Here is a 134,949-nt window from a genome sequence, read left to right on the forward strand (position 1 = left end):
CCAAAGTTTAAATAAATCTTTGCAAGAACATAGATGGATTATCTACATGCACATGTCCAAGATTTTTAAAATTTCAGTCCGCATGAAAAATAGAGTAGTGCACATTTGCCAAATGAAAACAAACATGCATGATACACCAGTTCCCCACAAGAGCAAACATCCATCCAGAGGAGATGAAAAATATTACAAATTTAGAAAGCGTGTCTGACGATTTGCTCAGCTAAAGTGGATCCTTACCGGTGTTTCATGCACAGTTACTCAAGTGCTTCCCTGCAGTTAAAAAAAAACCTTGAGATGTGCCACTTGTTTCTTTACAGCCCTCTCCCCTTCTTGACTAGCTTGGATACAAGTGTGTCCCTGTTCTGGGCTGATTACAATTTCATGCATTCCTAATTTTTGGGCCATGTGACATCTCCTCTGATGTATTATGAAACAGCATAGTGGCTTCTTTTAAAGTTGAAGGGAAAGTCACTTTTATAAATTGAACTTAAATTGTTGTAGAAGTGTTTGTGAAGCTAAATGGTGGGCACATGTTCATGCATTCTGCATTTCTTTATCTCATCTTGCCATTTTACATCAGTTAATCTGGGAATGAAAGTCTATTGTCCACTTTAAAAGATACTCAATTTATTTTTTGTATAGTTCAATAACTCAATAGTATTTGCTATGATCAAAAAGGATTGTCTTGTTACTTTATTCATATGACAAATGCAGTTTATGACTTAATACAGGATATTGTACGATTTATTATACTCAAACCTCTAGTGTAAAATAACATATTATATTCCGTTTTTTTTATCAAAAGAAAGACAAAACAATTAAATAATTAAGATTAAATATTCAATTAATCTCATTGCTAGATTTTTCACAACATTTACATCAAGAAAAATAATATATAATTGTCTTACTGTGATTTGTTTAAAGAACCATACAAACACTAAATTAAACAATTAAAACCATTTTTTTAGCATATTTATGGATAGTAATTTAGGATGGATTTGGTTTAAAAAAAAAAAAACATACAGTTAAAATAATACACCCAGGTTATTATGATTTATTGGCTCGGAATCTTTTGGAATATATTATAATATTTGTTTTATGTATCTTTTTCTGCACATGGACAGAGTGCAAGCTCGCGCAACACTTATCTGTTGAGCACACACTTTGAACCGCATACATTTTACATTGTAACAACTGGAGTTGAAGGGAAACATGAGTATGAGTATAAGATAAGAGGATGAGGTACAGACTGTTAAACATTGGTCTGCAAGATAATGAGCTTCAGATGAACAGCTTCTACTTCACACGATGTGAAATAGTGACAAAAGCCAACTTGGACTTGAGCCTTATGAGAGCAGTCAATAAATCTTTGATTTTATCAGTCTTTTCCCTTAGGCGCTGATTTCCCCCAGATGTGCACTTGCACGCAAATAAGCAGCGTGGAATCACAACATGGCCTGCGAACACACTATCAGAGCTGCGAACACACTATCAGAGCTAACCGCTTAAAAAGAGTGAATGCAAATGAAAAATACATGGCATTGCTTCATATTTGCATAAATTACCGCTCACTCCAAAGGTTGCTGAGTGTTGCGTGCTGTTCTACATGCAACATGCAGCAGCACAACCTAGTCAGTCAAGGAGCAAGATGAAATCTCACAAGACGCATTTAGCAGAAACATCCCAGTCGAGCTGTTAGATATGCTCAGGCTGTTGATTCAAATAAATTCATTTTGATGTTCATTTTCAGGAGCGAACATGACAAGGATCTAGCCAGCTAGCACTTGATGAATTCCTGAAGAAAAGCTTCCCCAATCCAACACAATTGTTTCCCCCGTAATGATATCAAACTCTCCGGGGACTGAATTGGAGGGAGACGATCCTCTGCCCTTTAGTCCCATCGAATTATGAACCATCAGCGAAACCATCCCATTGTGACAGATACAAATGATGTTGCAGAATATCTGGTGAGAAAACAAAAACTGTTATAGAGAAAGATGTCTGTTGGATCCCAACTGTGGGGGTCGCTGCTCAGTGTGCTACAATGACCACAGGCACAGCCGCCTCACCTTCCAGGGTTTCTCTAGCTCTTCTTTGAGCCCTGGAATTTTTTATAGTTTCTCTCACTTTTTCTTGGTGTTGCTATCGATTGGGATGGCTACATCTATCACAACAAGTTTCTAGAACAGGGGTCGGTAACCTTCGACACTTCATACATATTGAGTTGGTTTACCCAATGACTTAGTTGTCATAAAAAATAATATTATAAGACCATTGTGTGCAGAGAAACCTTGTTTACAAGTCTCATTGTCTACTGCTCGCCAAGTGTTGTTCGTTTCTAAAATTTAATTTAGCAACATTCCCTGTGAGGTGCCTTCCCTTACAACAACACTCTCAGTAAAGGTGACCCAACATCAACCCAAACAGCTACCATGATGCTTTTCTGCCAAATAATCACAACTGTGGATTACGACATTATAAAGGCTACGTTTCCTCGCTATGTTGTGGTTAGTATAGTGCAGCTTCACCGCTGATTTTTTTGGGAAATATGTTTTTAAAATATAAAAAGAAATGTTATTGTCATCAGGTCCTGCATCAGAGCGACATCCATGAGAAGTTTCAGTCTGGCTTCCGTAAACATCACTCTACGGAGACAGCTTTATTGAAAGTGTCCAGTGACATCATGATGTCGGCTGACTCTGGTAAATTCACTGTTCTGGTTCTCTTGGATCTGTCCTCAGCCTTTGACACAGTTGATCACCAGATCCTGCTGAGAAGACTGAGGGATGAAGTGGGACTGTCTGGGTCTGTGTTAGAATGGTTCTCATCTTACCTTTCTGGGCGCAGTTTTAGTGTATCTGCCAATCAAATGAGGTCTGAATCGTCAGATCTGTTGTGTGGAGTCCCTCAAGGTTCGGTTCTGGGTCCTTTATTGTTTTTGCTGTACTTGATTCCCCTCGGTAAAATCATTCAGAGATTTCCAGATGTTTCTTATCACATTTTTGCTGATGACATCCAGCTCTACTGCTCTTTTGATCCAACTGAGCCCCAGAGGCTGAACAGCTTAGTCAATTGTTTGCTAGAAATCAAACAATGGCTGAGTGAAAACACTCTACAGCTAAATGTGGACAAAACTGAAACACTGGTGATTGCTCCTGATGATAAGATTCCAGGGTTGAGTCAGTACTTGGGTGACTTAGGTCAGTCTGTCAATCTGAGCCTGAGAAACCTGGGTGTTGTATTTGATAAAGACATGTCTCTTGTTCGACATTGCAGAAAACTGACCAGAAACTGTTTCCTTCAACTGAGAAAAATCTCTAAACTTAGGAAAATGTTGTCGGAACATGATCTGGAGCTTTTACTTACTATTGTAACAGTTTGTTTTCATGTCTTAACAAGAAGGAGCTGTCTCGCCTGCAGTTGATTCAGAACTCTGCAGCGAGAATTCTGACCCGCTCAAGTAGAAGAACTCACATCTCTCCGGTCCTTAAAACTCTTCACTGGCTTCCAGTTTCTTTCAGGATCAACTTTAAAATTCTGGTTCTTACTTTCAGAGCTATTCATGGTCAGGCTCCTCCTTACATCACTAATCTGATCCAGCCTTACACCCCAGCTCGGGCTCTGAGGTCTGTGGATCAAAATCTACTTATGGTTCCACGCACACGGCTCAGGACCAGAGGAGAGAAATCTTTTCAGGCTGTTGCTCCTAAGCTTTGGAACGATCTTCCTCTCTCTTTGCGCTTGATGGAGTCTACTGACTCCTTTAAGAAACATCTTAAGACGTTTCTATTTGTTCAGGCTTTTCCTTGAATTTCTCGAACTCCTGTGTTGTTCTCAGTATTATCTTGATCTTTAAAGTATGTACTTTTTTTGAGTATTGTTTTGATTGTTTAAGCGCTTTGTTACTCTGGTCTCGAAAAGCGCTATATAAATAAATATTACTTACTTACTTACTTACATGTAAATTACCGAAATGCCTCTGACTTCAAGGTCAATCAAGGAAAGGACTATTACAATGGCAGAAAACATCAGTAGTAAACAAATTCATAACATTAATTCAGCTCAGGCATTTTCAAATGCTTGTGATGATTTGAGTGACATCAATGATGTTTAGAACAGAAAGATACGCTCTCTCACTTCCCCTTCCTTAGAGAATTCAAAGAAGCAAACAATCTCATACATTGTGATTATTTCCACCGTGCGATTATTGTAATCCAAGCTGTATTTGGAGAAAGATTCAGTGAGTTCCGAAAGGACAAACCTACTCTCCCTTTCCCTGTCAAGCTGCTGGACATCAACCCATCCCCTCTGAACACATTTGCCTTCACAGGAGTAAATAAGCTGGATCTAGAAATAGAACTGGCCGACATAGTGGATAAAGGACATCGAGGGTCAGACACACTCTCTAACGGATTATTTAGATTTCTGCTTAGACGTTGTCGCCCCTGCTAAGTCTGTCTGCTTTTACCCTAATAATTAACCATGGTTAACAATGGAGTTCAAGGATGTCCTTTACAAGAAGAAGGTGGATTTGAGGAGCAGGGACAGAGACACCATGAGGTCAGCACAAAAGGAAGTGAAGTAATGCTTGAGGGAGGCGCAGGACACCTACAGGAGGAGGTTGGAGGAGAAGCTGAACGGGGAACAAATAAGAGGTGTGTTAATACCATCACTGGACACAAGACCAAGTCCTCTCTGACTGCTGTGGACACGATGGAGGAGGAAAACAGTCTCAACAACTTTTTCAACAGGTTTGAGCAGGTCACCTCACCCTCACTGCAGCCCGCTTAAGAACCTGCCCCACCTTCCTCTTCCCCACTCAGCTACACACAACCTCTTCCTAGCATCACCTCACTCCAGGTCCACGATGTACTTCGGAGGGTTCTTCTAGTGAGCTGACCAATATAGACCGGTGGCACTGACTTCACAGCTGATGAAGACACTGGAACGGATGGTCCTCAAATGTCTCAGGCCACAAGTTCAGCCTTGCACAAGACCCCCTGCAGTTTGCCTTCCGGCCCGCGGTTGGTAAAGAAGATGCCATCCTTCACCTCCTGCATCGGACCTACTCCAACCTGGATAAAGGAAGCGGCTCTGTGAGGATCCTGTTCCTGGATTTCTCAAATTCCTTCAACACCATCCAACACTCTGCTGCAGGACAGACTGTCACAGATGCATGTTGACCCTGGCCTGGTCTCCTCCATCTCGGAATATGTCACTGATCGACGATAGTACGTCAGGCTGAAAGACATCACATCTGATTCTGTGGTCTGCAGTACAGGAGCACCTCAGGGGACAGTACTGGCCCCTCTCCTCTTCACCATCTACTCCTCAGACTTCTGCTACAACTCCAACTTCCATTGTTGGATGCATCACAGACAGTGAGGACGAGTACAGAAGTCTGATACATGAATTTGTGGACTGGAGTGAGCGGAACCACTTGCAGCTGAACACCTCAAAGACCAAGGAGCTGGTATTGGACTTTGGGAGGTCCAGGACAAAGCCAGGTCCAGTGTCCATCAGAGGTGGAGATAGTTCACAAGTACCTCAGTGTATGGCTGGACAGTAAACTCAGCTGGTCCTGCAACACAGACCACGTGTATAAGAAAGTTCAGAGGAGACTGTACTTTCTGAGGAGCCTCCGATCATTTAACATCTGCAGGAAACTCCTCTGCATGTTCTACCAGTCTGTGGTGGCCAGTGTCCTGTTTTATGCTGTGGTGTGTTGGGGTGGGAATGTGTCCAAGAGGAGACTCAACAGGTTGGACAGGTTGATCAATCAATCAATCAATCAATCAATCAATCAATCAATCAATCAATCAATCAATCAATCAATCAATCAATCAATCAACTTTATATATAAAGCACTTTAAAAACAACAACAGTTGATACAAAGTGCTCTACAATGACATGAAAGTGCTAAGAAAGCACAGTTAAAACAAACAAAAATAGAACAATATCAAATAAAACAAGTAAAAAGCACTAATTAGAGCTCCGAGTCTCATGCTGCGTTAAAAGCCAGAGAATAAAAGTATATTTTAGGATTAGATTTAAACATGGACAGTGAGGAGGCTTCCCTGAGTTTCCTCTTGGACCTCGGCACTGCAAGGAGCAGTTGATCAGCCGACCTGAGGCAGCGTGCAGGAGCATGGTGGAAGAGCAGCTCGGAGAGGTAAGACGGGGCCAGGCCGTTTAAAGATTTTAAAACAAATAAAAGGATCTTAAAATGAAATCTAAAGTGCACAGGCAGCCATTTGGAGGATCAAGAGTGGTTGGCATGAAGCTGGACTTTCTGGTGACAGTTGCTGAGAGGAGATCTATGGACAAATTACTGTCCATCATGGATGATGACAGTCATCCTCTGAACACTGAACATCAGTGAGCAGAGAAGCAGATGGAGCACAAATGCTCCTCCCCAGATGCAACATTAATAGACTCAGGGACTCATTTATTCCTAGTGCTATTAGGCTGTTTAATTCTGAGTTTGGGGCCAGGAGCGGAGTGAAATGATGATGTATTCCATTTAATCTGTCTATACTTTTCTTTGTGTTATTTTTCTTTATCTACATGCACATGTCCAAATTTGCTTTGGACCAAATATTCTGATGTGAATATTTAGCAAAATTGTTTGATACCTCAGCAAAATTGTGAAGGGATACTGATATAAAACCATCTTCATGCTCCTGTCTTTCACTGGTCTGTGACTTTTGAAAATACCATTTTATAAATGACATTATGTTTCTGTTATTATTATTTCTGATACCCCTGACAGTCAGGCAGCAGTGTGTGTGCGGTGATATATGCGTGTGTCTCTGGGGTTGTCATTGTGTTAGGTTGGTGTGCATGGTGGTCAAAGCCTTTCACTAGCGTGGGAGCAGCTATGGCATGGAATCCCAGCCTGGGGATTCTTCTCCTGGTGTGGCACACAAACACAAATACAAACCAACACAACACATGAGCTCCACTGACAAGTTCAGGACCAGAAGTTTTCCCAACAGCCTCACAAACAGTCAACATTTCAATAATTTTAACGATTAACAATGATTTTCTATAAGCCTTGAAACGGTTTTATTTTATTTCCAAAATCAATCCTTTTAAGGTAAGGTAAGGTAAGGTAAAACTTTATTGTTTTTTACCAATAGCCAGCAATTTTTCATAAACAATAAAAAATAATATATAAAAAATAAAATAAGAAGAAGAACATAAAGAGGAAGAACAAGATGACACAATCTAAGTCTAAAGACAAAGAACATAGGTCAAGGAAAGAAAAACAACAAAGACAAAGGATACAAAGACTAACATGGAACAGAACATCCAGATACTCTCACTGCACTCCTGCCCCTGAACTCAGAATTGTACAATTTAATAGCCCGAGGGATGAATGAGTCCCTGAGTCTATTTGTTTTGCACCTGGGTAGGAGCATTCGTGCACTCATTCTGCTTCTCTGCTCACTGATGACAGTGTTCAGAGGATGACTGTCATCATCCATGATGGACAGTAGTTTGTTCAATGATCTCCTCTCAGCAACTGTCACCATTGAGTCCAGCTTCATTCCAACCACAGAGCCAGCCCTCCTGATCAACCTGTCCAACCTGTTGACACTCCTCTTGGACACATTTCCACCCCAACACACCACAGCATAGAACATGACACTGGCCACCACAGACTGGTAGAACATGCAGAGGAGCTTCTTGCAGATGTTAAATGATCGAAGCCTCCTCAGAAAGTACAGTCTACTCTGAACCTTCTTATATACATGGTCTGTGTTGCAGGACCAGTCCAGTTTACTGTCCATCCACACACCGAGGAACCTATAGTTGTCCACTATCTCCACCTCGTCGCCTCTGATGGACACTGGATGTGGCTTTGTCCTGGACCTCCCGAAGTCCAAGACCAGCTCCTTGGTCTTTGAGGTGTTCAGCTGCAAGTGGTTCCTCTCACTCCAGTCCACAAAGTCACGTATCAGACTCCTGTACTCGTCTTCGCTGTTGTCCCTGATGCATCCAACAATGGCAGTGTCGTCAGCATACTTCTGGACGAGACTCAGCTCTGAGTTGTAGCAGAAGTCCGAAGTGTAGATGGTGAAGAGGAGAGGGGCCAGTACTGTCCCCTGAGGTGCTCCTGTACTGCACACCACAGTGTCAGACTTGATGTCCTTCAGCCTGACATACTGTGGTCGATCAGTAAGATAGTCCGTAATCCAGGAGACCAGACCAGGGTCCACATGCATCTTAGTCAGTTTGTCCTGCAGCAGAGTGGGTTGGATAGTGTTGAAGGCACTAGAAAAGTCCAGGAACAGGATTCTCACTGAACCGCTTCCTTTATCCAAGTGGGAGTAGGTCCGATGCAGGAGGTGAAGGATGGCATCTTCCATACCAACTGCTGGCTGGTAGGCAAACTGCAGGGGTCTTGCGCATGCTGGACTTGTGGCCTGAGATGTTTGAGGACCAGCCGCTCCAGTGTCTTCATCAGCTGCGAAGTCAGTGCCACCGGTCTGTAATCGTTCAGCACACTCGGTCGGGTCTTTTTAGGGACTGGAACGATACAGGAAGTCTTCCACAGAGTTGGTACTTTCCCCAGCCGTAGACTGAGGTTGAAGACATGCTGGAGTGGCTCAGCTAGTTCAGCAGCGCAGGTCTTTAGCAGTCGAGCAGACACCTTATCAGGACCAGCAGCCTTCCCTGGACAAATCCTCCGAAGTACATCCTGTACCTGGAGTGAGGTGAAGCTGGGAAGTGGTTGTGTGGAGCTGAGGGGGGCACAAGAAGGTGGGGCAGGTCCTGAGGCGGGCAGCAGTGAGGGTGAGGTGACCTGCTCAGACCTGTTGAAAAAGTTGTTCAGACCATTTGCCTCCTCCACCGTGTCCACTGCAGTCAGAGAGGCCATCATCCCAGACCTCTCTTATTTCTTCTCGGCTCAGCTTCTCCTCCAACCTCCTCCTGTAGGTGTCCTTTGCCTCCTTTAAGCATCGCTTCACCTCCTGCTGAGCTGACCTCATGGCGTCCCTGTCCCTGCTCCTGAATGCCACTTTCTTCCTGTTAAGGACATCCTTGACCTCCTTTGTTACCCACGGTTTATTATTAGGGTAACAGCGGACAGTCTTAGTAGGGGCGACAACGTCCAAGCAGAAATTTAAATAATCTGTTAGACAGTGTGTCTGACCCTCGATGTCCTCACCATGAGACCTCAGCAGCACATCCCAGTCTGTTGTTTCAAAGCAGTCTCTGATGGCATCCTCCACAGCTGGTGTCCACTTTCTGATTGTCTTAGTGGTCACAGTCTGTCTCTGCGCCAGAGGAATGTACTGTGACTGAAGGTGGACCAGGTTGTGATCGGACCTTCCAAGTGGAGGAAGAGGTTTGGCTCTGTAGGCATCCTTCAAGTTGGAATAAAGAAGGTCAATTGTCCTGTTATTCCTGGTGGGACAATCCACAGCCTGATAGAAAGTAGGCAGAGTAGAGTCCAGGTTGGCATGATTAAAGTCTCTAGAGATGATGATAAACGCGTCAGGATGTTGATTCTGAAGTCGAGCTGTCATTGTGTGGATCTTCTCACAGGCAGATGCAGCCGCAGCGCTCGGAGGAATGTAGACACACAGCGCGATCACGTGACTGAACTCACGCGGTAGATAATATGGACGCATGCTGACAGCCAACAGTTCTAAATCTTGACAACAAGAGACTTTCTTTACAGTAACGTGTCCCGGACTACACCAGCATTTATTCACGTACATGATCAGACCTCCTCCTCTGCGCTTCCCACACGCGCGCGCGTCTCTGTCCGCTCTGATGGTGCTGAAACCAGGCAGCTCCACGTGTGAGTCCGGAGTCAGCTGAGTGAGCCACGTCTCCGTGAAGATCAACAAGCTGCTCTCTCTGTAGATCCGCTGGTTGTTGAGGGCAGACAGCTCGTCGATCTTATTCGTCAGTGAATTGACGTTCCCCATCGTGATCGTTGGGATCGTTGGTCTGTGACGTCTCTGATTGTCCGTTAGCTTAGCCTTTAGTCTCTTCCCTGCCCGACAGCCTCTGTAACGGCGCTGAAGTTCGATCGTGATCTCGTGGCGATCTCCAGCCCGTGCCATTGACTTCAGCGACAGTAGATCCTCTCTTGAGTAAACAAGACGATTCTCCCCATGTTCAAAAGTATCCATTTAAAAAATTATAGTAAAAAAATTAATAAAAAACAGAAAATTATAGAAATTGCTGCGGAGCTACTGGAAGACGCAGCCGTCCTCATCGGCGCCTTTAATCCTATTTTGTTTTCTGATCTGCAATTAACTGCATATAGACACAGCAAATGGTTTAGTCCAATTATTTTTCATCAAGTGACTGAAATCTGCTAAGATCTGCTGAGAAGTAACATTTTATAAATATTTTTTTTTTATGCCACAGTGGTTGGCATAGCCAGATTATTTTTAATTGACTCAATAATCTATAGAATCCCATAAAATGTAGAGGAAAATATGAAGTAAGACGTCTGCTTTAAGTGCTGTATTGCAGCAATAGTCAATGTTCATGAAGAGGATATGAGGCTCAAATTCCTCACGATTAGGTTGCTGATCAATCAATACTTAATCTGCTGAAGACGACGTTCCTTGGCTTGAAGTGTACACAATAGTCATTAGTGAAGTTATTTTTCCGGTAGCCCTAAATAATGTATAAAAAAGGATGTTGATAAGTGAGTGAAATATCAGATTTGTGACTAACAGATTATTTAATATACCATACCTTTAAACTCACTGAGTCAGTGCTATCTCCATCATCATCATCATCATCATCAACTGTCACGACTCCTCCCAACCTGGGATGCCAGTCCACCCAATCAACCCCATCTGCAAGGGCTCCACAGAGGAGTACAAACGCAGCTGAGCATAGCATGGACTAGATTTGTTTTTTGGAGCTCCACAGAACAAATATATAAAAGTAATTTTTCAGCGCACTTTTGGAAAATCTTTGAATTTTACCTTTGCTAAGCCATAAACCTGAAAATCGAAACTGCGAAATGGCTGGTAAATCAAGCAAAGGTAGGCAAACAACGACTCAAGCCACGAGGCCTTCGACGCCGACTTTAGCCTAGAGCGCGATTGAAGTTGCCTTCCTGAAAGGGAGTGTCTCGACACCTCGGTCACCGAATCGCTAAAGATGGAACTACTATCTTCGGAGCGCAAGGAATTAGCTGAAATTCTTCAAACAGAAGTTTGCGCAATGTTGGAAAGTGAGATGGCGGTGATTCGAGCAGATATTGTTGCAGCTAGAGCGGAGCTCAAAGAATACAGGTTGACGATCGCCTCTGGACTCTCCGCCATGTAAGCTACGGTGAAGGATGTGGAAGAAAGTTTGTCAACGTGCACGGATGATGTTGTTACACTCAAGAAGAAGTTGAAGCGGCTCACCGGGGTCATGGACCAAACTCAGAATAAATGCGAGGACTTGGAGGCAAGGTCGTTGAGAAACAACATAAGGATTGTTGGAATACCGGAGACCCGTGAATGCAACACCGAGTCTGTGTCCGCGCTTCTGTAGCGAGCCTTTGATCTGAAAGATGCGCTGCTCCTGGACAGAGCTCACCGTCTCTCCCCGTCTGGATCTACAGAGGGACGCCGGTCAAACACGATCATAGCCCGCGTTCACTACTTCCAAGACTGTGCAAACATTCTGAGACTCGCTCGGACTAGACAACATCAGTGTGGACGGAGTCAGCGTCTCAGTGTTTCCTGACTACCCGACGTCAATGACGTCAAGAGTCGGCTTTGTGGAGTGGACGGGGTCCAGTTCGGATTTGCTTATCCTGCCCGCTTCAGAATCACGTACAAGAATGTGGAGAAATCCTTGTACTCCGCTGCAGAGGCGCGCGAGTATGTCAACAAAAACATCAGTGGAGACAAGTGACGCGTGTGACGTGTGAAGACATTCCGGTGAGACAGTGATTTAACAACATTATAACTGATTCAAACTTTTGCTATACAATTTATACAAGTTAATGTTATTTTGATTTTGATTAGTTTATCCTTGTTGTTGCTGGTTATTCAAATACCAATCGTGTGAGTCGTTCTTATTGTCATTAGACGTTTATGATAAATAATACTTTAATTGAAGTGTGGCTTAATTGTATTAAGTTAAGTTCTGTTGGGGCCAACTTTAGCTTTCCTGAGCATGTTAGTGCAGATACCTTTTACGGTAGGTTGTGCAATCTCTCATTTTTTTTGGAGAATATTGACACGTGTGTGTGGGGGGTTGTTCTCTGTTGTTCTCAAGGGCATTATTTGTTGTTGTTGTTTGTTTTGTTTATGTTTACTCCATACAGTTACAAGTGTATTTACACCCATGTTAAAATATGAGTAGTCACAATCCATTGTCTTTAGGTTCAACACGTTTTATAAGATGGAACGTTAAAGGAGTTAACCATCCTATTAAGCGTAACAAGGTTCTTACACACCTGAAATCATTAGGTAGAGAGATAATGTTTTTACAAGAGACCCACTTACGTCCAGAAGAACACTCAAAGTTAAAGAGGGGATGGATAGAAAATATTTAACACTCTTATTATGGCGATAGGTCAAGAGGAGCATACTTTAGAAAAGGAGTATGTTTTCAACTCACCAGTGTCATATCTGATAACAAGGGAAGATATATCATAGTAGTGTGTAGATTGTCTGGAACTGAGGTGGCATTAGTTAATGTTTATGTCCCTAACTGGGACGATCCTCAGTTCTTCTCTAGACTAATGGCAACAATTCCAGATCCTAACAAATACAACATCATTTTAGGAGGTGACTTTAATCTCGTGCCTGAGCCAACGTTAGATTGATCCTCAACTAAACTTCAAAATAATTTATCAAAATCGGCAAACACAGTAAATCTCATTAAACAATCTTATGCACTTACTGACCCCTGAAGGAAATTAAACCCTACTACCAAACAATATTATTTTTTTTCACCCGTCCATGTGTAACATCATTGGAGACTGAGGACTTTTTAGAAAAAATGCAAATTCCCCAAATTAATAAACAAGAACAATCTGTAATAGACTCCAGAATAACAACAGAGGAAATAACTCTAGCTATAAACTCAATGCAAAGCGTAAAAGCACCTGATCCAGATGGATTCCCCACATAATTATATAAAAATATTTCAAATAAACTTTCACCTATTTTAAGTAAATTATTTGAAGAAACACTTTAAAACTACCACCAACAATGAATCAGGCAACTATTACAGTTATACCTGAAAAAGGAAAAGACCCGCAAGAATGTGGCTCGTACCGGCCCATAAGCCTTCTCTGCTCATTATAAAATTCTCACTAAAGTTCTGTCTCGTCGTCTGGAAACAGTGATGACCAAAATAATACACCCTGAGCAGACTGGTTTTGTGCCAGGTAGGCAATCTTTCTTTAACATGCGACGTTTACTTAATATTTTATATAATTCCCATTCCACTGAAATTCCAGAAGTCTTTATCTCACTTGACACTGAAAAAGCATTTGATCAGATGGGAATACTTATTTACAGTGTTAGGAAAAATGTTTGGTTCAAACTTTATATCTTGGATCAAAATAATATACTTCACACCAGTGGCCGCAGTACACACTAACTCAATAACGTCAACATATTTTAAACTTTACAGAGGAACAAGACAGGGTTGTTGTCTCTCACCTTTTCTCTTTGATTTGGCTATTGAGCCACTGGCTCTGGCCCTAAGGAAACAGGAGGAAATCTTTGGAGTGACGAGGAACAACGAAATTCATAAATGTTCACTATATGCTGATGACCTTTTGCTGTATGTGTCTAATCCAGTAGTTTCAATTCCTGGAGTTATTGAAATATTGAAAATATTTGGTCACATTTCAGGTTACAAATTCGATTTTTCAAAAAGTGCTGTATTTACAATCAATGATCTGGCGAAATCAATCGACTAAAATGTCTTCCCCTTTCACTTAAGAAACAAATTTACCTACTTGGGTTTAAAGATTACACATGTATACCAAGATTTTTTCCACAATCACATCAAAACTCTGTTTGAACAGACCAAAAACGACCTTTTAAGGTGGAGTCACTTATCAATCTCATTAGCAGGAAGGGTGAACACTATAAAGATGGCAGTTCTTCCCCGTTTCCTAACATTTGAGTATCTACAACAGAAACACAATCTTCATATAAGTAATTTCTTCAGATATCTCCAAGTCAGGAGTTTTGCCAATAAATATCTTAAATTTCCACTTGTGCAATCCAAAAACACATGTAATGAGATTCTTTCCTTAAATCCATACATAAAAGGTAATATTTCCAAAATATATAGGATAATGCAAAATGTCAAACCTTTGTCATGGGATAAAACTAAGCTAGATTTAGCTGGGAACAAGATTTTAACATTAAATTATCTGCAAGTTTCTGGCAGCGTAGTTTAGAGTGTATCCATTCGTCATCTTACTGCATAAAGCAACGTCTCATACAATTTAAAGTGTTACACCGTTTGCATTATTCAAATGAGAGACTTGCTAAAATCTACCTGGAAGTCAGTCCACATTGTTTAAGATGTTCTCACAGCCCTGCTACTTAGGGTCATATGTTCTGGCATTGTCCATCACTTGGAAGTTTCTGGCGTAGAATATTTGAATGTATTTCTTACATGTGTAAAAAAGTAATAACGCCTTCTCCACACATCTGTATATTTGGAGTACCTCCACCTGACCTCTCTGTATCAACGGCACATGCAAACGCAATTGCATTTTCCTCACTGATGGCAGCAGACTTGTTCTTCTGCAGTGGAAGTCAGACAAGCCACCATCATTTAAGAGTTGGGTTCAAGGACTTCTCTCTATGTTGCAGTTAGAGAAATTAAAATACAGTCGGTCTAATTGTTTGGAGAAGTTTCATGAAACCTGGTCCCCTTTCATGCAGCATGTTAAAGAACTGAACCTTACATAAGACATTAACAGTTTGGGTTCTATTTTTGTTTTTACCGTCGTACTGCATCATTGTACGTTTATAGTTGATTCGTTTTATGTGTATGTATATATATATATACTGTATATGTATAAGAATCTTTTACCATTGTTATATTTTATTTATCTGTCTTTTTCAAGCCCTGATTGTGAAGAGGGTGGGGGGTCTGGATTTCTGAGACCACAGGGAGGTTTTCTACAGGGGTGGAGGGTGGGATCTTTCTTTGTTTTTGTATTCTACCTTTTATTTTAGTTTTTTTTGTGTGTCAAAATGTCTTAATATCTGAAAATCCCTTAATCTCTTTAACCTCATCCGTCAGACGATTCCACTGATCCCCTAAGATGGAAACTGCCTTCAAAAAACTCAAGGAGAGGTTCACCTCAGCACCCATTCTCGTGCAACCTGACCCTGCAGCCCAGTTCGTAGTGGAGGTGGATGCTTCTGACATTGGAGTCGGCGCAGTGCTTTTGCAAAGATCAGCCGAGGATAGTAAGCTGCATCCTCGCGCCTTTCTTTCTCACCATAGGAAATTGGAAACCGGGAGCTGCTGGTAGTCAAACTGGCCCTCGAAGAGTGGAGAAATTGGTTGGAGGGAGACAAATCACCACATTCTTAGTTTGGACCGACCATAAGAACCTGTCTTACATCCAAACTGCTAAGAGGCTAAACTCGCGCCAAGCCAGGTGGGCCTTTTTTTTTGGAAAGTTTAATTTTGTTCTCACTTATAGACCAGGCACTAAAAACCTCAATGCCCTCTCCTGCATACAGGAAAAGTAAGACGAAGGGGAGGAAAGACCAGAGACTATCCTTCCTTCCAACTGTGTGATCTCAACCGCCGTAGTAGGATGGAGCCCGACCCTGGGAATGGACCGCAGGGCAAATTGTTTGTGCTTGAAGCAATAAGGTCGAAGGTGCCGCAGTGGGCTCACGACTCAAGGCTGACTTGTCACCCCCACAACACTCTGCCTTCGTCAGCCCTGAGTTTGTTCCCTTTTGAATGTCTTTACAGTTATCAACCACCATTGTTCCCCTGTCAAGAGGGGGAGATTGCGGTTCCGTCAGTCGAGGGTAACACCAGTCGCTGTCGGAGGACCTGGAATCTAGCTCGACTTGACCTGTTAAGGGCCACAGAACGCTACAAACGTCTTGCCAACCTCCGACGCAGACCGGCACCTGAATACACTCTGGGGGATAAGGTCTGGCTCTCCACAAAGGACCTACCATTAAAAACTGATCTCCCAGATTCATCGGCCCTTTGAGGTATCTAGAATCATCAACCGTGGGGTGGTACATCTCAAATGTGTCCATGTGTCCTGCCTCAAACTGCCACTTGCCCACAGCACATGTTAAGCAGATAAATTAATGCTATGTTGTCCTCACTGCAGTGTAGCAACTGCAGCTATACAACTAGCTAAACTCTTCCGTGCAAATGATGAGTGAGTCGTAGTTAGCTTTTCTGGCTGTTTACTGTGGCTCTTGCACATCAGTCACATAAACGGATTGAACACTGCAAATTAACAAAATATGAAAAATCAATAAATTAACACTCGAACATATGTAAATAAAACTTTTTTGTTACAGTATTGTTAGATTTAAATTGTTATACGTATACACCATACTTAAACTAATGCTAAAAGATAATCAAATATAAAGTAAGCGAATAATACAATATATTCGGCTTGATCCAAGAGCGGGACACCATTTGTCACAGTTTGAAAAGTCTTGAGACCCAGGTGCGGAAGTAAAACAAAGTTTCAAGTAGGTAATCCAACAGGGTTTAATAAAACAATTGGAAATCCAAAACGTAGCCCAGAACGGGTGTCAATAAACAAAAGTGGATCCACAAAAAGGGGGATCAGGATCACAGGACGCAGGCAGGGGCGCAGCTGGCCGATAACTAAAACAGCAGGAACAAAAAGACTCACGTTAGGACGGAGAAGTACGGGCAACGTCGGAAACAGGAACAGGTCAAAAACTGCGGAATAATTGTCCAGAGACATACGGGGAAGCCAAACCTCGATCAGGAGACGCAAAACTCTGGCGGATTCTTCTGGGACGAGCTGCTCCTTAAGACCGGGAAGAAACCGCCCACCAATCAGCCGCAGATCATGCGCACCTGCCTGCGCCTGTCACAGAACAAAATCAAAACAAAGGCATCACGTGGTCAAAACATGACAGTACCCCCCCCTCTACATAGCGCCACATGGCGCTCTACCTGGTCTTTCTGGGTGTTCTCGATAGAAGTCCTTCAGTAGAGAAGGGTCAAGGATTAGGGACCGGGAGATCCAAGAGCGCTCCTCCGGACCGTAACCCTCCCAGTCCACCAGGTATTGGTACCCCCAACCTCTGCGTCGAATGTCCAGGATCTTATTGACCCTATAAGATGGGTGGTCGTCAATAACGAGCGGCGGTGGTGGAGGCTCGGTTGGAGGACACAGTGGACTGGAGGCGACCGGTTTCAGAAGGGAGACGTGGAAGGTAGGATGGACCTTGAGCGACGGGGGAAGCTTGAGGCGCATGGCAGTGGGACTGATGATCCTCTCAATTACAAACGGCCCTACGAACCTGGGGGCCAGCTTTCGTGACTCAACTGGAATGGGGAGGTCCCGAGTGGAAAGCCAGACCCTCTGGCCAGGTGAATAATCCGGAGCGGGTACACGGTGCTTGTCCGCGAGACGTCGATTACGGGCGGCGGTGCGGGACAAGGCAGCCCTGGTGTGGTACCAGACTGACCGACAACGTCGTATGTGGGCACGGACGGAGGGAACCGCTGCTTCACTCTCCTGAGAGGGGAAGAGAGGTGGTTGAAAACCATAGGCGGCCATGAAGGGTGACATCCCCATGGCTGATGATGTCAGAGAATTGTGAGCATACTATATATAGTTGCAGGAGACCAGAAGGAGGGCGTCGAGAAGACTTTCCTCGAGCGCAGACGGGACAAGCAGCTACAAACTCCCTGACATCCTGGGCCATGTCCGGCCACCAGAATCTCTGTTTGAGAAAAAATAAGGTTCTGGTTACTCCTGGGTTGCAAGTTACCTTGTGGTTGTGTCCCCATTGTAGGACTTGAGACCGGACCGCCTTGGGAACGAACAGTCGGTCAGGTGGAGCAGAGCTTGGTCCAGGATCTCTTTCCAATGCCTCCTGGACAAGTCTTTCGACGTTCCAGCGAGCGGCCCTTAGAAAACACTTCTCTGGCAGGATGGTGTCACCCTTGCCGTCGGCCTGGGGAGGTTCAAACTGACGCGACAGTGCATCAGGCTTTATGTTCTTGCTGCCGGGGCGATAGGTCAGGGTAAAATCAAAACGTCCAAGAAAAAGTGCCCACCGGGCCTGACGAGAGTTCAAACGTTTTGCATCACGCAAATAAGTCAGGTTCTTGTGGTCCATAAGGACTAGAAAAGGTACCTCAGAGCCCTCCAACCAGTGCCTCCACTCCTGAAGAGCTGCCACCACCGCCAGGAGTTCCCTGATCCCGATGTCGTAGTTGCCCTCCGCCGTTGACAACTTCCGTGAGAAGAAGGCACAATGGTGCACCTTGTCTTTAGGGCAACGCTGGGAGAGCACTGCGCCGATGCCGGTGTCAGAGGCGTCAGCCTCGACGATGAACTGTCGTGTAGGATCCGGATGGCGCAGGATGGGTGCAGAGGAGAACAAGGAGCACAGCCTGTGAAAAGCCCCCTCGGCCTCAACCGACCAGAGGAAGGGAGTCTTAGTGGACGTTAGCCTCGTGAGAGGAGCAGCAACCTGGCTATAGCCCCTGATGAACCTTCTATAAAAATTTGCAAAACCCAGGAACTGTTGGAGCCGTTTACGGGAACCCGGTACTGGCCACTGAGTTACTGCCTCAATCTTCTTAGTGTCAGGCCTTAATTTGCCCTGCTCTAAAATAAAGCCCAGAAAACATACCGATGATACCCCAAAGTCACACTTCTCCGCCTTAACGAACAACTTGTTTTCTAATAGGCGTTGCAAGACGCGACGAACATGACAGAGGTGTTCCTCAGGGGTTCTGGAAAAAACAAGTATATCGTCAAGATACACGTATACAAAGTCATTTAGGAAATCTCTGAGTACATCATTAATCAGTCCTTGGAATACTGCGGGGCCGTTAGTTAGACCGAACGGCATCACCAAATATTCAAAATGGCCGAGAGGAGTCTTGAATGCGGTCTTCCACTCATCTCCCTCTCTAATGCGGACTAAATGATAAGCGTTACGTAAATCAAGTTTAGTAAAGATCCTTGCCTTATTCAAGGGATCAAATGAGGGGTCAATTAGAGGAAGAGGGTACCTATTCTTGATTGTAATGTTATTTAGTCCCCGGTAGTCGATACAAGGTCTGAGAGTCTTGTCCTTCTTGGCAACAAAGAAAAAACCTGCACCTAGGGGAGATGAGGAAGGTCGGATCAACCCAGCTGCCAGTGACTCCCCTATGTACGTCTCCAGAGCCTGTCTCTCCGGGCGAGATACATTGAAGAGCCTACTGGAGGGTAGAGGAGATGCAGGGAGTAAGTCTATTGCGCAGTCGTAGGGGCGGTGCGGTGGCAGGGATAGAGCCCTTTCCTTACTAAAAACCTCACCCAAAACGTGATACTCTGGGGGAACACAGGAGAGGTCAGGAGGGGAAGACACATGAAGCTGAGGAACTGAGGTTACAGGAGCATAACGAAGACATTGTGAATGACAGAAAGAACTCCAACCCAAGACAGAAGAATTCACCCAGTCAAAGTGAGGGTTGTGAAGACGGAGCCAAGGCAGACCAAGAACCAACGGAGAGGAGGGAGAGGAAATCACAAGGAAACGAATAGCTTCAGAGTGGTTACCCGAAATAGTGAGGGACAGGGACCTAGTCTCGTGAGTCACGTCGGTAAGGGGTCTGCCGTCAATGGCACAGATCGGTCGGGGAACGTCGAGTTGAACCAAGGGGATGTTAAGGGAAAAAGCGAAGTCCTTGTCAATGAAATTGTCGTCGGCGCCAGAATCTATTAGAACAACCGCATCAGTGGAAGTCATGTCAAAAGTCAAAAGTGCAGGTAGAGTGATCCGGTGAGAAGGATCAGGAGACGAGAGGGTGTGTCCCACGTGAGTACTGACCTTCGGACGGCTAGGACAGAAATGTAGTCTGTGACCAGGCTCACCACAGTAGAGACACAATCCCCTCGTTAGTCGGTGTGAGCGCTGTTCAGGAGTCAACCGCGTTCGACCGAGTTGCATAGGCTCGTCAGGTGGCGGCGTAGGAGTCGTAGGAGTCATCTGAGGAGCTGGTCGGTTAAAGGAGGCAGGAAGAGGGGAGAAAACATTCTTGCCAAGTTCCCTGCATCGTTCCCTCAGCCTATTATCGATCTTGATAGATAAGCTTATAAGGGCCTCTAAACCCTCAGGTTCATCACGAGTGGCGAGCTGGTCCTTGACAGAGTTACTTAGCCCCTGGGTAAAAGCAGTTATTAGCGCGGGCTCATTCCATCTACTCTCGGCGGCTAATATTCGAAAACTGATAGAATATTGCCCCACCGATTCATCACCCTGTCTTAAACAAAGTAATTTGCGAGCAGACACAGCAGGAGAGCGATGCGGCAGGTCGAAAACACGGCGCATCTCGTCAGTGAAACAATCATAATTTGATAAAGCTGGAGAGTAAGACTCCCATAGAGAAGTTGCCCAATCAGCTGCTCTACCCCGGAGGAGATTTATCAAGTAAGCGATCTGGGCACGACCAGTGGAAAATGAAGATGGCTGCTGGCTAAACACTAGTTGGACTTGGAGCAAGAAACGTGCACAATCACCCACTTCTCCATTATAATGTTCCGGAGTAGGTATAACAGGTTCCCGTAGAGCCGGCAGTCTTTCAGGGTGAGCAGGAGCGGAGGCAGTCGGTGCGCGCACAGAGGCTGCGGCGGCTGCAGCAGGTGCGGGAGGGGCCAAACGAAGAGTGAGAGTTTCCACAGCAGCTGACAGCTTGACGAGCGCTGAGTGACTGTCCTGTGTCACTTCTTCCAGAGTACAGAGTCTGGTTCCTTGAGAACCGAGAGCTCCGCGGAGCTCCTTTATTTCCGCTGGGTCCATTACTGGCCAGGGTTTTCTGTCACAGTTCGAAAAGTCTTGAGACCCAGGTGCGGAAGTAAAACAAAGTTTCAAGTAGGTAATCCAACAGGGTTTAATAAAACAATTGGAAATCCAAAACGTAGCCCAGAACGGGTGTCAATAAACAAAAGTGGATCCACAAAAAGGGGGATCAGGATCACAGGCAAAATCCAGGACGCAGGCAGGGGCGCAGCTGGCCGATAACTAAAACAGAAGGAACAAAAAGACTCACGTTAGGACGGAGAGGTACGGGCAACGTCGGAAACAGGTCAAAAACTGCGGAATAATTGTCCAGAGACATACGGGGAAGCCAAACCTCGATCAGGAGACGCAAAACTCTGGCGGATTCTTCTGGGATGAGCTGCTCCTTAAGACCGGGAAGAAACCGCCCACCAATCAGCCGCAGATCATGCGCACCTGCCTGCGCCTGTCACAAAACAAAATCAAAACAAAGGCATCACGTGGTCAAAAAATGACACCATTGTCCACACACACATACAATCAACATTTTTGTCGAGGACAGACGAAGCCGGCGACAATCCAGGGGGGGAAACAGACAACATGAAACAACGCCCACAACATGTGACCTCCACCCGAGAACATTTGAATAGTTAGATTAACAGGAGACAGAAGGCGAACTCTCTCAGCAGGGCACGTGACCCAGGAAACTTTGAAAGAACAATTTGGCCGGAAGATCCGACCTCCTGGGCGGGGAATTTGACTTAAATAGAGAAAGCTTTCTACAGCTAGGGGACATTCTGTCCTGGACTGTAAATGTGTTAAGTCGCAGGAAGAAGGGAGCCTGGTCGATCGTAAGGGAAGCTTGTATTCTTTTGCTTGGAAGTGGTAAATAAATCTCTGAATTGTTCATCTTTCTCCACAAATCGAAGGACAAGACCCCGGCGGAAGTGAATGGTGTCCGTGCGCAGACGTTGTGTTTGACTCTTTTAGTATCAAATTAATTTTCATAAAATAATTATTTTAAACATTAACTTATTCATCAAACAAAAAAATAATGCACTCACGTCTTTGCCTCTGTGGTGTTCACACGTTTAGCAAAAAAAAATAAAGACGGTACACCTGCATGCAGACCCTGCTAGCTCAAAACATTAAAACCAGAATTAAAGCTAAGCGTCACAAAACAAGATTGTCCGTTTCAAAATAAAAAAGTAACGAAAACGTATGTCAGGAAGACAACACACTGGCCTCTGTGAGGTCATTAAACAGCAACCCCAAGAACTAACTATGCCTCCGAAATTCAGTCTTTAGCAAGAAGTAAGATGATTTTGGTCTCTTATTTAGGGTACGTTGGTGTGATGCAAAACGTTTGACTGCTTGATCTCGGTTGTTATGCAAGCGTTGCCTAGGTTGTCTGAATGGGAGTGGGGAAACCAAACTGTAACTGTCATTTCTGTAGATGTCTTTGTCCAACAGGTACAAAAAGTGTTTATCCTCAATAGGAGATACCATTTGGTTGTCTCGATCAGTGTGGCTGAAAACAATTCTTCTGCATATTTACTGATCTCCGAGATATCAGGCATTTCCCCCTAGCCATGGTTGATACTTTCTTTGATATGCAAGGAGCTTATGCATTGTTTGAGGAGTGAGGGCCGGCCATTTTTTAAACAATATTTGTTTTAAATATGTCTATGTTGGCTTGTGTGCGCTTCCCAAGCAGACTTCTCCAACTACAACCCATCCTAGATTCAAGCGTTGTGCAAATGTGGCATTGTGAGGCCTGTTCAGTTGCCCTCTAGCTTTGTGCACACATATTATATCTCTGCCAAGCAACAGAAGATCTGAGCTGTGGGGTAAACTTCTGAGACTTACCTTGAGATAACTCTTGATAATGCAATCTTGATAATGCACTCACGACTTTGCCTCTGTGGTGTTCACACGTTGAGCAAGAAAATGAAGACGGTACACCTGCGTCAGACTCGGCTAGCTCAAAACAATAAAACCGGAATTAAAGCTTGTCTGTTTCAAAATAAAAGAATAACGAAAACGTCAGGAAGACAACGCAACTGCTATGACGAATTGTACCGAGTCCTTAATCAAAAAACTTTGAACATTGTCTTTTACTTCCTGGTTGAGTCGGCTGCTTAAATGCTCTTTCTTACTGTAACATGAATTTACGGTGAGTCATATTTCAAAGATTGGAATAATTTTCAAAAGGTGCTGATTGTTCAATGAGCATTGTGCAACTACTTTTGTGGTATTTATAGCACAGAGACTGGCTTCTGGCCACATTATTTCACATACAATGGATAAGTGCATGTCTTTTTTCTTTTCCAGCAAATATCTGTAAATGCAAAGCCATTATTAATCCAACACCACACCAACTGGGGTATACACACACTTACACCTGATATACACAATTCCTTTACTCTTGTTATGTATTGTTCTGTAGTCTTTAGAAGCAGTGGATGTGCAAATATTAAGGAGCATTGCATTAGCCAGATTTTATATTAGAGAATCAGTTGTATGATGCATCTAAAAATCTAGCAATGAGATGAATTGAATACATAATATCCACAGTTATGATGGTAGGTATTACAGAATTTATGGATTTTTACAGATTGGTCGACAATAAAACATCAAATGTAGGGCAATGAGTTATAAGCAAGGGGGTTTGGCTACAGGGAGCTTCAGTACGTCGCGTTTTGGCCAGAGGAAAGGATGAGGTGAGGAATATTTCATTAAAGCACAATTAAAAATTAATTCAGACATATTGTTTTTCTGATAACATTCATCCTTGATCTTTAAAGTATGTACTTTTTTGAGTATTGTTTTGATTGTTTAAGCGCTTTGTGACCCTGGTCTCGAAAAGCGCTATATAAATAAATGTTACTTACTTACTTACTTACTTTCTGTATGCTGAGTGAGAATTCCATTTCCTCTAACAAGAGCTCCCTGGTTAAATGCTTCCGGCTAGAAATAAATTATGATTTTTGAGCAGGTCAAGAGTGTGGGCCATACAATAAAAGATGGAATCGAGGAAACCTGATATTTAGACAGAAAGCCTACTCAGTAGTAATACTGAATTGGTTATATTATAAATAGATAAAGCTTTGATTCTGGTTTAAATGGTAACGAGCTTATAAAGCAGACGGCATATAAGCTTGTCTTTGTTCATCACAATCATTCTATGAAAACAAACTACTAAGGAACTATCTAACATACTGAAAACTATTAGAATCTGCTCTGCCTGAGTCTATGATCATTTTTCAGTCAAATGAGAGAAAACAGTTATCATTAGAGTGGTTAGATGGTTCTATTACATACATGTTCCGCCCTCTAACGGGCTTTGCTGTTGGTTTATCCTTTGAGGCTTCCGCCTCCGCACCTTAATAAATTGAATCTACTCTCCGACCAAGGGGTGGAGCTATCTGCCATAGCAGTAGCTGCTACCACGGCAAAACCTCCCCACAGCAGGGGCTCTTCCCGAGGAAGAGTGACGCAAACAGTGCAGGTGTCGGCTTCAAGCAGGTGCTCCTGACCCAGGCAGAAGAAGCAGGAGCCATGGAGGTCAAATTCTGCCAGGATTGCAGTGCAGGAGATGCAGGTCCTTTATTCACCGGATGGTGAAAAATATCGCTAAAGTAGAGAATGCAGATTTGAGGTGACTGAGTGAAAAAGGGAGACAAATGACGGGAGCATAGGGACTATATAGAGGGGTGGGCCCTTCTCCCCAGTTGGGCGGAGAGTAGATTCAATTTATTCAGGTGCGGAGGTGGAGCTTCAAGGCATAAACCAATAGCGAAGCCCGTTAGAGGGATTTGCATGTACTGATAGAACTCGAGTTACATCCAGGTAACTAATATTTTTACATTGCGAAGCATGTAGCCGATGTTTGTTGCTTATGACAGCACATTACATAAGATAATGTGTCCAAGTACGTCAACTTTAACTGGAGACAGAGTAGAAAGAGAGGGTGGATTAAAGGAATTAGCCAACAAATGGTTGTTGGTATAAAGACCTGTCGAGGACAACTTCCTTGTTTTCTACCCACTGGCCCACTGGTCAATCCAAATGGGATCATAAGAAGGTTAAACCTACCCGTCAACCTTCATTTATGCCTAACAGAGTAGGTGTTGGACTAACAGTACAGATGCTACATGGATGGAGATCAATCTGAAATAAAATCCTGGGTCTTGGTTCTTAAACACTTTCTGTACAGTACATTTTTACCAGTGACGTGCGGTGAGGTTCATGGTTGGTGAGGCACTGACTCCTTTAGTGTCAGTTTTACTGTGTATAAACCCAAAAGGGTAACTTATTCAATTGGGTACTGGTTATTTCATATCTCAACAGAATTCTTCACACACACACATGCTCACACACACACATACCCACCTACACACACACACAAAATTTCTATATTCAAAATCTTTAACCTTCGATATTTAATAATCTGAGACCTGATTATGGAAATGTATGCGAATCAAGATTGTGATGAACATTATAATTTAAAGCACAAGCAATCTTTTATTCTACATCTATAATGTATTGGAATTATATTCTTGTTCTTAAGAGTGAAATGTGCACAAGTGTATTGCACGAAAGCAGCAATAATTGTGTGTATTTATAGAGAAAATAGTCTCCTGTGGTGTAGGATGATTAAATGCAGGGTCTGATACTTTCATGTATTTGCATATAAATAAAAATAAGATCACTGCTATCCTGTCTCGCGGAGGTCTGTGGCTGCAGGTATTAAAATGATCTAAACCCAAACTTAGATAACCTAAATGGTTTTTTTCCGCACACTTAGCATATCCAGTAGATGGTATCGACTTGGAATTTTAAGAGGGTGCAGTTTTTTTTGTTAACCCAGCCACTGGCGGAAAGTGCTTTAGCAAAGCTTCTTTAATCACTGGCTAATTTCTTAAGTCCTATGATGTGCTATTACACAACATGGTAAAACACAAGGTGCACACTTGGGATTTTAAATCTCTTTGAAGGGCATTTTTCTGCTTGCATGTAATGAACAGTTATAAGAAGTTAAGCCACACTTCCTGCATCACAACTGTCCTTGAAATATCCCTTCTCTTTTTTCGAATGCAGGAGCTGTGCAGCAACCACCCTCTAACACACTTTCCTGGCTCAGATGTTTCATGGCCTAAAGGGTCCAATTCCTCTTTATATCTCTTATCTCACTCAGGGAGAACATGAGAGATGATTCCAGGGCTGGAAACCACATGGTACTTGATCAAAAGAATCACTGCTCACAGGGTCTAATTGGGACTGCTGCCAGACTGGAATGTGAAACTAGTGCAGCTACCTGTGCTGTAAAGAAAATATATAAGTGAAGCATATTTATTGGGCAAATGACAGAAAAAATCATTCATCCTCTGGACAAAGAACATTATCATGGACCTGATGAGCCACCAAATGACATTGCACTGTTGACAGTGTTTTTAAAATAATCAATTTTCTTCCTTCACTAATCCAGAAAACAATTAAATCATTTTATGTTGGTGTTCACCTAAAATAAAGGTAGAATCAACTAGGCTTGCAGTCTGATGGTCATCATGTTTTAATCATTCAATTAGGATCATCCATATTTAAGTGTGAACTGTCAATGGTCTTTATAAATGCTACACAGGAGTCAGTTTACTGCACATTATAGTAATGTAAAGAATAAAAGATCCATGTTATGTAAACCACCCACAATATTAATTGAACTGTTGAATGAATATTGTGGATGACATTAATTATAATGTTTTAAATAAATGAACCCTTTCAAATTGACAACCAACTGAATTTTTCTCCAAATGTTAATTTAAATTAATCCATCTGCACTTTGTTGTCACTTTACAAATGCAGTACTTAATTACAAAAGTTCTAAACATAATTAAAAAAAAAGAGCACATTGTACCTTAGGACAGAATTGAAGTATTAATAATTTTAGTTTGGAGGAAATATGTCAAAGGTCTTTCGATCGGGTAAGGACATACAGAGATAGCCGAGAAATCAACAAAAAACATCTTGAAAATTGTTGCAAGTTTCTTTAATTTTATTCTTAGACACAGCTAAGTACAGAACCATAGCACAAGATGAGTTGAAGATTTGATGAATGAAAAACCTCCCAAATAGAGACAAAGTCTTAATTCAACAGTAGAGCCCCCAGGTCCTTAGACTCCTCTTCAACTCCACTAAAGTATCTCAAACATACATTTATTGATTTGATCTCTTACAAAAGGACATTTAGAGAAGTTGTTGGTGTGAATGGCAGTAGCCTGCAGCTATGACATCAACCAACGATCTGACCACTCAGGATCAAAAGATTTCAGCATTTATTTTCATCATCAGCTACATTTCTGCAGTTGACAACACGATGGATAAAGAAAGCATGTATTCGTTTAACATGAAATTGCAAATGCTACATAAGCTTTGAGATAAATATATACATAGACCGCTGATCAAAATATTAATCGTGAGGTGGTGAAAAAAATCCAGAGCAGTTAGAAGAGCTTGAAAGTGCAAAAGGAAGAAACAGAAGCAAGATGCAATAATGCACAAACTCTGCATTTTAACTACAATAGGCTGATATGCTCCATAGTACACAAAATAAACAAATCTAAGAGTAGCAAAGTTTCCAAACTTATTTTACTTATTCATAGTTATGACCTAAGAACCTTGCCACATTCAAAACCAGAAAGATCATTTCCCTTTGCTATCAAATTGTAATTAACCTAAGTTATTGTCAAACTTTGTTCTTTGTGTTTTTTCTGACTCTTACTTCTTTGTCTTCTTTTTGTAATTGAAAGCTCTTTTGGAACTCTGGGTATGATCAGCCTGGAAAAATTCCATTATTTCAAGATTTTGATCAGCAGCATATTTATGCATAAAGCTGATTCACTCCTTTGAAACACTTAACAATATTAATATTTGACACAAAACTGTTGCCATTTGTTGACTACAGTTCCAAGGATGTCACTTTCGGTGTGAAAATGCAGAAACCACAAACACCTCCCTGAGATGAAGACCACACAGATGGCAGAGCTGCATTTTTCACTTCGAGAGGACTCAACATGTGGAATTCTTAACAAAGAGTCCTAGATTCATTCAAGTTAACTGTTGCCTTAATGACAGAGGTAAAGTCCACTGAATCCCGTTATTGTCATCAACTTTGTGTGCAACTGGAGGGTGTAAAATGACATCATACTTTGCAGTTATATGACATGGCTGAACTTTTTATTTAAGTAAACATCATCCATAAAGAGACTGAAGTTGAAAGTACCACCTTTTCTTCAGTTTTGACCTGCATTGTGTAGTTATTTTTATCGAGTCCATGCATTTTTGGAAGGGCTTTCGTTGTCCACTTGGAAACTGGTGCCGAGCTGCAGTGAGAATGTTGTATTTGACTCTCTTGCTGGTGAGGGACTCGATGCTACTTAGTGATTTAATATCGTTGCATCCCTCCATTTCAGCGTTGGAGATTGACAGTGAAAGACGAGAGAGTGACGAATGGCAGGAGGACATTGGGAAGTGGGCACAGGGCAGAGGCAGAAAAAGCGGGGCAAGCTGAATGCAGCTTGTCTGACATCAATCCAAAAGTTGTAAATTTCCCTTTTTCCAGGATCACTGGACACAAATTTGATTCTTCAGACTTTTTAAAAAACATATGGAGAGAAACAGAGAGAAAGAGAGAAAATCATTAGTAAGAGTGACAATGTAACATCAAAAACATTAGGCATAAAAACACTTTAACAGTCATTACCAGCACACACTGATTCGATTACCACCCATCATTCACATCTTCTGCAGTTGGTTGATTTTAATTTCTTTCAGGCCTTATAGGAAGGCATGGAAACCTTGGAAACCAAGGAGATAAATGAGCATTCCTAAGCAGTTTTTTTTTTTTTTGACGAAGAAATTGGATACGGTTTACAACCGTGCTTTGCCTTTTATCACTGGTTGCTGGTACTGAATGCATCATTGTTACCTTTATGCTTTTGCTCTTTGCACATCCTTCTTTGACTGCTCGTATGCTCGTTCAATGGTTGACAATTGTGTTACCAGCTAACAGGTAACAAAATAACGTGTCTACAGAGCAAACCACTTTTGAAAACTGACTTGAGGGAAAGCTGTTCCTCAGTCTGGTGGTCCTTGATGCACTGCAGCCTCTTTCCGCAAGGAAAAGGGGGTAAAATGTATGTTCCTCAATGTATTTCAAAACATTTTAATAAAGATAAGAAATGTAACCTCTCACCTTGTGCTATCTCTGGGTCAAGGTGACCCGAAGGCCTGAAAACAAATGTGTTTGTGGTATCCCTTGTGTTGCCTGTTGCCTTGTGTTCAGTTGAGGCTGTACATTTTGACCCAGAGACAACACAAGGGTGCTACAAACAGATTTGTTTTTGGGCCTTCGGGTCACCTTGACCCAGAGATAACACCAGGATTAAGTGACTTTGTACACTACGCGATATCTAGTCCAAATCTTTCATAACCAACAGTAAAATGTTTAAATTTCTGTAAATGTTTAATTTTAAGTCATTAAAATAGTCCCCTTTCGAATCCTAAATGTCTTCCTATATTAATGAACCATGAACAGTTGTCTGCCGTCATGTTCATGTGTTGAACTTGAAACCTGTGATATACTATGAGTAAAGAGGAAGGTTGCGCTTACTCCTAATTGATTTATTACTTCATCACATAATAAAACTAATTTTTAAAAAAACATGCAACATACAAAGGTAAGAGAGGTATTGTGAGTGTAAAAGGTTGTTACTCTATGTGCTTCGTGTTAAGGGTGTCCCCTGGGATCAAGTGTTAGAGAATTAAATGAACCAATTGTTTTTATATGAATGTTTCTCTTCTGCCAAACTCCTTCTTAACAGAAATTTAACAGAAATAAAACATTCAAATAACAGGAAAAATAATATTACTTCAATTGAGGCATCAGAATCTAGCGTTAACATCTGATAGTCATCCAAGGAACTCTTCAAAGCCACCATATATATATTATCCATTACTGCTTTACTCTTGAGGCAGAGAAGAGCTACATAAGTAATTCACATTACGAACAGTATAGGTTACACAGCAGCACGGCATCCGACAGCCTGGAAAATCTACACCACCTGACAGCGTGGATGTGTCTTCTTGCCTATTTCTGTAGTATATGACATATTGTGTCAGCGTATTACTTTGCCTGACCATTTTTCATCTATAATTAATCCCAGAGCCTACATTCCACAGTTATATTTTCCAAGCTCTTTGGAGTTAATTTCCTGTTCCAGTCCAGAGGATGTCACCTGTCCTGGCTGATTTTAAGGGTTTTAAGTATTTCTGCATAGTGTTAATTAATGTTTGAGGGATGCCAAGCAGTTTAGATAAATCCCTCAAAAGTGCCATTCTAAAAAGACAAATTACCAGATTTGGAATTCAATCACAGAGCCAACCAGATTTCTTCAACCCAAATAACAATACTAATAATAAATAGTTTCCCTGACCTGGTTTATACGTTAAAATGGTATGAACTTGGAATGGTTTGTTGTCTTAGTTTAAATGCAGCTGAAATTAAAACGGGCCATAATGATGTGTTAGTTAGATTTAATTAAATAAACTGAACAGAAGCACTACTTTTTTGACAAGTAAAAATAAAGCCACAGTCTTTTGGAGCAGGTAGATAAACAGACCACAAAATATTTTGTTTGGGGGCTAAAACTCCACACTCTAGTTGGATCAGGGCTTTTGTTGAACTCCCCGGGACAGCAGTAGGAGTGGGAGGCAGTACCAGGGACATATGCAGGCTACTAAAGACTAGGAGTAGCACACCACAGGTTTCCTCTATGTACTCTGGGGGTTAATTTGGAGCTCTGTAATGAGCTATCATACATTTTTGAAGTAAACAATCTTTTTATCTAGTTGTTATGTCTTTATTTTTGTTTAACAGCACTCTGTTATTACAGCAGCCAGATATTTTTATGTGTAAAAATGGACCCTCTTACAGAAGCTTTATTGTATTTTGCCCAAATAAGTATTTATCTTATTTAACCTACATCTTCTCTGTTCTGTTTTTGATTCCTAGTTTCTGTTTTATTTCCTGAGTTCTGTCTGAGACTCTCGGTCATACTTCGGTTCTTTTTGAATAAGATTGTGACAATGTGATCAGAAAACAAACAAACAAACACACACAAAAAGAAAATAACAACAACATCAAAAACAACTGTTATGCTGTCTATGGTTTTAATCAAGGAAAAATGGAACTAATCATCTGACACATTTTGACAGCAACGATTCTGTATTATAGAACGATTCTGTATTATACAAATCCTGTATGACCCAAAATGTTTACTGAACTCAGACAAAACGGAGGTTTTAGTAATTGGTTCATAACATTTTGGACAATCCTTAACTTCACTTTCGCTTCTGGCGGCGCCTGTGATTGGCAGCACCTGAAGTCGGCTCCTGCTATTGAGTGTTAAAAAAGTTGTTTTCAAATCTATTGATGCTAATATTATGCTCATATGTCAAAGGATGTGTCTCAAGCCTTATGGATTTATGATCGTGACTCTCTGTTTAGCATCAGAAAGTTGCTTGAGGACGTTTACAAACAGGACAGTTATCTGTCGTTTCCTCCTCCGTTTGTCATCGACACTGACTCTCCAGAATGTTGGCTGCTCTGTTGAATACCAGGTAGTTCCGCAAAAAATCGAGAAGAGGTTCCTGTTCTTGTGTACAAGTCAAGAGAAGACACAAGCTCGCCTGGACTCTGACGTCAGCAGACATGCTCAATGTCTGTGCTATATTCCTCCCTGTGATCTGTGGACCTCAACAGAGATCCTAGAGCCTACAAAGCACAGGAGTGGTGGTTAGATATTTTCATTTCCTCTTTTTACTTCTGTGTTTGCTCTGGAGCTGCCCTCAAGGTCCAGCTGTAACCCACTGGAGTAGCCTTCGAAAGGTCCCGCTATGCTCTACTGTCACTGCTTTAGTGACATCATCAGCGCTGCATATCGGCCTGTTGAATGCTCGCTCCATTGCAAATAAATTATTTTCTCTGAATGATCTCTTCACAAGAGAATAGGATTTATTTTTTTTTTATTTCAGAGACATGGCACAGAGAGGAAGAGTTTATCCATCTTAATGAACTTGAAGGGAAGCTTCGCCCCTGTCGTCTTGGGGGTTGTTTGGCTGTTTTGTATAGAGATAGTTGTTAATGCAATGTGATTCAGACACAGGAATTCACTTCTTTTGAGTCCCAGATGATCTTGGTTAGTTCTACAAGAACTTTGTATTGTGTTTCAGTCTACTGTCCGCCTGGTCCTGTGGCAGTGTTCTTGAACAACTTTAGTGACTTTTTATCTTCCATTATTCAATTGGAATCTGTTCTTATTCTTGGAGACTTCAATCTTCACGTTGATGACATCATATCTCGCTCTGCTAAATAACCTATAACTTTAACTTGAATTTGTTTAACCTGGACTTCATCCCTGAGTCTAAGCGCTTTAAAGTTAGGTGTCAGAGGCGTGTAATATCAGCCGATACTGCAGACAGTTTTTCTGCTGTTTGACTCTCTTTTCTTCAATGATTGCCTTAACCTGGACAATTTGATTCACTGTTTCACTAATGATTGTGTTGAAATACTGGATCAAGTGGCACCTGTTAAATCGAACAATGACAATTCAGAAAAAACGGTGCCCTTGGACAAATAAAGATCTCCTGAGTCTGAAGAGACTTTCTGAAGTCCACTAAACTTGAGGTGCACAGACTTTACCTCAGTGATCTGATGTCCTCATTCAATGAGATGATGGAAACTGCCAGATCTGATTACATTCGTAAACATATGTTTAAACATAAGAAAAAACCCAAAGTGTTGTTTGACATGATCAATTCTCTCGTGTCCACTGCTCCTCCAATCACCCCTGACTTCTGTGAAGCTGACAGCAATGCTTTGTTAAGATTTTTCAGTGACAAAATTAAATTGATCAAAGAAAAAATCGCTCCCCTTCTGTGTGGAACCCTTGCTGTCAGTGGGCCTTTCTCCAAGTTGTGGTCCTCCTTGAACGTTGTAACGCTGGCTGATATTTAGACACTGGTGAGCAAGATGAAACCCTCCTCTTGCTGTCAGATGTCCTTCCCTGTAGGTTCTTTATTAGGATGTTTGATAATTGGCCCCTTGGTTACCGAAAATGGTAAACCTCTCCCTTTCCACAGGAGTTTTTCCAAATGCATTTAAACATGCCATTGTGGAGCCTTTACTCAAAAAGCCAGGCTTAGACCCGACTGACCTCAGTAATTTCAGGCCTCTTCTAAGCTCCCATTCTTGTCCAAGATCCTGGAGAAGGTGGTGTCTGAGCAGCTGTCATTGTTCCTGGATCAGCGACATCCATGAGAAGTTTCAGTCTGGCTTCCGCAAACATCACTCAGAGACAGCCTTACCGAAAGTGTCCAGTGACATCATGATGTCAGCTGACTCGAGAAAGTACACTGTTCTGGTTCTCTTGGATCTGTCCTCAGCCTTTGACACAGTTGATCACCAGATCCTGCTGAGAAGACTGAGGGATGAAGTGGGACTGTCTGGCTCTGTATTACAATGGTTCTTGTCATACCTTTCTGGGCGCAGTTTCAGAAAGTCTGCCGATCAGATAAGGTCTGAATGTGAAAGGTCTGAATCAGCGGATCTGTTGTGTGGAGTTCCTCAAGTTTGTGTTTTGGGTCCTATTATTTTTGCTTTCCTTGATTTCCCTGGGTAAAATCATTCAGAGATTTCTTGATGTTTTTGCTGATGGCATTCCAGCTCTACTGCTCATTTGTTCCAACTGAGCCCCAGAGGCTGAACAGCTTGATCAATTGTTTGCTAGAAATCAAACAATGGCTGTGTGAAAACACTTTGCAGCTAAATGTAGACAAAACTGAAACTCTGGTTATTGTGCCTGATGATAAAGCTCCAGGGTTAAGTCGGTACTTGGGTGACTTAGGCCAGTCTGTCAAACTGAGCCTGAGAAACCTGGGTGTTGTATTTGATAAAGACATGTCTCTTGTGCAACACTGTAGAAAACTGACCAGAAACTGTTTTCGTCAACTAAGACAAATCTCTCAACTTAGGAAAATGATGTCACAACACAATCTGGAGCTTGTAAGCCATACAATTGTGTCATCTTGTTTAGACTATTTTAACAGTTTATTTTCGTGTCTCAACAAGAAGGATCTTGATCTTTTAAGTAAATATTTTACCTGTGTATTGTTTGTGATTGTTAAAGCGCTTTGGGACCCTAGTCAAGAAAGGCACTCTAGAAACAACCATTACTTACTTACTTACATAAAACAAATCTCATGGACTTTACATTTCAAGCATCTCAAAAATCTGGCATTTCCTTCCTTTGGACGCTGCTTTTTTTGGTTAAAGGAAGTTCTTTTATAGATGCTCTCCAGGAATAACCATCCTGATGACCCATTTGAAGCACATCTAAAGCAGGAGACATGCAACAGAGCAGCAATACAAACGCTGTCAGGAGCATCCAAAAACCTATTAAAAGGAATATGTTTTCTGAATCACAATAAGGAAAAGTGTCAGGGCACATAAGCATGAGTCTTTTCACGGTTTGTGATTGCGCTTGTTTGTATGTGCAAAGCTTTGCTTGTTCAACAAAGGTTGTGTGAAAGGCATGAGCGATGACGGTGGTGGTTTGTGACAAGCCAAAGGAAGTCTCCAGGGGTCCCTCAGTCCCCAGGCTAGCCCTCTTGCAATGACTTGCGTGCCTCAGTGAACACTAAGGGAACAGTGGATGGACCTGTCAATGACTCCCAGAGGGATACAGCTGTCGAGGAAATGCACTGCTGCTTCCTGTTACTCTCAGCGACACAGACGTTGTATCTGCTGTTATTGTAAGGTCAGTGGTGTGTATAATATTTTCTTATATGAATAATATGAACCACAGGACACCCACAGAAACAAAATAGTAAATTATCATCATTAAATAACACCTGCACTCACCAGGATTCTTATTTATTTTATAATTGTGAAATGATCAGAAGACAATGACCCTCTGACAGGACACCAACTGATCTGCTTTTTAAAAGCCAAGTTACATTTTTCAACTCTTCTTCACTTTTTCTTTGTCACTTACATTCCACAGGAACATTGAGATATATTTGGTAATCTTTTAAGGGGACAACCCACGTGTTTCCAAAAAGAGACCTGCTGAGCATACAGAAATTGCTTATCCTTAAAGTGCTGGATTTATTTTTGAAACTAGGAGGAGTATCCAAGCTCCCTTAACATTTATTCAATTAACATGTCTCCATGCTGACAAACGCCTATAATTGAACAATCACAGCAGAGTGGGTTTGGTTATGGTTTAAGATTTAGTCTCCAGAAAAACGAAGCGTTTTTTAGTGGGATTGGGCGCAATTTCGAATGTAAACATTTAAATGAAAAGAGAGTTTTGTACAAAAGACACATACCGATGAGTACAGTCGAAGTCAATGATCAAGACACTAAAATTTTAAAAGATAGATTTAGCTTCAAGGTATGAAATTATTGGAGAAGGATCCGGTAGATATGAATAGAGGGTAATAAGGAAGGATTAACTATAACTTAAATGGCATTTTATATTTGATGAATATGCTATTGAAATGAGTGGCCTTCATTTTCTTGGAAAGAATTAAAATGAAATATATTCTCATTTCAGAAGAAGGAGGAAATTGGGTGACTGTGCTGGTGTCTATTGCTCTGTTAAAGCCCACTGCGCTATTCAAACAGACTCACAAAAATATGTCTTTTTTAATTGCATGAAAAAAAAAGTATTAGTGGAAAGAGATTTTACTTCAATGAAGGAAAACAGTATTTTATCAGAACTATGTACTTTCGTTGTAGAAGGCACACAGTGTTTAATAATATTTTATCTAAATGGACATAAACATGCACCTTATCCGCTTGACACTGCGCTCATGCACTAGGACAGTGGTTTCAGATAGTGGTCGGTGATGGATGAACATCCAGGGACCAGGTGATTGGACAATGATTACACTGATGCCCTCAGATGACCTATCGAGCTACTTTGGAAAAAAATCATCATTCTTACAATCCGCGTTTTTTGGTGGTTGAGTTCTTTCAAGATTATATATTGTTTCCTAAAAAAATGTTTTTGTTATTTTTTTCTTTGATAGTTAAAATCCAGGACTCTTTAAACATGATTTAGAGTAAATATGAGTTGATGAACCTTATAAAGCAGTGTCCACTCTTTCAGACCTAACTAATTCTTAGTTTCTGCTCTATAATCTACTGCTTTGAACAGCTATTCTAATGAAGATTTAGAAAAAGAGTCAGTTATAAGTCACTGCTTCATGAACGAATACAAGCTCCTCCAGAGAGGTATTCTGCATTTTTAACAGTGAACATGGCCAGCAGTACCAAGCTTTAACAACACACTGCATTGGCAATTCTCCATCAATCAGTCCCATAAGCACTTTACTATAAACTAATTATATAGGGAACCACTAGTCTGAGGAGATCAGGTCAGGGAATGGATCTTGGGGCAGATGGAGGAGGAGAATGATTACAATTTATGTTTTTCATTTGTTGAAATTACTTTTTTAATAATTTAAGGACTTCACTCTAGAATTGATTTAGCTTTTAAGTTGACAATGGACTGTATTAGTCCCTGTCTCCTCGCTCCTCTTCAGAAATACTGTATCCTCCATATAAATAAGGTGAGCTGAGCTATTTTTACTGTTCACATTTCTCAGTCTGGAGAGTGATGGGGCTGTACATGTACGCAAAAGCTTCTTTTGTAGGTCCAGCTGAGGCGACCATACTGCTACTATAAGTAAAGAGGTTACTTTCTTTGTTGTTAGGTCCCTCTGTCAGAGTTCTAAAAGATCACAATTAAAACATATTTTGGTGTTTAAAAAACTGCTGACATTAAAGAATTGGGATGGGTGAGACACTCATTAACAGTCTGGTTTAGTTGTCCGACAAAATTGGATAGTCTGGATGTAAAGAAGATGGACCTACACATCCATAGTATAAAGCAACTACTGAATAGGGATTCTAATAAGGGATAGTTATCAAGTAATGTTTAAATTTCACAATATTTTAGTTTGTGATTCAGTGTCAGTTTCGGCCTGAACCAGCCCTTTTAGTTCAGATGCTATAGGCTTAGATTCTTAAATATATGTCACTATCTGTATCCTTCTTTCCTGCATTATATTCATCACCTCTGCAGGTTAAACGCACACTTTTATTGTCCATCCCTCCCGGAGACCAAGGACTCCATCTCCACCTCCGGAGATGCTGCTGGTGCTGTTCATACATATGTTTGTGTATATTTGTATTCAAACATAACGTTTAATCATTTAACTTTTTCCATGTTCATTTAAAGGTTACTTCTCAATATCCCTAGTTGGTAACATTATACAAATAAAGCAAAGCTCTGACCAATCATAACAAAGCAGGCGGGATCAGGATAAAACTTAACTAAACCCACTTAGGACTGAAACGCTTAAAATAGGAGACCATGAAGGCTATTTTCTACTTATAAGAGAGCTACAAGGGAGTCCAATATAATTTTAAAAGAACCAGAACAGGATAGAACCCCTTTGAATTTAAATATTTATCAAGGTGAATGACTTCTTTGCCTTCCAGAAATACATATCCACTGAGGGAGGGATAAAAACACCTTCCATTTTCTACAGAATCCATTTGATTTCTAAGTTTGCAGTTAGTCGGTCAAAGCAAATGAACATTGCTTGAAGCCATTTGTTCTAGTCCAGGTCCTAATTGAATTTCCTCCATTATTTCCTTCACTCTCAGTGAAAACCAATGAGTAAGGTCGGTAAGATCCCTTTCCTGTTTTGTGACATTTCAATTAGGAACCCATTCTTTTTCTGATTAGAACTTTTTCTGACCTGAATCGGGTCAATACAATGGACGCCAATAGTGAAATTCAAATACGGACTCAAAATTAAGATCATTTGTAATTGAATTGCTGGGATCTATTTTTCCTTAATCAACTATAGTCTTACTTCAACTGTATAGTGTCTTGAGATAACTTTGTTATGATAAGACACTTTAAATAAAATTGAATTGAATTGAATTGAATTGAATTAATTACGAGGTTTTCATAGTAACTGCCTTGTGCAAGAAGGGATTCTGAGGTTGGGTTTAAATCAACACTTAATGGTGACATTTCTCTTTTTTAAAAGGGCAATTTAAGCTTCTTTTTTTTTTTTTAATTCTTCTGTGTAATACAATACTATACCCTGAAGGTGATGGCTGTTGTAGTGGAGAAGTTAATACTGAAGATTTAGCGCTGAAAATCTATTGGCTCTGAAAACGTCCATGGTAGGTCACTGTGAAGCTATAGTCTCTATAGACAGGCAGCTGTTCCATCCTGGCATATACCGTACACAACATTTACCACATCATCTGCTCACACTCCTCTACCAACGTCACTCATTATGACGGTGATTTTATTACTTGTATCAAGTTAATGACGTAATAATGGTCAATTATGACGTAATAATGGTCTTCACTCCTCCTCCAGGCAGCTTTAGTCACGCCTAGCTTTGTTTATACATTAAGTCCCTTGGAGGGAGATTGATGATGCTGCCTGACGAACCTCGATGTTTAACCAATCACAGGAGAGAGGGTGTGATTATCGTAAACAAGATTTCATCTCTAGAAAAATAAAAGTGTTTTCAGTGGGTTTTTTCTAATGTTAAAATGTGTAATGAGTTTACACCCTGCTATACATACAGGTCTAGTGTTGGTGTATTTTGCAGTAATTTCATCGGACAAATGACACGTTATACTTTGAATTTCTGATGTTTTGTGACATGACTGCAGCCAGTGCGTGTAAACGACATTAAGCGAATGACAAAAACAGACCGGAGGCACCGTTGCAGGCAGCAACCCCGGATGGCTGGCTCTGGTGGCGGAGATGTGGTGGTTGCATGTTGTCTGTAGACCCCGAGAGACATATGCTCAGTGGTGTGTGTGCAAGAGTGTGTGTCGCGTGATTTGCACGAAGGAGAACAGTGCAGACATCCATGACTAAAGCATTGGGGCTGTTAAACGGTATGCGTCTCATGATGGCAGCATCTTCTCTGGACATGTGTGGGCTGGAATTGCTGAGCAGCAGATTAATTCTTGGAATTGAATTGTGTAAGACTATTAATTCACACCTACTGCCAAAAACCCTGCACACTTTTCTAAAAAGTAAGTAAGTAAGTCATATTTGTGCTTTTAGTGGAGTGATAGGTTCTAGAAAGAAAAATCTGCATTGAAAAGAAAAGCTTTTTTTGCTTCCTTGTTTGCTGAACATGTGATGTAAGTATGCAAAACTGTTAAATCAGGTGTTTAGAAGTAATTTCCTTTTTTTGTAGCTGTGAGAACTAAATACTTATTTAGAAAATTCTTCAACAAACACTGATCTGCTGTTGTGTTCGATGTGCAGCAATGGGTACTCACAGAAGAAACAGATAGAGGCTCATGTGAAGTTTTAGCATTGCAGCTCCCTACAATGTGCTCATCACTTATGCATGCACTGTGAAACACAGGAATGTAAAAGTCAAATACCTGTTAAAGAAAAGTATTAGAGCGGTGGGATACATGAGAGCAGGATTTTGGTCTGCACAAATGAGAGCATTGAAAACTGAGAAAGTTTTAACACTGTAGTAATATGTTGGTTTTATTCACTTACTTGTTTTGGTGCTTTGAGCCCTGCAGGTGTGCATGGTACTGTGCCACTGAGTTTAATGTGACGCTGCATACATCGCATGTGTAGCTTCTTTTCAGTCCTGCAATCAACAGATTATTGAAATTATTATTATGTTGAAAAAATGATAACATTGCACAAGTAAAGACGATTTGTTTGATACTGTGTTGCTGAAATAGTTTTTAGAACTTGATATTACACCTTACAATGAAAGAAATGGCATAATCCAGCATTTCCTAGATGTTCCTTAGTCCTAACAGTGTGTATTTGTATCATGAAACTTACAATCATGGTATATAACCATTTTAATTTTTTTAATACAATCTTTAATACATTGAAGAAAGATTGTTGTGTTCTAAACAAGGTTGGACAGATAACACAGTCACATACAAACACACAGACACATAGAGTGAGAATACCTCTATATGTGACGCACAGTGATGGGTTTACTGGTCCTAAAATGCCATTCCTGCTACCTAAGAAAGCTACAGAAAGCTCCTACTATTTAAACTGTGAAAATAGTATTGCGTCAAACGATAAAAAAAGTCACGAAACGAATTTCTCAGACTCAGTTTCAATGAGTAATAACTAATGTATCAAAAAAGGAATGTTTAATTGAAAGAAACCAGTTTAAAATTGTTTGCTTTGATTTCAAACTTTGCTCAACTAGTATAACATGCCAATTTGTACACGTCTATGTTTCAACCATGTATTTTGGTCATAAATAGGAAATTTCTTCTATAAAAATCATTCAGCATTTTTTAACAAAACTTCAATTTCCATTTTTCTCTGGAAAATGTAGTGCTTGCAAACATGATTTGTCTTCATGTTGGTACCCACAATGTTCTGCAGGATGGACTAAGGTGGAATTCCGTATGAAGCGGGAGCAGGCTGTATATTTCAACATTCAGCCTACTTTCCTGAAGCCTATTCCAGCTGCTCAAGGTGAGAGGCGAGGACCACTGTGAAAAGGTCTCCTGCCTATAACAGAGACAAACAACCATCTATACCTACAGATGTATTAAAGTAGTTAATCAACATCTGCCTGGTCATAACATGTGCAAGTACTGGGAAAAAACTTTTTAGAGAAAGGAAATAAATTCCTCTAAGTTAGAAGTAAAGCAGCATCATTGTTGCTGTGAGGTGCATACAAATCTTGCATCTTCACAATCTGGTTTTAGTGAATTGTTTCTTAAGATGCATCACTCAGGTAAAAACGGTAAAATAATATTTCGTAATGCACTGGCATAGCAAATATCCCTGCCATAGGTAATTCAACAGGACTATAAAAACTAAAAACAACTATCATAAATTGCATCACTCTTGAAAAATAACAAAACAAAGAAAATATCTCTTTTTGCGGTAGTACATTTCAAAGTCAATTTAATATAGGGCTTTCAAAAAAAAAGAGAATATTATTATATCTCAAGGGTTGCGATTTTACTTCATTTTAAGTTGATTTCATTTTCGGGCCTTCCTGTAGTCACGTGACTTACAAGTGGCGCCGAGCGGAACAAGATAGAAAATCGTAATCACTCCACATTAACCCGTTGATCAATGAAGTCGACAGAAGTTAAAGAGCAGCAGTACTGTATATGGCAACTGTGTGGATAAAATGCTAACAGTGTCTTAATAACATGTAGTATCAGCGTCACAACCAAACTCTTCAAACATCTGTATGACTGCAACACACGGAGTGGTGAGTTGATACACATGAACAACTAGTATGAATGAATGAACCTCCAGTGTTTTCAACATGTTTACATGACACCAGTTCGTCAATTTGAATTGAGACCTGCTGCTGGCATGTCTGAGTGTGCGCACGCACTGATGGCTTGTTTGTGTGTGTGTGCTTATCCAAAGTTAATAACCTTGTACAATCACACAATTCACAACATTACAATATATTAATAAATGAATATATTATTTTTTATCACAGGAGATGCACTTATATATGACAGTAGTGTAGAGTAACAAGAGCAACGGTGCAAGAATGTACTGGAAGAACAGTTTGTGCACTTTTCTTTACTCTGCACTGAGATTTCTGTGATTTATTTTTTGCTTATTAATATAAATGTTTACAACTGTAATTATAGTAACTAAATTAACCTTCTCTACCTTCTGTTTATTCAAATGTATGCATTTTCCTTTATCTTAAAATCCCTTTACAACTTTATGTTAACAATCTCGAATAAATACATTTTACTGTAAAGTTAAATGGCATTAGGGAAAAGTGCATTAAAGGGAACATTGAAAAAATTATTTGCTATTTAATCACAATTGCAATATTTAGGAAAATAATCCCAATTATATTATTTACAATAATCGTTTGGCCCTAATTTAATATCTCAAATTGAATCTTTGGCATCTTAACAGGTATGTTAAAATAAAAAAACAGCATTGTGTCATCATCATAGGAAAGATTTATTTGAATGTTGAGATTATATGCTGTATTTTATCACATTTCCAATGCTAGGCAGTAAGAACATAGCTTGGTACATAAGAATGTCATTAGCTGCGTTTCTTCATATTGATGTGTAAATACATCACTTGCTCACTGTTCCCTTGATTCAATGTGATTACATTCCCACCAGAAATATCTTATTTCCAGCCACAGGGGATATTGTTTTATATTCAATAAAACAAAGCAGCCCAAAAATTAGCTAATATGAGTGTTCAATCACATATGAGAATTTTCTGGATGGATTATGTGTTGAGTGAGTGGAAAAAAAATAGAGGGATTAGTTGCTGCTTCATGTAGAGGAAGGGTTGATCAGAAGAAAACAAGCAATTTCAAAAGGGTAGTTGTTTGAAGTTGAGCTGATTGCTTTAATTTATTATATCCTGTTTGATATGTTGGGAGTGTTTTAAATGCTCAGTGGCACTTATTAAACCAGCTAGTTTATGTGAGCAAACTTGTATATTGGCTCATAATCACAACACACTTATTTTTATTGTTTTGACTGGATGTATGAAGCACAGCTATGGTGAACCTCATTTATCTGGTGTATGGTTTACTTCCAGCGGGCAGAGCAGAAACCAAAATCCCACAGTCCCTACCAGCTCAGTGCAGATTAGCGTTGAGGCAGCGAGAGTTCAGCAGCTAAAGAGGAAACAATTCTCCCTCATGAGTTGAGGAAGATGCACATACTAGTAATCATTTGCTGTGAGATCAGGTACGTTCAAGTCAGTGGAACTTAACATCCATGTTCACTTCTAAAAAGCCTTCCTCAGTAGCTTGGATAGTTTTTTTCCCTCTCAATATTGTTTGTTAGAACTCAACTCAAGCGTACACAAGAATAAATATTTAACTGTCCATCATTTAGCCAAGGCTGCCGTTCTAGATGCTGAGTCCAGGGAGCGGCAAAAAGATCAAGTGGGCGTAGTGGCTCAGGGAAGAGCAAGCTTGGGGCTGGTTCCAACACATCGGCACAGGGAGTGCAAGAGCAAAGAAAGGTGAAGGCTGATTCAGGAGGAGGTTAGGGCTATAGTGGATGAAGAGGGAACCAGTAAAACTGTTGTCTCAGGCAACAAGGTGCAACAAGAAAACACTGAGATTCCCTCAACACACCATCAGCACCACCTTGAGGCCTGATTACTTATTTTTGTTGGCCAGTCACTCCATAGAGCCCTCAGCAGTGTTCATCACAGGTAGAGCCAGGACCAGAGGAATTAAGAGGATCACTGAAGCAGCGGAAAAGGCTTCAACATGGCTCTGGATCCGGAGGGAAAGTCTATGGGGACAAGTTAGTGCCACCTGATCAGCCGTGGTGGGGTCGCCTGGAAGAGAGTGTATGATCATTGAAAGACCCGAAACACCCGATGACTGCAGGTGACATCACTGATGATGTGTTCAGGAGCATCAGATGATTTATTATCAAACTTATTCAAAAACTAAAAAAATATTACCAACCACTGGATTGGAAAAGCCTAACATAGGAGACAATAAAAATGTATTGCGTTTCAGGCCCAGAGTCACAAAAAGCCAATCCCATCTATTATTGACGATTCAGACAAGACACCTGTAGGTTTAAAGCCTGGATTTACCAGCATTGCATCTTACACTGGATACTTAGGCCCCTTTAGTGTACAAGTAGAGAGTCTGCAGAGGAAGATCAGTAGCTACCTCCGTAGATGGTTGGGATTGCCACACAGAGTGCAGGACTACTGTATATGTGGAGACCAACAAACTGTAGGACTGCATAGATGAGGCAAACGTTCGGTCAAAGAACCAGGAGCTGGTCGAGCTGTATTTTTCAGACAAAAATGGAATATAATTTCAGTTTCACTTAACAGTGTCCTTTCATTTAAAAGGACAATGTGCAATTCCATTAAAAATATGGCTGCATTTCCATCTCTAGTCTTCAAAACTGAAAGCTGCAAAACATCAAATAATTAACAACAGCATACCAGACAACACAAAATGCATCATCCACAAGGACCACAACAAGAAAAACAGACAAAACAAACAAAAAAAAAAAAAACAAGATTCAAAACTGATTTAGTCTACATGGATTTAATAATGTGATGCAATCCTTTAATTCTTCTTCTTTGGGGTCTAAGTGTCCACTATGAATAGGACACAGTGACAGAAGGACTTTCAGACAGCCTCTTTGTCACTTCGTTAATTGTGTGTGAGTCTCAGTTACCTTAAATGCATCCCTATTTAATTTTGGAAACAGGAAACCGCTAAATTTAGCCAACACTTGTCTGACCTGTCAAGCACCTAGCAGATTATTAACGATCGCAATGTCTGCGGCTCATAATCTTAGTATTTAATCTTTGAGATAAAATGTGACACACTTTCTCTGTTCTGAGCTGGTGCTGAAACCAAGCTCTCTTCTAATAAGCTGTGTTGTCATGGCTACTCCCTCGGGCCCCAAAATAGATCTGTTCTGATAGCAGTGGCGGAGCAAAATCTCACATGGCTAATCAGTGTCCAGGGTCCGTCGACGTGTTTTCTATTCCTTAAATCTGTGGTGCTTAGACTTCTGCATAAGTGACCAGTTTATTTACTGAAAACATTTGTAAAGCTGGTTCATGAATAATTGTTAACTAAATTTGTATTTTTTTACACCATGATGCACTTTTACTTTTACTTCCTCCCTTCATGGGTCGCCACAGCGAATCAACCTCCTCCATCTTACCCTGTTCTCCGTGTCCTCACACCAACCAACTTCATGTCCTCTTTCACTATGTCCATAAACCTTATCTTTGGTCTTCCTCTACACCTCCTGCCTGGCAGTTCCAACCCCAGCATCCTTCTACCAATATACTCACTATCCCTCCCCTGTACATGACCATCTCATTCTGTCTGTTCTATATCACAGTCTGACCTTTTCTCCAAAACATCTAACATGTGTAGATAAACATCTAACATGTGCTGTGCCTCTGATTGACTTATTCTTGATCCTATCCATCTTCATCACTCCCAAAAAGAACCTCAACATCTTCATCTCTGCTACCTCCAGCTCTGCTTCCTGCCTTTTCCTCAGTGCCACTGTCTCTAGACCATACAGCATGGCTGGTCTCACCACTGTCCTGTATAACTTTCCTTTCACTCTGGCTGATACTCTTTTATCACAAATTTGCCCTGACACCATTCAATCCAGCTTGAACACGTTTCTTCACCTCTTTTCCACAATCTTCACTGCTCTGTACTGTTATATACTTAAAATCATCAAGCTTCTTCATCTCCACTCCCTGTAGCCTCATGGTTCTAATTGGGTTCCTCTCATTTACACACATATATTCTGTCTTGCTTCAACTAACCTTCCTTTCTCTCCTTTCTAGAGCATATCTCTACCTCTCCAGCTTTTCCTCCACCTGGTCTCTGGTCTCCCCCCAGATCATCTGCAAACATCATAGTCCATGGATATACCTGTCTAGCCTCATCTGTCAGTCTGTCCATCACCACTGCAAACAAGAAGGGACTCAGAGCCGAGCCCTGATGTAGTCCCACCTCCACCTTGAACGTCTCTGTCACACCTACAGCACACCTCACCGCTGTCTCACAGTTGCCATACATGTCTAGCACCAGTCCATCATACTTCTCTGCCACTCAGGACTTCCTCATACAGTACCATAGTTCTTCTCTCGGCACCCTGTCATAGGCTTTTTCCAGATCTACAAAAGGCACAATGCAGCTCACTCTGACCTTCTCTGTATTTTTCTACCAAAAAACCTTAAAGCAAATACTGCATTTGTAGTACTCTTTCTAGGCATGAAACCATACGGTTCCTCACAAATGCTGACTTCTGTTCTCACTCTAGTTTCCACTACTCTTTCCCATAGCTCCATTGTATGGCTCATCAACTTTATTCCTCTATAGTTACTGCAATTCTGAACATCGCCCTTATTGTTAAAGATAGGCACCATTACACTTGTTCTCCATTCCTCAGGCATTTCCTTCCTCTCTAAGATCTTGTCGAATATTCTAACCAGAAACTCTACTGCCTCCTCTCCTCCTACACTTCCATACCTCCACAGGTATATCATCAGGACCAACTGCCTTCTTCATCCTCTTCAATGCCTCCATCACTTTACCTTCACTAGTCTCTGCGACTTCATGGTTCACAGTTGTCACCTCTTCTACCCTTTGTTCTCTTTCATTTTCCCCATTCATTAGCTTTTCAAAGTACTCTTCCCATCTTCCTATTCTGCCTTCCAAAAATCAATACTATCATTTAGTTTTAAGACAGGTTGATATCTACCACTCCCCACATATCACATATCATTTCTATATTTGAGTTCATTTTAGGACTCTGGGACAGTCTGGCTTAGGCAGCCAGACATGGGAGTTATGAAAACACATTGCTATTCTATTGCTCCATTTGAAAAAAACATCTGTCAAATAGTCTCTGTGCCTTTGAATGAGGATTTAGCGTGTTGATTTTCAGGCCAATCTGAGTGTGAGATATATGTGAAAAGATGTGAAAAGTAGGCATAAATAAGCTGAGCTTAAACCATTTCAGATGCAGGGTAGGTGGCGATTGGGTAATTTCAGAATCAGAATCAGAATCAGAAAACCTTTATTAGTCCCGCGAGGGGAAATTCGGTTTAACAACAGCAAGAGAAATAAAAACACCCAGAAATAAAAACGAGAAAGAAAATCTAAATAGAATAAAAGATAAATCTGCGCTATATAATATATACACAATCATATTTACATAAATAACAAGAGGTGCAGTTAAATAGTTATCTTGGTGTGTTCTTGTTGTGGAGTCTGATGGCAGCAGGGAGGAAAGACCTGCGGAACCTCTCCCTCACACACCGGGGATGGAGCATCCTATCACTGATGGAGCTCCTCAATGCCCTCAGTGTGTGCTGGAGAGGGTGAGACAACTTCCTCCACAGGATCCAGGGGGCGCCCTAGGATGTAACCGGCCTTCTTAATAAGGCTGTCCAGTTTAGCCCTATCCTTTGCTGTCATGCTGCTCCCCCAGCAGACCACACCGTTGAAGATGGCAGAGGCCACTACTGAGTCATAGAATGACTTCAGGAGTGGCCCCCGGACACCAAACGACCTCAACCTCCGGAGCAGGTAGATTCTACTCCGCCCTTTTTTATAAAGAGCAGCAGTGTTATCCACCCAGTCCAGGCGGTTGTTGAGGTGAACACCCAGGAACTTGTAAGTCGTGACAATCTCAATGTCCTGTCCCTGGATGTTCAGTGGTGAGGGGGAGATGGAGGGACACCGCCAGAAATCCACAATCAACTCCTTAGTTTTGCTGGAGTTGATCTGAAGGTGGTTTTCCAGGCACCAGTCAACAAAGTCCTGGACAAGTCCCCGGTACGGCCCGTCATCCCCGTCCCTAATGAGGCCGACGATGGCGGAGTGGTCCGAGAACTTCTGCAGGTGACTGGTGGGAGACAGGTGTTGGAAGTCTGCAGTGTACAGTGAAAAGAGGAACGGTGCTAACACTGTTCCCTGGGGGACCCCTACACTGCACAGTACAGTCCTCGAAACACCATCCCGGGTCCTCACGAACTGTGGACGGTTGGTGAGGTAGTCCACAATCCAGTCCGTGAGGTGAGTGTCCGCTCCAGACAGCTCCAGCTTGTCCCTCAGGATGTCTGACCTGATGGTGTTGAAAGCACTGCTTAGATCCAGGAAAAGGATCCTCACAGTGCTTCCAGGCGACTCCAGGTGAGAAAGTGCTCGGTGGAGAAGGAAGATGATGGCGTCCTCCACGCCGATGTCAGGTTGGTAGGCAAACTGCAACGGATCCATGGAGGAGCGCACCAGAGGACTCAGGTAACTAAGGACCAGCCGCTCCAGAGCCTTCATAAGGTGGGATGTCAAGGCCACAGGTCTGTAGCAGCTGGGATCCTTAGGGTGCTGAGTCTTCGGCACCGGTACCACACAGGACGTCTTCCACAGTAGTGGAACTCTTCCCAGGGTCAAGCTCATGTTGAACAGAAGTCCAACAATTTCACTTAACTGGTCAGAGGAAGTCCAACAATTTCACTTAACTGGTCAGAGCACGTCCTGAGTACTTTGCCACCGATGCCGTCTGGTCCAGGGGCCTTTGTTGTCTTGGTTCTCCTAAGCTGATTTCTCACCTGGATGGGTGTGAGGGACAGGCTGGGGTGGGGGGGCATTGTCCCCTGTGGAGTCAGCGGGGGGGCTGAAACAATACAAGCTCGGGGGAGAGGAGAAGGTAAGTGTAGAGGTGAGAATGGTGGAAGAGCAGGGGGGGAAGCCGACACCTCAAACCTTGAAAAATAACTGTTTAAGTTGTCGGCCCAATTTTTATCCCCCGCTGCTACAGAGAGCCTGGTCTGATGTCCGGATATGGATTTCAAACCTCTCCAGACATCTCTGGTGTTGTTGTTGGCCAGACTCTCTTCCATCCTCCTCCTGTACCTCCCCTTTCCCTCCCTGATCTTTCTTCTCAGCTCCTTCTGGACTGCCATCAGATCCTCTTTGTTTCCTGACCTAAAGACTCTCTTCTTCTCCTTTAAGAGAGCCTTTATATCAGGATTAATCCAGGGTTTGTTGTTGGAGAAGCATCGTACAGTTCTGGTTGGTACAATGCTCTCCACACAGCATGAGTCCTGGACCCACTGCACCTCTTGCCTGTTTATAAACAGTCTTCATGCAGGACCACACAGACGATCTGTCACCCAACCACTATATCCCTCCCCAGACTCTCAGGAAATTTCTCTACATTAGCTCAGGAACCAGCAGAGGCTCGTGTGAAATTACTCAAGTTAGGCCTCGAGCTCTGCTCATTGGTGCTTTAATATGCAGGCTGATATGTGAGCTCTATCTCTTAACACGATCTATGCATCACTTTGAGGCCAGTTTCGTATTTATGGACACACGTGAAACTGTTATTTTTTCCTTCAGGGAAATTTTACCCTCTGAGCATAGTGCTAATGTCATGAGTTGTTCTTGTGCTGTGTGTAAGTGCTACGTGTAATGTTTAATGGGTTTGTGACATGATGTTGACAATATGCAGGATAATATACAGTATATGATGTCATATCTTTCTCATAGTTTGTACTATTTAACTTCTTTAACATGAATTTAACTTCCTTGCACAGTAGAAACAAAGCTAAGTGCAACTAATGTGTTGATTTAAGTGTATCTTAAATTGATCTTGGAAAGTAATAACTTCAAAACATCGTGATGATGAGAGACTCACTGCCTCTTGGAGAGGAAGACTTCTACGTTTAAAACATGTGAGTTTGATGTAGAAATGTAGAGGTGTGTTGAATACATTGAATTAATCGTTCTATATATATATATATATATATATAAAGAATTTGATACTACACGTGCTAACCTTTACTGAGTATTTGGTGGATTACTTGCACATGTTTATCATGTGAGTGAACTTTGCAAAGTGATTAAAAAATCATGGCAGCTTGATGGTGTACTGACACTGCAGAAACAAAAATGTGAACAAATGTTCCTTGAAATAGCTAAGCTGATTTAGTCGGTTCTTTACCATTATCAAAGGCTTCGGATGATCGAGGTGAAGGTGATTTGGGGGAAGTAAAAAGTGTCCCTGTGCGTCAATGCTCGGTGGGCCATGGAGGGAGTGCCGCAGGTGTCTGGCAGTGATGGATGTGTGGACTGCAGAATAATCTCTCACCCTTTCAAAAATAGTTTGAGAAGCCAGCTGTCAAATGACAGTGGCAGAGCAGCCTCCCATGCTGCCTGCAGAACTGTAATGTCAGCTCATGCCGGCATCTGGGGACACGCGGGCTAAATTGAAATCTCAGTTAAGGTGGTGAGCGTCTGACAGAGTGGTTATTGTGCAGCTTATCAGGGGAGATCTCTTTGTGTCTCTCTCTTGCTTGCCTTTTGCAGGATAGCAGCTCCAAACATTAGAAGATGATTGACATTTCAGTCTGGAGTGCAATGTGTTGCAGTTTTCTCCCTCTCTTGCTCTCTCTCGCTCTCTCTCTCTCTCTATTTATATATATATATATATATATTTATATATAAATAATATATATTTGTATAATTAATGCTGATAAGAAACCAATTATATTTGGAAATGATCTGTTTCAGTCACCAATTCAGTTGAAAGCAACATCCAGATGGTTGTAACCGGTTGACTTGCCAACCGAGAAAATATATGGCCCAAAGGCATTCAACATGACCAAACGTGACACACAACCTACTGGTTCTCTATTGGCCAATTTGCCCCTCATGCTATACACTTTAATACGTGTGTAATCTTTGAATTAACCAAGGATTCTTGACATCATGACATGCTGATTCTGATTGATTAGCAACATGATTTTACCAGAATTTTCTAAAGAACACAGATGAATTTGAGGTTCCCTGCTCAGTACTGTTTATGACAGTACTGTGCCAGATATTCACATCTTGTACATTAACTGGATTCTGCAGAGTGCTGTAAAAAGGAAGTGAAGAGGAGCAGGTGAATGGAGGGTAATGGCAGAGTGCTGTATTAAGCACATAACGCTACAGCTTCTGTGCCATTATATTCCCACACAATGAGGATAATTCATTTGCAATTACTTCGATGTCACTTAAGCTTGAGGTAATTGCTGGGATAAATGGCCACATCAGCGAGGGAGTATAACAATAAGCATTTGTAATGACACGACCTAGTGGTACAAATCTCAATCAGTGTCAGAATAATCCAGGGTCATTCACGTCAAGCATTTATTATCGATTAATATGATCAACCTCTGAGTTAAACTTGAAACGTCTTACTTTCTCTAGCCCTTTGTATTTGTATGTGCCATTTCTATTGTAATATAACACTCAACAGTATCTTCTTGACTAGGATCAATCTAATATTCCTGAGAAAGTTACAGGTACCACATCCTCCACAAATCTGAAGGTGTCAAGGAGTGGCTATGATACTCGTTGGTAAAGGTGACCTAGTCTCATATTACAGTATTAGGGTCTTTTTCGATCTGCGTTAGGGAATAAGACACTCAGCAAGACTTGATGAAATAATGCTGCAGATGGCACCAAAAACTATATTAACCAAAGTGATGAAAAATGGCATTCAAACACATCACAGTATACATTTCCAAATCAAACATTTACATTATTACACACTTTCTATCTTAACAGCAACAAGGACTTTGAACAGGACAACAGCTACAACTTTGAAATCTGATGACTCAATATTGTTGTGAACTTTGGGCAATTAACAAACATTTGTGTGATTAAATTAAGATGGATCCACACAACAGCTTTTGTGTGAGTGGTGCGAGGTGCTTAGAATTACGTTCCTGCACAATCCATCTGCTTTATTGACCTTAATTACCTCTCTTACTCAAATTCATTTCCCAGCCCATTTAAAGTTTCACAAAGCTGAGAGTCATCACTGTTACAGTAAATGAGACATTGTGTTTTCCTCAGACTTTGGGCACTGGGCTAATTCTAATTGAACCTGTTAGGGAAATGATTTTTTTTTCTAATTTGCTGGTAAACATTAGGAGAAGGTTTTGTGAGGCAGTAGACACACATTGCTGATGTTATGTTTTCAAAAGCTTGGCAGCAGTACGCACACTGACCTCGGCGGGACCTCAGAATGAACATAAGAGAGGATATGGTTCATCCCCTCCTCTTCATCGCACTTCTTTCTACAAAAGGAAGCCCATATTTGATGTCTGACCACTCTAGGGTTAGTCTGCACACTTCTGCGGAAAGTCTAAACTGATAAGAGGATGTTGCCTCTAGTGTCAGGGGAAAAAAATCTGTGCTACCTGAAGTGCTTCACTTCTCCGCTCCTGATCTGATGAACTGTCACTTTTTTTAGAAATTGATAACTGCAGGAAATTAATGCTTATCATAGGAGAGGTGAACATTTGTGGCTGCTAAAATACACTGACGTGAAAGCCTTTGATACAGTCAGTGGTAGACGCTGCTCTATGGCATAGGGCCTACTGTTTGGTTCATGCACGTACACACATGCACATACACGGAGTGCTATTGTTGTCCAAGCTGTTCTGTTGTTCTGTCCAAACTTAACAGTCTAACATTTTTGCTGGTTACCTACCACAGGTTTTCAATCGAGAGCAATGCAATTCACATGACTTGTCACTCTCATTTTTCTATAACTCATACAGTTGTGAGCTCAGGCACCTAAATTCTGCCATCAGATTTATAACTGAGTAACAACTAGTTCAGTGTGTGAATGTTTAGTGTCAACTAAAACAATGATGGTCACTTTTGTCGTCACACATTGTATTTGACAATACCTGAAAATACAAAACCTTAAACAAATAATTTGTTGATCTTTTTCTGCCACCATGGCGCTCATCAAAATAAGAAGCATTTACTTAAGTAGAAGGAATTTGTCTTTGACAATAGCCAAAACTCATAGCTACATCCATACCTGGAAAATAAAGGTCACTCTCTAAAAAACTAAATGTAAAGATTATCCTAAATCACAATTCTATCAAATATTGCTGTGATGTCTGAGTCACAATTATTTTCTGCTTCACTTGTTTACAATTGTTATAAATGTAAGATTTTTGCATACTGTGGCTTCTGTCATTGATAAACTTGAAAGCAACTCTTAACAATAAAGACACAAATTACCTTTCTCAAGAAGCAGGTTTTACAAACATGGTGTCAAAACTGAAACGATTTAACTGCTTTTAGTTCAATCAAATTAGAAATTTGAATTTAACTATATTTTTTTGAAAGACACCGTGATACCTATTCAACAGGTCATCGTCAATGAATGATACAACATTAATTCAGGTTCTGATCATCCTCTTCCAAAGGTGATTTCTTTGGAAAGTCATGTCAAACACAGGGTTAGTTGAAGAAGCGTTACACCAAACTAAAGACGTGCACTCCTCTGACCACTGACTAAACTCTTTAACAAAATAAAACGTGAATACCTATTTTTAGTAAAATGTTTCAGTAACTGTTACTCAAACAAATTGTCCTCGGGTCAAAACTACCAATTTTTAAAACTCTTTTATGATTTTCATTGTAGCTGCAGAGGTAAGACTGTGGGACTGACGGTGATCACCCATCTCTATTTGCGATTCTTAACAATCAACTATTGTACTATGAATACACAGACTCATAGGAAGTCAAGTCGCTGATTTACATGTTCTTGTTGCAGACACCGAACTGGGAGGCCTTGTCTCTCTCCAGTATGGCTTTGACTCGCTCCGCTGGTCTTTACTACACCTCTGGGCACCTTCTGCTGTTTGGCAGCCGGACCTTCACCAGCTGGAATAATACTGTGTAATTGCTATTGACATATTGCGACTGTGAGAGCATAAGCCACCAACAATCTCTGCTCTTCTGTAAAATTAACAGCTTGTGACAAGCCAATGGACCCCAGCAGGAGTCACGCTGACAGCTGTAGAACATGCCTGGTTGATACCTGGCTAACTAAGTCAGGGCCGGCTGCAATTCATCTTCAATTCTTCCTACACATGCATCGACAGCATATGATTACCATTCCCATAGATGATGAAGCTTCCCCATTACTTGTTAATTGAAGAGCAGTTGTCCAGGACCATATGTTGAAAAATATAAAATATAAAATATCCTTTTGTTTCAATATATCTGATAAGATTTGTCAGAGCTAAAAGAATGCTCAAGATAAGAAAATCTTTCAACGGTCTTACAAGTGACAAAATGGACAGTGAAAAACCACATTTAAGAGAATCACTATATAGAAGTATAATATTACTTAAAAAATAAAAATACAGCTTTTTAATGGACCTTTTCTTCTTTTACTGACAATATTAGGTATGTAATATTGCCCCTTTTTTTTCATAATTGAATCTCCAAATCCAAAATGATCGTGACATGTCAACATCTATGGTCATTACCTGTTCACCATTAGGATGAAGCACAAAATGGAGTTGGATAAATATCTGTACCTTTCATCTCACCCATGTCTAGGGTTTTGCCCAGCTGCTCCAACAGGTCCGCTCGAGCTGCATTCTTCTTGTGCTTTTTCCCGTCATAATGTTGTTGCGCCATCCCAGGATTGTTAAACCAGGCATTGCATAGCTGACAATAGCGGTCAGAGTCCCGGCGTTGACGAGGGGAAGTCATGGGACATGTTTCGGGCGAGGTCTTTACAGGGCTGGGTGATGCCTCTAAAAGACACAAAAAAAGACTCAGTTAACATGAAGGGTCATTAGAGTAATGCATACGTACACTAAGCAGGTATTGTGTCAGTCTAAACAATGGGACCAGAACTTGATGATTGGGGGCCAAATGATTCAATGTCTCAGAGAAGGAAAGATCTGCCTTATTTTCAAACTTACAAATGCAAGAAAAAATAAGTCATTTAAAAGAAGTGTTTGCCTTTCATCTGAAAAGACTCACAACTCTTTCCCTCAAGCATCGCTTCACCTCCTGCTGTGCTGACCTCATGGCGTCCCTGTCCCTGCTCCTGAAAGCCCCGTTCTTCCTGTTATGGACATCCTTGACCTTCTTTGTTACCCACGGTTTATTATTAGGGTAACCGTGGACTGTCTAAGCAGGGGGGACAACATCTAAGCAGAAATTTAAATAACCGTTAGACAGTGTGTCTGACCCTCGATGTTCTCGACATGAGACTTCAGCAGCACCTTCCAGACTGTGGTGTCAAAGCACTCCCTGATGGCGTCCTCCAAAGCTGGTGTCCACTTCCTAATTTTCCTAGTGGTCACAGTCTGTCTTTGAACCAGAGGATTGTACTGAGACTGTAGGTGGACCAGGTTATGATCGGACCTTCCAAGTGGAGGAAGAGCTTTGGCTATGTACCCATCCTTAGAGTTGGAATATAAAAGGTAAATTGTCCTCTTATTCCCGGTGGGAGAATCCACCGCCTGGTGGAAAGTAGGCAGTGTAGAGTCCAGGTTGGCATGATTAAAATCTCCAGAGATGATGTTAAAAGCGTCAGGATGTTGATTCTGAAGTCTAGCTGTCATTAAATCTTCTCACATGCAGATGGAGCCTCAGCGCTCGGAAGAATGTAAACACACATCGTGATCAAGTGACTGAACTCTCGTGGTAGATAGTATGGCCACAGGCTGACAGCCAACAGCTCTAAATCCTGAAGAAAAAAATACTTTCTTCACTGTAACCTGTCCATCGGGATATCATGACGATCTCCAGCATGTGCCATTGACTTCAGTGACAGCAGATCCTCTCAAGTAAAAAACACGATTCTCTCCATGTTCAAAAGTATCCATCGAAAAAATTATAATAAAAATGATTAATAAAAAACAGAAAGTTATTGATATTGCTTCAGAATAAAACAGTATTAAAGGTATATGAACTGTTGAGAAATGGATCAAGAAAAATAAATGACCCGAAGTACTACATTGAAAATGACCATAAATTATATGGAGGATGTGGTGAACAATTTGTAACAAATTATTTGTAAATGTGGGACCAGATCTAGCGGCAAAAATCGAGAAACCATAGACAACAGATGGCGATGTAGAAGATGGCGGGTATGAAAACCCAAACACAATATTCTATTCAATAAGTTGGAAAAGTACAGTATTAGGGGAATTGGGCTGAGTTGGCTATCAAGTTTTTTGAGAAACAGGAAACAGTTTGTGCAGATAAATGACCACAAATCTGAGCTGATGGACATTACATGTGGAATACCAAAGGGGTCAATATTGGGTCCTAAGCTATTCATATTGTATGTAAATAGAATTTTTAAAGTATCTCAACTATTGAAATGTATTCTGTTTGCAGACGACACTAACATGTTAGTTAGACTTTTATTATTAGAACACTTTAGAGACATACAGACAAAAGAAATAAAGACACTAAAAACAAAAAACTAATATTAATTTAAGCAAAACCAAAAAAATCCTTGGGGTGATCTTGGACTGTTAATTTGCTGGAAACCACATGTGAATTACATAAATGCAATTCTGTGAAAAACCAAACATATTCTTGAATTAAAATCAATGCATACTCTGTATTATACACTACTTTTGCCATCTCTATCTTACGGCGTCTGGTCAGGGGGAATGCCTACAAAAGAACTCCGAAGCAGATATGCACAATACAGAAAACAGCAATTACAACAATTAACAATACATTGTAGTGAAATCCTTCATGTTGTTTTTGCTGTTAACTGAAAGACCAAAGTTCTGGTTTATGATGTCTTTGGAATGCCGACCTTCCTCCCCCATCTCTCTCTGGCATCCACAGGCCGACCATTTTACACATTGTCAGAAGACCAGCATGGCCAGAAGAGGAGGATGAGCAGATGACTTTTGAGAATACTAAATGTCTTTTTCTTGTTCAATAAGATATTTTCAGGTAAAGAGACGCCAAAGAAGGAAGTCATATGAAATATATATCCAAATATAAAAGTGTTTTGATGTTTATATGCTGTTTGAAAATACATATCAATACTGTGGTTTCCTAACATGTAATGTTTGATATCATTCTGATCCTTAGAAAGAGCTGGGAAAGTTATGATAAGTTAGCATTTTATGTGAGCCTCAGATCTTTCAATAACGAAAGGAGGAGAGAGACATAAGGACGGAGGGTCGGAACATCTCCAGCCAATGAGGGGGAGAGGTATCAGATGTCACCCAATCAGGAACACGAGTGGATGGCTTTAAAAAGAGCAGCGCGAAATGGTTCATGCTCTTGACACATTTCCTCTTGTCTCTTGACACGTCACGATGAACTCTTGGGGTCTCATCCCCTTCCCTCTTCACCCCCGTTCCTGACTCCTGCCCCCCTCCCTTTCTGCAACAAAGCGCGGCACGTCTCCCCAGCCGCGGTACTTTCTCAAGACGCAAGCAAGCTGCACGCAACCTAGCAGCCAGCCAAGCAAGCCTGAAACACTACCTCCTTCGAGCAACCAAACTGCTCTCCCAGAAAAGACTTGTGACCCTTGCACCAAGTAAAGATACGTCTCTGGTTGGTTACGCCAACAAGGTCAAGGACAGCCTGCAACATAACCAGGACCAGATCAAAGAAAAAGAAGACCGTCAGCCCTTTCCGCCGCCAAGCCTTCTTCAACGTGGTCCCTGCGAAGTCACGCCCGACATCTCTGGATCCAGGGCCTTCAGTCGTTCTCTGACTAATTAATATTGTTCCTTCCATGATATCGAAGCAATCATCATCATTCCATTACATTGTTCTTAACTGCTCTCCTTTTTCTCTTTATTTCTTTCAATAAATCCTATAAAGTACATCAGTTGCCTTTACAATTTTTCATATTTTTGTATAATCAATTTAAGAGCCTCTAGTAAAGAACAGATAATCACGACAACAAGTAGTAACTTCAGTTAAATGAGATTGATGAAAACTAGTGTTTTATAGTTAATTAATAAGGCCAATTAATTAATTATTATCCACGTAAATTTAACAATCCCTTGTACTATAAAACAAAGGGTGGTGCTCCAACTTCAGGTCAATTTTACCTAGAGGCAATTTTAAGGTTAAATCGACCAGAACTTAGATGTTCTGAAAATAAACCTTTTTATAAGGCATATATAATTACTACAACATGATACCGAGATCACACAAACCCGCTTTACATAAAATCACACATGTTGAAATTTACATGCAGTCAATTTTAAAATGGCTCAAATGGTGGTTGGTATCTCACTTACGAAATTGTGTTCACTATACATTGTCTGTGTAAATACTTAAAAAAATGATTGCAAAAGGGTTTAAGGGTATGCTATAAACCCATGCTATAATTAAGAATACAATAAAAATAAGCAATTAAAAAACAATATTTCGTTTTAGTATCTGAATCACAAAGCTAACATACATTATATAATTTATAGATAACAATGTATCTCATTCTACACCACAGGGTAAGAAAGGGGCCCTAACAGTCCGCTTTCTTTTGCTAATGCATTTCCTTTGCCTTGTCCCTAAAACGTCACTTTGTGGTGAAAGAATCATGCAGTCAGATGACGATCATCTCAAGTAACAAGATCAGCAGCAGAGATAAACACACTCTTTAAAACAGAGCTCTGCTAAACAAGCAGCTACGAGTGGTAGAACAGCCCCCCAACGTTAAGGCAGCATCCTGAGTAATAAGCCGTTCTATCAATTAAACACATGAAGAGAAAAACCTAAATTCCACTTGACAAATGGAATAAAAAGCCTGCTCTGCTTGTTGTTGCCCACTTGTGCCTTCATGCATGGATTGCATTAAAACCCCCCATCAAGTGTTGTACTCTTCACTCCCCCGGCGTTGAACTATAAGCTTAATACGTTTTAACACTTGAGTACTTGGAGTAATTAATGTTTGGAAGTAAACATTAATTGTTTTCCAATTATACAGCACAATTGGAACAGTTAATGCTTGAAATGGCAAGCTGTATTAAAGCACATCTTTGGATATTTTAGTAAATCTGAGTTGTTTTCAAACATTCTATTTATCTCTAGCTTAGAAACTCGATTCTCTCAACACTTGCTGCAGCTGTTGTCTTCTATCGAGCACAAATATTTTATAAGGGTTACCGTATCAAATTCTCCTCAAAACTACACAATAACATTGTAAAAATGTTTATTATATTTATTTGCAACCACATTATCAAGTTAAGGAAGTCTACGCCTTCCCCAAAAGATGGTTGGTTGGTTTATGATAATGTCCTCCTCCATTCTGTATGAAAAATAATTGACAAAAATCATTTTTATAGACACAAATTAGAGAATGATTTCCGAAATACAGATTATACTTGCACTTCCATATAAACCATCACACGTTAAAAAAAAGTATGACATTTAAATAAACAAAAATGAATAGGCATCAGTTGCTTTTAAGCAGGATAGGTGGTATCACAGTACTCTGTAAATTTAAATAACATGAAAATCCAAAGACACTCACAACTGCTGGAGGATAAAGCAACATATCACACTCAATCAGATTTGATAACTAGACATCCCAGACACGACCAAAAGTAAGACAGACAATTTCCCTCTGGTGCTCACAGTTGACATAGTTAATTTATTTAGATGCAGGGATGGATAGATTCCCCAAGGTAGATGAAAGGAGGAAAACAATTGTTCTAAATATGGCGCCTTTTGACCAAGTGAAAACTGCTCTAGTTGTATCTATTTGTTCCACATTTCTGCATCAACAAAAGTGAATTTCAAATACAGAAGGTTGGTGTCTATAAAAAGACAATAGCTCATCTTGAGTTAAAAATACATTACAAATGTGTTTGCTGTCAGCATTCAACAGATTCATGTTAGACACCAGCGATCTAGATTATGATTTGAAGTTGTTAGTTTGTTGAAATAATGTAAGACACAGTTAGAATGATGAAAACAAGAAGGAGCTGAGACTCTTTAAAAATATTTGTGTCGACTTTTTTAAAATCAAAGAGAAAAGGGGGTGCAAACCGAAGTGATTTTCTGCAGTGATTTAAGCAACGCTATTACAAAACCTAAGCAAGGCTCGTTCATCATCATCAGTGCAAGCTCTCCGCACATGGCCGTGTAATCACTCTGATTTAATATTCACACCGTTTTAGAGTGTCTCAGCAGCTCATTCGAGACAGGCCATTGAGGCACATTCGTAGCTGTTAATGCGCAGCAACACCAGAAACCAGCAGGAGTGTAAAAATCTTCACTTCAGTGCAAAAGTGTCAAGAGCCTTGGTTGATGACTGACATCACAAGAGGCAGATGGTGATGCACATGCCGCTGTGGAAAAATGTTTATGCAGTATGTGGTGGGCACAATGATCCTATTAGGCCTCTCAATCAGAAGTGTATTGTGTATAATGCAACTCCTGACTGGGCCAGGCTGGGCATTTCTGCAATTCTGAAATGTTGTACCAGCAGCCTTGCTGAGATTTCAAAGACTCATCATGCTCATAATCTCTGACATTCTGAAGATATGCAAGCTCTTTTGGGTTAAACACTTACACTACTTGTTAACATTTAGAAAGGTTTTTGAAATGTAATATCATTTTCATCATGAATACATTTCATTTTGTATCTCGAGCAGAAAATGAAAGTTTCTCGTCACAGGTCAAGTTATAAAAAGATTTCAATGGTTCATACACATTCATCTTGTCCATCAGTGCAAGTGTCCCTAGATCAGGAAATGCAACATGACCATGTAAGAATCATGTCATCTACTGCCTTATTCATTCACTCTCACTTGCTTTTTCTATTTCCTGTTTCAGTGTTGGGATGTATGTAAAAAAAAAGTATAAGGTTTTACATTTAAAAACAGGATTAAAAGCATTTCCTGTGCAAATGCAACATAACACCTGGCCAGGTGAGTGGAACAATGGGGATTCTGAGAATATAGAGAGTGTGTTGACAAAAAATACAACAACTGACTCCTTAAATCACAACACCCACTATCTCTATCTGAATAATAATATAGTCTGTGGCATTATATTTCCATTACAACGGCTTTCTCGTCAGTATGAGACAGTTCCTTATCCTAAAGTGAAAACAATTATAGATATATCATCTGTGTTTATGTTTTTGAGTTGATGGGGTGTTTTGGTTTCTGTGTTGGGATGGATTGTGGATGTGTGTTTGTGTTTCTGAGTGAGGTAGTGGGTTTCTTTTGGGAAGGTGTGTTTCTATGTTGGGATGGATGGTGTGTGTGTGTTTCTGTGAAAAAGTGGTGTGTGTTTCTGCCTTGGGATCGATGGTGCACATTTGTACGTGTATCTGTGTTGGGATCGTGTGTTTCTATGTTGGTATGAATGGTGTAAGTTTATATTTCTGTGTTGGGATGGATGGTGGATGTGTGTTGGGATGGATGATGTGTGTGTGTGTTTCATTGTTGGATGGATAGTGGATGTGCGTTTCTGTATTGGGATAGATTGTGGATGTGTTTGTGTTTCTGTGTTTCGGTGGGTTGTGTAACCGTGTGTTTACGTGTATTGATGTATGGTGGATGTGTGTTTCTGTGTTTGGATGTGTCTGTGTGATGACAAAAAACAATCTGCCCAGTGATAATTTCGGTTGTTTATGTGTGAAAATAAACTTCTGAGCAAGTAATAAAGAGAATATTTTACTTAACAGCATGTCTGGATCTCAGAGGATGTCTTGCTGAAGTTAATTAGACAAACGTATATTGCTCACAGCTGAGCCTGCTGGGAAACACTCACCGCTTCTCAAAAAAGGTGCTTACCGCTTCTCAAAAAAGGTGCTTTTGCAATGTTTAAAAAGGGCATATCCTTGTTGTCATGTTTTGAGCCATATAAACTATTACTGACTAACTGACTTTGAACAATTGAAGATTTTCTCTGGTGCAGTAATGCATATCTAAGGCAAAATATCTGGGCATTAGTATGCTGAGGGAGAGGGAGTACACAGTAAAGCTATTCATCCTCAACATTTATTCTAAATATGCCGATTTTTCCAATTTTTCACACGAGAGGATCAAAGTTCTGCAAATCAAAACCACCACTTTGAAATCTGTTACTTTAGGAAACAAAACTGCTTCTCCTATTTTCCCTTATCTATCTGTGCAGCAGATTTATTGAAAATGTGTTGCTTTTAAATTAAAAACCGAAAAATAATTGAAGAAGAGAAAATGAAAATGTGTTACTGTCATACATGTTCACTGTGTATTGGATAAGTACATTGTATATTTTCTCTATTCTAAAATGTGTAAATAAATGAATAAAGATAAAATATAAAACAGATGGTTGTAGGTTGCATTGTGACTGGAAGGTCGCCTTTCCCATCCCATCAATAGACGCGTGTGTCAGTGTGTCCCTAAGACATGTTGCTCCTGATGATTCAGCTGGACACTGTCGTCACAGCCTGCGGCCATTGGGGTGAGTGTGAAAATGTGAATGGATGGCTCAGTGAAAAGTGCTTTGGGTGCTGAGTAGGCATGGAAAAGCACTTTTTAAGTTAGCACCATTTGTCCTTTTCTATCAACACCTAAATCACTTCAAATAACATAAATTCCACTTCCACCAGGGGTGGAAGAACATGCAGGTGAAAAGGAATACATTTAAACAAAATGTTAATTTACTAAGTCTTCCTAGAGCACCTTTCTGTAGTCTCAATGTTTAAACTACTGTATTTTTACCGGATTATAAGGCGCACCTTCAATGAATGGCCTATTTTGGAACTGTTTTCCTAAATAGGGCGCACCGCATTATAAGGCGCATAGAATTAAAGATACAGTCAAACGTTTGACTGGGGTTGCGTTGTGCATCCAATAGATAAAGCTGTGCTAAAGGGAATGTCGACAAAGTTGACTCTACAGTAGTCTCACATTTCTGGAACGGAACTTGGGAGTTGAGAATTGAAAGAATTGTGAATGAGTGAACTAATTATTGTTGAATTCAATTTCATCTTGTCAGTTTACAGCATATCTGCCATCTATTGACAATCATGTAAACAATAACATTGTTCAAGTGTTCTATTTAGATTTTTCTTTCATTGTACATGTACAATAGTACAATATTACAAATTTACTTTAAAATAAAAAAGAAGAAGACACAGAGACTGTTTAAATTATTCATAACGTTCCCAAAATCTAAAATTTTAAAATTGATGACTTAAGGCTAAATCATGTCATTCAATGTTAGTTTCTCCTCACGATCTAACAGTAGGCAACATAAAATAATTAGGAATCAACATCTCCTCAAATCTATCAGAATGTTTCTCCTTGAACTTCTCTCCACTACTTCAAAGGATACAGGATGATTTAAGTCGCTGGACGAAATTACCATTTTCACTTATAAAAAGAATAGAAACAGTTAAAATGTCAATCCTGCCAAAAGTCAACTACCTATTTAAGCCCCTAATTTAGAACTCTATCACCTCTCCTACCAGCTAAAATACCTAACTCAATGGTCCAAAGTCTGACTCTTCCTGGCTCGACACAGAACAGGCTCATTGTAACAACCTCCTATTGTCAGATCTTCCATTTATAACTCAAACTATTAAAAATCACCAATGCTTTAATACTCTAATGATAAATACAACATTAAAAGCTTGGTGGAGAACCTTAAAAATCACCAAATCCCAAAAAATAGCCCCTTCAATACGTTCACCCATCTGGCAAAACCCAGACTTTACGATCAACAAAAAAATGGTAAACTTCAGCAGCTGGAAGGAAAACGGTGTTACACACCTGCACCATATCGTAAAAGGTAACTCGCTTGTTGGCTTTTCTGAGCTTGTTGACAAATTTAATATGACAAATTCACATTTCTTGGAATATATGCAATTGCATTCTATTATTTTACCAATAGTCAGACAAAATATGGCGACTAAAGACTCTATCTTAGTGAATAAAATACTAAACATCCCTAATATAAAGAAAATAATATCCAAAATATATTCAGTACTGAACCAGGCAGACACCTCCATATGCATACCAACCTCAAAATGGGAAGAAGACCTGGCTATGAGCACAAACCCTGATTTTTGGAGTCAAATATGCAACAGTATTTTCTTTAAGAATGTAAACAAACATTTACAGCTTATCCAGTATAAAGTTATTCATAGAAGTCACTATACTGCTTCGAGACTACACAGGATGGGCTTCACTGAATCAGACAGATGCACCAGCTGCTCCCTTGACACAAAAGACTCCTACTTCCACTCATTGTGGACTTGCACACCGGTCGAATCATTTTGGCTTAATGTTACAAGTAATATATCAACATTTCTGAACTTAACCATTTCATACTGTCCAAGGATTTGTATATTGGGAGACACTTCTCGGCTCCCCATGCCGAGAAGAAAAGAGGCCGTATTGATAATTTGTCTTAACATAGCCAAGAAAACCATCCTTCTGAACTGGAAGAATAAGGAAAAGGTCAACATCCACATTTGGAAAGGCCTCTTACTTGATTATATATCAAATGAAAAACTTCTGGCGTCTCTAAATGATGAATTACCGAATTTCAATCAAACCTGGGACCATATTATCTCCCTCTTAACCGCAACTGCCTGACTTCCAAATTATACAAACAAATTATGCATCACGTGTACATCAATGGCTTCCCTCTGTCCTTAATGTTTATTTTCTTTGATGTATCTTCCCATACACACCCATACTATTATGCACACGCAACCACATACAAACAACCACTTACACACACATTTATACATAACATAAACACATAGATAAACTATAATAAATTACAATACTACATTACTGATTCACCCGGGAGTGCGACGGGACTTGGAGATTACCGCTCCCGTCTCTGTGTGGGGGGCATGTTGGAGGCAGTTGTCTCCTCTTAGGACTGTCGGTGGCGCTGCGGGTCATGCTTGCCTCTGGCCTCGCCGGGGCCATTCTGGCTTGGACGATTCGGGTGTGAGGGGCCCGGCGGGTGGGGCCTGTGGGACCTTGGGCCTGGTGGCGGTGACCGCTGGTGCCGCGATGACCCCGCGTGTGCCGGCGTGGGGGTGGCCCACTTCCTTTGGTGGTGTGCGGGGGTGGGTGCTGGCGGGGGTGGTTGGGGCGGTGGACGGGGGGTTGCGTTGGGGGCGGTGCTGGGGCTGGGTCCGGCTGACGGGGTTGGCGGGTGAAACGTTAGGGGTGGGGCCGGGGCTGGCCGGGTGTTCTGGATGGCCCTCCGGCCCCGATGGCTTCACCTGGTCTGTGGTGGGGGGCTGTGGGGGCCTGTCTTGGGGTGGGTGACTGCTGCAGCGGTGGCTGTAGACCTCTACTTGCCCTGTGTGGCATGTGCTGTGGTGGGGGAGTCTGTCGCCCTTGGTCCTGGGGGTGTGTGGCCGGGTTGGTCGGTCTTTCGGGGGCTTCCCGGGTGGTGGAGCCGCACACTGGGCAGGGACATGGTAGGGGGACGGCGGAGGCATTGGGCGGACCCATGTTACTGTAGAGACCATGTACCGCCCATGCAAGTGCTGCTGTCCCCCTAGGTGCTGCATGGTTGGTTTGGGGCGGGGGCTGAGGGTCAGTACGTATGATGGGCGGGGCCTTGGCACCGTAGAGACCGTTGACCGCCTATGTAATACTGCTGGCCCCCCAACTTCCCTCATGACATGGAGGAGGTGGGCTGTGGCTGTTGGGGACGGTCTACAGTTTGAAGATTGGGGGCTGTTCCCGGACGGCTGCAGCCCCATTACCCCCGCCCTGCCAACTTAAAAAAAAAAAAAAAGAAAAAAAAAAAGTTTAATGGCATCCCTGCCCACACAACCGTGGCCCACCTGTGACCCGGGGGAACTCTCACAGGAAGACCTGAGCCGGTACTTTGTTCCCCTGGGCTCATGCTGTGGCTACTGGCCGGTTTTCACAGGGTATTGGGGGGGGGGGGGGCTCCGCTGCCGCTGCTGTAGTGGATCCCTATCTCCTTGGCTTGTCTTCTCGCGGTCCCCTGTTATGGAATTGGTGGCGGCCTGACGATCTGGGGGTCTTCCGTGGCCCGGCCTGGCCCCGGAGCTCTATCCCCTGACTGGTTTTCTGGCTGTCCCTTGGAGGGCGGGCCCTTGGCCCCTCTGCCTCCGTGCCTGCGCCTGGTGCCTCCCCTCTTTGCTTCCTCGGTCGTCCTTGCTGGTGCTTGCCCACACACACACACACACACACACACACACACACACACACACACACACACACACACACACACACACACACACACACTCGAGTCCGGTCCTCCCAAGGTTTCTGCCTCTTACAGGAAGTTTTTCCTTGCCACTGTGAGTTATCATGAGCTCTTGGCAGGGAACCAGAATCGCACTGTTAGCATAGACCAGGTTCATACTAAAATTGTAAATAACAACCTGCTTTGCATCACATACAAAACTAGACTGTGCGACTCTGGTTTTATTGGGTCCAACATTTATCCAACAACTAAGTTGTTTATGAAAAACTGTTGATGGACAATGGATGCCCCACCACAGAATGGACAATACAATTGTATTCTGTGACTGTTACAGTTTACATGTACTGCATTGTAACTGGTGAAGGTATGTAAATAAAAAGAGAAAAAAAGAAAAAAAAAGAAACGGGATTGGATGCTAAAAAAAACTTTTTTTTGCACCTCAAAGGCCCCTTATTTTGCACAGTATGAATCTGTTCTATGTTGAAAGATGTATTTTTCATGACAATCAGTGCATATTTTCTATACCTTGGCGTTTGATCTTTCCTTTTTCACATCATATGTGCTATACATTATTATATCCTGCCATCAAACGCACATATTGGCATCTGAATCAGTTTAATACAGTGCTCGGGAAGATGGGTTTAGAGCCATACTGCATGTCAGCATAAATCCTTAAAATGGAAATGTATGAAAATGTAATACAGCCTCCGTCAGCTCATTTGATAATGAAAGGAGTGTGAAGAGACCTTAAAAATGTTGGTGCTATAATTCATACACACCTATTGTTCGGACAGCTTCTAACAAGTCATTGGATAATATGGCAGTGTGTTGGGAGAGAAACATAATAGAGGTTAAAGGAAGTGGCTTTCAGGAGCACTACTGTACTTCTAACCGACTTACTACAAGAAACAAGCCAGCCCTTCTCTACACACAGGTTTATTACAAGAGAGTAATAAATTAGCATCTGTCTTCCTTGGAGTGTTAAATAAAGATGGAATTGCACCACATTGGCTACTATTCCATAACAGGCACACACAGATGATTATGGGTAAATGGATGAATAAGATTAAATACGAGGAGGCAAAAAGAAGTGTCAAAGGATTTCATTTTTGAGACATGAAAAAAACCATTCCACTAGACCAGTGGTTCTTAACCTGGGTTCGATCGAACCCTAGGGTTTCGGTGAGTTGGTCTCAGGGGTTCGGCAGAGCCTCCGCCGTGGAGGTTAGGACACACCCGAATTATCGTATAAATTCGTGATGACAGACCCCGCTTGGCCATCACTGGCTACAGACGATCATGCTACACTGTTTGGACAATCAGTGCTGAGGGGAATTTAGTGCGACCGTCGTGGTAGTACGTAGTGTTATTCCTTTGTTAATATTTTAATCCGTACTAACTATGTCGGGCAAAAGAAGAAAGTGGTCGGACAAATATCTACAACATGGATTCACATGTGAGTCCTGTCTGCATGATTTTCAAAGCCAAGTTGAGCAACTCTAGTCTCGCACCGGCAAAACTGAAGGAGCACTTCTTGAAGCTGCATGGATACGGGGAATACAAGAAATCCTATTTTATTTTTCATTAAAGAGGGGTTCGGTGAATGCGCATATGAAACTGGTGGGGTTCAGTACCTCCAACAAGGTTAAGAACCACTGCTCTAGACCATACTAAATAAAACTGACGTGATTGATGATAATGTCATGAAGTTGGAAAACCAAAGGACTGTAGTGATCTGCTAGGTTGACTAGCGGGGCTCCTTTTGTAGGATTCTCTCAGTCGTCTATTAACCTAAGTTTAGTAATAAAGCACAATTAAGATGTGATATGGGATTTGAACCTCAAAAGGTTGATAATCATGTGTCTTAACTATCAGGCATTAGATCTCATTTCTTTTCTATTAGTCATTTGCCAATCGCCTCTTCATGGGATAGATAACTGCTTTGTTAATAACATAACTCTTACTTTGTTTTTGTAACGTAATTCAGCGCGATATGTAGCATGTTTACACCATCCCCAAGAACTTTTACAGTGAAAATAATAATCACACAAAACGCACATTCAACTAGTTTTAAGTTGATGTGTCATCACACGTTATTTTTGCAAAAATATTAAGGTACCCAAAACTACCCAGTGTTTTAAAGTTCCACTGAGACCTAGTCTCCTTAAATGTTATCCAAGTAAGCATTTGGAGTTGTTCTTTCAATCACTACCAGAGAACATCAATATTTCAGCACAAGCAAAAGCCGAGTGGGATCAATGTTGGCTCCTGGAATAAGATGTCCAGGAGGAAAATGTTGGTGAGTGAATGCCTGCCTTAGCAGCTTTCAAATTCATACTTAGATTAAGGAAATAATCCTTGAATATGTGAATACTTCCGGTTCCTCATGAAATAAAGGCTTTTGAACAAAATAACAACCAGGCTGAGGTAATGATAACAATTTCTACCATGGTTTGGTGCCATTTGGCGTCATGTGGCTCTGAGATGTCATGGATGTAGATGACATATACTGAACTTGTGTGTAGCTGGTAATTGAATTGTGAATCTCAGACTGGGCCTTCCTGCTGAAGCTGCTGCCCCAGCGACCTGACCCTAGACAACATGGAAGAAGATGAGAACGTCTCAATTAAAACGCTCCATTTCAACATTGCTTACAAAATGAGAAATAAGTTATCTTTGAACAACTTTAAACTGGAATTGTATCATATGTTGATCATTTTTGAATTATATTTTTAACTGTTTCATTTAACCAATGATATCTGGTTCCCCCATCTTCAGATAAATGAAAATTAACCTGGGTTTAGATTTTTAAAAAAAAAGAAGTAACTGATAGGGAGTTAAAAAAAAGGGATTCATTTCTCTAGAATTTGAGATCCAAGAATTTTAGATATCATACAATAATGCATGTATTTCAGTTGAAAGTAGCAAAGAGTGGTTAAACTAAAAACACTTTCAAGTTTCCAAGAAAAAAAATAGTGAGGGATGAACATTTCCAGAAAGACAACATATGTCTCAGTGGTTGTAAATCTCCACAATTTTTTAAAGTGAAAGCTGCTGGCTGAGACATGACAGCACTTGTCCATTATAACCAGCTCCATCGCAGATGGTGATTAAATAATTAACAGAAGACGCCGGCTGTTGAGGTGATGTCTGTTTTGTTTTTTCATTATTACTGTCAAAGTGAACTAATCCCGTTACAGTTTCAAGAAAGTGCTTGGAATTGTCATGTTTTAACAGTTGAAATTGCCAATCGTAGGATCACAGAGGTTAGAAAGAGATAAATAAAAAATGGACCAAGTTATCCTCATTGAGGATTTTTCACCTTTTCCAGGGTATGTTTATGAAACGTCGCTCTATGTGATGGCACTTTGTTTGAGACAGTATAAGATAAAATGCTAAAATATGGACTTTAATTTTACAACTCCGTTCAGCCGTGTATTTCTGGATTCTATGTTAGGGGGTCTTGGAGCCGGTCAAGTCTTTTGAGAGATAACGTAGGATTACGCAAGTACTCCAATTAGACTACATCTACCATTGAACATTTATTGACTCTCCTCTTGAAGTTTGATCACTTTGGACTTGTGACTTTTATTTATATATATGTATAAAGTATATATACCTTATATACATTCATTATTATATGCAATATTTATAATGTTATTTATTTATTCTCTTTATACTATATTGCACTACTTTTAACTTATTAATATTTATATTCATACTTTATAGATATATACATTTCTCTGTTTTTAACGGTGGCTAAGCAACGAAATTTCGTTGCCAGTTTCACTGCTGTGTTTTCTGTGCAATGACAATAAAAGAAAGTCTAAAGTCTGTTTTTACTTTGTGTTCGTGTGTATCGGTGTGTATGTGGACAAGTGTCAATTTGGCCGGCCCACCTCTTATACACTGCTCAGCACTCACAAAGTCGCTGCTAATACACTCAAAGATTTCTGATAAATACCTATGGGCTCGAAACGACAGAGGCGTAATGAAAATGCATCCGTAGTAATTCAGGATTTAGACATAAACCTGAAGAGCAAAACAGACGTTGCAAGAATTTCTATCTGGTGCTATGAGTTTGGAACATTCTGCCTACTGAAATGCAAAACCTTACCAGTGTGAAGGCCTTTAAAGATATGTATTTGACTGTCAAACTTCAGTGTTAAATAATGTGTCAACAAAATAAAGAAAATCAACTCACTAACTATGAAGTCAAAACTGTATATGTGAGTTTATACATACAGATTATGTAAATTTCCAAGATAACACGTGTTTTTCTGATATATATGTAAAACAGCAAGAAAATATACTCCAAAAACATGCAGAACATATCAGATGAGTGGAAGAGCAGCAACTAGAGTGAAAGTAATGTGTTCCACCAGCCCTGGGCTGTGCTGCTGTATAGATTTGGGTGTTTTGTTTTTCCTCTGTGCTCTGATTTTAGTGCCTTTCATAGCATACATATTGAAATGCACAATCAAATTACAATTAACCCATGAAAGAAAGAGTTTATTTAGGTTGTACTGTTTTCTTGAAGACCTCAAATCCTACTCTATTCAGGGCCCTTTTAAATGATATAGGCCCTATAGTATGTTTAAAATTACATTTTCTAAATTAATTAAAAATGAATATTTACATGAGAAAATTGATGACCTTTTTTTTGCTGAAATAATAAAAGATTTAGCAGGGCCTATGGGACCCCTGATGCTTTATTTTACAGCAAAGTGTTTACTGTCTAAAGAGGGGTTTTACACAATTAAACTTAAATTCTTCTAGAGGCAACACTCCGTTATCAGTTTTACATTAATAGTAAACATAGATTAGTTTAATAATGTGATATTAATGTTTGACTTCTGATGATGCTAATTTATAAAAACAATAGAATCGTAACATCTGCTCAACACTAACCACCAACACAGTAATGTCACTGTTTCCAACCGTGTATTTAATCACCCCAGATTGAGACACATCTATTTTATTTCCGTTTATTTAAGGAAAACAAAAATGACTTTTGGCCAACTGGTACACCGTGCTAATGGGCTGCTGTGGAAGTATATTTGAGGTTGTGAACCATTAGTGTTGTTTTAATGGGAATAGGAATTACAATATTCACAGGATTAGCAATAAGACTCACAAAGTGCACCTTAGGTGACCCTAAAGCACTGTTACATTATGAGTTATTCTTTTTTCGACTTGATTTCATATGAGTGGGTCAACAAAAACAACATTCAGTGTTAATCCAATTTCGTGCCTTCTCCAGAATAAATCTAACAGTGTCACAATTAGGGTTTTGCCGCAAGCCAAAATGGAAGTGTACCTTTGATAGTGATGACCGGCTGCTCTCCGAGTAGTAGTTTTAACCTCTTTGCATGTATTTTTCCCTGGTAGTGTGACTGTGCAACGACTGCTGATGTGAAAGACATGTTACACAGCGTGCAGCATTTGTTCTTGTCCACGTCGCCTTCGTCGCTGCCCTAAAACACACATGGAACATGACATTTTAATGAGTTCATATCATACAAACATAGATACTCAAAATTCTCTTTCAACTAGGTTCAAATTTGAATGGTTGGTGGTGATAACAACAGAGGTGTATGCTTTGCACTCTCTCTTTATTATGGCTGTATCTCAGCTGAATACTGAGAAAAATAGATGAAAGGCATACTTACACCAACCACGTCATTTTACTAAATTAAGATCTAGTCTAAAATAAATAAATACATCATCACTTCAAAGCATGGTTAACATATTGTTTAATTCAAAAACCTTTGGAAATGTGTTGCTTGATTTGATCCTTAGTTGCTTGAGGGTTGGCCCAAACAACACTAAACAACCTACAAAAATGTGCCAGCAGAAAATATGTTATATTATTTTACAGAACAAAAGCTGACAATTTCGACAACTGCAATGGCACCAATACTTACAGGGATAGCCAAAATTCAAATTTCACTCATGTTCTACTCCAACCAAAGAAACCACTAAGGGCTGGAATTGTTTTCAGAATAATCCTTGCAAAAATGTATATCCATTTTATTGAAGCAACTGGCTCAGTGGTCTTTGCCTTCACCTGTGTCCAAATAAAATACCACGATAATTGTATTTCTGAAAGCCAGGGAGGTTGACCTAGAGGCAACACAATTGTTAAAAACATCCATATAACTCCATGGTGTGTGTCTGTAATGTCCATCTTGTATTAAAGCCTTGACATAAGGAAATGTTTTGAAAAATATTAAATAAGTCTATATTTTAAATTTGTTTGTAGCAGAAGTTCCCCGTCCCTCAGCTCTTGCCTGAAGTCTTTGCTCATTTAAACACATTGCAAGTGTCAGTGTGCATGCGCAAGTCCAATAAAAACAAGCTTAAAATAAAGACTTCGCACATAACTCTAAAAAGGAATAGATTACTCTGAAAATGGAAACATAAGGGTGAGTATAAAATTATTAATTAATTTGTATTTTTACTTCTATGTCTCGTGCAGCGCAGCTTGCTAGGCTTGGTTGCTATGGCGACGTGTCTTGCCAGCGCACTGACTTAGCTCAGTATATACACGGAAGTAAGACATATAACAACAACGCGGACTAACAAGTCACGTGAAACTGAGCGTTAGTCGTGATATTTTTCTCCAATCATGTCGGCACAAAAGCGCGGGAATAAACAAAAGGGAAATATCACATTGTTTTCCTTAACTAAACCCCCAGACCTCCCCTACAGTACTTGGCCTGCGCGAGAAAGAAAAAAATATTGCATTAATATCGAATTGAATTTCAAGACACCAATATCCAATATCGCCCCATTTCAAATATCGTGCAGCTCTAATGGACATACATTTCTGCCTATGACTCCAAAAATGAACTAGTATTACTATGATAATAATCCCAACCCTTAGTCGACAAGAGGGTGAGTAGAAAATGAGTGAAAAGTACTAATAATTTAAGCACTGAAAAAGGGATGCCAGGGCGTGTTCTGAATGAAAACTTGAACTTGAGGCGTGAGAGTCCTTGTGGTCATAGGCCTGTCTTTTTTTAACAGCAATGTTTATGTGACGCGAAAATACTCAATTGCTATGGGGTTATAAACTCTTTATAATAGAAACAGAAAGGAGACGCCATCATAAAAAATGTTGGACCAATGCTGGTCACCGATTGGTTAGTCCTTTTTATGCAGCACACAATACGGGTTTATAGACTTTTGTTGAAAAAATAGAAATGAAATATAATATAATAATTAGGTTTATAATTAATTTGTTTTTATTTTCGTAATTGAATATGGATTATAGACACAGAGCTAGTCGATTTCCGATTAAAATGAACAAAAAAAAACCAACACAATTTAGCAAGCAGCTGCACATTAAACACATCGCTGCATTCCTTAAAATGTAGAGTGCGACACTCTCCGCTTAAAGTGTTTCGATCCTGGTGGGATTCAAATGGAGTCAATTCTGAATTAAGTGGTGGCAGAACAGCCATTAGTGCTGATGGTACACCGCTCCCTGAGCCTCCATCTGGGCCTATGCATCACACAACTCAGGGACGAGAGGAAATGTTGGCTTACAGTGAGAAATAAAAGAAAGTAGTGGATGGTGAGTCCCAGCAGGCGGGGTCAGGAAGAGGCTGATACTCCAAGTGGAGGATGACGAGACAGAGGTGAACCTAGTGACCTTAATGACTTTTCAACTCCTCCATCTGCTCTTCTCGACCAGATGAAGTGTTTTACAGGCAGTGTAGTATAAAGCCTTGTCTGTTTGCCTGTCCAATAATCATGATGGATGAGGCAAATTACTGTTTACTGCAGCTTAATGTTCATATCGGTGAGTAAACTGATCTGTAAATCAATAGTTTAGTACAAAGTTCCTTAAAACATTATAATCTAACGTCAGGCCTTTTCTGTACAGCAAGGAATTAAAACATGATCTGTTTACTCTGACACTCAATCAGACAGAATGCAAAGTCCTAGTGGTTCTAAGGTAAGGCAACTATTTTATCACCTTCCTCAACAAAAAAACCCTATTCTGAGCTATCAGGATATTTCATCAGACAGCAGATGAGGGAAGTCATCTCATTGGTGCTTGGCTGTATTCAATGGTTGCCACTGAAGATAGAAATGACCTGGACAGGATGCTGTTTATCTAAGTGATAAACCAATTTTCAGTAAATCGCCATTTACACCTTCATACTACCTAACAAAAAAAGGGCAAATAGGAATCACAATAGTGGTGGTAACTTTCCAGGCGGTTGCTCCTAAGCTCTGGAACGATCTTCCTCTCCCTCTGTGTTTAATGGAGTCTACTGACTCCTTCAAGAAACATCTTAAGACATTTTTATTTGTGCAGGTATTTCCCTGATTTTCTAGGACTCCTGTGTTTCCTTTATGTGTCTTGGCCTTTTAAAGTATATATATAACTGTGTATTGTTTGTGATTGTTAAGGCACTTTGTGACCCTGGTCTAGAAAGGCACTTTACAAATAACTATCACTTACTTACCTTTTTACTTATATTTCATCTCCACTGTTGAGTTGGCTAATAATGCTAACTGTTCTTTAACAGAGGAGAAAAAAGGCTGTTTTCTTTCAATTGTTGTTTAGATTCTGACTTGATTGGCTGTTTTCTTTCAATTGTTGTTTAGATTCTGACTTGATTATTTAATACACTTTAAAGTATAGCATGTGGTGTGAGACCTTATTTGTATTACTCTATTTGTCAATTCACAGTCATGGCTCACTTTGAGTCACCTCTATTTGTATTTGCCTTGTGTGACAGTTGACACGGAAAGTTAAATTGTTCCCTTCCTCCAAGAATTGTCATGTCACAGTGTGTGTGGCTGTGATGAGTGGAAGCATACAACAATTAAAGTCTTTAGAGACGCTGAGGGGAGTGATCTTATTGACCCTCATGTCTCTCATGTGCCAAAGTGCCACATCTAATTGGATTTTGATTCATCTGTGCATTGGAATGACAGTTCAAGCGGGAAGGACAATTCTTAGAGTTCTTTTACTGCTCTGAAAAACAAACCAACAGGCAAGTGTTTAGTGCTGGCTCAAAAAATACAATGATCAAAAGATGGAGAAAACTAAAAGTTAATAAAGTACATGGTGCATTTGTGTGCAGTGTGAGGTGACATGAGGATGACTTTAACTACATGACAAAGAGGAATGCTAGTGGGGCCTTCCTTAGTTATTCAGACCATCTGGTTTTCATCTGATTTTATTAAACATCATCCATACAAATGAAGTATGAATGAAGTGTGCAAAGAGTAACTTTTTTTTATTAATACAGAGGTAATGAAAAGACATGTGTTCCCTTAAAAAGAGATTAGCATGTTTTCTGCTGGTTTATCCATTCTATAGCATTGAAGGCTGAATAATTTTGTTTCCTGTGAGTCTCAAATGTTATCAATGTCCTGAGTAAATTAAATCAGATAAAAATGCATCAGGATAGTGTACATACTAACTTGTCCGCAAATTCTCGACAGATAGTATGTCTCAAATCAAACACTGCCGCTACACACTAACCAGAAATAACGCAACAACTACTACTATTTAACGATGATGGCAACAAGCTGTAGGAACACTATCGACATCACGCTTTGTTTGGATCAAGAAATATGTAAAACGAAATATTCACAAGATATTTACGCTGGTATCAGCACTGAAGACGTGTCATCCTCCTGCTGGCTGAAAATGCAACTGTAATATATAAGTTTAAGTACGCAAGTATGTGATTTGAGAAACAGCTTTGGTGATTCATGAGCTCTCACTGCTATCATTAAAAAAAATTAAAGTCATGTAAGCCAAAGAAAAACATGCGAAACAAGGAAAAGACAAATGCTGTGATGCTCTGTGTATGTATGTGCCAGGCAGGAGGTTAGTTAGACAAGAGACACAACTCTTCCGCCCACAGTGTGATAACAGAAAACACTGCTAAACTGTGTGTCATTCTGACATGAACACTCTTACGCACATGCACACACAACTACTGCCCTTGGCCATGTCCTTCACCAACTCAGAATATATTCTCACACACGTGCGGCACAACTCGATGCACCAGTTGGAGAGCGTCACGCTCATTATGTGTGGATATATTCGGACCAAAATTCCAAGAGATGAGGCGTCACTTCCAAATAGGCTGCATCACCAATTTCATGCTTAATTAAAACTGCATAAATGAGGAAGTAATTGAGACGAAATGAACCAAATGAAGCGTTGGCGACCAGCGAAGCTACAGATTGATAATCACGAGGTAATGCGGTGGGTCTGCAATCTAAGGTAGTCGACTTCACATGTTTCAGATTAGTGTCTGATAGGATCAGCTGCGAGGCTCGATGAATAATTTGGACGCTTGAAAAAAAAACTGTGAGTCATCTGAAACATGTGTAATCCCATCATAGCAGTGAAGAAAATTGGAGTTCTGCATTGCTCTACTATTTCGCTCCGAAAATACAGAATTGATGGAGGCACAGAGGGAGTGGGAGAATTGAGGAGAGCCAGTATGTTCAAACAGGGGGAGGGGTGTCTTTGATCCACCTAAAGAAAAATAATATAATCTTTTTGATTTGCAAGCAGTAAATGTTCTTGCTGTGAGAGCTATGCTGAACATTTTTCCTCTTAGTTGTAATGATTCAGTGTGTCCACAGCTTATTGTGCTCCAAATGTGAGTTCTACTGAAAAAGGTTTTGTAACTAAGAGTGGCAACACGCTAGCAAGTTGTCTCTAACATTCTGTATGCACACAGTCAACAAAAATTGAGTCTGGGCTGCGACGTATAATGACCAGTCTCACTGTGCAGGTCATGCATCACTCTTCTCTGCTCTCCCTCAGGGCATACGAGCAGGAATTAGGCCAGCAGAGTTCAACGGTATCCCTGCTAAAAAAAAAGGAGACAATGTGGACTATTTGTGGCAGCCAGCGCATACCAGGGAGTTGACACAGCGGGGACACTCCGATGACCTTCACTTTAAGCAGCAGGCGGTACCGTCTCAGTCTGTCCAGATTTGGTGAAAGTGTGTCACAAGGTTACAGAGATGGATAGTAAACATGATTGTTTGCATATGTGCTGTAAAACTGACACTGCATTTTCTCTCCAACAACCAGAGTGTGGTGAAAGCTGTCTAAAAATGTGACATGACAATTAAAACTTTCATAAGAAGAGTTCTTTATTGGTTATTTATAGAAATTCAATATCTATTATCTCCTAGTGAAAATATTTCAGTCATGTACATGTACTCAGTATGAACAATTATTACTTTGTGATATAATCAGAATCATATAATCATGCAACTTTTATTCAAATATATTTAGAAATGAATAAATTGATTTCAGGCACACGGTGGAGTAGAGGTTTGTGCAACAAAGAAGTTTAGGTTTCCTTCCAGGTTTTTGAAAACGTTTTCCTTTCTGTGTTGAGCTTCTATGTTCACCCCGTGTTTGCATGACAATTATAGTCCATTTGATTTTTACTTAAGTGCAGAAGATAACACATGCTTATTATAATTGTGAATCTTCAGTATGAAGGAGACACCACCAAGAGACTCTTGGGGTATTTCTGATTCAATACAGCAATACATCACATCTAGGTTTACAGATTTCTCTCCTCTGGTCCTGAACCGTGTGCGAGGAAGCATCAGTAGATTCTGATCCACAGACCTCAGAGCTCGAGCTGGGGTGTAAGGCTGGATCAGATCAGTGATGTAAGGAGGAGCCTGACCATTAATAGCTCTGAAAGTAAGAACCAGAATTTTAAAGTTGATCCTTAAAGAAACTGGCAGCCAGTGAAGAGATTTAAGGTTCGAAGAAATGTGAGTTCTTCTACTTAAGCGGGTCAGAATTCTCGCTGGAGAGTTCTGTATCAACTGTATGCGAGACAGCTCCTTCTTGTTAAGACATGAAAACAAATTGTTGCAATAGTCCAGACGAGACACAAACGCATGGATTACAAGCTCCAGATAATGTTGTGACAATATTTTCCTAAGATTAGAGATTTTTCTCAGTTAAAGCAAACAGTTTCGGGTCAGTTTTCTGCAGTGTTGAACTAGACACATGTCTTTGTCAAATACAACACAGCTTAGAAATAGGCCTGAAATTACTGAGGTCAGTCGGGTCTAAGCCTGTTTTTTCAGTAAAGGCTCCACAAAAAAACCCCTGTGGAAAGGGAGAGGTTAACCATTTTGGTTACCCAGGGCTCAATTACATCAAACACTTTGATAAAGAGCCTACAAGGAAGGACGTTAGACGAGCAACATCTTGCTCACCAGTGCCAGAATTTCACCCATAGATACATACAGCACTGAAGGAAGACCATGAGGAGGAGACAGGCTCAGTGACAGCAGGGATTCCACACAAAGGGGGTGGGATTTTCACTTTGATCAATTTAATTTTGTCAATGAAAGATCTCAACAATGTATTGCTGTCAGCTTCACAGAAGACAGGCCTGATTTGAGGAGCATGAAACATGAGAGAATTGATTGTGTCAAACAACACTTTGGGCTTTTTCTTTTTTGCTGCTATCAGTTCCTGATGTGATCAGATCTGGCCTTTTTGGTGAATGGGTTCAGAAACATGTTTAACATTTTTTAAAATGAAAGGCTTCTCTTAAAGTTAAAAAATTCTTTAGCAGAGCAAGATGTGATGTCATCAACATGAAGATTAAATTATCCAAGAATAAGAACAAATACCATTTGAATAATGGAAGAAAATAAGTCCCTAAATTCTTTCAAGAAAACCGCCGCAGGACCAGACGGATGGTAGACTGAAACACAATAGCAAGGTCTTGTAGAACCAACCAAGACAATCTGAAACTCAAAATAAGTAAATTCCTGTGTCTGAATCACTTTGCAAGTGACTATCTCTATAAACTGTTGCAAGTCCACCCCCATTACCATACAGGCAAGACTTCCCCAAGACAGCGCTCCCAAGAGCACAGGGTTTGTTCAGATGAATAAACTCTTCCTTTCTCTGCCTCAGACAGACACAATAAATCCAATTTCTTGTGAAGAGACCGTTCAGAGAAAAGGATTTATTTGTAATGGAGCGAGCATTTAAAAGACCGATTTTCAGCACTGATGACGTCACTGAGTCACTGTTAGCCGAGAGCGGGATCCTTTGAAGAGAACAGTAGCAGTCACGTGGGTTACAGCTGTCACTCACGTTCATCTCTGTTGTAAAAACCGAATTAAACACACTGGGAGCTTGACTTTAGTCAAAACCTTTCAAAAATGTGCTTCATTTTGCAAAAAATAACATGCATTTGTGACAGGATTTTTATTGTATACCTTTCAGCAACATTTAAATACAGATATAAAATAATAACCTCAAAATCTTTCATTTTGCAGATAAAGTTAATATATAATTTCAGGTGAAATCAATTCTCATTATGCTGGATTCAATGGTTGATGGTTGATTGATTTAAGATTCAGAATGGCACTTAATACCACTATAATACCATGAACACTATAACCAAGATGTACCTTACATTTCCTAGTTGATGTATTTTTGTTAAACAAATGTATCTGGGTGTTCAAATTATTATTATTTTTTTCATAACTTTTGGACAAGCTGGATGGTGAAGTGGGCCCTCATTCATTTTGTAAAAAGTCTAGTAAATGTGCAGTGTAAGGTTAACGATTCCATCCTGCTCCCAGACATTTTCTCTCTACCTATTATTTAACTTCCTTTTAGGAGGTTTCCTTTTTCCAACAGTTCATTAACCCTGGATATAGACCTGGGGGCTCTGTTTCCTGCAAGGTGAAGTTCCTGTTCAATCACAGCCTTCTCCAGCGAGTAATGGCATGGGTCTCTCTCGGAGAGAAGCAATTCACATGCTTCCTGCACAAAAACACGTTGGTGCAACAGCACTTTGGGAAAATGAATGGCAGAGTGGAATCTATGCTGGAGTGGATTAAACTGTGTTTGTCACTAGCGAGAGCTTTCAGCATTGAATATGTTTTTTAAATCACTCAGGATTTACCTATAGATGTTGAAGAAATTAAAAAGCACTGACCACACACTGTATATATATATATATATATACAGTATATATATATATATTTAATCCTTCATTAAAAATAGAACTTGATCAAAAGCTATTTAAAATCTATGTGAAACACAACTGTTACAAAATAAAAAATATAAAGATAAAAATATGTTAAAGCTATGCAAAGATGTCAAATCAAATAGTGTTTTCAAAAAGACATCTGAACACATATACCGAAGAATATGTTTGTAAATGCTCAATTCACATACAGACAAACATGTTAAAGGCATTTAAAAAGAAAACAGCCTTTGCAAATGTATTATTTACACCTAGATCAGATGATCAAATATAACTTATTAGTGCATTTAAAAATCACATTTACTCGTATTTGTGTCACTCAGTATGCAATGACACACCGTCCTTACTTACGGTGACTTAACTGAATGTGTTTGCAAAGTGTGTGAGATTAGCAAAACATTGCTGAGATAATGGAACATGAGCATGCAGTCTCTTTGGGATGAATCAGAACGGATGCCTCTGCAACCTCAGTGCCACTGTGTAGCTCTGCCTGCAGCTACAACACCTGACATTTCATTATTTTTTATTTACAAAAATATATTTCAAAGCTGATCTTTCAGAGTGCTTGAAAATCTCTAAGGGTATCTGCTTGACAAAAAGGTACACTGCAGGCGAATAATTTGTGGTATTGAAAATAAAAAATAAAACATTCTTCTTGCGTTAGAATTCAAGGATGGACGTCGTGAGTCTCACTCATGAACATCGTTGAACAAATAGTGAGCTTATATGTAAACATTTACCGTATATTGTAAAACATCCTTCACTACAATGCTAGTCCCTGAAACTGCCAGCCCTTATGTTTGAAATCCAATGATGTCCCCTTCTCCTGCCTGTGAGCAGGTTATCACAACGCCTAGCATGACCAGCAGCGCTTCACTTGTCAGATGGCATCAAGTCAAATAGGTCGAGACGGCGGGCCATGTCAGGCCGTACGCACTCTCCCCGTCTCTGGAGGCAACTGCTGTTGCGCGTATTTTTAGACTGGGCACCTTATAAGTGGAGCCTGGTCACTTCACATCTGTGTAGTTTAAAGCCCAGTCTGTGAAGGCAGCATGCCCTTTTGTGACGGGGCCAGGGTTGAGACATCACTGCACAGTCAGAGTTTGATCTAAACTGATGTCATTAGAGGGGGTGACAATGAAGATGAATTTATTCCAGCTGCTATAAGGCAGAAATAATAGGGTTTAAATAATGGGGGCTAAATGACAAACATCACATGCATCTGTAGGCAACTCCTCTGATAATGACTCAATTGGAAGGGGAAGGCTTATATAAATCTGACAAGGTTAAAACAGAGATTCAGAAGGTAAAAATCTGGACCTGAACAGACCTTGATAAAATAAAACATACATTTTTATTCATGTTACTGTTGTGCTTTGTTTAAGTTAAAGTACTTTTATAAGCTCATGAACCACATATGATATGTCAGACACTGGAAACATTTAAAAAGGGCATATTAAATGAGAATTGCAACGACTGAAATACAGATGGCAAACCTAATTATATGTAAATAAATCGCAAACATATAAAAATACTTAATAATGTTATTTAAGTTTTAACTTGATTATGGTGCATGCAATGTATCATGAAACATCATGACAGATTTAAACATGTATAAATTAATTAAAATATAGTCGTATACAAATATGCGCTTTGGTAAAGAGTTACATTTTCACCCTTTTTTGTATTGGTCATTGGTTTCAACCTTTTCAACAGAGTACAAGATTACAAGGACAACTTTACCAACTTCTTCTAACTCAGGGCCCACTGTTGAGGCTGGAAATATTTCACTGCCCAACTTTGGTGCAATTCCACTGGGTGGAACATGTAAGTCTATTTTACTAACATGGCTTTTAATTAGATTGTGCATTGTGCGATTCCTGTAGGTCCAAGTCTGAGTTGTTAGTTAACCAGTAAATCGACAACCTATCTAGGGTGTTGTCCTATCAGTGTCGATTAGCTCCGCCTCAATACTGAATATAAACAGTACATTCCAGTGGTGGTATAAACGATTTTTCTCAGAGAAACTATTAATTCAAAAACATTTATTTACTCTGCATTAAAGACCCAGATGATTAACTGTCTACAGGAGTAGATGTACTTCCTCTTAAGTATTGAGTGTGAAACTGAACTCATCTACATGATCCAAATACATAATAGATGAACAGAGCAGATGAAGGGACGAGAGACGCTAAACCCCCCCAAAGGGAAGAGGCAGCAGCTGCAGAAGAAAGAGAGAAGAATGAATTTCCAAGCCCCCAAATCCCACACCAGCCCTCCTCCATGCACCAGCCCCCCTCTTACCTGGACCAGAAATTATGCTTAGGGTGATGAAATTGACATTTTGACATTTGACAAAATGTTCTTGAGATCAAAGAATCAGTGTTTTTTACACTGAACAAAAATATAAATGCAACACTTTTGCTCCCATTTTTTATGAGATGAATTCAAAGATCTAAAACATTGTCTGCTCACATAAAATAACCATTTCTCTCAAATATTATTCCCAACTCTAAATGTCTAAATCTTTGAGAGAGCGGTGTCTGCGGTTATGAGAGTTGTTGGATGTACTGCCAAATACTCTGAAACGCCTTTGGATACAGCTTATGGTAGAGAAATGAACACTCAATTTATAAGCAACAGCTCTAATGGACATCCCTGCTGTCAGAATGCCAATGATGACAAAATCTAAGTATAAGATAGATCAAAGAAAAATAATAAAGGTTATAATGATTAACATGGAATACATCATCTTTTTTGCTCCACTCCTACCCCTAATTTCAGAATTATACATCCTAATAGTGGAATTAATGAGTACCTGAGTCTATTAGTTTTGCATCTGGGGAGGAGCATTCGAACTCCATCTGCTTCTCTGCTCACTGATGACAGTGTTCAGAGGATGACTGTCATTATCCATGATGGACAGTAGTTTGTCCAGAGATCTCCTCTCAGCAACTGTCACCGGTGAGTCAAATGGGATCAAAAACAAAATTGTTGCATTTTTATTTTTGTTCAGTGTATTATTATTATCATTTTCTATTTCTTGTCATACTACAAAACCAAACACTATTACCGGCTTTTAAAGCATCACATTCATTGTGTCACGACCCTGCACGAATGGACCTCAACGCGTAATGCACTTACGGTGCCCCTCCTGACCCTTCGCTTTCACCGAGATAGCAAGAACAAGTGGAGCAACAATTACCCTATAATCTCAGCTATCATAGCAAGTTAGGAAGACGAGCTGATGTTGCCTAACAGTTATACAGAAAAGCTAGAAGAATAAGCCCACAGAAAAGACCAGAAACACAAGTCAAGCCAACTCAGGCAATTCTGAATTAATGCATCACAGCAAATTAACATTGTGTTAGCTAAAACAGTATGGAACAGTACCAGTTTATTAAAGTGTCCTCTAAACATTGAATAATTTACAAAATTAGATTAACTTAATAATGAATTGTGAGGCAGGCTGATTTTCTGCTGCTCGTCTTTCATCTAAATACATTTTCAGCTTTCTATTTTGTAAAAAACATTTTTGATTGATAAGGATTAATACCAAGGCATATACATTTGTATATACAGTATAATTAAACCAACTAACTACAATGAAATCCAAATTAAAACCAAGCAACATTACACAAAAAACAAAGAAATGACAAATAAAACTAATCTAATCAGTCATATCAATAGCTTATATATATATATATATATATATATATATATATATATATATATATATATATATTATATATATATTAATTGAATTCTTAGTTTGTATTTTAAATTGAATGCAAAAATGTCCTTAGAAATTAGTAAATATTTGTATCATACTACCCGATACCATTACTACTACTACTATTTATAATACATACTGATGTTTCTTACCACATTTTGGCTGATAACATCAAGCTTTACTGCGTGTTTAATCCAACTGAGCCCCAGAGGCTGAACTGCTTAGTCAATTGCTTCTTAGAGATCAAACAATGGCTGAGTGAAAACACTTTGCAGCTAAATGTGGACAAAACTGAAACTCTGGTTATTGCGCCTGATGATACAATTCCAGGGCTGAGTCAGTACTTGACAAAGACGTTTTCTCTAGTAAAACATTGCAAAAAGCAGGGAAGTTGTTTCCTTCAACAAAACTTTGGAAAATGGTGTCACAACACGACATGGAACGATCCATGCGCTTGTGTCTTCTTGTTAAGACTATTGTAACAGTTTATTTTCATGTCTAAACAAGAAGGAGCTGTCTCGCCTGCAGTTAATACAAAACCCTGCAGCGAGAATTATGACATGCTCCAGTAGAAGAACTTACATTTCCCCGATCCTTAAAACTCTTCATGGGCTGCCAGTTTCTCTCAGGATCAAATTTAAAATTATGATTCTTACTTTCAGAGCTATTCATGGTCAGGCTCCTCCTTACATTTGTGATCTGATCCAGCCTTACACCCCAGCTCGAGTTCTGAGGCCTATGGATCAGAATCTACTGATGGATCCGTGTACACTCTTTCGGACCAGAGCAGAGAAATCCTTCCAGGTTGTTGCTCCTAAGCTTTGGGACAATCTTCCTCTCCCTCTGCACTTTATGGACTCTACTGACTCTTTACCCGTCCCGACTTGACTGTTATTTAACATTTTCAACTGTTCAATATCTAACGGTAAAAGGTTAACAACATGGACGTAGCCATTTTGGAAGCTTGTGTCAAAGGTTAACTGACGACAGAAACAGCCGAGCAGTTCCGAGTGATACACCCGTTACATCAGCGTCTCAAAGGAGGTGAGGTGTATGGTGAACTTGAAAAATGCCAAGCAAGGAAAGGGTGAAAAAAAGGAATTACAGCAAAATACACAACTTTTTTAGGTGCAAAAATAATTCAGTGGTTTGTTTGCCCTCGAAACGCGCAAGTTCCTGAAATCTCATAACTTATTTTACTTTCACATATAATCCAGTCATTTATTAATTCTCATTACTTAAACATGTATGCCAGGTGCTTATTTATTCAAAGGCTTTTATTTAAGTTCGTTAATATTTTTTATCATACATATTTGTTATAAATGAATAATTATTAGCAGTATGAGCACAAGATGTTAATGCATTAAATTTAAAAATGATGTCAAACCTAAGTGAATTATTTAAAAATGTTATTGCATTATTTGTTGTAAGTCAAATAAATGACTGAAAATATATATTGAAGTTTTCATTTTACTTTCTTGTTGTTTTCAATAGACGTTAACAAGAGCATTATATGATATATATATAAACTGTGAACAAACAGAACGCACTTATTTGTACTGCACCTTATTAGATTGTAGTGCGTTTGTGTATATTATTATTGTATTATTGTTTTTGCTTTATTTGTATGTTGATGTATCATGTAAACTGTCTGCATCTTCGTTGAGGACTACAGATGGAAATAAGCATTGTGCTAAATCTGGTGCAGCCATCTTTTTAATGTAACTGCACATTATCCTTTCTAATAAACTGAAACTGAAAGTGAAACTTGCTTTGGTGCCCTAAAATGTATGCTCTTCTTTAAGGCAACACTTGCCCTGACCTTAAACAGTTTAAATTTGAAGCCTGTAATAATGATGACATAATCATGCCAATATTCTGTGATGGCAAACAACTGAAACCGATGATTATATTTCAATTTAAAAAAAATGGGTGGATGTGATTGGAAAAGAGGCACATTAGATTCGGGTAGTGTCCTGTAATGTATCTGGATCAGGATAGTTCTGTTTTGTCATCAAACCCCTTCTTCTCATGCATTAATATATCATTAGAACTAGTTAAATTAAGACTTTAAGTTTTTTGAAAGGCACTTTTAAATAGAATATTTTTTATAATGTATTATTTCATCCAAGCCATAAGAGTTTAATACTTGATCTGAGAACTTGTGTGTCACATGTAGAAGGTATCCTGTATTGGGGTGGAAGGCTAATAAAACAATCAACTCAAAATAAAAATTGAGTCTCTTCAATCACTTACACGTCAATGTTCAATCAATGTAGTTTAGACGTGAAATAAAAAATATATATTGGGTGGGACAAGGCGGAAGACACTGCTGAAATACATTCAAATAGAGATGGAGAAGGTAAGTGGGAATTCAACATTGGGAAAGGGTAAAAGAAAATGTGTGGTCAGAGCAAAACAAATTGAGAAAAGGCTTGCAATGAGAAAAACGGAGTAGAGATTAAAACAAAATGGACAGACAAGCCAGTAAAAGCTTAAACAGGGGAACAGCATCAGTCAGACTGGGTGATGGGATGAAGCAGCAAGAAGGATGAAAGTCCCTTAACAGATATCTTTATCTGGTTCAAACACTTTCTTCTCCAGATTGATAGCTTGCAACTGTCTAATAATTTCACCACGTCTTTTGTTTTACTTTCCCATGAATCTTTAATTTAAATAATCCTTTTACCAATTGAGTAATATTATGTTCACATTCCTCCCCAAAAAAGCACAATGCCTTTCTGAATCAGAGTTGAACTCTTTCTTGTAAAAAGGCAATGAGGATATTATTATTATCAACAGTGCTCTTTAACTGACAGCTTTTTCCTGGTAACCTGCCCAGTGGGCAAGGGTTTGATCAAATATCCCCCAGCCGGCTTTTAGTTGTGGGTTGAAGATGGTAGTTTCATTGATTGCCATCAAAATAGAGGGCACATTCAGAAGCGACCAGAAAGAGAAAACGAGAAAAATACTTAACCAGTGTTGGGAGTAAAACCGTTAAGTTTGCAATAAAGAGTACTGAAACCAATTGCTTTTTAAAAAAAACGTTAAACGTTTGTCATTACTGCGTTTCAAAGAGGCTTTTTACTGGTTACTTTAAGGACAGCTTCCACCCCATTCAGTTAGCTCACTTAGTAAAGCAACAGAGTGTCATGTGAGAAAATGGGTACTTGGATGAGGTTGATTGGAAGAAACACAATATCTCTTAATTTTTTCTTAAGCCCTTTGTCACATGCAAATTATGCATTCAATGCTGTCGGGATGCTATTGTGTGTTTAAAAGGGTATGATAATTAAAATATAAATGGTAATCACTTCAATTTACAAATAAACACACATAAAACTAATTTCTATAAATTGCAATTAGAGTCATTAGAACCAACAGAGAGGAGTTGTTTATGAGGCGAATGACACAATGCTAAAAAAAATGATTGAAGTTATAAAGGAAGTTTCCATTATGGGTTTGATTTTTTCATTTATTTAAAGGGGCAACTAATGTGTTGATTTGAGTGTTTCTTAAATTGATCTTGGACCTCTATTGTACTATGTATGTGTGTTTTCAGTTGATTTTAAGTTACTCTCTAACACAATAAAAGGTTGTCATATCATAACACCAAATTAAATTTAGTCTTTTTATCTTTTGCATTTGTGTCTGCACCCAGAACTTAATTGAAGCCATGACTTATACTGTGGAAGGGATGTAGAAATTATTCGGCTACATTAAAATACTGCACATAGATATTTAATTTTCATCCAGAAGAAAGTGAAACGGGACAAGAGTCTCTTCAGGCTGTAACATCAGTACAAAACAACTCACATCTGTGACAAGACAAACTGAAGCAACGTGCAGTATAACTGTTTCCGTCCAAAAGGACATGTATCTTCTTATGAACATGAAAGATACTTCACAAGAGCATCTCCATGGTGGTCTGGCATCTTTCAGTGGCATAGTCACATTATTCCCTGGTCTGGCGTTACAGTGCTGCCTATTTGTCACATTTATGACACAGAGAAAAAAATGATGGGGGAGGGTTCTATATGAGAGACTCCATTTACTGGACATGTCCCCCATGTAAGAGCAGGAAATAGTGATTAATGCAATTCTTACTTGTTTGTTCTTGAATGATGGAGGCGCATGGAAAAGCAACTTCAAAAGACAGATCCATGATTTGTACTTAGTTGCCAAATTATATAAGACAAGACAAGTAGATGGAACAGAATAATTAGTGTAGATGTTATGGAAGTGGATCAGTGCCATCAAAGTATTAAACAATGGATTAAATATTTCAAATGTTGTAACATGAATTCTTTTTTTGCTTGTAAATAACTGCATTTTAAGAATTGAATTAAAAAAAACATTTTAAAATGCGATATGTTAAATTCAGCTGTTCAATATCCTAAAAGCACTGCTGCACTTCTCTACTTCCATAATCAACTACCTCTGTATAGGAGACTTGTACAGCTTTCTCCCCCAAAAAGGTACTAGTCATTTTAAAATTAAAAATAGGGGATTAGGAATTGAAGATTAAATTGAAAATTTAAAAGAGATCTAAAATACAAAGGCAAACAGTTTCAATTTCCAGATTCAACTGAGAGACTAATAATGACCCACCTGAATATTATACTGTACAGATGTTAATGATGCCTTTACGAAAGAAAAAAATAGGAAAAAATCAACAACTTACATTGTCTGTTCTAAGCTTCTTGGCAGGGCAGCCTCCATCGACTGGATGTAGCATGTAATACAACCGCACTTTGTTGGCATGTTTCCGGCTCTGTAATTGAAAAAATGAAGGGAAGGGTTGAATTTTCACTACTTTTCATTCAGACCTGTATTATAACAAATAATGCAGCACTTGAATTCAGAGACTACTAGGTTAATTTGACTACATCTCTACTAAGCCTCTTTAGCCTCTTTACACTTCAGACTTCTGATACAACTCAGAGCTGAGTCTCGTCCAGAAGTATGCTGACGACACTTCCATTGTTGGATGCATCAGGGACAACAGCGAAGACGAGTATAGGAGTCTGATACGTGACTTTGTGGACTGGAGTGAGAGGAACCACTTTCAGCTGAACACCTCAAAGACCAAGGAGCTGGTCTTGGACTTCGGGAGGGCTAGGACAAAGCCACGTCCAGTGTCCATCAGAGGCGACGAGGTGGAGGTAGTTGACAACTATAAGTACCCCAGTGTGTGGCTGGACAGTAAACTGGACTGGTCCTGCAACACAGACCATGTTTATAAGAAAGTTCAGAGCAGACTGTACTTTCTGAGGAGGCTTCGATCATTTAACTGTCTGCACTGCACGACTTTGATAACTCCGCCAGAACCCATCTCGGCATTCAACATCAAGGAGCCAACTTTGAAAGAAGTTGGGGAAATTGTCAAAGCTGCTAGATTTTTTTAAAAGAAGGAATTAAAAACAAGCCAGAATTTGATTAAATTTCTAAAAATGAAGAAGGAATAATGGGACGTCACTGTATCCATAAGATATTAAGGTAAGATATAAGAAATAAAATTCATCAAGATAGTCCTCAAATAATAACAAGGACAATCCTGTAAGAGAATACCCATGAATCCTCTGAACAAATATTTATCCTTTAAAGTATACTCTTCATTCAATCACTAATGTGTTGCTTGTATACACTGTAATTGTTGACTGATTAGTCTCAAAGTTGATGTAATATGTTAGTGAAGTGATAGTTTGTCAGTCTTTTCTGGTGAGGAGTCAACTCAACGTTTCATTCGGTCTGCATGTGCTGATATTTTCAGCAGGAAGATTATTCATTGAATGAAACATGCATTGGTTTTTCAGGAAAGGAACTTTGCCTTGATTCCTCTTTTATTTCTAGCAAATGTGTTTTTTAGTTCAACATATTGAACAATTTAGGTCAAAGCATTGATGGACTAGAACATACATTTAGCTGTTATATTGGGTTTGTTATGGTGAAATCAGATAAAAGCAATGAGCTGGTCGGCTCCTGGGACCAATCGTTTCAGTCTGAACCAACAGGGGACCTCATTAATCAGCAGTGAGCTACATAATGACCTTTTTACAGCCAAAAACATCCCCCCTCACAACACCAACTATGTTGTGTTTTCTCCATCAAGTTTGGGCACAAAAATTCTCTGTCGTGTCATAAATGTTCTGCAGGAAATTTTCAAATTCTGGTTGGCCTTGTTTTCACTGTAGCCATGATGAAAATGTCTTCTGTTATTCACGCTGAGGGAGAAAGCAGACAATTTGTGATAATCAAATGGGGACGACCGTAACAGATACTCTCTTATCTATGTAAATTCTTTTAGTTGACACCTTCCACTAAAGGTTGGAACCCAATTTAGTAAGTAACCAGTTGTTTTGTGGATTCTTGTCAGAAGGGATAAGATAATCAAGTATTTACATCGTTCAAGGGACTTAAATGCCTACTCAGGAACCGTATCTTATGTGAATCGCAGGAAAAAACGTAGACGTCCAAATCGTGATTTATCCATTATTTTTATTATTGTTTGTTTTTTATTATTAGTATTAATACTAGTAGTAGTATTAGTAGCAGTAGTATTAATAGGAGTAGTGTTATATAATCATTATTTTATTTTACAATAACAAAAAAGGATTAAGGCCTTACAATTCGGGGAGGGATGGTGTGGATCAGGTTTCTGGTGAGAGCCGCTGGGCAGAAGGGATGGATGTAAAGCAAACTATTGTGACATTGGGGTCTCTTCACTTTCTAGTTTACACTTTTATGCTGGTTCACCTGTTGAGTGCAAAGAGGTGATATTGCCAGTCTTTCATGAGTTACGCAATCAATGATACACCTATAGTCTGAAATGCAACATGTGGTGCAGCCTACTCCCATCAGTATGTGTGAATGGCTGTCAAAGCGCTTTGTGACCCTGGTCTAGAAAGGCGCTATATAAATAGAGATTATTATTATTATTATTATTATATATGTGCCTCTATTGTTTTAATTTCACATATACAGTATATAAATATATATATATATATATATATATATATATATATATATATATATATATATATACAGTATATTATAAAGGTCCCTTGGTTATTTTGTTTTACTTTTATGGCCAATCCATATTTGATGTGACTCCTTCAAGAAAGCTTTTCCCTGATTTTCTGGAACTCCTGTGTTGTTCTCTGTGTTATCTTGACCTTTTAAGTATATGTTTTATTGGATATTGTTTTGATCGTTTAAGCGCGTTGTGACCCTGGTCTGGAAAAGCACTCTACAAATATAAATTACTTAATTACTTACTTAATTACATTTCCTTACTATAAGCCAACAGTTTGGGTGGTTTATTTAATGTAAAGTTAAAAAGAAAAAGTATTTTGTTGTAAATGTAGGTTTCCTTTTTTTACTTATGTCCTGGGGTGGGTGGTACTTTATTTCCTTTTTTATCGTAATGTTAACTTGTGCTATAAAAATTGTTTTGCAAACTCAAGCACCTCAGCGTCTATATTTCTTATTACCGTATTTTCCGCACTATAAGGCGCAATTAAAAGCCTCTCAATTTCTCAAATTTCTCAAAAAACGACTTATTGCGCCTTATAATCCGGAGCGCCTTATATACGAACATTACCTGGTGGATGACTTGTTCAACACTTTAATGACTCTGCGCTGACTGAGCCGACACGCCGTGGGCGGAATTACGTCATTGCGTTATCACAGGGTGGGATTAACGACGCACGTCACATCATGGCAGACGTCTGTGGAGTAAGATTACTGCCAAGGTTTTAGCGAGTGTGTCTTGGTTGTTGTACACTCACGTGTAACATTCTGCTGCTCAACCAGTAATACATGTGAATTCAACATGTTATACACGTGCACTCTGGCTGTCATACACACGCTCAAATTCTTTGCTGCACAATCAACATTTGTCTGCTCACAACACCAGTCTCACGCGCTGCTGCTTAAAGCCCTTCAAACATCATTTGAACTTCGTTACCATGGGAGTTGTCAGAAAGCTTAATTCAGTTTGACTTTATCCGACTGTTTCGTTGACATTCCCTTAAGCACAGCTTTATCTAGTGGATGCATAACGCAACCCCAGTCAAACGTTTGACTGTATCTATTATACTATGCGCCTTATAATCCGGTGCGCCCTATTTAGGAAAACAGTTCTAAAATAGGCCATTCAATGGAGGTGCGCCTTTTAATCTGCTGCGCCTAAAAGTGCGGAAATACGGTAAGTAAAATATGTGTCCTGTTTTTTCATTGACAATTGCTGTTAACAAATTTCTTTCTTTCTTTCTGTCGTGTCCTTTGATTGAATAAGCACAAAATATTTTAAAATATACAGCATGGCTGAATGAGGAGAACTAATAGATTTGGTTGAGGATATTGAAATAATGTACTTATTCATGGACCTAAAGAACCCAGACAAACTGCACCATTGAGACATTGAGGTCATCTTGAAAAAGAAGAAGGATGGATTTTATTTTAGTAAACAGTCGACATGGAGGAAATCTATGTTGAGCTTATTGGTTGATTTGCTCTGTAGTGTCATATTGATGCAATGATAAAGTGGATTAATTTAGAATCAACAAGTATATGTAACAAATAAATGTCATTGCTGGCCTGGGGCTGAAATGCACGGCCCGCTACTCATAAATAAACAGTCTATTTTCTTATGACTTCAATCAGTAAATCAGAACAAGCCGAATCAAAGTACTGTTGAAAAACATTAGACAATAGAAGAAATCTACATAGAGAGATGGTCCTAAGAGAATTTACCGACTCTATATTTTTTTTATTGGACTCGATAATAAAAAGACATATTAAAAAAAAAAGAAACCTTAAGTTTATTTTAAGAATAATCTAAGACAAAAGTCCCAAACCATCAGACCGAGGTAAATGTGCAAATATTGCCCAAACCTGTGCTCTTTCATGCACTCACAGGTATTGGTGGGGTCGAGGTCCACATGGGTCTGATTGGCTAACTGATGTGAAGGTAATGTAGTATGGATTTTCTTTTCAGCCTTGAGTACGTTAAGTATGCACTTTCTATATGTGCGGTGTAGCCAATGTTACCACACACTTTTAGTCTCCCATTTACAAAATCAGACTGCTGCGTCTGCGAGACGTCAGATGTAAATCTGCTAAATTCACAGATAAACTGTTTACTAAAAAGCCTGAGTTGTTTCCCATCAGCCCTCCATCAGTTAGTCTAATAAGCACATGTTTCTTGCCATTGATTTGCCTGTGCTGTTTCTCCACTCTACTGTAGCCCTTTAGCCCACCAACTCCCTTGAAACTCCTGAACAGTCGCTCAACTTTGAGCTTTAAACTATGGCTTTAAACATTTGTGGCTGGTTATCTACTCTAATTCAGCGTGTTTTAGAGTCAACATTGAAAGGATAAAGAAGTTAACAATAGTGAGAAAAAAAATGACTTTGTCTTATATTTGTATCAGTAAACGTCCTTGAGTTTCTTCTTAATGCTTTTGAGGTGAGCAACATGAGGATGTGAAAGTTTTAATTTCCCTTGGACATAAAGAGACTTTGACATATTGAACCTTTCTGCATCTTCTATTATGTATCTTGGATAAGAGACTCAAGGTTATTGTCATATATATAATAAACAGGTGAAGTATATACCTCTTCACTAATCACTGATTGCTTCTACCTGTCCCTCATTACCCTCCTGTGTTTAAATAGAGTGATTTTTCTTTTTTGGAATTGTTTAGTTTAGAAACTTTAGCTTTTGTTATTTGAGTTTGTTTTCCTCCCCAGGAGAGTGTTATTTCTTTTGTCTAGATTACTTAGTTTTGCTTAGAGCCTCTGTTTTTCTGGTTTGTTTTTGTTTTGCTTTGCTTTTTCGAAGAAGTTCTCAACTTTCAATCCCTGACACTATAAAAGGGAAATTAGTTCAACTTTTTATATAATATACAATCATTAAAAAACAAAAAACAGTGACTAACTAGAAACAAGTGACTGGGACAAATAGAACACAATTCAAATAAAACTGTATCAACACACAACACAAACCCCTAAAACAGTACAGTGGTTGGGTTATGGCTAAGAAGTTGCTGGTTGAATAACAGTTACGGATATGATTGTGTTTTGTCCCTGAGCAGGTCACTAAACCCTGATTGTTCTTGCTTTGCAGCTTTCTCCCATCACTGCGTAATTGTGTGTTTGAATAGGTGACGTGTAAAGTGCTGAACCAGCATATATGAGCAGGAAGCATTTGCCAAAAACCAACAAAAGGCGTTGCAGATCCAAAATAAATACACAACTTTACTAGAGTAGGAATTAGGCAGTCTGACACTGCGGATTAGAACCAAATGTCAAATTGACCTTGCTGTTCAATGATTACCTAACCTTCATGTTTGTATATATGCATATGAGAAACTAGGATTAGTCCCAGACATAAGAAGTTGAAAAGAATCCACTTTTATCTTCATTTTACAATTTCTCGGTTCATTTTACCAAAGAAAGGACAATAAACTGACATAAGGGACATCATTCGAGTTGATAAGCACCAAAGCTGTAATGAGGTTGTTGATGATATGTCCTTTGTTTCTGCAAATGCAGCCAGTCAAAACTTACGTAAGTAGATTTGGCTTCACCTTCAGAGACAGGAAAGACTTCCCTTTTAAGCAAAGTGACTTTCTCAGAGCTATGCATCAATGTGTCTAGCCTTTTCTTTATGTGGATGAAGAGAAAAAATAGACCTAAAAAAAATTATAATGCGATTTCTTTCAGTGTTTTGCACTAGGTTAGGTTAGGTTAGGTAGAACTGTATTGATCCCTCAAGAGGTCTTCTTCGGGATATTGTTTTTTTCCCAAATTATCCACAGCAAATACAGCAATTTTTTGTCAAGGACAAAGACAAATAAAGAGAAAGAACAAGATGATACAATCTTAGTCTAAACATAAAGATATAGAACTAAAATCAAAGAAAAATAACAAAGACAAAGGATAAAAAGATGAACATAGAATAGAACATCATGATACTTTTACTCCACTCCTGCCCCCGAACGAATTGTACAATTTAATAGCCCGAGGAATGAATGAGTCCTTGAGTCTATTTGTTTTGCATCTGGGAAGGAGCATTCGTGCACTCCATCTGCTTCTCTGCTCACTGATGACAGTGTTCAGAGGATGACTGTCATCATCCATGATGGACAGTAGTTTGTTCAGTGATCTCCTCTCAGCAACTGTCACCAGTGAGTCTAGCTTCATGCCAACCACAGAGCCAGCCTTCCTGATCAAACTACAGACTGATAGAACATGCAGAGGAGCCTCTGCACTGTCACTGTAGGTGGCACTAAGGTATTTGTTAACCTCATCTTCAGAACATGCAAGGCAGCCAATTTTTTTTCTGCCCAAGGATCTTTTTGGTGAAGCCAAAGGGATTTACAATGAAGGCTGCACGTATCCTGGCTCTTTCTCTACCCCTCCTCCTATGCCACTCAGCTCGACGGAGGGTGGTGAGTTTCTGCCAGCCCGGCCTTCTCCTCGTCCCTAGCCTGCTTAAACTGCTGTCCAAGCAGTCTAAGCTCCTGAAGCTGGCTAATCTTCAACACTGTTTGGCTCCCCTCGACCTCTGGTTGGCTGTTGTTCCTTTATGCCAAACCTTTCCGCACCGATGCTGATGATCATTGCAGCCATCGTCCGCAACTTCTGGTCTACATCTCCCTTTGCAGTTGCTTCAAGGACTTGATCCAGATCCTCATCAAACTAGAGCCAATCTCTTTCCTTGTTGGCAGCAGGCCTCTTGACACGGCGGTGTTCTGAAAGCCTGGCATGGGGTGGGGCTTGTGGAGCGTGGAGGGTCTGGGCAATGTGGGTTGCCTCCTGGCCGGGCTCCTCCTGCGTCTCACCAGGTACTGGACTTGTGCGTTGCTCCACCTGCTTCCCCATCAGACATTTCATTTTGGCCTGGTGGATCTTCAGGCCATGCTGCTTTTTGCAGACTTTGCCACATGAACAGACTGCACTCGTTGTCGTTTTTCCGTTAGCAATGTTCGTAACCTGTTTATCCGTCCTGTTAGGCTGCTCATCCTCCCCCCCTCTCGGGCACCCCTGGGGGTATAATATAGTATGTTTACAATCTCACATTCACAATGAAAAAGAGTCCAAAGGTAAAGGCAGGTGAGTGTGCACGGTGCAAAATTCTTCTGCTTAAAAGCTTCCTTTTTACATATCAATGGCTGGAGGTTTCATTTTATTGTATGTATCAGTAAAGCATTTCTTAAAGTGGTGTCTTAGCTTCACATCTCACATTCCAAATAATCCTCAAAAGCTCTTTGCTCAAGAAGTGAAATGGTAAATCTAAACAGATGTATCTGTTTCAGGAACAAGAACACCACTATGCTGCGTATCTTAAAGAAAATAATTCTAGAGAGCATCATTCCTCTTACCGACAGGTGGGAGATTGTGGAGCAGAGATGAGAAGATTACATGACCCACCACAAGAATATGTAAGGAATGTTGGTTAAGCATTCAATTCTAGGTCTCCCATCGAGAAACAAGGTATTGATTGAGAGCTAAGCCCCTGAGATCACAGATACAGGCCCATCAGGATTAAGATGGAGTAGCACATTCCAAGAGAGAAAATTGGAATATTATAAATGTTCTCTTCCTCACATTTATTTCTGTGTTTACGGCAACAATTTACCGTGACCCCCCTTGGCTTTTATTTGTTAATTAGATACTGGTAGCGTAATTGTGTATTGTGACGTTGACATTATAAAATCCTCCCGACTTCACTGTTATTTAACATTTTAAACTGTTCAATATCTAACGGTAAAAGGTTAAAAACATGGGCCATTTTGGAAGCTTGCGTCAAAGGTTAACTGACGACGTAAACAGCGGAGCAGTTCCGAGGGATACACTCGTTACGTCAGCGTCTCGAAGGAGGTGAGGTGTATGGTGAACTTGAAAAATGCAGAGCAAGGAAAGGGTGAAGAAAATGAAAGATGAGGAATTACAGGCCGTTGGGAAAAATGTAGCAAAATACACAACCTTTTTAGGTAAGTTTATTTCATTGTTTAAATGCACTGCTAAAATTATTTAGTTTGTTTGCCCTCGAAACTCAACAGTTCCTGAAATCTCACTATCTAATATTTTACTTTTAATATTTATATAAAAAGTAAACTGTAATTTGTATTTTTTTAAATTGTTTAAGCGCTTTGTGACCCTGGTCTTGAAAAGCTCTCTATAAATACTAATTACTTACTTACTTACTTACTTTTACATATAATCCAGTCTTTTATTATCATGTTCTTGTAATTCTCATTACTTAAACATGTATGCCAGGTGCTTATTTATGCAAAGGCTTTTAATTAAGTTTGTTATTATAATATATTAGTTTGTTTTTATAATACATATTTGTTATAAATGAATAATTACTAGTAGTAGAAGCACAAGAAGTTAATGCATAGCTGATATGCCTAAATAACATTATGTCAAACCCAAGTGCATTATTTAAAAAATGTCATTGCATTATTTGTTGTAAGTCAAATAAATTACTGAAATTATATATTTAAGTTGTCATTTTACTTTCTTGTTGTTTTCAACAGGTGTTAATGATATACACATTTGATTTGGTGCCCCTTCTAACTTGCCTTGGTGCCCTAAAATGTATGCTCTTCTTTAAGGCAACACTTGACTTGACCTTAAAAAGTTTAAATTCATATCGATACAGCGTGTTAAACTAATGTAGATTTCCAGTCCCCATTCTGCTACTGTTGCTTGAGTGAGTTAAACAGGCTCACCACATTCTGATGATGCTTCTTTGGAACAACATGATTTCAGACTCTAATTATTTAATGCTGTTTAACTCTGTTTGCTTTCATTTAAAATGTTTTTGATTAAGGTGTTTAGTTCACTTTATAAAATATGCTGCTAACCCTTGTGAATAGTACTTTTTTGTATGCTTTTACTTTATTGTATTGTATTCCCTTTTGTTCCTACTAAAAGACTCCAGAGCCTGATACAATACCTTTCTGGTTCCGGTCTGCAATGTCAGATCACGTCAGATCAAGCTCACGACTTTGCTGGAAAAGTTGTTCCACAATTATTCTTTGAATTGTACTTTTGGCTCTTTTGAGCTTTTTCTTCTCAAAATCCCACTCACTCTGTGAAGGTGTGTGAGTGGGATTTTGATCTCTTCCGCACGTCTTTCTCTATTATTCCGATTTAAATTTTTTTAAATATTTTTTTCACAGTTTTCCTTTGCTTCATTTTAGGTGTTTTTCTACTCAGTTTAGTGAAGTATTTTTGGAAACATTTCATTTTATTTATTTTAGTTTATATTTTACTTAATGTATACTACAAGTATGGCACGCTCTTTGCAATTTATGTTGGTTTTTATTCAAACAAATATATACAAACGTGTGGATTCATTTTAGAATTTTTGCAAAATATAACAAATGTATACATTTGTATTATTTCTACATTATTGACTGTCTCAATCATTTTGTTTTCTTTATCAACATATAAAGCATGGCAAAAAAGAGCGTGTTAAAACTATCGTTTTACAGCAGTTTTACTATTATTCCTAGTTCAGAGTTAAAATAAAAATATATACATATAATGCCACCAATTCTTAATTCTAGAGCTGCATTAGTGATAAGACTCTAATTAAAATGAGAAGACAACTTGCATTACTTTAAACTGTTACTTTCACATTTCCCAGCATCAGATACTGTAAATGCATAAACAGAATTGATTCTACATACAAATCATCTCATAACCTCATTAACTTTTTTGGTCTTCTGTATCTCATTTACTCCATCGATAACACAAATCACTGCAAATTACATTTCACACTTCTGTGAATCGCAACATTTTAAATTTGGCTTGCCGTTTTAAATTAACCCCCAGAGGGCCTGGCAGGGCTATAAGGCTGGTGATAGGAGGGGCTTAACTGGAATTCAAGTCCCTGGCTAGGATTAAAAACTGAGTCATGATGGAATTGTGCGAGATATTAGCTGGAAGTGTGAGCGTAGAAAACATTTCCCGCTGTTTTAATTTGACATGCTCCATTGCCTCAAAGCCCCACTATTTTAATCACCTTCATAGGGCAGAAATAAAATGTTGTACCACAACACCATGTGTTTTTATTCCATAGTTCAACATTACATTCATCTTATACAGCAGACTAATAAGTTGTCTCGTTCTCTTAGCAACTACTGGTCCACTACTGCCAACAAATAAGGTTAGTGTGTGTCTGTGTTAATAGAGGTCACGAGGAGCTAAACTCTTCTTACTTAGATCCCATTGGCCTCACTTATGTAAAGTCACAACACCATTGTCTTCCCTTGTACATGATTGGGTTTTAATAAAGTAAACAATAATAAGAGCCAGAGCAAATTCTTCATCTACACCTTGCTAAAGATTCTGAAATGAGACTCTTACTTATGTCCACCTTGTTGGTGCACATAGGTTGTGGCTTTGTGATTTTGACTTTACCTTATATTAAAGCAATTTGAGCGAGTAATCTGTCCAGGGTTACACTAAATAGCAAATGTGCATAGCAATCAATTTAGGGTCTGTTTCACAGTGATTTTATTTTAAAATGACCAGATACACTTTACTATTATTATTGAGGGTAAGCTGTAAGTTATTAGGATTTGCATTAGTTCTATTTTCCTTGAACAGGCTCTTTGGACATGTAATCAGCTATTTAGTCTATAAGAAACCTGACCTTGAGGCTGAAACAAAAGACTAGAAGTTGGCCCAAGCTTAGACATACCCATTGTGGTTCAGATGGAACAAGCCTTTATTTAAGGCTTCTCTCACTGTTTTTGGAGAGTGGTTTGAGACATAAGATATGTTATGTATTTTGAGGATATTAATAGAAAAGAACACAGATCAGAAGAAGTTGCAATGTAGCTTCTTGAGACAAATGACAATGCCTTGTTTTGACTAAGTAAATTTGCTCCTGTAAAAGGAAGAAGGAGCAACTTAGAAGTATATGAGGGTTTTACAGGACATGTAAGGCGCTCTTGGAGCGACAGTGATTTAAGACTATGTGAGCAGCAGGGCAGATCTTTTAGTAAAAGAAGGTCAATAGCAAGACAAAATGCATGTTTGAATAAGAAGGAGGATGGGTGGCTGGTTGTTGTAGAGTTAAGATTTGTCTTTGACATTAGTGATAAAGACTATAATAAATGTTAAATTGTTATTTTGAGATACAAACATAATCAGTCTATTAATCTTAAGATGTTGTTTTTTTAGGAGACTACACACAAAAGATAATTCTTTATGAGGACAATTTAATGAAGTACACATTCACTTGTCAATATTGTGCCCAAGATACTTAATACTATATTCTGGTGGGCAAGAAAAGTTTTTTGTTTTAAAGTGTAAGCTCTTCCTATTTTCTCAGTCAGCTGGTTTTTTAATTGGCTATTATCCTACCAGGGATCTCATGTAATAAGATTTTGAATGTAGATCAAATGTTCCTAGATCATGTGAGTATTTAGGATTCAGAACCTTAGCTTGATGTTTGTGGTTTCAAGATGCTAGCCTGTGATGTAAACATGAGACAGTATTTGAACGAAAATGCAATAAGTCCTCTACCAACCTGCTGCAACTTTTATGAGACCTCACAGTGATAATGATCCGTGGGAAGTCATTAAGAAGGGATCATGGAGGGAGTTCAATTTTCTGACAAACAATATAGACTTTAAATGCGATCTCCTTTGAAGAGGAAAACATTGAGTCAGACCTTTCGCAGAATACAGTATTCATATTTGATGTTGAGCTAATGATGGGATGTACTGTATGTGTGGGGGGATTAATCTGAATCTTATTGAATGGTCAATGTAAGTAAAGGTCACATCCAGAGGTCATGAAAATGCAAATGTATGTAGATGCACCTGCACAATGTGGTGAGATAAACTTAATTGTTGCTCATTCAGTCTCGCAACATCCATATGGTTTATGCAAATCATAACAATGCTGTTTGTCAACAGTCAATTAAAATGAACCATGAACAGTGTTGTTTGCTTTAACATGAATTTGTGTTTCTGCTTTTCTAAATAGGTAATGCAAGGTGCAAGGGTGCAGGCTGCCATAGTGGTTAGTGCAGCCACCTAACAGCAAGAAAGTTGCAGGATTGCTTCTAGCCCCATTCAACCTGTGGCCTCTCTGTGTGGATCTTGTCTGCATGTTTCCCAATGTTTTCATGGGTTTACTGGGTCCTCTAGTTTCCTCCCATTGTCCAAAAACATACAGAGGTAAACAATGCAAAATGAGCAACAGAAAGCCATTCAAACTATTAAAATGTTATTGTCTAAAAATAATCGTGAATTTAAAATCCAATTTTTTCCAAACAAACATATTTTGCTGTTTGTGGTAGAGGCTATTTCTGCTGGAAATATGGCTAGACATGTTAAAAGAGGGATTATTCAGAGAGCAGCCCAAACGGAAATAATATTTAGGCCCTTTAAATTTCTCTTTGATGGACTAATCTGCTCTGTGTGCAGCAGTGGCGTGGCAGCAGAAGCATCATGACAAAGGAGGAAAGTAATGCTCTGATATGCCCACTTGCATGATTCATTTCTTTGACCGATGCATCATACTTGTGCATATTCACCCGCCCTCTGAAATATACATATGATTAAATGGCAAACACTCATACAGTATATAGAATATATGCCTCGTCAAGGTTTCAAAAAATAGTTTTTGACAGTTATTAGGATTCGGATGGGGTTAAGATACTGTTGTAGTTAAAATGAATACAAATCAGGTGTTAGAGTGTTGAGAAATGCAGATAGAGATGTGTTGCAAGAGAATAATAGAGTAATAGAGAATACCAATAATGTTATTGATAGTATCAGCGTCATTACTGATAAAGCTTCATGAAGCAGTGTCATTATTTTCAGAGCCCACTAGATGGCGGTCCCTGCACTATTTTCCTTAGGTTTTAAAAATTCTAATGAAACATCACTAAAGAAGCTCCATGAAGCATTGTCATGTTGTATAGAGGTCATTAGGTGGCGCCATCTACTTACAAATGATGTAATGTTTTATTAAAACACAAAGGAAAATAGTGGGTTCTGAAAATAATGACACTGCTTCATGCAGCTTCATCTGACCATGATCCATTAAAAATATGACACATACTGGACTGGTATTTGAATGTTTTTAAGAGCCTAAAGATGAAGATGATGACAATGTCTACATTAAAATGAATATTGTTGTCTATAACTCTAAAAAGGAATGGATTACTCTGAAGAAACCCAACCCTTTAACATAAGGGTGAGTAGAAAATGTGTTAATTAGTTAAATTACTAGTTCCTTTGTTTCCCCTTCCATCTGTTCTTTACTTGTCCTTTTGCTCACCTTTGTGACCAAAACCTGTCAGCATGCATTACAACCATACAAAGAAAGGTTAACCCCTCCCTTACTATCCGTGAGGCAACAGGCTGAGCTCTGTGTTCAATCATTCCTCTCCACAATAACTAAATAAATATTTAATTGGATTTGGTGCTGCCGCTTCTCCTGCATGAGGCCTGTAGAACAATGCACTTCTCTCATTACCCATCACCCATCAGGACCCCTTGAAATAAAAGCGCGCATGACACTTCCAACTGCAAAAGAAAAGTTGCAGGAGAGAGTAAGGTGAAAAGCTATCTAATGACATAGGCCTTTGAATTAGTTAAACTACCCCTGTTTTTGTAATCGCATTTAAAGGGTCTGGAATCTTTGCAAGTATTTGCTTGATCTTTCTGATCCAACTTTGTTTAAGAATAAGAGACACATACTAATTGATATCTAATTTCTCAGATTACAATCAACATTACTTTGGTAATGAGTGTAGATAATTATTTTAGACACTGAACATGAAGAGTTTGACCCGCTGGCCACAATTTGGCACGAGTGTCATGTGAGAGCGTATGTATCATCATCACCTCATAATGAGCGACCCGCTGGGACTCTGAGATGAGTTGAGCGCTGCACACTCTGCAGTAGCTGTCTGTGAAAAGCCCTTGGTCCACCTCTGTTGACTTCATCTAGAGACAGAAAGAGCAAACACACATGTCAGAATATTCCACTTGAATACGACTGGTCTGCAGGGAGCAAGACATACAAACTCAAAACAATAATCCCATTTCATCCATTGGTTGCCACTGATCAATATTTCATTAGGGAGAGTATTACATTTAGTGACAGATGCTCCACCAAGTGAGATCGCATTAAATATCCAGGGACCATAGAGGAAAACAGCATACCAAGATACACAGCAAATAAATGATAATGGGAATAGATAAACAGACCTTAATGAGATGAGGAAAGGAATTCAATAAGTGATGTTGGTCATCGGGGGCTCAAAATGTTTTTGATTCTTGAGGGGCTCAATCACACATCTGACACTTCACTTTAATGTGTTGTTCTTGTTTGGATACAACAGCTCCACCTGAGCCCTGAACTCCATCCATCTCATTCGTCAAATGAAAGGATCCCGAGAGAAGGGGGACACCCTGAACGGGTACCTAGTCTGTCGCAGGGCAAATCCAGGCACAATAATACACACACTCACAACTACGGACAATTTGGAGTTCTCAATGGAAGACTTGATCTCCTGGTGTAGTGCCTAATGGATTTTAAAGACAAGATCAAAGACAAGGCAAATATATAACCATGCTCAACAAGTTTGTTTCCTTCCCAGGGAAGAACCCTTGTTCCAACACTCTTACTGTCAAACGATCTGGTTGACCAACAACATGCCTGAATCCTTCGTGAAACTTGAGCAGAACGAATTTGTCATGTGGTCAACAGACTTGACAAGGGAAAAAAGGATTTGTCCAGAGCTATTCAAGGTCAGGCTCCTCCTTACATCACTGATCTGATCCAGCCTTACACCCTAGCTCGGGCTCTGAGGTCTGTGGATCAGAATCTACTGATGGTTCCTGAACACGGTTCAGGACCAGAGGAGAGAAATCCTTTCATCTGTTGCTCCTGAGCTTTGGAACGATCTTCCTCTCTCTTTGCGCTTGATGGAGTCTACTGACTCCTTCAAGAAACATCTTAGGACATTTTTATTTGTGCAGGCTTTTCCTTGATTTTCTGGAACTCCTGTGTTATTCTCTGTGTTATCTTGACCTTTTAAGTATATATTTTGACCCTGGTCTGGAAAAGCGCTCTATAAATATAAATAACTTACTTACTCATATATTTCTCTGCAGACTTTGCCCACTTACTTTAAAAAAATTAAAAATTAAAATGATAATACAGCATTTTTGAAAACTGCAGCCTCTATTTTGTACTTTTTTTTAACGGACTGATTCCAACATTTTGTTAATTAAAAAAACACTGAAATCTCTCATATACATAAGTATTCACTCTGTTTGCTATGGCCCACAAGACGGAGCTTAAATCCATGCTTTTTGCATTTGATTGACCTTGATATATTTTTACAGCTTGACTAGAGTATATCTGTGGCTATTTCAGTTGATCGGACATAATTGGGAGAAGCGCACACTCTTTATATGTCCACACAGCTCACAGTCCATGGAAGAGAAAAAGGACCAAGATCCCAAGGAGCTTCAGCACTCTGACAGAGCTCCATCACCACTGTAAGGAACTGGGAGAACCATGCAGAAGGACAACTCACTCTACAAATCGAGGCTTTACAGTAGAATTGACAGAAAGAAGTCTCTCCTCAGTTAAAGGCACATGAAAGCCTGCTTGGAGTTTCCCATAAGACAATCCATGACGGACAAGATTCTCTGGTCTGAGGAAACTAAAATAGAACTCATGAATGTCAAGCGTCATGTCTGGAGGCGACCAGGGATCCATGCGACCATCCCTATGGTGAAGCATGGTGGTAGCAGCATCATGCTGAGGGTAAGATTTGTAGCTGCATGAACCGCGAGTCTAGTCAGGAGAGAGGGAAGAATGAAGGGAGCAGTGTAGAGAAACATAGTGGATAAAAACCTGCTTCAGAGCTCACAGGAACTCCAACTTTGACACATTTCAACAGGATGTCGTTGTCCTAGCACACGTCAAAAATAAAAATAGCAATGGCTTGAGGATAAGTGAGTGAATGTCCTAGAGTGGCGCAGTCAGAGTCCTGACTTGAACCCTATACAGCAGGGGTGGGCAACCTGGTCCTCAAGGTCCGCAGTGTGTGCAGGTTTTTGTTCCAACCCATCAAGGATGTGCAGTTTAACCAATGATTGTTTCAGCTGAAACAAGCAACACCAGGCTGACAATCAACTGATTTCACTCCTAAGACAACTGATTGGTGAAAATGTGTCCTCTTGAACGGTTGGAACAAAAACCTGCACCCACTGCGGCTCTTGGAGGACCGGGTTGCCTACCCCTGCTATACAGCATCCCCACCCAACCTTAGAGATCTGGAGAGGATCTACAGAGAAGAATGGGGGAATATCTAAGTGTGCCAAGCTTGTGGCATCCTTCCCAAACAGGCTTGAAGCTGTAACTGCTGCCAAACGTGCATTAACTAAGTACTAAATAAAGAGTGTGAATACTTATTATAAATATAGGAAAAACATTTATTTCATTGAATTATTGGGGTATTGTGTGTTAATTGATGAGACGAGTAAGATATTTAATACAGTTCCAAATGAGTCTTTAAAAAAAGTAAAAGGGGTGTGAATACTTTCCGTATTGAGTGTAAGTCTATATTTTAAGTTTGATTGTAGTGGAAGTTATCAGTCTGTCAACTGCTGCCTGACGTCTGAGTGAACACATTGCAAATGTCAGTGCACATGCGGAAGATGATATAGCTTCCTCTAAAAATAATCTTGCTACATTAAAAAAGGACTTACATTTTTGCCTATAACCCTAAAAAGGAACAAAATAATCGCAACCCTTAGTATCCATGAGGTTGAGTAGAACATTTTTCGTCAAAAATTTCAAGATTTCCATGGCTGAAGAGATTAGCCATGCCTTGCCTTGCCTCTTTGTTTACTTTTCCAGATGTTCCTTAGCGATTCTAAGCTATCTATAATTCTGGTTTTATTAGGACCAGCCACTAGTCGGAGGTAAAGTTCTCAGTAAGTCCCCTGGTCCCTCTGTAGGATCAGTCACATATAATAATCTGTTACTATCAAGTCTACACAGTATGAATGTGAATAAAAACTAAAAAGCCAGCTTGATGCTTGAAGCTAGAAGCACATTTTTTTTTGGTAGTAAAGAGCAGACAAAAGGGCAGTGAAAGGAGCAGGTACAATTTTACATGGATTAAAGTGAATTATCATATCAATTGACCTATAATTATAGTCAGCAGCTCAAGATGTATTACTGCAATGACCATTTTTTCTATAGTGATACCGTAATATACTCACCTCATGTATCCACTGAATAGAAAAAAATAAAAGCCAAAGACCTTTCAAAAGAAATGGTAAGAGATTGAAATGTTCACAACCAGACAAAAATAAAGTGTACTCATCATTTTATGCAAATATACTGTAGGCATAGCTTAGTGATCTCAATATACTTAGTCAGAGCTACTTCCTCCTGTGGGCTATATATAATCCAGCAGCCTTGGATGAAGAGCTAGGTCTGTTGAGTGCGAAGTGCTGTAACAGTGAGTTCATTAATGCAATGGATCTGGTTGTTAGATCTGCCCGAGTGCATTCACTCTCTGCGTAAATAGATGCTTGAAAAAAATATTCATTTTACCTACAGTCACAGGGTAAATGATCTTAAACACACATTACTAAACCGACATCACTTTGGACAATGCATGTGGCTATGCTACAAGTATAGTAGTTTGTTTTTGTTGACACTTTAACTATCCTTATGATCTTCTTCAATAAACCACTGGTCTGATATATGAAAAGCTTGGGGTTGCGAGGGAGAATGGGGGAGACTAGAAACAGAGTATCCAGCAGTTGAAGCTTAGAAAGTAAAGCAAAATAGTGATATATAATATCATATCAACAAAATGTATGATATAGCATTATTGTATATTATATATAATAGAATAGTACAAAAGCATAAGTGCCCACACTACACAACTAGAAAATGTAAAGAAAGGAGATATAACCAAACATTCTATTTTTTTCATTAAACAGTCTGAGTGGAGTTTGCAACAGGGAGCGGGTCGTAATAACATTGGTGATGGAGCAATTACAGAAAAGCTGTTTTCTTTTCTTCAGAATAATTACAATATTTTACATTTTTATTCACTGACTGCATTAATGTTGGTCATTTTATTAAAAGCTAAGACACTACTGAAGTCCATGTTAGCTGTGTTTAACTGGCTGCTCAATTAATGTTGGTTGTGTTAACTAGGACTGATTGATCTGCAAGAATCCTTAATAGAGCTCTTTTTGACAGTATTGCGATTAAATTAGCTTTTTATTTTCTTCTGTATTTGACGTTTTTGTACACTCAACAAATAAAAATCCTTCTTCCCTGTAGACCATGCCTAATTCTACGATGAAATGAGACAAATTGATGCTGTCAGGGATGTCCGCTGGTACACGGCTCACTTGACATACTGCTGGTTGTTGTTGATATTCTAGCAAGACAGCTTCTCCAGCCCCAGATAGGTTTATCTTCGTCTGTGTCTTCTTTGGGTTCTACTTAGGCAATTTCTACAGCGTCAACAAGAAAACAAAACCTGCTCCAGCTGAGGTTGTCTTCCTGCATGACAAGTATTGTGTTAGCACAGGCGTCGTTCTTTTAACTTCAGCATTTTTATTGATTTATTTTCAGCCCTAGGTATTAGCCTTAAGCCTCAATGTGACTCAAACATGTACAGTGGTCCCTCGCCACATCACATTTCACCTTCTACAGTCTTGCTGTTTTGGAAGATATTTTTTTTACATACAGTAATGAATATTTTCAATATATTTAAATGTTGCACCTAAATAAAAATCAGCCCACTATGAGTTGCATCATGATGGGTTAGTGAACATCGAGGTTTTTTAGTCTTTTTTTATCAAACGGACAAATATACTGTATAAATATATAAGATATATAAAAAAAAAGGAAGAAAAGGTTTTTTTGCGGAAAACAGCATTACAGACAATTCTTCTATCAGCTGCCTGACGAGGCTACTAGACAGTCTGTTGGTTATTTTATAACTGACACACCGTCTTCTGTAGACCCCAGCAAACACGAAAACATATACACGCTGCTCAAGTCTCAGTTCAACAACTAAAACGGCTCTCACTCTTTTCCCTTTAACCTGAAAACCAACACAAACTTCCTCCAACTCAGCCAATTAACAATGCAACTTTCCATCTGTAGTTGTCAACAAACATGACTATAAAATTGTGAAAAGATTTTTGCTCAGGGTTTTTATTAGAATGGATCCCCCTGCAATCACCAAGAGCAAGTATTCTTCTATTAAAAAGGGCGACTGTATAGGTTAAAGTTTAGTGTAAAGATACGGGCAAACCTGCAACAAAACCTAAGCAATTACAGCAACTCTACAACTGCTCTTTGAAAAACAAAATAATGATCACAATTCGTCAAAGCTTTAACAATAAACTGCTGTGGTGTTTCTTTTTTTTTAGTTTTTATTTAATTTGGCTACTCTAAATCAGCTGGCCAACTTTTGTAATCAATACATGAACATGTTCAAGTAGATTTTTGTGTCATGAAAATGTCAAGTCCGATTGTCTTAAGCTCCAAGTGAGGTAAAGCTTTGAGAAGCTATGATAGCTGTATGCATTGAGAGAATATTCAAATAAGTAGTTTTTTACATTTGCCTGCTTGGAGGAGATAAAGGATTCTCATGAGTTTTCATTCATGGATTAGCGGAACCAGCACGTTTAAGCAGCAATAATGCCAGTTCACTGCACATTGTCCTATCACTGCCAGGTGATTACAGCACAGTAGATACTTTTTGGAGCAGGATTTAATTATAAAATGTTCTTTTGTCTCCTCTGATAACTAGCCCTCTCCCTTGCTTGGAGCACTAAGGAGCTGTCAGTGACCAGTGCTTTCAAAAGAAACAAAGTAAATACTGTGTTGTAAAGGTCAAGAATAATACAAATCCATTTGAAGTTATCTGATGGTATGTGTCACAATTTTGATGAGAAGGAAAACTATCAGTGTAGCTGTGAAAATGTGTCTTTATTGAAATCAAACATATTATATTGTTACTATAATGTTTCTTATTTTTAGATTTAGAAGTTTCTGACTATTGACATTTTGGCAACTATAAATCTAATTTTTACTGAGGACAAGTTGCATACTCCTTGAGACAATTAAGATGCACTTTTTACTTGAAAGGATAGAATAACATAATTTAACATACATTATATAACACATATATCAATTTATTTAATTTTGTAATTTTGGTGTTACACACCTGTTGGTATAGATACATTTAAAGAGGGTGTTTGAGTGAGGTAGGTTTGATGCAAAGCACCCTAATTGAGATGTGAGATGCAATTACTAAAGGGAAAAATAGACTTTAGGGCCTTTAGACAAACATTTACCAAACATGGCTGAACAATGCAGAGTTAAAACACAAATAAAGTGAAAAGCAAGTAAGTGAGTAAATGTTATTTGTAAAGTGCCTTTCCTGATAAGTGAAAACAGTCTTATTGCCTTCTTTCATGTTTACTAGCCATGTGCTAGGCTAAAATAAAAAAAGCTAAGTTCATTGAAAGCAACAGCTAATGCTTCAAAGTGGTTAAAATCATATTCATCTAATATGGATGACTTGTTGAAATATCAAGTACAAGCCATGAGTCTGCATTTCTTCCAGCCCATATAATCAGCTTGAACTCTCAATCACCCTCAAGTGCATCAGCTCACCAACACTGTTCAAAAAGTGGGCTCAGCACAGATATCCAGCTCATTTGAGCTGCCAAACCACATGATACAGTTGTCAAAATACTTGTTTTGACACAGTCTACACTCATTAAACAATCAATCTGACTCATACGTTTAAACTATAAGTATCCTGCTGTAAGAGCACAATTTAAATATTTCAATTACACATGAAGTAAATGTAAAGGCAGAGAGATTATCATTTGCCAGAAGCCTTCGGGTGTCGATCTTATCATCAGGTTTGATTAACATTTGAGCACCTCTCTTTGATCTGTCATGTGTCACGATTGAATCAAGTGGAGACCAAAAGTAGGCTGACTAAAAGTCTGAGTGAGCAAAATAAAAAGCAAATGCACTTTTACAAATACGGAAAAGTAACTGTCTTCAAAGCTGGGACATATGTGTCGGTGCCATACAAAGGCTCGAACAACCCACAAACCCATTGTACCACTTTAAAGCAGCGAAAACAGCTGTGCAAGGTGAGCACTCTTCATCAAAACGAAGAAATAAAGAATCGTTGAACAATGCAACCCCTCTTTGTTTTGTTTTTTTGTTGCGTTAGCCATAATAAGACACATTATTTTGAGGAATAGCATAACTAAACATTGAAATCTAGATGTCCTTTTTTGTTTTTATTTTTGTTTTAAGCATTATTCATATGCTGACATAATTGAGAAGCGAGAAATTATTCCGTAGAATGTATTCTGTTTTTTATAGCCTTTTAGTTAGACATTATGGTGTCAGCATTCTATTGAAATGTTAAGTTACAATGACTCGATCACACGAAAGACACCATCATCCCCCAGCAGCTCATCCTCAAACTGGACCAGTTGGGACTCAACACCTCCTTGTGCTGTTGGACATCAAAAAAGCCCACCAGCGCCTCTACTTCCTATGCGACTGAGGAGAGCAAGAGCCCCTCCACCCATGATGCTCACCTTCTATAGAGGCACCATCGAGTGCATCCTGTCAAGCTTCATCACTGTGTGGAACGGCGCCTCCACAGTTTCCTGCCATAAGAAGCTGCAGCGCATCGTGAGAGCAGCTGAGAGGATCATTGGTTTCTCCGTCTCAAGATATTGCATGGTGAGTTCTGTGATTGTCTAGATTTATGCAAAAGGACTAGAGTTTATTATCATTAAAATATAAATATTTAGTATTTCATGGGTCAATAGAAGCGTGAGAAAAACAAATCGTATTATCTGCTTTGGTGGGACAAAGTAATACCTAATTGCAATGCCTGGAGGTTAACACAATAAGCAGCTACTTTGTGTTTGCTGCTAAATAGCTTGTTCCCATGCAGTGTGACCTAAGCACTGTCAACAAATCTGCTGAGTGAAAACATCAGCACACACTGGGCATACTGCCCGCACTTGAGTAATATTATCAGTTTGGTACTGAGCCAGAGCAGACATTTAGGCCAAACGTTGAAACCAGACAACGGTTTAAAGTCTAATACTGATCGGCTAATCTGATTAATTGCAGAAAGGATTTAAGAGTAAGATTGGAAAAATCAGAGAAAATGAAAACAACAGCCCAGAAATGTCCTATTTATCACCTGCTTGATGGGAACAACTGCCAGGATACAATGTACACATTTTCACTAGTCACCCGATATTACTACTGATTGATACACCTTAAAGTGATAGTTCACCTAAAATTCAAAATCCCCTCATTTACTACTCACCCCCATTATGACTAATGGTCGGGATTATTTTCAGTTTAATCAGTTCCTTTTTTAGAGTTACAGGCAAAAATACATATATGTCCATGTTAAAATAGCAACTGGAGCTCAATGGTCATCGTCTTCATCTTCATCCAAAATGACGCACTTAAAAAAATCCAATTAACTCACTAGTTATTGCATATTTATATATATATATATTTTTATACAATCACCCAATGCTGTGTGTCTGTAATGTCAATCTTGTATTGAAGCCTCGATCTATGGAATTGTTTCCAAAAAAATTAAACAAGTCTAAATGTTGTTGTTTTTTTTGTGAAAGTGGCAGGGCCGGCTTCTAGGCCATCAGCCTAAATCTTGAGACTTGCAATGAGTTTCAATGAGGAGACTGGGATCTTCCGCTACAAGTGAATGCAGCCAGTACAGAGTATTTCACTGTTTAGTGGCAAAGATAAAGTATATTTATACAGAAAGTTCTCAGTCATCCCAGGTAACTACCAAGAAAAGTTGAATTGAAATCTATTCTGCTCTGTGGCTCAATGAGTCGACGTCAACCAGACACAAAGACAGATGCTGCCATGTATAACATTGATTAAGACTTGCTACAAGTGTACACAGTCTTCCACAAAAGCTTCTTCAGAGAATTTTAACAGCATGTCGGGCAACATGTCCAAGTTGTGAGAGAGGAGAGATCTGATGAACACATCCAGTAAAAAGTGAGATTGTTCACAATCAGAATTATTTGTATTGCCATTTTCTGTGTGTATATAAAGACTAGAAATGTGTTGGTACAGTTGTGCAACAATATAATACACATTTACTGACTAAAACTATGTCTACGTAACTTCTTTGTGAGTTAATGATAATGTTTTTTAATGACATTGAGATTTAATTAATGAACCAGCACTTTCTACATTGTTGTTGTTTTTATTATTGCTGGAGTCTATGCCTCGATCAATTTACCTAAATCTTGTTCTTGTTAAAAGGCAAATTAGTTAGTTAAAAAATATGTGTCTGTGGGCCTCTTTTCCATGAAAGTTTCCTGCCAAACATCTAACGAAACTCCTAAAAGGAGCTTTCCTGCTAAGGAATATGTCAATTTGTCTCAACTTCTGAGACATGAGCATAAGACTTACTGGGCTTTGGCCCAGGCTTGATTCAACCAGTTGGATTTTTGCAGAGCAATGATTTAGCTTGGGTCACAGTAGTGTTGCATTCTGCCTTAGGCAACTGACCACTTGACAGAGGAAGGACATTACATTACATTACATAGGGGAAACAAAGATGGCAAAAAATGTTTTCGTGGCAGCAAAATAGAATTAAAATAAAAAATAAAGACAGCTAGACGGGCTAAAATCGTTGGCAGCATCAGGACAGGCTCGCAGTTTTCAAAGAAGGTGTCTGACAAAGTCAAGAAACTGCGCCTAAAAGTGTACCTAGATACCCAGGACATATCTGCTTGGTCCATTGCTGCTGATACTATTATTGGCTTGAATCCAGCCACCAAACACAAAGTGGTGTCGCCGAAGATTGCAGATGTTGTTTACTGTACTTGCATGGCAAACAAACTCACTGCCGTTGTTTGTGAACGAAAACATTCCATCTATGAGATTAAAATATTTTCACAAAGCCTCAGGCACCGACAACACTGTCAACATGGATCATTTAAAGCTTGACCTACGTATATAGAGACAACAAAGTTCTGTCTCTATTGTCAGGTTTCTGTGAGGTCAACGTTCCCAATATATGTATAATTTTTAAACATTTCCAGTGTTGACTATGGCTTTATATAAGTTGGTGGAAAGAGCGTATTTGCAGCTTGTTTCTTTATGGGAACCAGGAAATTCACACCACAAAGGAAATAGTTTCTCCACTTACAGCTGCCCAAAAAGAGACACAGAACATAACTTAATTGCTTGAGCTAGTGTTCTTAACCAGTAACCAGATCAAATGTATCTTTTAGACATCTATTCAACTATTTTCTCTTCCCTCTGTGTGACAGTAATGTTCTCAAGAGCTATGCCATGCCTAGATGGAGCCATCTTGTGGTTGCTAGGAGGAGATGGTAATAATATCATGCCGCCTCCTGGGGGAAAGTCAACTTCAAATGAGGCAGATGGCACTTGAAGCGGCTGGCTGGTTGTTTTATTCCTGCTGAAGGCTACAGAATCCATCACGTCATCCTTTTCTGTGTGATTTCAAATCCAATCACCCGTTTATCAGCTTGGTTCTTTAATTTATAAGTGGACAAGGAAAATAAATATCCTTCTGTGTATAATGTGTTATTTGGTCATTCAAAAAAGCTTGATTTTAACTAATAAAACTAATCTCAGAGTGTTAACCTATACTCACAGAATACAAAAATAGTTGTGATCACTACCCCTTAATATGAGCCTTCGAGGGAGAAAAATAAACACATTAAAAGCCATGTTTTTAGTAATGCTGATATTGTTTTCTATGAGAGAATCTACAAAAAAGATTCTGGGCTCATGCAAGTTTTTTTTAATGTTGGAGTAATTGATCAATTTAACACAATATCCTATCTCTATTTTAAGAACTTTTAGTTTGAAATGAACTGAAAGAGGGGACATTATAGCCTTGAAGGAAAAAGGTCTCTATAAGTTTGTATGTTCTCCCTGTGTGTGAGTTTATGCCAGGATTTTCTGTAGGTGTAAAAGTGGTTGTTTAAAGTTTCCTGCCCCTTGTCCATAAGAACTGGGATGGCTACGTCCTCTCTGACAAGGATAGGGGGAAAGCCGTAGAAAATGAATTAGTTAATATACAGTAAAAAGAATTTCACATAAAAAAAAAAAATCTTTCTCTTGTTTTTTTTCTATTCATTTTTTCTATAGATTCCAATAACAACAGTGTCCTTCATTAAATATCATGTAACATTTCTACTGTACTTCCCTAATAGGCTATTCTACGACTGGTTCCTTTCCATGTAACCACATTTGGCTTTCATTTTGATTCTCCAGAAACAGGATTGTTAAAGTAAAATTAAAAATCAGTCACCTACTTTCACCTTAACACATTGTATGTCTTCTCATACATCAAGTCCTGCTGGAGATGCATTAGTCCAAGATGGTTGATCATTTTTAGTCATCTAACTTTGAATGGCAAGAATGGCTGTGAACTGTAGCCTGAACTAGGTTTATATTAACATCTGGTGATGACATCTTTGATGAAGATGCACAAAAAGTCTTCCTGAGATGTCAAATTTACACCATTTTTTTTTATTTCTGGATGATCTTGGAGTGAAAGATTCTTCACACCCTCTTTTTTAAACCATCAGTTAGTGTATCATATGAAAGAAAAGGGGAAAAGTCAAATAGAATCCATTAGTCTACAGTAATACCTTTAACATTCATAAGGACATTCATAAATTAATTTTCTGTATATTGAAAAGGTTAACGTTTATCAACACTGTGTCTGTCGGAGGACATACATTTTCCTAATTAACAAACATTTAAGTTTTAAAATGTAAATAACACTTTGCAAATACAAACAGAGAGACATACCAGACTTGTGTAGTATGAAAGTATACAAAAGCCACTTTTCCTTACAAAAGATGATAATGTTCATTTGATACTTAGATGCTGTCTGCAGTGCAAAACTCTATCTGTGATCAGAAACAATTTCACTGTTTAGGAACATAATTTATTACCAAAAAATGTTACGTGAAATAGCTTTAAAAAAAACATTTATAGTTTTAATAATATATTGAAATGTAATAATTTAATAGTCTTTATTTAATATCAATAATGATAATGAATAGTGAAGAATTATGTAATGAGGGCATTCAAATAGTACTTTGATTCTTTTTTTTTTATTATTATTATTGATCAAGCAACTAAACATAGGCTCCTTTCTTGATTTATAACTAACTTGGGAAAAAAAAAATTATGTAAAAAATAAAACATCTTAAAATGGGTATAAACTGCCATCTGCAATTTTAAGAGTTATTGGACACAATATTTCTTAACAAAGACACTCAAGTGAACAGCACAAGATGGTCAGCTGTAAACCATGAGCAATAAATGTGAGCAGTTTTTCATCCCTGTGCATTGTACAGTGGACTCTGTCCGAAGAAATATCTAGGATTGCCTAAATGGCTCTCAGGACTTGGCGTACTAGTACAAACAATTAGAAATACGTAAAAGGAGTTGTAAAGAATACAATTGTAGATGTTTTTCTTGATAAATAGTATTAATAGTCACTTTGATGTTGAGAAAGACGGTTTCAATCATATAACTTGACATCAACCTTTATTTATCTTTTAACCAGTATTTGAATTTAATTCAATCTGCTCACCAATTATTTATTTATGTATTTTATATGTATGTTTTGTATGTATTAATTGTATTTATTTGAGTGTATTTATTTATTTATTTGATTTTTTTTCTATGTATTTATTTATTGATGATTGTATCGTTGGATCTGTTATTGTTGCTGGACGAAATAAGTTCTCCTCCGGGATCAATTAAGTATCTGTCTATCTGTCTGTCTGTCTACAAGACCCTCTGCTAAAAAAAAATACTTATGCTCAGCTAATTCACATTCAAACATTTCATTGTAAAAAACAATGATTAAATGATGCTTATTGCCAATTATCTGTGAGTAATAAGTAAATATTGCATCTTAAATATGCTACAACCATGGATGCAAAAAGCCCAATATGAATGAAATCTAATAATAACGTGTCCAAGAATTTCCCACTAGAGCTCACATTATTCATATTATTTTAAGACATGTCCCAGCTTCTAAATGTTAGCTTTCCATTCCCGACATAGGTGTTTGTACAACGTTGTACATTGATGTAGTGATCACAGGTCACCTTGAGAAAAACAACAATTTCTTATCTTGTTAATGTATTGGACGAAAAGTAACTTGTATTCTCAACTAATAAAATAAATGATGATGATAGTCAAATAGTAGCTTAATTCGTATAATCTGTGCTGTTGCAAAGTAAAAACAACATTTGGATTGACGAACTATCTAAAGGCACTCACACAACAAGCCCTTTTGCTCACGGCACATTTTCTATTGGATGAAAAATCTCCATCCCCTCGGTCGTCCGCTCACTCTTCACCGGACAGCTGGTGCTCTTCTCCGGACACCCTCATGCTTCAGCACCGCTGACGCGCAACAAGAATCTCAGCGTAAAGCAGCATCAGCATGCAGAGCCACGAGCACGCGTCCTTCTCCAATGAATGAAGCAAGAGAGGAAAACAAAGCGCCCACGTACCTGTAACTCCACACTGTAGCCCTGATACAAGTGCGTGGGGGAGACTGCCAGCTGGTGTTGCACTTGCAGGGAGAACGTATAATCCATGGACCGGAGGACGCGGGAAAAAGACAGACTGGAAGAGCCGCGCTCCGGTGGAGTAGAAGTCTCCGCCGCTGCTGCTGCTGCTCTCCGCCCCGCTGCGCTCCCATTGGCCGCTGCCGCTCATCAGCACCGTCAATACAGACAAGCAGCGCACACATGCGGTAGACACTTTGAGATAAAGATAAACAAGTGCAAAGATAGGTTGGGTTTACTACACTTAAGAGCAGAGCATAGGCGATGACATTATTAGTAGCTTTTCAATCCACATGCGCTCAGGTCCAGGTTCTGCTTCTTCTTGATCACAGAAGATCAAGTAAGTGTCACAACTCAGGTTTTTAATCTCGTTTTAAAACATACATAAGATACAACAGTTCCTCCAAGTCAAAGTCAAAGTCTGGGATAAAAAGGTGAATGTATTCAGTCAGTCAGTTTGAGACGTTATGACGTTATTACGCCTTAACAGATGGGATTTGAAAAAAGTCCCAGTCATGCTTCACTGAACATCTAGAAATACTGACCATAAAAATTACAAACATCTTAGGAAGTGGGCACGTCAATCCACTCCTGCTTGGAAATCGTTCAACTTATTACTCCACACAGCTCAGATGACTTGCACTGGAACTCTCAGAATGAACTTCTGATAGAAACCACTTTTGGTTGCCACTGTCCGGAATGCGGTCGGCAATGCCATTTGTTACCATATTACAAACATTCTTTCTATTTTGTTGTTTACTTAGTCAGTCTTTCAGCATATATATCCTGGATTTAAATTATTCATAGTTCATAGATTTATGTCTAAACACAACATTTGTCAGCGTGCCTGTACTACAAAGTTCTGGTGCCAATGGCCGTTCTATTCTTGTCTGTCTATCGACATTGCAGTTGTTCATTTTTGGACAGTTTACATTTCCAATTGGCAGCATTGACAGAGTATTTGCATTTGTATTTCCTTTTCATCTAGGTCAGTGTACCAGCTCTCTTCATGATGGGAGGAGGGTGCAGCCACAGCGGGCAGCTAAATGTCTTTCATCTGCCCTTGAGGATAGTGCCTATGGACCAGACGGATGTACTGTCGCAACACGCTATGCCAGCAACAGGAAACATGTCACCTCCTTCTGGGCATGAATGCACCACATTTATGTTTCCCACGGTATTCCCAACCGTCTTACAATCATCACTACGTCACACTTCTGCTCAGGGTTGCCTGATTCATGAGATGACAGAACCCAACCTGTGACCTTCTCCAGAGCCTCCTCCTGTGAGCTGTTCTTTGATCACTGGCCAATAAATGTTATCGCTGGAAGAAAAGAGAATGTGTCAGTCCAGATCTATTTCTACCCATTTTTGCAGTTTAGCCATCATATTATTGTGTGCGTCATGTGCCCGCCGGTTGAGGTTGTTTCTTTTCTTCATTTGTTGTGTTAAAAGGTGAGGAGCTACAGATCAAAGACAGGAACGGGACCGCAGGAAACGAGAGCAGCAAGTTGCATGTGTTTTGTGATGCATGAGCAACAAAATGGGACATCCGTAAAGGTTGTGGATTTATGGGTGAAATCCCTGCCTCTGGTGATAAAAGGACTATTTAGCTCTGCTCCCAGAGGAAAGACAAACGTTTAATCGAGGGATCCTCGGCTTCAGTTCATTTTATCGTATTATTGTGTTATCGGGGACACAGTGGGATGCTGCAATTAAGCTCTTAAATATGTATTCATTCCCTAACTTTGGCACCAGCCATCAAACAAAATGCCACCATCAGGATGCTTTCCTGGATCAATCAATCCAGCAAATACTATTAATAGCTACGGAAGATTGAATCTCAAATATTTATTAAGGAAAAGGATTTTCAATCGCTCAGATTTACACAGAAAATACATTTACAACATTTGTATTGTCAATCTCTTGTAAAAATGTTATAACATTATTAGTCATATGAGCATTTATTTCATAAAGGATGTTATAAATCAACAAAAATATGTTCTAAATATATGCATTTTGCAATTGACTTTCATGTCATCCATAAATATTAAGCTACATGAAAGCAAAAAGTACTCCATGTTTTCAAATATAACTGTGTTTGATTTCTGAAACCTTTATGTAGCCGATCACAGAAAGTCCTTACTGATTTTCACCGAGGACCATTTTCCAGTGCCACAAAGGAGCACTTTAGGAACAGTCAAGTCTAAAAAACACTAGGTAGTCACCTGAGAATTGCTGCTCAGTGATTATTAATGGAGCCCTTGATGAAAGTGCATCTCAATTGTTTTTGTAATGACCCCTCTAAGCACATTCACAACCATGAATATTCTCAAATGATTATGTTATTTTCACAGGCAATCTGCCATTTTGAGTCGTAATCAAACTGAAAAAAAACAATTTCTTTCATTACCAGTCAAAATATATCTCAACACATAAGACACGGTCACCAAATGAGCAATATTTGAGTGATTCATATTAATATTTTTTCATGGTACATCTTCTTTCTTGCCAGTCATAAGTAATAAATGATTAATCATTTCATAAAATTTCAAAAAAAGTACTTTAGATAGACATCCGAAGCTGAAAATGTATCTAGATGAAATATGGGGAGCAGAACACAAGTCTGCATAACAATTCATTATAAAGTTAATCTAATTTTGGAAATTAATCAACGTTAAGAGGGCACTTGAATAAACTGGTACATAATGTTTTGGGTAACACGATGTTAATTTGCCATCTTACATTAATAAATCCATTAACCCTCAGCTCAGCTCAGAAGTTCTGTTTATACAAGCAGATTCTTACTGAGTAATTCTGAATTGCCTGAGGTGCCTTAATTGTGTTTCTGGCCTTTTGGTCTGTGGCCTGGATTATTCTTCTAGCAGCCGTTTAAATGGAAGTTCTTGTTATGTTCTGTATAACTGTCAAGTAACATCAGCTTGTCTTCCTAACTTGCTGTGTTAGCGGAGATTAGAGTGTAATTGTTGCTACACTTGTTATTGGGTCGCAATACTTGCATTTTATGAAACAACATGATACTTCAATATTAATGAAATAACACCATTCATGAAGCCATTGTAATATACATGTTGCACCAAATGGTTACAAATAGTATCCTAAATTTCATCCCTCCTAGTGCAACTGCATGTTCTTAGATAAGAATCCATTATACCCCGTCAGATGAGCTGCAACTAAGGTCGCATGCCTCAATTCTGGTATCCTGCTGACACTCATTAATTTAGAAGTGAGTGAGAAAAAAACTTTTTCTTTTGCTCACTCCGTCTTCTTCTGTCTATCCTTATGATACAGTAGATTCGTCATTCCTATACTTACGCTTTATTCATGGAGTCATTGTTTCATTAGCTTAGCCAACAAGACCAAGTTTTTATTTGTTTCAATATGACTCTCAAAGAAATTCAAAGATGTTGAATGTATTTCTTCATTTAGATTCTATAAGGTAATATAGCTACGGTTTAAAGAACTTGGCAATACTGCAGAGCTTAGATTGCCTTTAGCCTAGTGGATGCGATACTAAATATGTTATTTTTTATTGATTTGATTTCGTATGAGCTGTTACAGTGCTTTTCTAGTTGTTACCTTGGTGACCCAATATTATTGCCCCCCATCGCAAAACAAACCTTTTATTTATTGGCCTTTATTTCCTCTCAAGACTTATTAGTTAATTTAATTTCCATGTTTTAATGGTCTAGGTGAAAGCCCTTCTGTCTCATACAGTAAAGGCTAGAACATTAAAAAGAAAAAGAATGAACAGATCATTTTATCTCCTCTAAATGGGGTCAGATCCCTTTACAAATGTATTTAACGAGTGCTCCAACCACTGCTCCTTCCACTTGTTCTGTGATAAGAATCATATCCTGTAACTGGTGTTCTAAGGCAGGAGTTACTGCCATGTCAAACACCATAAGCCTATGATAGTGCACAGCAAATGCTTCAAAATATATAAAGAAACATAAACATTAAGTGTATTTTCTTACTTTGATTTGATTTTCAGTATTATTTATTTTAGGGTGATCATACATCCTCTTTTACCCAAACATCTTTTTTGGGGGGCCTGTCGGGCCTGTGCTTGCGTGATTTATGAAACCCTTAAAATATCATGGTTTTGTTTTGAGTGTTTGCAGCGGGTTCTTTCTCTTTCATTAATGGTAAATACTTTAAAACATTCTCACCCATCCATCTTTAATTAATCTCTCATCTACTTTTGTTTTGTCAATAAGCTGAAAGTCTCATTTGTCAGTAAAACACTCTTGAAGACAAAGAATCTACTGAGCTACTTTTCAATCTCTAAAATTGTGTATATTGTGATTGTATAATTGTAAATAAATCACAGATACACTGTTATACGCATGTGAATGACAAGTTTAGACAATGAACAGTGATAATAGACAGAAACAAACATTGAACATCAACAAATGAACCGCCTGAATCAAATTATGTTTTTGTCGGGCCGCAGGCTGTGAGTCCCACTAATCAATATTTCCATAGATCTTCATTAAAGACAGATGAACACACACTGCAAGTCAGCTTGTAGAATACTGATCTCTCAGTTAGGGTTTTTATGTGAAAAGCAACCTGATCTGGTCAAGACAATGGGGGCACAAGGGAGGCATATGAGCTTATATAAGAAGTAAGGGAGATTTATATAATGTGAGCTCCATCAGCCAAAAAGTGAGGTGGCAACCCCCAGAAAAAGTGCTTAAATTCAATTTCTATGATTTGTTATGTAATGCCTACTGATTACTGTTCCATAATTTGAGTTCCTTTTGGCGATTGTAAGGCCCACAATTCATGAGCTTACTGTCTTCTCTCCAATTTGTAAAAGATCAACTTTTTGCCTCTGTTGCTGGTGAACAATCTGTTTGAACTGACCACACCAATTAAAAAAAAAAATCAATAACTCAATTACAGACATATACGCCAAGAGAGCAGGCTCACGAGACAGTCGGTGTGAGTGACTTGTGTAAGCAGTTGAGAAGCAAGATCTGACCGATGAAATAGGAACTTTCTGATTAGGGTCAAGGGAACTCTGCAAGAATCGGACATAAATATATAAACATACATTCAAAACTCTTCCCTCAGCTTCTAGAACGTGTATTTATAAGCTCTAGTAAAAAGAATCAGAAAAATGTGATCTTAATAGGAACACCACTGTCAGACAATAATGATGTTTGGGTGTCATGATGCACTAAGACGTTGTTGTTTTTTGTTGTTAATGACCATAATCACACATTAAATATTGACCTTGAATGGTGTTATTTCTTGTATATATATATACATATATATATATATATATACATATATATATATATTTATATATACACTGTATAGATAGATTGCCTCTAAGCCTTATTTTACTATATTTTACATTAGTTTCCTTTAAATAAATTAAATCTAGTCTATTATAACCATTAAACATGAATTAGGTTTTCCAGTCAATTAGTTCTTTGTATAACAATTGATATATTATATAATAATATATCATTTTCATTTGTTCCACAGCTTGAACTGCACAACGGGTCCCATCTAATGTTTCTTGTCATTGTTATCACCTGAATAACTTCACAGCATCATACCTGACTACTGTCTTTAATTGTGGCCTTCTCTCTCCACTTGCCTGCCTTTCACTTCCTAAATAATTCAGGCTTTTAATTTATATTCCGCACCAACCCCAGTGGTGAATAGGGCAGATATGGTAAGCGGTCATAGATGGCTGGACACATTGAAGGTCTCCATTGTGGAGAGCTTGATTGAAATTGCTAGCTGTGTCATGGGAGCGTGGAAGGCAATTACTCCAGCACACTGCAATTATCAGACAATATGCGTCTGCAGACAGCAGGGGGAGGAGCTGGGCTCAAAGTCAGCTATGCTGAGAGGAGTGTGAAAGTTACCTATTGTGAGGATGTTGACTTGTTGATCAATATTCGGTTGACATTTTAATGACCAAATAAGTTAATATATGATAATACTTTATTATTATAGCAAAGGAAAAAGTGAAAGCTCTGAGTACAAAGGTATTTAAGTGAAAGGAGAGGGCGACCACCTTTGGAAGGAAGGGCGGGTTTGAGCACAGAAAGACGGATGTCCCTTTGGACACCAAAAATCAGGCCGTGATCACTCACTGTCTTAGCAATCGCCAGGGCTAAGAGCAGGACTGTACAAAAGGCTTCTTTAAAGTGATGTCACTTTTGCTTGAGTTGCGTGACACTCACGTGAATTGGGTTGTCGTGTTTACAGTTTTTCTCACATCACTATTAACATTTGCACAGCAGTTAGTGCATTTTTTTTTTTTTTAATAATTAGTGCAAACTGCAAAACCTAGTAGATAACCTGCAAAAGTATGTCACTTGATCAAAATGGATAGTCTATTCCTCAAGAGCAAGTATTCATGTCAATGAAACTGCCAGTGTCTCGGGGCTATTCTCAGATCCGAATGAAAATTCTCATAACTATTAGTTCAACCTCCGCAACATTTAGTCATTTGAGCACATCATAGTAGTAATTTCTCCTTCCTCTGAACAAATTTCAAATGCTTTTGGACACGTATCAGTTGTTTTTTATACAATTCTCTGCTGTTTTATAACATTGTCATTTGCTTATGTGATTTCAGTCAAAATGAGCTATACTTATGGATTCATGCGGTACAGTAGCAATGCTGTATATGTATTCACAGAACATACTGTACAATGTGTTTTCCAAAATGCATTATGTAACACAGGAAAAGTTGTTCCAATTCTCTCTGACCTTTTTCAAATTATCCACTAGGTTTTGCATTTGCACTAATTGTTTTGAGTAATGCACTGCTGTGCAAATGTTAATAGTGATGTGAGAAAAGCACCAAAGCGACTGAAAAAAATTGTAATTGTTTTATCTTTGTTTGAATATATTATTTAACTAAGACAAGTGTTTAATTATTTGTATTATTGTTCACTGATCAATTGGATGAATTTTGATGACCATAGGATGGATGGATGGATGGTGGATGGATGGATAGTAATCTAATAATAATCCATAATCTGTAACATATTCAAATGATAAACATGATTTTCATATCGAACTATAAAGCTTGATTAAATTTAATTAAACGGGGAGTTAGTTGAACGTTTAACACGCATTTAGTTTATTTACAATTAGAAACAACACGACTAGTAGTAAACAGCGCTTTAAAGATACTTCTGGCAGATAATGGATGATCTAATGATATCTGCTACGTAATGTGAATTAAATAAAAAATAACATGTTTTGAAAACTATACCGCGCATGACAGATGTGATACGTTCCATTTTTGTTTTTCGTTGTTTATGTCCTGCAGCAAGGGTTACCATAAACAAGTACTTATTGTATTGCTATGAACTATTAACTCACTTGTTTATTTTTTACCATTGTAGAGTAAAGAGAAAAGCTTTTGCGTATTGTCTCAAAATCAAACCTAAACGAGTGTTTATTGGTATGAAATCCTGAACAGTTTAGCAAACAGACACTGGAACACTGTATACAATATCTTGGCAGTGTCATTCTTCGTATCTGAGTAAAACCATGCCAATATAATATGTATGGGAAGAACTCAATGTTTGTTTGAAAAAAACAAATAGAGGTTAATATTTTCATTTGCACATACTGTTGTGAAGTTGTATGGTGCCGCAAGGCGTACTAAAAAACGCGAATTTGAAATAGTTAAAACCATATCTCACCATCAGCATGTAGAATCCACAGTCAAGCCCACCAATTTGTGGTGGAGTGTGCTATTTAAATATATATTAAAAATTATATATATTAAAAAAAAAAAGGAAAGGAAAATGATAATGTAAGCTTTACCACACTTTTTTTTTGCCAAACCTTGTTTCGTATCAGCTGCCAGGACATACTTTGGATGTAATCTTACTGCAAAGATAACAGATAAGTTTGTTAACATTGTATGAAAAGTCCCATTGGATTTTTAGTACTGAACACACACCAAAGAGTATTAATACTGAATACATTTTTCTGTTATTCAACATGTTTTAAAGATACACGCATCCATGCAACATGCAACCATGACAGATGTATCACCACAATACGGACAATACGGACAATGGAAGTGAGGTTCTATGTATTGTCTGTCAAACAGAAAAATGTAAACGGTTAGACTTTTATGAGGCAACATATGAGAAACTAACTAAAGATATACTGTACACACCTCCATGGATGATTGCCTTTCTGAAGTGGCTTTGTATGTGCTGTTAGGTTTTGTCCATCCACGCTGGTTGGAATTTGGTGACCTCTCAAAAAGGGCAGTGATAGAACCAGCAACACTTGTTTCATTTCTCAATGGTCATTTGGCTGTTCTCCATATGTATTGAGATGTGTAACTGAAGGGATTTAAAGATATTAAACACAGACAACGTTTCAAATTAGGAAAATAAAAAAACATACAACAGTAAGTCAGTAAGTAAGTAAGTAATTAGTATTTGTAGAGAGCTTTTCTAGACCAGGTTCACACACAGTAATGATAATAATTACTAACTTTTCGTCTATGCTTATTTGGTATGTGTGTATATAATGATGTATATATATATATACTGTATACCTGTATACATTGCTTGAACCTCAATTGCTTTACAATAATAATTACTCACTTACTTGCTAATTAATAAACAAAAACAATGTTGTAAGCCTACATTTGGCTGAGGTTATATATCTAGAAAAACAAGTTAACAGAAGCATTGCTGAAACTACGTGAAAACGTTATGATATGAAACGACAGTAAACATTTTAAAAAGCGTAAAAATTGTCATTTAACTACGTAATAACGTTATGACATGAAATAACAGTAAACATTGAAAATAAATTTAAAAATTGCATGTATCAACGCAGTTTGTGATGGATTGTGCATTGAGAGGTGAGGCACTGCCTTACATGCCTATCCTCAGTACAACAGTATTACCCCCTGGATATTTACTCCTATTAACCACAATAATAAAACTCGTTGGTACCATCTTCTGCAGACCTTAAGTGGGAAAAGAACATTGGTCAAATTGTGAGGAAGGCTCAGAAGCGGATTTACTTCCTACGTCAGTTCAGGAAATTCCAACTACCACAGTTAATGATGGTGAAGTTTCACACTGCCATTGTGGAGTCCATCATTACCTCCACCATTACTGTGTGGTACTCTGCTGCAACAGTTACTAACAAGAACATACTGCAGCAGATTATCCGTTCTACGACTTCAGGAAAGTAACAGCCCCACCATCGCCCCTCACCCTGGCAGACTCCTCAAGTGGTAGCCGACCATCTTCTCCCTCATCAAGAAGACCAAGATGTTCTCCAGAAGATGTTCTTCCTGCGGCAGCTGAAGAAACATTGTGAGCCGACAGATGCTCGTGCAGTTGTAACATGGCCATCGTCCAGTCCATCCTCACCTCATTCTTCGTCTGGTACACCAGCGCCACCTCCAGGGACAGGAACAGACTGCTGCGTATCGTGCAAGTTGCAGAGAAGGTGATCTAATCCTGGCTTCTAACATTGTTTTCCATCTCCCATTATGCAGGAGAATATGGTCAATTAGGACCAGAATCTCCTACCACAACAACAGTTTCTTACCCTCCACAATAACACTTGTGAACGCACACTTGTAGAAACACACTAAATGTCTTAATCTGCACTTTGTACATAGTTTAATGGTTTTATCTATTTTTAGGATTTTTTTTATTTATTTTAGATTTCATTTCATGTTTAATTTTGCACACAATACCGAAAGAAATTCCTATTTGGTGGTTTTGTACTGGAAATGGCAATAAAAAGATTTCTCACCCACATGTGGGAAAGAGTATAACAATCAAAGCAAACAAATATAAATGTGTGTTTCTTGAAGGGCTCAAACAACTCCACAAACCATGCACTGCTTGAAACACAAATCAGGAAAAGTTAGTGCTATTAGAGAAAAAAACTAAAGCTGCGTTCTCACTGCAGTTACAATTCCCTGAAATCGATTTTCTCGCTCATTTGATTGAAGTGTTATTTTGTTTGTTATGGTCAGAATATGATTTACACTTAAACGTTTGTGTAAATGCCAGTTGAATCAAGTCTACTGCTGTGCTTGTAACACATTAGATAAGCATCTGAATAAAATCATTTGTGTGATTCTTCAAAGTGTGTTAAAATGTATCAAATTACGCTTATTATGTATTTTATAGCTATTATAATGTATTTTAAAGTAAAACATGCTGGTAGTGTTGATAATGTGTAGTTTACAAATACAAATTACATCTCTTGATTACTTACTAGTTAAAAGAACAACAACAACTTGTGAAACACTTAATTTTAAGACACATAAAGACCATACTCACTTGATCCAGTAACAAAGAAGCAGTAACATCAAAGCTGTAGCTTCTGCTCTTGATTATTTAATCCAACAAAGCAGTGAAGCATCAGGCTGGTTCTCAGCATGCGTGCGTCTATCTTGCCGCTGGGAGTGTCAGACTATTTGCTGGCAGACCCAAACAATACCAAACAGTTCTTTGTCAAGCAACAACTGCGCACTTCTTAGCAATGATTTGCTCCTTAAGGCTACGAGTCTATGGATCTTTCTTAGAATCAGTGAGAAAGATGGCGGTCTTTGACTGAGCAATGACTCTCACTTCTAAGGTGAAGTTTGTCAGCAAATTGCCTTACCCCTGACTTTAAAATGACTGTAATCCCTTTTTTTCAACTCATCAACAGTTATACGTTATTTTGAGGATGGTTAGATGAGCAAGATTCAAGCTTAATCTATTCAAACTTTTTTCTCTTCAATATAGTTATTGAGGAACAAGTAAGATTTAGTAAAAGAACAAATGGTATGTACAATGTCCATTTTTATTTGAACCATATTGTTCAAAGTAGGATAATCCACACTTGCATATTTAAGGAAATACAACAAATAATATAGCTTATAAATATAATGGTGACTATAATGGGCGGCTTAAACGCTACAATACAGATATACGATATGGTTGAGGAACAATTCATTTTGAAATGGAATAATTGGCCTGGTTTAATTCGGTAGTATTTTTTCATTGGAAGAGGCTCAGCTCAATGTAAGTGTAATAGCAATTGATAATTGGAGAATAGAAAATCAGTTTACTATGTGAACACATGAGTAGAATTTCCTTCAGAATGATTTTCAGAACCAATAGAAGAATTACATTAGATACATTTGTCAAGTTCATTTTAAGAGAGATTTTTTCCACCTACTTTTTGGATGATTTATTTTTTGAAAAATATTTAATGTCGTTTTGGGTGTTTTTTATGGAACTATAAGTAGTTTTAAAGAACAGGGGAAGTTTTCAAAGCCATCTTGATTTCCATATTAAATACAAGAGACTTTTATGACCACTATATAATTGAGAATCTTGACTAACTAAATCAGGCTGTTGCTCCTTACCTTTGGAATGACCTTCCTCTCTTCTCCGCTTGATGGAGTCTACTGACTCCTTCAAGAAACATCTCAAGACATTTTTATTCGTGCAGGCTTCTCCTTGATTTTCTGAGACTCCTGTGTTTATCTCTTTGTTGTCTTGACCTTTTAAATATATATTTTATTGAGGTTTGTTTAAACGCTTTGTGATCCTCTACAAATATAAATTACTTACTTTCTTACTTACATTAGAGTATATTTATCTAACATGACAGAATATATGATAACAGAAATAATCCGTTTACGATAACAAAACATTTTGTTATAGTCATAATTGTTATAGAATACTAAGCTCACACTGATGACATGAGGACATCTGTTTTTATACAACAAAGTAAAATTTAATGTTGTTTTCTAAATGATGCGCATTTTTTTTTTGCCCCGACTCTCCTTTTTTATAAAAGGGCAAATGTGTTGATTTAAGCGTCTATTAAATTGATCGTGGACCTCTAATGTACTCATCAGTATGTGTATTTGTATAAAACTATCTTTTAATTGAAACATTTACAATTAGAAAATGAGGCCCTGCCCACTGAAAAGCTTTCTTATCCTGGAGATTAAATCTTGTTTACCAAAACCAATCATCAATCACCAAGCTTTTAATTGAATAATTCTACTGAGATTGATCAAACATCATGGTTTGTCATTTAACATTATCAATACAGAAGTCTCCACCTACAAGGTGGGTGTGATTACAGCTAGCTGGAAGAGTGAAGCCCATTATAACATCATAATAGGTTCTGCTCTTGTAACCTCTCCTTTGCTGAGATTTCAAAGGTGGGAAAACTTTATAAAGTAATAACTTTTAAACATAGCCATGATAAGGGCCTCTCAGAGAGATAGACTTCAACATTCAAAACATATGAGTAAGTCACAAGAGTTTGACATTAGTTTCCTATTAAAATAATCCACATGTAAATGTTCTATTGCATTGATTTTATATAACGTAAACGGGACAGCAAAGCAAATAAGAATTTCTGGGAAAAAAACTGCTTCATTTCTTTAAAAACACAAGGAAACGTAATGCAAATTAGTTAAAACAAAACTGTTTTTGCGTGCTCAAAAATAGTGCTACAACTAAATAAGTTAAAGATACATGCCGTTACATTAGTCTATGTACACATGCAAGTGCATTGTTGAAATCAACCCCTTTCTAAAAGCCCAGTAACAATAACCCCACAGCCATTTGGCTTATCAAATTATTTCCGTCAAGAGCAGATTTGGTATCATTTTTGGAATAATTTTTTCCTTTGCCATAGTTTAATAAACTTCGGAAGCAGACATTTGTTCATTGATATAGGCTGTTTGCTGTCAGCTGGGAAGCTGTTTCTACACCGTGCTGCTGTGCTGGTTTTCTGGCTACGAGCAGATAGTAGACCACATTTAGTGTAGATCCTTTATTTACAGCCACCTGCAATTGTCGATTCAGTGAGGAACAAGAGCAGGATTAAGGCTTCCATCCAGGTGAATTGAGAAAAACAATGGCTTGTGAAACTCACTGCTCTAAATTCTGCACCAACCTCATTATAACCTCAATGCCAGACACTGAGAGGAGAAATTTCACAATGCCGATCTGTGAGATGCGGATCAACCTCTAGCAGACTTCTCCTGATTGATGATTAAACAGAAAGGCTTTATTTCTGGAGTGGACAGTTATATGTTCCGGTGTTATTGCCTTTTCAGCATCTGATGTGATCCCGTGAATGGTATTCAGGTCATGAAAGGAATCGTAGTAAATGTATTGATCTCGTGACCGATCAATACCTCACTGATGATCTGTGTGAAGCACGTCAACAGGAGTTGCCATGTCTGGAATTTATTTGACTGCATTTTTTATAGAAAAAAATGTTGTCTAGAACTATAGGGGAACGCTTTTTTCATGTGTTAAATTAAGTTGATTTTAAAGGTACGTACGTTTTTTACCTCCACCAGGCAAAGAATACACTCCTCATACCACAAGAAAAACAAAGGAACACATGTGTTTCCTTATATTACGCCTAATTAATGCAGTATCTATGTGGGCAGGATATGCCCTTTCCTATGTCAGGGTTACCCAAACTTTTTTGTACCATGGACCGGTTAAATGGAATATATAAATGCTACGACGTTCAGATATAAAGAGGTAAAAATCGGACTCAAAAAAATGCATATGACTCATGATTTGATTTAGGTTGTTGTTTAATCAATGTGGAAACCATAACACCATGATAGTCCCTTTTGTAAGTAAGTAAGTAAATACTTTTTATTTGTATAGCGCTTTTCCAGACCAGGGTCACAAAGAGCTTAAACAATCAAAAACAATATTCAATAAAATATATACTTAAAAGATCAAGATAAAAACCGATAACACAACAAGAGTTCCAGAAAATCAAGGAAAAGCCTGAACAAATAGAAACGTCTTAAGATGTTTCTTAAAGGAGTCGGTAGACTCCATCAAGCGCAAAGAGAGAGGAAGATTGTTCCAAAGCTTAGGAGCAACAGCCTGGAAGGATTTCTCTCCTCTGGTCGTGAACCGTGTGCGAGGAACCATAAGTAGATTCTGATCCACAGACCTCAGAGCCCGAGCTGAGGTGTAAGGCTGGATCAGATCACTGATGTAAGGAGGAGCCTGACCATGAATAGCTCTGAAAGTAAGAACCAAAATTTAAAAATTGATCCTGAAAGAAACTGGAAGCCAGTGAAGAGTTTTAAGGATCGGAGAAATGTGAGTTCTTCTACTTAAGCGGGTCAGAATTCTTGCTGCAGAGTTCTGAATCAACTGCAGGCGAGACAGATCCTTCTTTTTTAGACATGAAAATAAACTGTTGCAATAGTCCAGGCGAGAAGACAAAAACGCATGGATTACAAGCTCCAGATCATGTTCCGCAATGATACAATCTGCTGTCATAAAGACTAAAACAGTGGCTGCGTTTGCTACAACAATAATACTGTACTTATTCACTTTCTTCATTTGACGTCTGAATCTCTGTCAATAGAGTGTTTGTGCACTCCATCACGTTTTAAAATGGCAACCAGCCCTTTACCCTGGTGAGTTAAGTTCATATGCTCCATCAAAGGTCAGCTGTGACCCAGATGACTTTGTGTTGTTTGTTTGATAAACCACATATGTGCCATTGCATGAGACAGTGATCAATAATGTGAAGCCCACTGCAGACGTTTAAATCAAATCAAGGGTAAGGACTGCACTAGCTTATGTATGTGTCTAAATCACAGACTATAAGATATAGACGAAGCAGCTGTGAAGTGTCCTGTGTGATACTGGACCACAGTTTTGAAATCAATCTCGGTCGTGGCCATCTTAGATATCCAGTCTTGAGTTGAACTGGATTCCGGTTATCAAGAGGAATTCAAGCAGGATAAAATATGATTGGGCAAAGAAACCAAGTTCTTTTAGTTTAGGCTACGGCAGATAATGTTACACAGACTGTAACCATTGGACAAAAATAGACATTTATTTACTTAATTTATATTTTTTAGTAAAAAAGCACATTAAAACCAAAATCTAAGTTATATTTAATTTAATTTTAAATTATATTCTTTTGTTTCTATTTTCTATGTTATACAGTTTTTAAAATTCTATATTCATTTTTGTTGTGATTAACCTTTTGTCGGATGTGAGTCCCTTAACTGCTTTTGTTTTTCAGACAAAGTATGAGACTGCAGTTTCTGTTTAGGTCATGTCAACATGGTGGTGGCAGCCAGCAACTTTTTTAACATGCAACCTCGTGGTCTTTCACCTCTATCTTGCTGGATATGACCTTTTCGGGAAATAACGCAGGATAGAAGTGGAGGTTGTTTCCAAGGTGGGCCTACATTCCCCCCTTGTGGTATATATCGATCCTTCTGAGTGGCAGGCTAAGCACTGTTACCCAGTAGTGTAACTGTGATGGAGGAATTAGCAAATATGTAGTGACAACCTTTCAGGTAATTCTTTGTACATTTCTCCCGATTAAAACTAAGAGATTATCTTAGTTTCAAGGTCAGCCAAGGGTATTTTCGACACCACACTGTAGATGGAATCTACAGCAAGTACAAACAAAGGTTATTGATCGAATTAACAGTCTAATAAGTTAAGTGTGGGTTACATATGGTAAAATTGGTTAAAAAGGAACACCCACCCTTAAAGTTTTGGTTGTTTAATATCAATTATTTATTGTATTTGTCATGTGACACAAGCATCTTGATCGACTGTGAAGCGGTGTTAGTGGGGAACAGTTGACATTTTTAAACGGGCGTCTGATTGGGGTCCTGATCAGTTTCAAAGATAAGCACAACGTGTGTGCTTAAAAATGTCTTATTTTGTTGCAGAATAAAATGAATAAACCACCCCACTGACTCATTATTGACAAGTGTGCAACAAATTTTGGCGAGCTAGCCAGGAGCAGTCAACGTCAACCAGACGACCAACGTCGACCAGAAAGAAGACACTGAAAGGAAAAAGATCAAAGCAGGATTGCAGGACAGGTTGGGTGGGAAGCTTCTCGACCATAATGTGCAGCATTTAAAAGAAGTGTTCCAAAGGATGAACGTGTCAACAGAAAAGGTAACAAAAAGGCACGCAATGCTCTGAGTCATCAATCAACATATTGATGAAGTTATGGAAATAGAAGATAGAGAGGCGACAGTCCAGCATCCCACTGATGATACATTGGACATCACATTTGAAGGAAGGTCATCAACAAGAAAATGGTACAAGGAAAGATGCAGCAGCTGTGTGAAATATGAGTTCTTCTACTTCAGCGGGTCAAAATTCTCGCTGCAGAGTTCTGAATCAACTGCAGACGAGACAGCTCCTTCTTGTTAAGACATGAAAACAAACTGTTATAATAGTCTAAACGAGAAGACACAAATGCATGGATTACAAGCTCCAGATCGTGTTGTGACAACAAGTTTAGAGATTTTTCTCAGTTGAAGGAAACTCGAGACATGTCTTTGTCCAATACAACACCCAGGTTTTTCAGGCTCAGTACTGACTCAACCCTGGAACCTTATCATCAGGAGCAATAACCAGAGTTTCAGTTTTGTCCACATTTAGCTGCAAAGTGTTTTCACTCAGCCATTGTTTGATTTCTAGCAAACAATTGACTAAGCTGTTCAGCCTCTGGGGCTCAGTTGGATTAAATGAGCAGTAGAGCTGGATGTCATCAGCAAAAATGTGATAAGAAACATCATGAAATCTCTGAATGATTTTACCCAGGGGAATCAAGTACAGCAAAAACAATAGGACCCAGAGCAGAACCTTGAGGGACTCCGCACAACAGATCTGCTGATTCAGACCTCATTTGATTGGCAGATACTGAAGCTGCGCCCAGAAAGGTATGATGAGAACCATTGTAACACAGACCCAAATTCCACTTCATCCCTCAGTCTTCTCAGCAGGACCTGTTGATCAACTGTGTCAAAGGCTGAGGACAGATCCAAGAGAACCACTTTCGGTAAGGCGACAGCCTAAACATATAGAGTGATGTTTACGGAAGCCAGACTGAAACTTCTCAGAGAGAGAGAGAGAGAGAGAGAGAGAGAGAGAGAGAGTTGCAATTGTGCAACATAATCAAAGTCATTTTTTGCTGCAAAACAGAAGCTGGTAAGTTATCACCATGTCTTGAAAAATGCATTATAAAGGATGCCCAAACTTTTGCACATTTATTATCTGTTATAATTAAACTACATCTAGAGCTCAACTTTAAGCTGAGCAAAGGATTGTCCTTCTGATGAAGCATTCACTTGACAGACCAGCCCCTTGCCATGAGATAAACGGTCCAGCAGCAGGAGGAAATATTGAATGGAATTAAGGGAACCACCACATGTTCGTGTTGCAAGAAGATCAATAGTCCACAGTTAAACATGCCATCAATCATTCAGACACGAGGGACCACAGAGCCAACAGCTTCTACATCCATGATGATGAATACGTGTTGATTTATTTGTGCAGGCGTTTCGCTGATTTTCCGGGACTCCTGTTTTTGTCTCATGTGTATTGACCTTTTATAGTATATATTTTAACTGTGTACTGTTTTTGATTGTTAAAGCACTTTGTGACCCTGTTCTAGAAACGCGCTTTTACAAATAACCATTACTAACTTACTTGCAGGAATCACCATAATACTGCTCCACTCTTCCTCACACAGCAGTTAATCTTGCTTGAAAATGATGGTTTGACGATGATGGCAGCAGGACCTATATAAACAGAAATAATTTGAGATTGCAGCGCCATCGTGTGGTTATTTGGTTGAAATGCAGGATGTAATAATAATTTTATAGTTTCGTTCTCTATAGTTCTGACTTAAAATAAATATGTAAATACATTATTTGATGATTGTATTGGTTTGTCGTTAGAGGAATGTTTAAGGTGTTTTAAAATAAGTGGGGGGAAATGAATACATTGCTTGAGCTCCTCATCCAGCCTGTTCCACAACCTCACTCCACAAACAGGAAGACAAAAACGTTTTAATGTTTTACTTACCCACGGATGTTTAAAATTAAACTTTGCCTTCAAATTATAACCCCCATCTCTGTTAAAAAACATTTTTTGAATGTTTTCAGGCAGTAGATTGTTTGTTGCTTTGAACATGGTTTGTGCTGTTTTTCTAGTGAACCAGGTCGATGAATTTTAAGGTTTTTGATTTTAAGAATATTGAATTTGTGTGATCTCTGTAACCGGAATAATGGATTATTCGTATGGCTCTTTTCTGCAGAATAGATAGTGATTGTGTTGTACATTTGTAACTATTTCCCCAGACCTCTGCACAGTAATGAATATATGGTAGAATCATTGAACAGTAAAGAATCTGGAGTGATTTGTGGTCCAGAATGTGTTTTGATTTGTTCAGGACGGAAATGCTTCTTGAGAGTTTGTTTTTATGTTTTATATGTGACTTCCAGTTTATTTTATCATCAATTATTACACCAACAAACTTATTTTCATGAACTATTTCAATATCCACACCATCTACTTGTATCTGTAATTGTGTACTTTTATGAATTTAGTTTTACTCAAGTTTAATGATAATTTGTTATCGTCCATTTCTGTTGTGATCTTCCCCAGCAGTTCATGTAAACCCCCCGCCCCCGACCAAAAAATGTTGGTGTCATATGCAAATAAAACTAATTTTAATATTTTTTGAAACTTTGCAAATGTCATTTATGTAAACTAAAAGCAATTTCGCACTCAATACTGACCCCTGTCGAACAGCACAAGCATTGTCCAGGCATGATGATGAATATTCCCCCAAATACACAAATTGTTCTCTGTTACTTAAATAGCTTCTCACCCAGTGCAATACCAACCCCTTGATCCCATATAA

The 134,949-nt window shown here is 39.1% G+C and overlaps 1 protein-coding gene across 2 annotated transcripts; it reads right to left on the reverse strand.

Annotated features, from left to right (window-relative positions):
* Positions 1 to 27,049: 27,049 nt before the first annotated feature.
* On the reverse strand, positions 27,050 to 116,279 carry LOC148088634 (zinc finger matrin-type protein 4-like). 2 transcript variants are annotated; one of them, XM_087798339.1, is made up of 7 exons: positions 116,134 to 116,279; positions 102,349 to 102,450; positions 88,138 to 88,227; positions 70,996 to 71,152; positions 54,056 to 54,277; positions 39,683 to 39,779; positions 27,050 to 28,641 (listed from the first exon to the last, which is right to left on the reverse strand). In XM_087798339.1, the coding sequence occupies exons 1-7, from the start codon at positions 116,218 to 116,220 to the stop codon at positions 28,614 to 28,616; spliced, it is 783 nt and encodes a 260-aa protein (XP_087654465.1). In that variant the 5' UTR covers positions 116,221 to 116,279; the 3' UTR covers positions 27,050 to 28,613. The 2 variants fall into 2 exon arrangements, with proteins under 2 accessions (XP_087654465.1, XP_087654466.1); XM_087798340.1 differs by lacking the exon at positions 39,683 to 39,779.
* Between the last annotated feature and the right edge of the window lie 18,670 nt (positions 116,280 to 134,949).

Source organism: Callionymus lyra, chromosome 1 (genome assembly GCF_982586985.1).
Source record: "Callionymus lyra chromosome 1, fCalLyr1.hap1.1, whole genome shotgun sequence".
NCBI classification, from domain to species: domain Eukaryota; kingdom Metazoa; phylum Chordata; class Actinopteri; order Syngnathiformes; family Callionymidae; genus Callionymus; species Callionymus lyra.

Excerpts from the sequence above, each read along its gene's own strand:
- LOC148088634 (XM_087798339.1), bottom strand. The coding sequence starts at position 116,220 with ATGGATTATACGTTCTCCCTGCAAGTGCAACACCAGCTGGCAGTCTCC. Across the intron at positions 71,153-88,137 it reads AGAAGCTTAGAACAGACAAT|GGCAGCGACGAAGGCGACGT; the intron begins GTAAGTTGTTGA and ends TGTGTGTTTTAG. Across the intron at positions 28,642-39,682 it reads GGCTCAAAGCACCAAAACAA|TCTGAAGAATCAAATTTGTG; the intron begins GTAAGTGAATAA and ends TTTTTTAAAAAG.